The sequence below is a fragment of the Telopea speciosissima genome, chromosome 2, assembly GCF_018873765.1.
Source record: "Telopea speciosissima isolate NSW1024214 ecotype Mountain lineage chromosome 2, Tspe_v1, whole genome shotgun sequence".
NCBI classification, from domain to species: domain Eukaryota; kingdom Viridiplantae; phylum Streptophyta; class Magnoliopsida; order Proteales; family Proteaceae; genus Telopea; species Telopea speciosissima.
The window spans coordinates 39,162,034-39,306,212 of record NC_057917.1 but is presented as its reverse complement, the minus strand read 5'-3'; the positions used below and the strand labels follow the sequence as shown (position 1 = coordinate 39,306,212).

At 40.9% G+C, this 144,179-nt stretch overlaps 3 protein-coding genes across 3 annotated transcripts; 2 read left to right on the top strand and 1 right to left on the bottom strand.

Annotated features, from left to right (window-relative positions):
- Nucleotides 1-33,890: 33,890 nt before the first annotated feature.
- Nucleotides 33,891-34,640, top strand: LOC122650701 (transcription repressor OFP8-like). Its single transcript, XM_043844093.1, has one exon. The coding sequence runs from the start codon at nt 33,891-33,893 to the stop codon at nt 34,638-34,640; it is 750 nt and encodes a 249-aa protein (XP_043700028.1).
- A 1,410-nt stretch (nt 34,641-36,050) lies between these two features.
- On the top strand, nt 36,051-81,006 carry LOC122652482 (protein DETOXIFICATION 21-like). The gene is made up of 7 exons (XM_043846231.1): nt 36,051-36,343; nt 42,218-42,759; nt 43,355-43,441; nt 43,536-43,592; nt 79,196-79,434; nt 80,246-80,364; nt 80,876-81,006. The coding sequence occupies exons 1-7, from the start codon at nt 36,062-36,064 to the stop codon at nt 80,975-80,977; spliced, it is 1,428 nt and encodes a 475-aa protein (XP_043702166.1). The 5' UTR covers nt 36,051-36,061; the 3' UTR covers nt 80,978-81,006.
- A 41,243-nt stretch (nt 81,007-122,249) lies between these two features.
- On the bottom strand, nt 122,250-122,576 carry LOC122650700. Its single transcript, XM_043844092.1, has one exon. It carries the CDS (start codon nt 122,574-122,576, stop codon nt 122,250-122,252), a length of 327 nt encoding a protein of 108 aa, XP_043700027.1.
- Between the last annotated feature and the right edge of the window lie 21,603 nt (nt 122,577-144,179).

Below are 144,179 nucleotides of genomic sequence, written 5' to 3'. Positions count from 1 at the left end.
TAACAGCTAGGAGACTCAAACTCGAGACCTCCTGGTGAGCATGGGCATGAAGCGCACCAGAGCTCACCAACTGTGCTAGGCAGCGGTTGTTAAAAAAGAAAAGGGTGATGAGTTTAATTGGAGGAATATATGAGAGATTAATCATAAACTCAGGAAATACATCACAATGGATAGACATCATAACGGAGTGGAAATTAAGATCACCAATCCACCTTGATACAGAGATGAAAACCAAGTTTGGGTCAGGCTTAGCTAAGCCTTTAGGATCTTTGTTCCGAACATGCCAAATAAAATAACAAGTTACAATACAAACCGAGAAGAACCATGAAGGAGATTGTTTATCAAAAGTTCTGTCTTTGAGGAAGGAGGCACAGAGACTTGCCACGGAGGAATGTGAGAAACACTCAGTTCTCAGTCCCAGAGGACATGTAGCCCAAATATGCTTAGACCATTCACATGAAAGGAAGAGATGCCAGATTGATTCTGACAAGAACAACAAAAAACATTGTGTGGCTGGATCGAAATCCATTTTGAAAGGATGGCTTTAACTAGAATTCCTACATGTAAAACATACCAAAAAAGTAGTTTAAATTTTGGATGTAACTTTAATCTCCAAAGGAAACACCACCACTTGGATAAATTGTTATCTCTAGTAAGGCCAATAGATTGAAAAAGAAATTTAGCAGCTAATTTGGTTGTAAAGTGACCATCATGAGATAGGATGCACAACCAACGATCTGTATTACCTAATAGAAGAATTTGACAATTTCATCCACAAATGGAGGAATTAGGGAATTAAGCATGGGTCTATTCCATTGATGTTGTGATATAATATCACAAACAAGAAGTTAATGGTTTAAAGGGTGTAACTCATAAGGTATAGAAAATCCTGGGACTGAGGGAATCCAAGGGTCAACCCAAAAGGAAGAGCTCCTTCCATCACCAATAATAACATGAACTATTTTTGTTAGAGCGAGAAGGACATTAGCGATGTTGTTCTAGGTCCAAGAGCCTCTTTTAGTAATATCCTTCAGTTCAAAGATGGAAGTATTATAGAAAATTTAGCCTTTAAAATCTTAGCCCAAAATGTATCAGTATTAGTAAGTAATCTCCATCCCAATTTCAATAACAAAGCTCTATCATGGGAGGAAGATTTTTGAAGACCCAAAACTCCTTTAGAAATAAGAGTGCATGTTCTGTCCCATTCAATTACATGTTTTTTAGAGTTCCTAGAAGCACCATTCCAAAATTTTAAACTAATTGAATCCAAGCTGCGATATATCTTAAGAGGGAAAAGAAAACAAGACATAAGGTAAGATGGGATCGAAGATAACACGATTGAATCAGAATTCTACATCCAACAAAAGATAGGAAATTTGATTTCCAAATGGAGAGTTTGGATTTAACTCTGTCCACAAGAAACTCAAGGTCCTTGACTTTGGACCGAGAATGAAAAAAGCTTTGATCCCAAATAACGAGGACATTTCTTTTATCCCAATTAGAGAGCATAATTTTCTACGCTTAGTCAGGGGCATAGTTCTACTAAGAATAATTCACTTTTCCAAAATTAATATCTTACCCAAATAGATCAGAAAATAAGTCTAAGATAGATTTAATGGTAAGGAGATCACTATCAGTGGCATGGCTAAGAATGAATGTGTCATCAGCAAACAACAGATGGGAAATTTTAGGGCCATGTCTAGCCACTTTGATTCCTTGGAACATTCCCAAGTCTCTATACACCAAGAGGAGGTGAGGCTTACCAAAAATAAAAAAAGAGGAGGTGAGATAAAACCTCCATGGTTGTAATGAACAATTAAGGGTTGAGGAGACAACCTTGACGAATTCCCCTGAAGGGCTTAAAGAACCCAAAAGGACTACCATCTAATTTAATGGAGAAGGAGGTAGAAGAAATAATGTTGTAAATCATAGCGCAACAATCATCACTAAACCCTAGAAAATCCAAAGAGGAATTTAATTAGACCCCATCCAACTTGTCATAGGCTTTGGCCATATCAATTTTGATGGCCACAAAATCTTTTTTTTTTTTCTTTCTGTTTTTTAATCTTAAAAAATGGAAGATCTCCTAAGTGATGATAATGTTATCTGCAATTTGTCGGCCCGGAATAAAAGCGGCTTGAAAATGTGAGATGAAAGAAGGGAGGTGAACCATGAAACAGTTGGCAAGAATCTTTGTCAAAATCTTGTAAGAAACATTACAAAGACTAATGGGACGGAATTTAGTAACTCTGACAGCCTCTTCTTTCTTCGGGAATAGGAGATCATGGTATGATTGCAATCTAGGTATGGAATGTGAACTAAAGAAAAATGAGACAAAATCATATACATCCAGACTAATAATGTCCCAAATTTTTTGGTAAAAACACGCTTAAAATCCATCTATCCCATGAGCTTTGTAAGGACCGAGGGAGAAAAAAACCCTTGTAATTTCCTCGAAATCTTGGGTAGCATAATTGGATCTAGAGTCACATTGGATCACAGGATCAAAAAGATACACAATGAAGTTGGGGTCTAAGGGGTTAGAAGTAGAAAAGGTGGAGCTTAGATGATCAATAAAAGCATTTTCTATATCCTTAGGATCGTCAATTCGGAGACCAATGTCATCAAGAATATAATTCAAACGTCTCGTCCTCAGATTGCGCTTGGAGATGGAATGGTAGTATCGGGTATTACGATCACCATTTTTAATGTAAAGATGCCTGGATTTCTAAAGCCAGAATGCTTCTTCGGCATAAAAATCCAATGAAGATGAATGAAAATATGGGAAAATTTCTCAGGAGATTAGGGTCAAAGTCCTTAAGCGTAAGAAATTGGTCGAAATAGTTTGAACGTAAGAAATTTATATGACTGAATACAAATTTATTCCAAACAGATAAAAGACGTCCTAGGCTGGATAGTTTTAATAGAAAGTGGTCACTACCTAGTCCCTTCCATTTATCTCCACAAAAAGAAAAAAACTCAGGGTGATGGATCTAGGCTTCATGGAAATGAAAAAGTTTCTTAAAATAGTATCTATTGTTTCAGGTGTTGAGAAGGATTAGGTTGGTCGGATTATAAGGAAGGAAGTTTCTGAACAAATACCCAAGGGAAACAAGTTAACCAATCAGGAGAAGCGAATGCCTTGTGTTGAAAGGATCAGAATTAGAGCTGAATGCTTGGATGATTAATTGATCACCCCAAGCCTTTATTTATATTAGTGAAAATAGAAGACAAAATTACATGTGAGCAATGTGGGACTAAAACCCACATAATAGAAACAAAAAATAAAATAGTAAAAAATATCCAGAATACCCCCACGGTATTCTGACCCATATATTCCAACACTCCCCTTCAAGTTGACTAAGATAGCAAGAAACACTTTGCCACTTAGCCCCTTGGTGAACACATTGGCTAACTGATCAGCAGACTTCACAAAGGGAATGCAGATGAGTCCGGCTTCGAGTTTCTCCTTGATGAAATGTCGCTCAACCTCAACATGCTTAGTACGATTATGCTGGACAGGATTATGAGCAATGCCAATGGCTACTTTATTATCACAATAAAGCACCACGGGAAGATGGACAACACCAATATCCTACAACAGTCTCTAAGTCACTAAAGTTCACAGATTCCTTGTGCCACTGCACGGAACTCTGCTTCAGCACTGGACCTTGCCACAACATTCTGCTTCTTGCTATGCCACGTGACAAGGTTTCCACCCACAAAAGAACAATAGCCAAAAATTGATTTTTTGTCAGTAGAGCTAGCCCAATCGACATTAGTATAACCTTCAACCTTCAGATGACCATTGGGAGAGAGAGGAATTCCTTTTTCGGGAGCAGACTTCAAATATCGCAAAATACGAAGGACTGCCTCCATGTGAGAGGAATAAGGATCATGCATAAACTGGCTCACCAAACTTACAGCAATGGTTATGTCAGGTCGTGTGTGTGAGAGATTAGTTTGCCCACTAATCGCTGATAACGGCCTTTGTCGACAGGTTCACTCTCTTTCTCCCTAAGTTTTGTAGAAGCTTCCATAGGAGTATCTGAAGGATGACAACTTAGCAACCCAGTCTCAGACAATAGATCTAGGATGTATTTCCTTTGAGAAAGAAAGATGCCCTTTTAAGATCGTGCAACTTCTATCCCTAGAAAATATTTTAGAGTCCCTAGATCCTTTACTTCAAATTCACGGCCAAAGAAGTGCTTCAATTTCTTAATAGTATCACCATCATTACCAGTGACCACAGTATCATCCACATAGACTGTGAGAATAGTTACTCTATCACCAACTCGTTTGATGAACAAAGTGTGATCAACATTGCTTTGCTTATATGCTGTTGAAATCATAGCTTTGTGAAACTTGCTAAACCAGGCTCTAGGTGACTGCTTCAAATCATAAAGAGCACGCTTCAATTTATAGACCTTCCCCCTGGTTCTGTCATCAGAAAAATTTGGTAGAACATCCATGTATACCTCTTCCTTAAGCTCCCCATGGAGGAAGGCATTCTTTATATCCAACTACTGAAGGTCTCACCCAAGATTTGCAGCACAAGATAATAACACCCTTACGGTGTTGAGTTTTGCTACTGGTGCAAAGGTCTCCTGATAGTCAACTCCATAAGTTTGAGTAAACCCCTTCACAACCAGTTGTGCTTTATACCGATCCACTGTCCTATCTGCCTTCTGTGTGATCACAAAGACCCATTTACATCCAATTGGTTTTTTCCCTAGAGGAAGAGCCACAAGATCCCACGTATTATTTTTGTGTAGTGCTCTCATTTCTTCCAACATTGTTGCATTCCACTTTCCATCTGTAGACGCTTCCTACCAATTTTTAGGAATGGAAATAGAAGAAAGAGAGGATACAAATGTATGAAAAGAAGGAGAAAGAGAACTATAAGAAACAAAATGGGATATGGGATGCAGAGTGCAAGTTCTAGTACCTTTGCAATAAGTAATAGGTAGGTCGAAGGAAGAGGGCTTGCCAGGAGAGGAAGAATCTGGATCTTAAGCCAGCAACTGGATGGGTATCAGTGCTACAGTGGATTAAAGTTGCCCCCTTTTGATGCTTCCCTTTTTATAGGTGATCATAGTGGAGTTGTCAATCTTCTTCTGAAACTCGCCAACAGTTGTCTGGACAGGAGTCAACTCCCCTGAATAGGAACATCAACAGTACTCTTTCTTTCCTATGGTCTCCCCCTGTAAAAGACTCCCTTCGGATGAGGGGGAAACAGCCAGAGGGGACTGGGCAGCGGCCAAAGGAGATTGGACAGCAGTCAAAGGAGGCTGGGCAGCAGCCTCAGATGGCTGGGCAGCAGCCGTAGGAGTTAGAAAAGGAGGAGCCTCAAGAGGAGGAACCTCAAAGGTTAGCACATCTTCACTAGAATTCTCCTCCTGAAGATGTGGTGAAGAATAATAGGAAACGGCCTCATGAAAGATTCAACACAACTGACAGGGGTATCAACACAACTCGTCTGATGAACAATACCATGGTCAACTAGATAGTTTTGAAATTGAAATTCTTTATACTCTGTTCCATTATCGCTTCTCAATATTTTGAGAGTAGCCTGGAACTGAGTTTGGACCATTTTAAGAAAATACCGAAAACACTCAAAAACCTGATTCTTTGTATGTAAAAGATATATCCATGTGTGGCTAGAGTGGCAGTCAATAAAAGAAACAAACTATCGGTGATCAGAAAGAGATGTTTTACGACTAGGACCCCAAACATCAGAATGCACCAATTGAAAACAAGAAGAACTCCTTTTATTTGATAAAGAATAATTGGAGCGTGTCTGTATGGCCATAACACAAGCCTCACAAAAAAAGTCATCCTTAGTACATGGGGTAACAAATTTAGAAAATAAATGCACTACAATTCCTAATGGAGGGTGACCTAATCTAGAGTACCATTTGTAAAGTTCAGAAGAGACCAATGAGTTTTGAGGTAGCGGAGAAATTAATGGTGGTGGAGAGGGATGACCATCTTCAAGCAGGTACAATCCACCATGTACTTTACCCAATCCAATCGCCTTCCTAGAGCCCAGATCCTGAAAAACACAATGGGAAGGAAAAAAGGTTACTTTGCAATTAAGATCACGAGTAATACTACTAATAGAAAGAAGGTTAGTTGTAAAATTAGGAATATGTAAAATAGTGGACAAAGAAAGAGAAGAAGTACAGTTGATGATTCCTTTTCCAGATATGGTGGAAAGGGAACCATCAGCTACTTTGACCTTGTCTTTCCCAGAAGTGGAAGAATAATGATGGAACAGGCTAGAGGAATCGGTCATGTGATATGTAGCTCTAGAATCTATGATCCAAGGATGGAAAGCTATAGAAACACACTGACCACCAAATGGAATACCTGACCGGGCAAAGTGGAAACCTGAAGGAGCAGTGGAGTTGGCAGTATCAGCAGATGTAGTAGAGGCAGCAGCAGCGGAAGTCCTTAGCATAAGTAGGAATGCCTGTAGATCATCCTGGGATAGACCAATGTCAGTTGCAGAGGCTGTAGTAACAGTCTCAGTATGATGAGCCTTGTTCTTTGGCTTTGTCTTTGTCTTGGCAGCCCTTTTTGCTTCGAAGTCAGCTGGTTTCCCATGAAGTTTTCAGCACTTCTCTTTGGTGTGGTAGGGTTTGTGACAATGCTCACAAACAATAGTTCTTGTAGTAGAATCACCAAGAGAAGCAGTGCCAATAGGTATAAGAGTAGCCGGGGTAGCAGCCTTGAGGGCTGATTTGTCAGTAATAGGTGGGTGCAGCATAACAGTCCTACAGTTTTCCTCAGACGACACCAAGGCATAGGATTGTTCAAGTGTGGGAAAAGGCTTATGACCCAATACTTGAACATGAATTTGGTCATACTCCACATTTGAACCCGCCAAAAAATCATACACCCTGATCTTTTCTACATGCTTCTTATATGAAGCAATGTCAGCAGCTGTAGTAGGGTGAAAATCAGAGAAGTGGTCCAATTGTTGCCATAGACTGCGTAGAGTAGCATAGTATTTGGAAACCAAAAATTCTCCTGAGTAGTGTGAAGGACCTTCTGCCTGAGTTCATATACTTGGGCATCGTTGCCAAGCTGCCCGTAAGTTTCCTTGCAAACAACCCAAATCTAAGAGGCTGTATCAAGGAGAAGAAACTTATTTTGCAGATCTGAAGTCATACAACCAATCAGGTAGGACATGAGAACACCATTGTTAGCAAGCCATCTTTCTTGAACATGACCAGTCTCAGTTGGCATAATAGTGGTGTCATTAATGTGACCAGTAAAGCCACGGCCAGCAATGGCAAAGGAAGCAGACCAAGACCAAAGCAAGTAATTAGAACCATCCAGCTTGATTGGATTAGGAGAAAAAGTGAGATAGTATGGTTTGCCTAAGCCATCATTATCAGAAGTAGCAATGGCAGTAACAGAGTCAACCATAATTGCAACAGAAAAACCCAAATTGCAGAGAAAGGCTGTTGTTATAAGAAACCCATTAAATACTCTAATAGAATGTCTAAAAAGAGGAGGAGAGACTTTGTAAAAGATGATCAGATGTGCCTCCAAAAATCAGCAGCAACAAACAAGAAATTCCTAATAATGTTCAGATCGAATTTTGCGAGAAGGCTGTCAAAAAAGCATGGGATGAAGCTGACATTTGGATCAAGTGGGCCTGTAGGGCTGCTGAATCACTCTTCCAAAAATCAGCACTAACAAAAATTTGTACCCCTAAGATCGATATTTGTAGAGTTTTGGGAAAACCTGAAAAAAATCGATTAAAAAGGGGATCTTTAGAAGAGCTGGCTGGAGATAGAGGCTTAGCTAATAAACTATCACAGGTCTTGATCTTCAAAGAGGTGGAGAGATTCCTTGTAATGAAGTTTGAATCAATCCAAATGTATGAAGTCTTCAAATTTCGCAGACAGAGAGCAAGCCCTTATCGATTGAAGTTGTTATAGCATGGACGAAGGTGATGGAGGGTTACAACTAGATCACATGGATCACCTCATCAGTGCTGCCGTATGAAATATGAAAGAATAAAAGAGAAAAAAAGGAGAGAAAAGGGAGATCGAGAAAGAGAAGAGAAAGAAGGGATCAAGAATGGAGGAGAGGAGAGCCCTAATCCAAAACTTGCTTTGATACCATGTTGAAAGAATCGGAATTAGAGCTGAATATTTGGATGATTGATTGATCACCCAAGCCTTTATTTATATTAGTGAAATAGAGGACAGAATTACATGTGAGCAATGTTGGACTAAACCCACATAATAGAAACAAAAAATAAAACAGTAAAAAATGTCCAGAATACCAGCCACCGTATTCTGGCCCATATATTCCAACTCCTTGTCAATACATTCTTTAATGAGTCCAGGGGGTTTCTGCCTATTGGACCAAGTGAAACAAGATTCAGGAATCATGATCTCTTCAAGAGAGAAGTCGTTAATCAGGTTAACCAGATCCTGGACTATAGGTGAGGGGTGATAGGGAGCACAACCCAATTTCTCTGAGGCTGATAGTACCTCATTGAAATCCCTAAAAATAACAAACATACAAAATAAAGAAGTAATAAAATAAAAAAGAGCAAGCCAACATATAGAACAGAGACAAGAATGGAGAGGGGCATAGATACAAATCAAGCACCAAACAGAGAATCGGAAATATGTGCAACATTGAAATGAGGTCTAATAGTAACATGAGAGATGTTGATGCAGGAAAATGCTAGAACCCAAAGCCCTCCTTTACCACCCTAGATCCTTCACTGTTAATATTTACAATTGATAATGATAACTGCCATAACATGGAATGCAAAGATCCTCATGGTTTTTGCATTTAGTTTCGCACAAAAAAAAATGTCAGGGCTCAGCTTCTAAATATGGTGGGTAAGGTATTTTCTGGTGAAAGAACTATGAATACTGTGGACATTCCAAAATAAAAGTAGCATGATGAATAAGAAGATACAACCAAACCAAAGAAAGCAAATAAACCAGTAAAACAAATGTAATAACCTGACCCAAAGAAAATTCATGCAAAGAGACGAGCCCCTTGTCAAGGCAAAAATGCATGTCTAAGAGCTTTACGATTTAACACATGTATGCACATACATAAACTAATTAAGCATAACCATAAAAAAGACAATAAAGTAATTGAAGAAATCATCACACAAATAGGAAGAAAATACCTGATTTAGTGTTGAGGAATTGTCTTCCTCCTGAATTGTCTAAGGAATAGCATTCTCCATAGGAGGATTAAGTGAAGAAATACTCATTGAATCATCAATAGATAGATCAGAGAACCAATCTTTAACAAGAGAGAAAAGTCCTTTAGGATCTAAAGAAAGAGAGAAAGAGTTAGTAAGGAAATTTTTGATACCGTCAAATTCAAAAAGAATTTAAAAAAAAAATGAATCAATGTTGGGTGGTAAAACCGGCACCCTTGGGCCCACCCCACCATTCCCATGGAATAAACTCTTGCAAATTGGAACCATAATATAGTATACGTGAAGGAACTGTAGGAATGGTCATGGGATCAACTCTTGGGTTTGCTATAATTGGAATCTCTAGGTCACCCCATGATTGCTGATGAGCACATTTATGTGTGAAATCTTAGGGCATAAAACATACATTTTACCACATTGGACAGAGTTACTCGGTGCTTTCTTGTGCTTTTCAGGTTTTAGGTGAATTCTTATGAAAATGGAGGAGATGATACTAAGGAAATGTTTTTAAGCTATTTAGAGGTGTTAATGGCTTGGATACATAGCCCATCGAGTCAGCTTCGCAACGGTTCAAACGGCACATGATTCTGAATTGAAACCAAGAAATTACGGTCGTTTCCGTAACTAAGCACGAAAATGGTCTGTAGGGGTTTATTTGTAATTATTGACAGTCGGCCGGGGATAAAGTGAAGAGAAAGTTCGGATTCCAGGGGCCTTAACAAATAATCAGAAGTTATATTTCCTGTACCCGAAAGATTCCATTTGGAGGGCTCTGGACAGTCCAACTTCAACTTGAGATATCTTGAGCTACCGAACTCCAAATTGGACGAAATTTGGGTCTATTTTGGGTGATTTTTTGCAAGGAACACAATGGTGAGGCCTATATAAGCACCCCATGCTCCACGTTTTCTGAAGGACAGAATGGGTATTTTATTTATTCTTGAAGGAATCCTAGTCATCACCCTTACTCTCTCTCTCCTCCAACTTCTCAAAGGCACTTCTGAAATTCTACTTGGGATAGATTTATATTTTCTCATCTATGGAAGGTTGAAAAATCAAAGATGCTTTGATTTTATTGCTTGGAGAAGATATCTACAAAGAAAAGGAAGCACTTATTAGAATTGGAAGTTTACTTTTCTATAAATAGAAGGTCTATGTAAACAATCTTTTCTTCTTCTTCTTTCTATTTTTTGTTTTTTTCTTAGGATTCAAGGCACTGCAAAAGAGGAAGGAGAAGAGAATATTCTCTTTTCTTAGAGAATATTTCTCCTACACTTCCCTTTTCTCTCTTCCCCTCTCTTCCCCCTATAAATATCCCTTGCCCTCTGGGTTATAAGAAGTTAGTTTTTTAGTTCAGTTTTTAGTTAGTTTCTAGTTCAATTTTAATTCAGTTTTTTAGTGTAATTTTTATTTCATTCACTTAGTGAAATTTTCTCTTCTTTTCCTATTTTTGGTTTAAGTTCTTAGTTTTGATTTCATAAGTCTAGTTTAATGGTTGTAATAGTTTTAGTTTAAAGCTTCCTAGTCTAAGTTCCTATGTTGATGAAAAGACATGGAGATTTAGAAGAGGCAGCCATGGTGAGTTTATTCAAGTATTCAAGCACATCAAGGTATCTCATTCGCTAAACCCTTAATCTCATTCTCCCTTTCCTCTATCTCTCTCTATCTTCTTCTTCTTCTCCCTCTATTTCTTTTATTTTTTTTATATGATTGTGGTATGTGGATGCACTTTTATTCTCTTATTTCTTTTTATGTGATTATGAAGTGTGGTTGCGTTTTTGTTATTCCTTCCAATTTACGTTAGTTTGATAGGTTAGATGTTCATGTGTTAAGACGCCAATTTAATCCCTTAATTTTGTTAGATGCTTATGAGTTAGGATGCATTAATTTTCATTAGTTTAATTAACTTAATTTAACCCTTTAATTTGGTTCACTTTGCATTACTTTTAAGTTAATTAAATAGAGTGGTGTATATCTCCTCGTGTTCGACCCGTAGCTACGATTGACCCGTACGCTTGCGGTATTATTTAACTCAAACAATTGCCTATTAAAAACCAATTGTAAACCAATTAGGGTTTTGTATAATATTTTTTATATAACTATTTGGTTTCTTATCCCATAAAAATTATGGGTTCAAATAAAATAGAGAAAAACATCTCTTTTCTATCCCCATAGAAAGAGGGATCCATCCCATATCCGAATGCGCAGTGGAAAGAGATCGATTCGGGTTTCTTTCACATCCCATGATTATCAAATAATCAAAAACACTTAATGAAAGTCAGACTTGATTAATGGATCTTTGTTGTTCAAACTGAATAGTTTTATTTTTGTAATTTTCGAATCGTTCTAAATTCTTATATGTCGAATTAATCAAATTTAAAATAAACAATAAAATCTGCTAACCTGTAGAACCTCAAGTGTTACTCCTCCTCCAAATAATGGTTCTTCCCCTAACGAGCACTTCAATAAAGCCCAAACTTGAATCTCCTTGATACAGTAGAAGATCCTCATGCCAAACCAGAATTTCTTTCCCAAGAACAAAATCCAATCCAAAACCTAGAGTTTCCAAAACTCTAACAAACCTCACAACTCAAGAAAGTAAGAGAGCAAGGAAGAAGAGAGAAAGAGAGAGAGAGCTAGACAAATTTCAAAGGGGGTAAAATTCGCTCAAGCATATTGGTCATCCTCCCTGGTGTGCTTAAATAGATGGGGCTCTAAAGATCCCCCTCAATCCCAGTGAAAGTCTGACACTCTCTCCTATTTTACTTAAAACCCTAACAGGTTTTCCTGGTGGGCTTCTAATTTAGTGAAGAAGCGGATCTAAAAGAAAAACAAAATAGTTAAAGTTTTAATCTATAATGGACCTTTAATTAAAAATGTATCAAGTCCATATAAGATTAAACAAATTAATTACTAATTAGCAAATCCCAGAAATACCCCTGCACAACAGTTATGTACTCACCCTCCACTAAACAACATCATTATCATGGAATCTAGGGCATGTACACTTAGTATTGTCAAATCCCATTCCATGGTACAAGTCCATATCAGAGCGTCTGTGTACATGATTGGAATTCGTAAAACATAATTAAATCATTTAATCAAAATATAATATATTATTTTATGTGAAAATATGTTTCGCAAACCATTTACAAAATGGTACATGATCCTAATTCTCATCCAACCACTCACAAAATTACTCCCCTTGATGTTCCTCAATCGAGCAGTGAAGACCATGTTGAGTGACTCTTTCACTCACATAATATTTATGCATTCCTAGAACATCGGCTTTAGTTTTCTTAAATCACAGTCATTGGTGAACCAAAGAATACGTTCACATCATGCAGTGACAAGGCCCTCTCAGGTATTGGGTCTCGATGACGCATGTCTATCCCAAACCTACATTTGGCAGTAATACATGAGGGAATCAACAAAAATAAGATTCTTCGTCAATACACACCCATGTATGTACTTGCATTCATGCCCTGACATCAACATATCTAGGCATACTCAATGCGACGACCATATGATAAGGGTTGCCTAGCCCAAACCCTAGTCGTGATTACCAATTTAAAGTTTAACTTACTGACATACATTGCTCAAAAATATTATATAATATGTGATCATATTAAATCAAAATATACGAAAATTTTAATACGTAATAAACTAAGTCGAACCGGATTGAACGGGGTTTGATGGACAAACATATCCAACACCATGTGGACTTTTGTTACATAATTTTTTGTTGTGGTCCCTTTTAACAAAGTCTAAACACCTTATTTTGTCACCCTGAAGGCATGCACGAAGATGGTGAATAGTCATCTGAGGTAGTGAGAATAAGTCTACCTATGGAAAGAAGATAACTAGAGAAATCTCGACTACATTTGGAACCACTTTGTTGAAATGACCAAAATACCTTTGTAGGTTATTTGGGTCAAAATATGATCTATTACCCTAATCATCCTATTTTTCAAATAAAGATGATTATTATTGTCAAAATCTACATGCCAAAATATGGTATGAAAGTGATTTATATGTTAGATTTCTTGTGGGCTTAATTAATTATACCCTAATTATTAGTGTGGGTCCAGCATAAACTCAGTTTGGGACCACTTTAAAATTAATGAGGCTATTCTAGTCCTTTCTATTCTGGGGGTAGACAAGGATTAGGGTTTTATATTATAAATACATGACTAGGTTCCTTGTAGTATCTTGGTCTCATTCTCTATTTTTCATATCAAGAATTTTAGAGGTGCTAGTGGGAGAAGAAGACCATGGAAGATCCAAACCAAAGGATTTATTCGTGTTCATTGTGAAGAAGTTGTACGAGGTCTTCCTCAACATACTTCGGTGCAAGGTACACATCTTTTCTCCCTTATTCATTATTAATCGAGTTCTAGTGTTGTGTGTGATATTCTCCATGGTTTCTGTCAAACCCAAAGGAATTTATTCCAACAGTTGGTATCAGAGTCATCCATGTACACTAGAATCGATTGTTTACAAATATAAACACTTAAATCAAATCTTTAAACATTAAAAATGAATTTTACATAGGATTTTTAAAAAATTCGTACTGATTTTTTACCGTTAGAATTTTGAATCGGTGAAATTTAAGTTTTTATATACCAGACTAAAGAGCTCGGAGAAACAATTACATTGGTGGATAGATCGTCGCCGTCGAAGGCCAGACACGCCGCCCTGCGTTTATCAAAGTAGAGAGTGAGATCCACTCCCTGACAGAAATTTATCAAAAAAGGTGGCGACTCGGGGTGCTTAACACCTTCCCCTGACCGCAACCTGACACGGACCCCAACCTTTGGATTAGAGCAGTTCCAATTGGAGTCATTTTTGTTTTATTTTTAGCTTGGGTTCTAGACCCTGATCTAGATGGTGACTCCTTGTCATTTAGACCTTGAGGTCTGGTTTTCCCTCGAAACTCGTTGTCCTCACATTGTGGTTTTGGCATAGAATGTCTAAGGTGAGGTAGAGGTTTCTAAGATGGAAGTGGATGATGATAGAGTTTAGGATTTCAAATACATTGATATATGAACATGATTTCATGACATTCCTAGTGAGTTACTATCTCTCAAACTTGCACTCCGCCGAGCACTCAAAGTGGGACTCCCCAACAAGATAATATTGGTGCAAGGTTTTCAAGCAGGTATGTGGATGTAGTATCTCAGATGCAAGTGTGGTCTGTTAGTAACATGAGTGTAATTGAGTGTTCTTACAAAAGTTTTGCCAGTGGGAGTGTTCAAAGGTCATTTTTCTAACATGAGTGTAATTGAGTCTTTTGATATGCTTGCATAGTGGGAGCGTTGTATGTTAGTGACTATATTAATTCATATTAGGAACCTTAGCCTATACGCTTATGCACAGTTTTTTATTGACATTGGTTATGGTGTTTACCTTTATTTTTTAAGAATTATTCTATTGTTCATGTTATTTGATAATTCTTTTATGGTTCTATTTAGGCAATGTTGTTAAGTCAGTAATAGCCAAAATTCAAGATGGCAATGCCTTTAAGGTGGTAATAGTTAAAGGCAGTAATAACCCAAATTGTTTTTCATCTTATAAGGTCGACTTGGACATGAAGACCAAATCTCAGCATCATCAACGGACACTGGTAATATGACTCATTTTTGCATGATTGTTCCTAATTCTCGCAGTTTGGAGAATGCAACTAATTTTCTGTATGAGAAATCTTGAACTACATCCTCGAATGCGGCTGCTACACCTCCATCCACCACAATAATCGATGCCAAAAAGGATGGTTGTCAATAGGGTGACTCTTCAGTTTCTGAAAGCCCATGTGGCAATCTTTCCTTAAGATCAATTTTGGATCTTAATGCTAATAATCATCATCAATCAATTACACCTCTAAAAGGCCCTTCAACCCTTACATGTGATCAGCAGTAATGACTCCACAGTGACTGCAACTCCTCGTGGTAATGAATGTTTTCAGTTTCAACCATTTATGGCACTTATAAGTCATCAAGCGGTTATTCCTCAAATTCCTCAAATGGATAGCATATTCTTCACCTCAATGGATACAACTTCCCTCTCCAACGTGACTTCAATTTCATCAATCTATAGCTCTTCAAGTTCATCAAAGTATTGCATAACTTAATGCTCCTCATTTACTACAAATGCCAAGCAGTTACAATTCTTTGGTTTCAAGAACTCCTATTGGTAGTGATTATCTTGAAGTCGTTATTAAATATTATGAGTCATAGTGACTATTACGCACTTGGTAATCAAGCAACATTATTGGTTTGGGAACAGATTGGCAAAATTCAACCTTGTCTAGAGCCATTTCGAGAATTGTCAACTAGTAATGATGTTACAGGATAGCAATTCTAGCTTCCCAAAAGGCAATGGCAATTCAACTAGGGATCTTTCCGGTGATTGAAGATGTTGGGACCGTCTTATATATTGTTGAATCTGACAATAAAATACTGATCTCTACACTTTTTGGCATGCAAACTGACTTTCCAATTTTAGTGACTCTTATTGTCCAGGATATTACTCATTTGACATTTAGAACCATATACTTTTGCGTTTATTCCAAGGAAGGAAAAACAGTTTAGCTGACTGCCTTGCTAGGAGGGCCCGATCCATGACAAGTAGGACTGTTTGGCCTATTTCTACTACATGGCTTCTAGATGCTTGTAATTCAGAATCTATATGTACTAAACATTTTTATCAACAAAAAAAAACATAATCTACCACGTGGAAGATATAAATGCCCACCACTTTTTTTGTTGGTCTGGTATAAATGGCCACCAACAGTCTCAATAGGGGCTAGGAAAAAATTGGATAACCAGAATAGAATTTCAATTATGCTAGCGATGTCAATTTGGCTCGACAAACCCGAGCCCGCCCTAACCAGCCCTGGGCCCGAACAGGGTCTCAGCTTAGTTTTTCAGCTCGCAAGACAGGATTGGGTTTAATTTTTTCCTGGCCTTGGTAGGACCCGACCAGGCCTGGGTTGAGGCCTAGGGCTAAGCCTGGCCTAGCCTTGCCCAATCCTGTGTTAATTACAATATATATATATATATATATATATATAATAAACATAATATAATATAATTACAATTACAATTATAATTTATGGGATAAAGTTCTCTGCACTAGGGCACAATGTACGCCCATACACATGGAGGTGGGCGAAATGATCGGCGCTCCCCATGAATGACCCAAACCCCACCCCTGTCCCACCCCATGTGTCAAGGCACAGCCTGCGTCCAGATGCGCTCCCGAACAAACCATGCGCCCATAATTTATATATCATTATATCTCTTAACAAAATTACAATCAGTTAACCAATTATAATTTATTTATCATTATGTCAATGTGTCATTCTCTCATGTTTTCATTGGAACTTCTCGAGTGGGGGAGAGAGTTCATGTGTCATTTCTTTGCTTGATGTGTCAATTTGTCGTATTTGTTTAATGATCAATACCAGATTATATCTAAACATATCCCATACTTAACTTTTCCTTGCTTCAAAATTAATATTTCCAGAATTCAAGGTCGAGAGTTCGTAATTGTGCATATTGCTACGACATGTAATTCAGGGTCAATCAAGACCAACCCGGTGCAGGCTAGGGTAAACCTTGGTAGGGTTGGGCTTGGGTCGAGAGTTTGTTAGGCCCTAATAGTCCGGGCTGGGCTTGGGCCAACTTTAAGACCCCCTAGGTTGTGCTAGGATTCTAACAAGCCCGGATCAACCCGGCCTATTAACACCCCTAGGGTATGCCTTATAATGTCTATGTTATTTAGAACAACAAAACATTATGCTTCTTGTACACCAAACAAGCCATCTACTGGTAGTTTTTGGGTCGTCACCTACCACTCCTACTTGGTTATGTAAATGTATCCGCTAGGGGTGACATAGGGCTGGGTTGGGCTGGGTTTTTTAAAACCCTAGCCCAACCGTGAGTCCTCTTAGCTCAACCCAAGCCCAAACCGACCCTAGGTTGGGCTGAGTTATCTAAGCCCAAGCCCAACCCTGTCGGGCTCAGCCCAGTCGAGCCCAACTTGGCCCTGATTGACCATGATCGGGCCGGGTTGGGCCGGGTAGGCCCTGATTGACCTTGATTTTTGCTAGGGCCTGGTTGGCCCTGACTAATCAGTCAAATGAGATTGGGTATTGGGTTTTTTTTCATACTCAATTGACTATTAGACTTTTCTTTGGGTTAAAAAACTTAGCCCAATCTTAAAATTTTAAATACTTTTGTTCAATAGATATTTAGTCTTTTCTTTTGGTGAACCAATAGATAATTAGATACTAAACAAAAATTGGAAAATGTAATGAATAAATTGTAAAGTATAACCTAATACAAGGTCGGCCGAGCTTAATAGCTAGAGGCCTCAACCCTGACCCAGCCCAACCTTGACCTCAGGCCTAAAAATTTCAACCTTAACTCGCCCTCGGGATTAAAATAGCCAGCCCAGGCCTATTCAGGTTGGGCGAGCTTGGGCAGATGGGCCAAACTTACACTCCTAGTGCGTGTTTGGTAACGAGTCCGTTTTGAGAACGACGTTCTTCGACAAAATGATCTTTTTCTGTTTCTTCATTGAAAGATCAGCTTTTTCTTACTGTTGGGCATTTGGTAAACCTGTTCTGAAACTGTTCTCAGGATCGTTCCTGAATAAAATGGTGTTTGGTAAAACATGGTCCGGAATAGAAATTTAATACTATTTCCATTATTTACATAAATGGGCTATCACTACACAATTCAGTTTGCTCAGAACTACTCAAAACAAAGCAAGTTGGGCTAACTTTTTGGTTGTCTGATTCTAGTCTCCAACTTGAATGGTAATGGCAAAAGGACCTGATCATCTGCTTAATAATGCTCATGCCTAAAACTACTTCTTTTACTCTTGGGACCTATACTTTACTTTTGTTCACCTACATCCTCTGGAGTTTGGTCTCTTCTCATACGGAATCCCCCCTTTAATATTGAAAACAGAGCTCAAAGAATTCAAAGTCAATATAAAAGTAAGAGTAGCTGCCAATTCTTAATATATAGCGAAGCAGTTTTCTGGATGGGAGTGTTGCCTACGCCAGCACTCCTATGTGTCTATCTTTCTCCTCCTTAAAACAAGGGGACAGAGGTGTCTTTTCACATGGAGAGAAAAGACATACACTCATGGGAGTGCTGGCGTAGACCACACTCCCGTACAGAAAACTTTTTCCCTAAAAAAAAATATACCATTTTAGTGTTTTGGTGTATTTGTAGTAAGCCCACTATAAAATTCTTTGAGATGGATTCTTTCAATTGTGTACGTCAATCTTAATGTGATAAGGATTACAGCAAAGAAACTTCAAGCTAATAGAAGATTGACATGTAGAGACGGAAGTCTTGGAAAAATCCTGTCACCTCTCCTCAATTCTTGAAGACTACTGGTTCAATTTTTATTTTGATCAAGTATTGTCACTGTTCAGAGTTCAGACACAATAGGGAGGCAAATGGTGCTCTGCCAAACATTTTCTTTTCCAAGTCAGAAACCATGGGAAGAGCTCCTGTGTATTAATTCAGTTGAATGACTAAAGCTTTTGCTTATGCACTGTGTCGAAGTGTATGGCAAAAACTTTTGAGGAAATAGATAAAAGTTCTCTGATATGATCAAACCATGGAATCAAGAATTCAACAGAGGAAGAAAGAAGTTGATCAATTGTAACTTCGAAGTCTGAAACTGGGAATGAAACGACATTAGACTGGAAATAAGCACCAATTGAATCTTTCAACAACAGTAATGAATTAGAATAGACACACACAGGAATTGTTAAAAGGGGGTGAAAGTTTTATCCTGTTTCCTCATGCACATATGGATCTTACAAGAAACTCATTACACCAAAACCTAACTTCTGTCTATGAAACCTGCAAAATTTTCACAGCATATCTCTATCTGTTTTTTTTTTTCTCACAGAAAGAGTAGTTCAGTATGTATGGTTTAATACACTTGTTTTTATCTTTTTTAGTCTAACTCCCCCTGAACAGTATTTATCTATCTGCAAAATTCATGGTGGATTTGTCTATACATCGTCTTCGCCGGATTTCTGAAGAAAACCTTTCCAACTAGAACTCGGGTGTTAAGTCTGTATTTCTTAAACAAAACAAGACAATTTCCATCTTCATCACCCATTAAACAGATTAGCAGAAAAAGTAAAATGAAATCAAAGTAAAACTTCAAAACTCATGCAAATGACTCTTCACTTCGTCACTGGTGAGACCATCTACGCCTCACTGTGTCTGGGCAGCACGGTCCTGCCGGGCAGCTCGGCAGTAGACGATCTGGATTGACCATCTACCGTCATCAGCTCTCTTATTTTGCTTGGATGTGGCAGCTGCATAGAAACATGATCAGAGATCAAATATAGATGAATTGAGAGACTCAAAGAGACATTGATTTTCGATTAATAAATTTTCTTCTAAAAAGAATAAATCTATATTCAGGATCTAGCAAAAGAAAAGGAAAAAAAAAAAAAAGAGAAATCATTCTATTTTTTTTCTTAATTTCCAATAAATTTAGTATTCTCTTATCTTATACCTTGTGAGCTCCCAAGCTGTTGCAAGGGCATTAACGAAACGCCTGTGTAACTCCGGGGACCAGCATCTCCTTTGCTTCCTCGAAGCCTGTTGCTCTTGCACAGAGTCAAACCCTGGTCAGGCCCTCTGTACCCAGACCAAGTCCTTAACCACGAGAGCTTCTTCCTCCTTCTGCTTCACCTCCTTCTGAAACCAGAACACCCACTATGTCACCACCACAGAAGCCCCTCTTTTCCTTTCTTCTTCCTTCAGACCCTATCGACTGTTCTTCCTGACCCATCTAGTTTCTTCTCTCTAAACTTCCTCTCATCGCCTCTTCCCACAAATTCATTCTTCCAGAACTTCGTTCTCAATAACTAGCATAAAAGCCACAGATCTCAAAAGCAAAGTAAAATTCGAGAGCGCAAGAAATATGGCTTCTACATAGATTTCAGGTAAGGGTTTATGAGAGAGAAGAAAAGAGATTACCTGCTTCGAATGGTCGAAAATCTGTGAAGAAGATAGAGACTTGCAGTGATGAAGATCGCATAGGGACAAGAGGAGAGGTAATGTGCTTCAATGGATTATCGGCCAGTCACAAAAGCCAACAGGCACTCGGTTTCACTCGTGAGAGAAAGAGGAGAGGTAGATTTCACCGGGTTTTTGAGGACCACAAAACCTGAATTTGGTCTTGGGAGTGAGAAACGATCTTCAGACGGGCTTTGGCCTCCGGTTCGTTCTTGGGAGTGAAAACAAGAATCAGATTTGCCAAACATTTTATTCTATTTTTCTGGTCTCAAATGAAATAAAGAACGGGAAAATCATTCTGTAGCTCGTTACCAAACCCACCCTTAGAGCACGTTTGGTAACAATTCCGTTCTGAGAACGACGTTCTTCGACAAAATGATCTTTTTATGTTTCTTCATTGAAAGATCATCTTTTTCCTACTGTTGGGCATTTGGTAAACCTGTTTTGAAACTTTTCCTGGGATCATTCCTGAACCAAAATGGTGTTTGGTAAAACATGGTCTGGACCAAAAATTAAATATTATTGCCAATATTTACATAAAAGCCATTACGTAGATTAGTGGCATAAAGTTTGGGTAATTGACAAGTGGGATAACAAGTTTTAAGGTCTGTAATGACTCTAACGAATATCACTTTCTTCTGAAGACCTTACCATTCAAGTACCCACAGAGGAAAATGTTGCCTGAGAGGATGAACACTAATGAAGAGAAGAGCACTTGTAGACTCTGAAGAAATCAAAATTAACCCTTTAACCACATCTCTACATGCAACAAAATTCATTCAAACTATCAACAAAAAAAAAAAAAAAAACAAAAAAAAAAAAACACACAAAGAAGCAGACACTATATGATGCTCATGATTGCCTTAATTGACGACTATAAACAGTTGAATAAAAAAGGTCTTGGTGGATTCGAACCACCATCCCCTTAGAACAAACTTGAGACATGCTCATATTCCAAGTGCTCTACCAATTTAAGCTAAAGACCCAACAAGTAAAGTTTGAAATTTATAAGTATCCATGAAACCATGCCACAAACCATGCTTCAGTGATAATACCCAATGGGACCTTGCCAGAAACCTTCCTAATGTTCTCACATCTATTGAACAAAACAAGAGATCATGTAACAAAATAAGAAAAAAAAAATTGAAAAGGAAGATCAAAATCAATTGTTTCTTTATGGTGGAATTAACCAAGATGCCCATGTTCATGTTAAATTGCACCCTTGAAGAGAAAGATAAAGGTCGAATTAAAAAACCTGTATTAACAAGTTACCATTTCAAAAATAATTAAAACTAAGGGTGACTAGAGCTAAATAATTTGATTGTAAGCACATTGTCCAACCCATTAAAAAAAGGTACAGCAAGGTATCTTCGGTCAAAGTGAATGAAAAAAATTGATAATTCTAGGCATTAGATTTCATCTAGATTAAGGACATTCTGTATACCAATTAGATTTTCACACATTTAATTGACTAGAATTCCAGAAATCTAACTTCACCATATTATAGCAATGACATTAATGTAGAATAGCACAAAGATAGATGTTGCAGGACCTAATACTTTTACTGATCATGCCTAGATCTCCTATGCAAATAGCCAACTTAAATGGATAAAAAAATCCCCCCCTGGTGCATCTTTGAAAATATTTAGATCCACTAGAAATCCCATAGCATTTACAATTACCCAGTACTCGAATTTATTGAATTGCATGGGAAAATCCAACTGGCCCATTCAACCCCAGCTTATTTTTTCCATTACTTTTTTCCTTTCATTGGGGGAAGGGAGGGGGGCACCTATCATCTGGATCATTCTCAGTCTCTTTAACTATATAATATTTTAGATGGAAATTATCCAACAATGGGCTTGGAACATGGACCTAGAGCTATCCCTTGATTGTACATTATATAAACTTTAACCCCTACATACAACAAATGAATTAAAATTTTTTATGACCGTGAACTTATCATCAGACAACAAAAACTTAGTAGGTCAAGGTAGTAAATTCCATAATATAATGCTGATTGCAAGGGTCTATGGCTTTAGTAACCGAAACATTAAAAACTTTGATTGTTCTTCCTCCATTAATATAAAATCCTAGTGAACTTTACTCAACCAGCTCAAGAAAATCAAGTATATCAGGTACAGCCTTGAATATCTTAGTATCTTCTCTATCAATAATAGTTATTAAAATGAGCAAAATCCATCTTAAATCGATGCTGCTAGCTGCTGAACAAGCACAAGGCCTTCACAATTCAAAATAATTTCACCCATCTAGCTACTTCCAGTGCTCCTGATGAGTTCACCCACCACCCATCAAGAGGAAAGAGGTAAAGAAATGATCTAGCTGGTAGGAGTATTGAAATAAAAGGTAAAGAAATGATCTAACTGTTTCTAACCCATACCCATGCCAGCATATTCAATACACCATAAGGAGCAGTTCAAGGGGATAAAATAAAAGGCATAAACATGATCATTTGGCTACCCCCTCCCCACCTGCCCATGGCCTCCTTTTTGGTTTCTTTTGTAGATCAATGAACCCAAGACCAAATGGAAAGCTCACCCCTTGCAATTGGCAGACTCAAATCTTGTTTCACATGATCAACAAGCCCAGAAGAAGAATTATATAAGCAGCAAAAAACTGAAATCCATTCATATTCATAAAAGTGACATGATATTATAAGTTTAAAAGCGATTTTAAAATGAAGAAAGAACTATCATTTACAGAAGAACAAGAAGGTGATCCATGTAAATCAAGAAAGAACCTCATAAAAGAAGGACTAAAGAAGCATTGAATGACCAAAAGTAACAACATTCACCAAACAACAATCAAAGGCCCAGAAGATAAGATAGATCAAGAAATAGGCAGAACAGAAACAGAGAAGGAAAGTGCAAAATCCTCTTACTTCACATTCAATGGTTTGTACAAGAGAGAAAAAAAAGAGAGAGCTGATTTTGAGCTTTGAAGAATATGGGGGAAACTAAAATATTTCCATTTCAGTAACAACGATTCACTGATCCAGATGAGAGAATAGGAGAAGCGAATCATCCTGAACAATACAATGGAATTAAAGAGGTCCCCTATCTCTACCAATCAGAATCAACGAACCAAGCAAAAAGAGAAGAGCAAGAAGTCCACAATCCACAAAATAAATAAATAAATAGATCTAAACATCAATACATTCAAAATCATAAACAGAGCAAGAAATCAAGACCCCTTTGTGCGATCTCAAAATGTTTTCAAGCGGAAAACAGAATGGCTCAACAGAAAGCAAAGACCAACAGAGGTGAGCCTGCAGATGAAGAACAGTTTGAATCTCAGGTCTGGTGTCACATTACTAGCAAAGAGTGCTGGCACAATCTTTTCATTACCGTATGAATAATCACACAAAGATGAAACCCAGATAGACATTCCCAGGTCTGGTGTCACATTACTAGCAAAGAGTGCTGGCACAATCTTTTCATTACCGTATGAATAATCACACAAAGATGAAACCCAGATAGACATGACAGCATAGATTTGTGCTTCTTTGCTTGATTGGGATTTGATAAATTTAAGAACACAGACATTATACTAATCTTCCAAATATTGCTTTCCTGTTAAAACTAATTTATGGATACCACCACTCCTAGGGAAAATACAATATCTATCCTTAGAGATGAACCATGTCTTTGTTTAAGGTGTAGTTTCAGAAACATTATCAAATCATCACCAAAAAAATGATAAACACAAGACTTTGGGAAATCAATCTCCAAGGCAAACTTGCATGTCCAGAAAAAATAGTGTGGTGGTTAATGCACAGAAACTTCAAATTAGAATATGTCCAATAACAGGATTAATAAACATTATCCATTCTTAGCTCCTTTCTTTCTTGTTCAAAGTTCAAACAATGGATTCTGGAGTGAATGAAGCCAAAATAAGAAAAAGGGAAAGGATGGAGAGATACACCCACAATATTAAGATATCTAAAACAAGTATTGATGATGATGTAAACGAATTAGACAGTATTTCTTCTCACAGTGTCCAAGAGAAAATCATGAATAGAACAAAAATAAAAGAAAGGGAGAATGTACTCTGTGCCGCAGCGCAGCCTGCGCCCAGGCACATGGGAAGGGAATCCACCCAAATATGTATAAACAGGGGATAGGGATCATTTATCACGGATGAATCAATCGCAAAAATTGATAGCAAAGTCATTCAACAAGGAATTTAGTTTATGATTTACAGAAACTGAAGAAGAGATTCAAGACAGGGAACTTACTTGAACCAGACGGTTGGAGCAGAGAATCCACTCGTCGTGCATCGTGAGGACGATCTTACAGCACCAACTCGACTCAAGGAATAAAGAGAGCACTTATTACAGACCAGTGCCGAAAGAAATTACAAAGAAAGATAATCTCCTAATAACAGACCAGTGACGATCTGATCTCCCAATCACATTTTCCCCTTTTTCCCTCTCGTTCTCCCTGGTTTATCCCTCACTCTCCCCTAATTTCTTGCTTTTTTTTTTTCTCTGAAACTCAAAACACCAGAAAAATAACCCAACCCCTTGATAAAAGAAGGTAACCCCTTTATAGTGGTTAAACTGCAGCGTGCGCCGGTAACCTCTCTTCGGGAGCACAGTGTACGTCTGCTACGTAAGTGTCGATCTCCCATGGTGTTCTTCGCAACCGCTCAGCAAGTTGCAGGGAAAATTCCAGAAATCTTTGAGAAGAAGATTCTTTCCATTCCAAAGCTTTAGGGCTTCTTCTCTTGTTGGATTTCTGAGAGGGTGCAGAAAAGGTGGGCATGGCGGTACCGGAAGAGAGAGGGTGGAGCATGTTAGAGTGCGTTTGGTTGCGTAAATCCTTTGGATGTTGCTTGATTGGAGATTGTCATCTATTTGAGTTACCATCAAATGAATTGTAATTCTAGAAAATAAACTCTTTGGTTACCATGATTTTGTGACATGATTTTTTTGGATAAACTCTTTTGGTCATTCTGAGTCTGTCACTTGGATTCACCTTGAATCTATTTGAAATACTATTTGGTTATCCTGAATCTGTGAGTTAGAATCACTTTAAATCTATCTGAAATACTGTTTGGTTACCCTCACTATGTCAGTTGGAATTATGTTTTTTTTTTTTATATATTTTTTATTTTGTTTATTTTAATACATAACCCTCTTTTCTTGCTTTTTTAAATTTAAAATTAAAATGCCTAGACTAAAAAACATAGAAACGAAATGATCATAGATGGAAAACCAGTGGCCAAGAGAAATCTAAAATCACTTGATACTTTGGAGAGAGAAAAAAAAAGCTCCTATATTAACAAGGGAGAGATGCACTTTTGCTTCATTGTTCCACCTACACCACTTCAACTACACCCTAATGGTCTAGTCTTTCATGCTAAGGTCCTAAAGAAAACTGAGATAATTTCTTCTAACTTCCCATAATTGATGAGTTAAATTCCTGAGTTTGCAATTAAATCAAATACATACCAGATAAATATGCAGGCAATTAAATGCCCATTAATCTACCACGATTACACAAAACAATTAACATAAAAAACCATCAAAATACCACCCATCCATCCTCTATTCGATTAGACCCATTCAATCTAGGGTTACAAATATAGAGGTATATTGTTTCACAAATTTTAATTTAATTAGATGAGTCACATGTTTTGGGCATACACCCCCTCTCAACCCCCTCCCATACAATTTCACTTGTTAAGATTAAGTGTTTTGACAGCATCAAGTAGCTCCTGCAATGTCTTAGTATGTTGTTCGACATCTTTAATTTTTGCTGTGAAGTATCCCATCAGATAGTCCTTGGATTGACATGGTGTTGGTGAGATGGTTGGTGCATCAATGACATTATTTCTTGGTACCTGATTTGAAGATGAAGATTTTCCCTCATCTGTGAATTTAAACAACCCACAACCATCATTTTTGCCCTATATACAAAAAAAAAAAAGATATTTGTAAATATAGGGAGACTAACTGTGTTACAAATGAAAATTAAAAAAATAAATGATGAGACACCATACCGAGGTGGAACGTGGGCAACACCAGAAATCTCATCCTACAGAAGGGCCTCTAGTGCATCTTCTAACCTTGCACTGCCCTTTGCCACAGTCACACATTCGGAAGTGGTTGACCCACATAAAAAATGATTGGTGGATAGGGCACTTGTAGAAACTTCTGCCTAGATTAGTTTTGGTTTTGGAAATTAATATTATACATTGCTCACCACAAATATCGCATCTAGCCACAATGTTCATCTAGCCAGTTGATCAATATCCCACTTGATCTTGATGGCCTTCGATGCTCGAATCAGTGCATGAGATTAAAACAATTAAAAAAATATTGATTTTTGGGAAATGTAATGAGTTAATGGATTACAGATGACTATAAAATGATGTGCCTTTAAAGTTTGGTAAATTACAGTGAAAGTACATGGGAGGAGAGAAGAATATCTCTCTTCTCTAGTCTCTACATTTGGTCATCTACTTCCATATGAGTATTCATTTTGAAACACAGCAGCCCACATGTACAAAGCACGGCATGAGTTGCCCAAGAAACCCAAAAGAGAGAGAAAAGAAAGAAGGACAGAGAGTCACCATACAGTTGGGCTCCACCTCAAAATCATAGAGTAAGTAAAATGGGGAAATAGGAGACAAGGTTTCAATTTTCTCAGTTCTTTTACCTCTCTTTTCGCTGTGGTAGAAACTTTTTAATGAAGTTTTACCTCTCTATTTCCTAATGTATTTCGATGCACAAAATCTGTAAGTTGCAGTAGAAAATGAACATGAAACTAATGAAAACTATAGAATGAATTATAATCAGAACTAGACATGAAGCATGTATTCAGCTAGGATGCAAACCTCTTACGATATTCTACATCATGCAGAATTATGAAGGACTGGAATCATATGCAATATAGAATGCACAGTTAAATAAGCATGGAACCTAATCAGACCAGCGGTGCATGCAGAGAAAAAGGTTCTGGACATAGAGCATTATTTTAAAAGGACTATGAGGCTTATGTCTTTAATACCACCTTGAGGTGATGCATCAAGGCCTCATGCCTCAACTGTGAGGCACATGACCCCATGACTCATCCATGAAATATTTAGGACCAAACAAAAGATATATTTTGGGTTTTCTTAGTTATATGCATGTCCTGCTCGTGAGGCTTAACTTCACAGTTAACGCATATGTATCACCCTGTAGGCAAGTGGAAAAACTCATACCAAGCCTTAGTATTGTGAAGTGAGTTATGAGAAACAGCTACTTGTTCTAGTTTACTAGGAAGATTGTTTCAGGTTCACTCCAGCAAACTCCAGCTGTTTCTTTGCAATGGATCCATTGAGATTGACCAGTCTCAATTCTGGGCTTGAGTCCACATTTTTGGAGTCTTTCCAGAAAATTCTTATCCTTCTTCCTCGGACAAGCATTAGACAAACATTTGTCAGCAAGAATTTTTACACTATGATCTCCACACAGAGAATTTGTCTGAGTGTGGGTTAGGCTTGTCTATGACCCTTCTTAAGTGTGGGTTGGTGGTGTATACCCATCACTCACTTCTGCTTCTTCTTCTTCTTTTTCTACTAATACTACTTGGGAGTCTTGGACTTCTATGGTCATGGGCATGGCTATGTGTAAAACAGAGTACTCTGGCTATGTCTCTGTTAATAAAGTCTCTGGCAGAGCTCTCTTCTATTGGCTCACTGAAGCTGTTCATCTCCCAGAATCCAAACCTTTGGTCATTTGGCTCAATGGAGGTCATTCTCCCTCTCTCTGTTTGTGTTGTTGGTGTGTGTTTAGGGGAAGGTGGTCCTACTGTTTGTTTTGTTTTTCTAATTTTTTTTTGAATTTGTCTAACTGTTCTGCATTTTTCTTGTTCAGATTGATAAACTACAATCTATTTTTCGTCAATGGGAACATGTACGTTTGAATGAAGAAGAGCACATCCATCTCATGAAGGAGTTGTTTGTTGGCTGTGAAAGCATTGAATGGCAGGTATTACAGCCGAAGGTGAAAAATCACCTGTTTTTTGAATTTCTAGCTAATTCCTTATTTTGGTTCAAACTGTTGTAGACTGCCACTTAAGATTGGATGTACAAAGGCAGAAACGAATTAAAGACTAAATAAAAAATCTAGGTGTAAAAACTCACCTGAACAGGAACCCTAGACAAATCTTCAGTTTACACCTGAAAGAAGAACACCCAAATTAGAACTAAAACCCTAAAAAACAAAAAATACAAAATGCAAACTCCATGTTCTAGGACAGAGAGCGAGAGAGAAAGAGAGAGCACAGATGCAAAATGGGTATGAAATATCAGAGAAGGAGCGAGAGAATCCGACAGAGAGAGATGAAAAGAGGAATGAGATTTAGGAACGACATACCTAGGGAGCGAGAGAATAGCGAGACACTCCTGTTCTTTCGAACGGTAGTAGAGAGGGAGCTATAGAGTCTGAGAGTGAGATCTGATCTTGCTCTCTTCTTCCCTTCGCGAGACACTCCTGTTCACCCTTCTCTTCTCAATCGCGAGAGAACGCAGGTCGCGATAACCAGGTTTTTCGATTTAGGGCAGATAGGTATGATCCTCTTGGATTATCCTATTTATACCTAGGCTGTAATTTGTAATCCAAATCTGAGTTCTCCTATAAAGGTGAACTCAGATGAATGATCTAGTATAGTGTAAAATGTAAAATTACGTAATTCTTGTCGTCCGTTGGAATTAGGATACCAAACGGTTTAAAAAATTCAGAATCATGGTCCAACAGAATGATGTTCGGTCGATTTACACAACCAAACACACTCTTAGGTGTTCAGGTTTGAAGTGCCAAAAGAGAATTCTTTGCCCTTCGCTTCTTCAGCGATTTTGAGAGAAAGATCACTAGAATCACTCACCTGCCTTTCTCGGATTATTGTCACATGTGATAAAGATATGAATCCAGGCACTTATGGAAACACAATCGTTTGGGCACCATGGATAGTATATCTCAACTATTTCAATATTCTCCATTATCTTGTATGTCACCCAATATTGGGTTACCTTATTTATGTACATCATGTAAGCTATGTATATATATCCCTATTGGGATCATTAATGAATTAGGGAATAATATCTACCTTAACATGGTATCAAGAGCCACAATAGCTCCATCGAGCCAATCTTTTTTCTTTTTTTTTTTTTCTAGTTTCTTCTCCTTCTTGCAATGGAAGGAAGCAATACCCATGGTGCCGATGGCAGTTCTATTGTAGGCACCAACGATTTGCCTACTTCTCTTCCTCTTTCTTCGTCCATCTCCCCCCCTCCTTAAACCATGCCCATCATTACATTTCTCTTAAGCGTACCCGGATACTAGTGCTTCTTACCATGTCACGCCTGATCTTCAGGCCTTTTCCCAATATGATGACTATAATGGTACAGATCCATTGAATGTGGGTAATGGTAAGGGTTTGCAAATTTCGCATATTGGTTCATCCTCTCTTCCATCTTTATCCTCTCGTTTATTTTATTTACATAATATTCTTCATGTTCCATCTATTTCCAAGTCTCTTTTATCTGTTCAAAAGTTTTCTCAAGATAATAATGTATTTTTTGAGTTTCACCCTTCTCACTTTCTTGTGAAGGATCAAGTAACCAAGGAAATACTGTTGTCCGGACCGAGTAAAGATGGTCTTTACGAGCTCCACTCTTCTTCCCCGTCAGTGCACTCTGCTGTCCGTGGTTCTTTTGATCTTTGGCATTCTCGCCTTGGGCATCCAAATCAACGCACTCTCCAACAAATCATTCGCATTAATCATTTACCTTTTAATAGTTCTCATTTTAAATCTCTATGTAAGGCTTGTCAACTTGGCAAGGTCAATCGTCTTTCTCTTTCTTTAACTGGTAGTAAAAGTATGTTTCCCTTAGATTTAATATTTACTGACATTTGAGGCCCTTCTCCAACCCCGTCGAGTTCCCATCATCGGTATTACGTCATCTTTGTTGACGATAATACAAAATTCATATGGTTCTACCCTTTAGTTCGCAAATTTGATGTATTTGATATTTTTCCACAATTCAGGCCTTGGTTGAGAGGTTATTTGGTAGGAAAATCAAGGCTATTCAGTCCGATTGGGGTGGGGAATATCGGTCTCTTTTTGAATATTTTTCCAAACTTGGTATTGTTCATCGTGTTTCTGCGCCACACAACCATGAGCAATAAGGGTCGGTTGAGAGACATCATCGACATATTGTTGAGACAGGCCTCGCCCTTCTTGCTTATGGGTCTGTGCCACAGAAATACTGGCACTACGCCTTTGAAACAACTATTTTTCTGATAAATAGAATGCCATCTTCTATCTCTCTTGGCATCTCTCCTTTTCAATTGGTGTTTCACAAGGCACCGGATTATGGTTTTCTTAAAGTTTTTGGATGCTTATGTTTCCCATATTTAAGACCATATAACCGTCACAAGATGGATTACCGGTCCACAGCATGTGTCTTCCTTGGATACAGTCCTTTGCATCACGGTTATAGATGCTTGGATCTACAATCACAAAAAATAATTATTGCTCGCCATGTTCAGTTTGATTAGCGATCTTTTCCTTTTTCTAGTCCATCACCACCTTCATCTGTCACCATTAGTCCTGGCCCAAATATACCTTGGGCATCTTCTTCTATGTCTCCGCCACGTGACCCATTACCATCCCACATGCGGGTCTCACCTGTAGGAACACCAGTACCCACACCCATGAACTCACCTACACCCATACCCACCCCAATTCCAGCCCAACCACCTACAGGTTCACCTACTTCCAGCCCTGCCCGGGATTCCACACCACCATCTACACCACTAAGGACCCGGCCCATCCATGAGCTCTACAATCCACAGCCCGAGCCAGCCTTGTCCTCGCCATCACCACAACCGAACCCATTACCTGCACCATCCTTACACCCTATGAGGCTTCGGTCCCACACATGGCAGCCCAATGCACATATTACTCATGCGGTGACTACTGAGCCTTCTTCTTTTTTGCAGGCCAATAAAGTCCCTGAATGGAGAACATTGATGGCTGAGGAGTTTACTGCTCTGCTTTGGAATGGCACTTGGTCACTAGTGCCCCGCACTGATTCTATGAACCTTATTGGCAATAAGTGGGTTTACAAAATTAAAAGGAAAGCTGACGGCTCCCTTGAGCGCTACAAAGCCCATCTGGTAGCAAAGGGCTTTCACCAACAACATGGTCTAGATTACAATGAAACATTCAGCCCAGTTGTGAAACCTACCACAATCAGATGGGTTCTTTCAATAGCAGTATCTAACAACTGGCCGATTCAGCAGCTGGGCGTACAAAATGTGTTCCTTCATGGGACGTTAGATGAAGAAGTGTACATGTCCCAACCTCAAGGGTTTGCTGACCCTTCATTTCCTGATCATGTGTGCAGGCTGCACCGTTCTCTCTATGGGCTCAAACAGGCTCCACGGGCATGGTTTCATCACTTGTCTGAGTTTCTAATTAGTCTGGGATTTATTGGTTCAAGGACGGACACCTCACTTTTTATCCGCCGGTCTGGGACTCAAGTCTGCTGTATTCTAGTGTATGTAGATGACATTATTGTTACAGGCAGTGATTCCTATATGATTCGGTCTCTACTATAGTGCCTTGCCAGCGAATTCTCCATCAAGGACCTTGGTGCTCTTCATTTTTTCTTGGGCATTGAGGTCAATAAGCATCCCAAGGGCATTGTTCTTTCTCAAGCCAGATACATTACAGATTTGCTACACCGCACAGGCATGACTGATTGTAAACCTGTCAAGACCCCTATGGCTACAACAATGAAGTTCTCTGATTCAGGGGGTGCAACACTGCCTGAGCCTACCAAATATCGTTCGGTGGTGGGTGCATTGCAATATGTTACTTTGACACGCCCTGATGTGTCCTTTGCAGTTAATCAGGCCTGCCAATTCATGCACTCTCCAACCGAGGAACACTGGCAGCTTGTCAAGCGAATTATTCGGTATCTTCGCAGCACCCAATTTGGTGGTCTCTTAATTGAGCGTTCAAATACCCGTTCTCTGCAAGCCTTCACGGATGCAGACTGGGCCGGAGACGGGTCTAACCGCAAGTCAACCGGTGGTTTTGCTATTTTTCTAGGTTCAAACCTAGTCTCTTGGGTGTCTAGGAAACAACGAACTGTGGTTCGGTCATCCATAGAGGCTGAGTATAAAGCTTTGGCCGACGCATCGGCTGAGCTTATATGGTTAGAATCACTTCTTCTTGAACTTGGGTACCCACTCTCTGGACCACCGATCTTGTGGTGCGACAATCTAGGGGCGACATATTTGTCGGCAAATCCAGTATTCCATGCACGTACAAAACATGTGGAAGTGGATTTTCATTTTGTTTGAGATCAAGTGGCTAAAAAGCAGTTGCAAGTGCAGTTTATATCTTCACCAGATCAACTGGCGGATACCTTAACAAAACCGCTAGCACATTCCAGATTTGAATCGTTGAGGGACAAGCTGAAGATTCGGTTACCCGACTCTCCACCTTGAGGGGGTGTATTGAGAGAAAGATCACTAGAATCACTCACCTGCCTTTCTCGGATTATTGTTACATGTGTTATCACATGTGATATGGATCCAGGCACTTATGGAAACACAATTGTTTGGGCACCATGGATAGTATATCTCAACTATTTCAATATTCTCCATTATCTTGTACATCACCCAATATTGGGTTACCTTATTTATGTACATCTTGTAAGCTATGTATATATATCCCTATTGGGATCATCAATGAATTAGGGAATAATATCTACCTTAATAAGCGATGAGAGGTTGTAGGAGAGAGGTCTCGAGAAGATAGGAAGCAGGGATATTCTATAAGGATTTCATCGGGTTTTCACGACGGATCAACAATTCTTGAAACTGGTTTGGGGGGAAAATCGTTCTCACGAGTGGCCAATGCGCGTGCAAAAGAAATGGTGATGATTTGAGAGAGAGAGTCAGAGAGATGATTCTGAAAATTCTGTTATTTTGCTTGGTGCACATAGGAGTATTTGAAGAAGCGCCAACTTCAATCAAATGCCATATCCTATTATCTTTCTTCTTAGGGATTTTTACAATTACCACCCCAAAATCTTTTATATTTACTATTACACCACCCCAAAAAAAAAAAAAAAAACTTTGAAACAACTATTACCCTCCCCTGTTGCATACTAATAACTACCTGGCCCCCACCATTACGGATCCGTAACGGAGAGGGTTAATCGTAAAAATGTGCCGTTGTCACGGATTTTTTATGATAAAAATGCCCTTTTGGGGTGGTAATTGTAAAAACCTCCCACCCCATCACCTTCCCTTCTCCTCCTCCTCCTCCTCCTCCTTGTGCTTCTTCTTCTTCATCCTCTGCAACCCCAACGACCTCATTCCAGAGATGAATTTAGAATTGCCGATTGCCAAAATGATCAAAGATGACGAAAGTAGCTTTAAAAAAAAAAAAAATTCTTTCTTCTATTTAAATTTCAAGGAAGAAAGAGACAAAAATATTCGGTTTGTTGGATAGTCTATATAAACAAAGAGCGCAATCTCCGTTCAAAGCTGTGTGTGTCTCTCTGCAATCACTCTAATGATGGGTGGATTCAAACTACGACTCTCTCGCATGTTCCGTGCTTCATTTGGTTCGTGTCGATCACGAAGCGTAGCCATTTTCATCTCTCAAATCCACCATGAATCATCTGCAGAGGATGGTTTCGCAACAATGGAGAAGTTACGGAGTCCAGAATTGATGGAACAAAGCCCATGCTTCGGCTTTGATGATGCTAAAGGAAGAACTTGTCCCCCTGCATCACCCATTTCGCCATTAAATTCATATTACAAGCTTGAGGAATTTGAATCAAAAAGGGGAAAAATTAAGTCAAAGGAAACGAAGCAGAAGAAGAATCAGAGATCTATGAACAACAAATCAAGATTTCATTTTGATTCTTCATTAGGAGAAAGTGATAGTGGGTGGTTCAGTACTGAAGAATCTGGAGACGAGACAGAAACGTTTTTATCTTCAAAGAGTTTATCTTCTGATTCTTCCGAGATTTACCGCCGGAAAGCAGCTGAAGTTCGCCGAAGAAGGAATTCTGAAATGAGTCATGACCCGTTTGATTCAGGGGGCAAATTACAAGAAAGGATCGCTGTGGTGAAGCGGTCTAGTGATCCGTATAATGATTTCAGGACATCAATGGCGGAAATGATTGTAGAGAAGGAGTTATTTGTAGAAGAGGATCTGGAGAAGCTTTTACAGGGTTTTCTGAGTTTGAATTCCTCTCATTATCATAAAGTTATTATTGAGGTATTTAAGGAACTATGGGATACTCTGTTATCTAATTGATCTTGAAGAATCTGACAGTGTTGATCTGCTTGATCTTTAGAAACTAGAAAAGTTGTAATTTGTTTCTATTGGTGCTCACTCTGCAATTCTGTCTAATTGGGATCTCTTTTTCTTTTTCTTTTCATTTTTTGCTTTTTTGAATCTACGATCAAAGATGAATTGCAGTGGATGGAGGAGGAGGAGGAGGAGGAGGAGGGACGGTGATGGGGTGGGAGTTTTTTTACAATTACCAATCCAAAAAGGCATTTTGATCTTAAAAAATTTGTGACAACGACACACTTTCACAACTAATCCCTTCAATTACGGGTCACTAATGGTGGAGGTCAGTTAGTTATTAATATGCAAATAAGGGTAACAATTGTTTCAAAGTTTTTGAGGAGATAATAATAAATATGAAAGATTTTTGAATAGTAATTATAAAAAACCCTTCTTCTTTTTTTATAAAGATATTCTTCCTCCTTATCTTAATAATAAATCGCTCCCAGCCAAAGGTAATATGGGAGAATATGCGCATAGGAGTATTTGAAGAAGCGCCAACTTCAGTCAAACGCCATATCTTATTATCTTTCTTCTTTTTTTGATAAAGATCTTCTTTCTCCTTATCTTAATAATAAATCGCACCCAGCCAAAGCTAATATGGGAGAATATGCGCAAGCTTCGCTGCGATACAGTGAATATTCTCTCATATTAAATATAACAAACCTACCAATACTGCCGCTGCTGTGCTACCACGACTGTCCCACATCACAAAATGCAATCCAGGCAGCTGGGCTGTAGCTGCAGAAGTGCGGCAGTGCGTATTAACCACAGGCAATAAATGCGTATCACCTCGTTCGTACTGCACATGCAACCCAACTGCCCGGATTGATAGGAGTCGAGGTCGTTTTACATCGTCTTTTTTGTCTTTTTCTAAGAATCCCAAGCTCTTCAGACTCGTTTTAGGGATTATCCCCTGTGCGTGAGCTCCAGCTCGTCTCTTACGCTTCTGTTATAAGTCTGTCTCTCTCTGTGTATTTTCACGTGTCATAGTGATCGTTATTTACGAGGAAACAGTTGAAATCATCTCGTTTGCCCCTGAAGGGGAGGTGCCATATATAATAATCCCGATGAACTAGAGGTGGTTTTTTTCTCAACATTTTAGACGTTACCTTCCCTTTTTTTAATCGTCGATGCGACAACCATTTATTGTTTCCCTATAAAAGCTAGGGAAGCATCTTATTTTTGGGGACTTTACATCCTCTTTCACATGAGTAGACTGTAATTCATACTTAAAATCTTTCTTCATCAAAGAGATACAATCATCATCTGAAGAGTCTGAACTTATTATTAAGTTTAATTTTTGGGTTCTTTTTTTTTTTTTTAAATTTTGTTTTGGGTGAGGGGGGAGAATTTTCTTCTGAAATACAGAAGAAGAGGAGGAAATGGAAAAGGATTTGAATGCGAAGCTTCTGCAAGAAAGGAGGGAAGGAGAAGGATCAGGAGGGGCGGTTGAGGGAGATGAGGAGGAGAAGGATTTGGGGAAGAAAGTGTGGAGCGAGTGGAAGAAGCTATGGGTAGTGGCTGCTCCTGCAATCTTCACGAGGTTCTCCACATTCGGCATCCAAGTCATCAGTCAGGCCTTCATCGGCCATATCGGCTCTGTAGAGTTAGCTGCATATGCTCTCGTCGCTACTGTCCTCTTGAGGTTCGCCAATGGTATCTTGGTAATTCTTTTTTTTTTTGTTTACTTATTAAGATGTGGTCACCGCTTTTTTTTTTTTCCATTTATTATTGGCCTATTATTGATCTCTCTGTTTATTGTTGAAATTGTTCCTAACAAAATCTCTGCATATGACAGGTTAGGAATTTTCTTTTTACAAATCTATAAATATTTTGAAGTGTGCAAAGGAAACACTCTTGGTGGATTTGCTTTTGTAAGAATAGAGTTTAGAGCCACTTCTCATGAGCTTTCGTTTAGGCGCTTGTACTGCCTAAAGTTTAATCTATATTTAAGATCTATCATTCTAATTAAATTATATTAAATATTCAATAATTGCCTACCTTTCTTCTTTTGTGTTTCTTTCTTTATTCATTTTTGTGAGAAAGAGAAGAAATGATGTATTAACGTGTTCACAAATCATACATGTGAATGTATATATATGATATTTTTAATAAGAATGTCAATTTAAAGATTGATTCATTAAAAGACACGGATATCTATTACAGCCTTACAGGGACAGATCTGATCAGTTGGATTAGAATCATTATGGATGCATATCTGATAGTTAGATCATTAATCAGGTCTGATATATCAAATTCTGTCCAAATATGTTGTATAATGGACTGCTATGATCTTAATCTGATCATTGGTTTTTATTTTATGTCTGTTTATATAATGTGCCATTGGATGAGTATTTATTTTGGAAAAATATTATTATTAAATAATTTAAGAGATTGAAAGTTTCGAAGAGAAATAGAGTCGCATCTCTTTTGAAAGATGCAATCTCTATGTAGAGGTGTCTATCAAGGCATAGTTGTCTCTTCAAGACATAATCAAGCCTCTTCATCTTCTACTCATAAAGGTGTTTTTGATCTTGTGCCTATTCAAAAACTATAAATACCACTTGTCATGATCCTTTGTTGGGATTTTTTTCTCATTCTCATTCCCTCTCTTCTCTCTAAGTCTATGTTTGGATGCCAAGGAAAGATGATGCAATTCCTTTAAATCTCTATCTTTACTCATCCTTTTTGCAAGTTGGTTGTTGAGTTGGGAAGTTTATAAGGTCTACTTTTTTTTAGTATTTTTTTTCTATACCATACTTATTCTTGTGTGTGTTGATAAGAAGTGCAATCTTATTCAAAACTTGTGTGAAGGGCATTGTATCTTGGAGACAACATTCCTGAGACCATCTGCGTCATCTTGTTTTTTACAAGATAGTGGGGGAAATCACTGTCTTAAAAACAGTGTCTTAAGTGATGTGCCATGCCTTATTTCTTATTTTATTTTATTTTTGTTTCTATTTTCTCCAACAATAACCAAAAAGGTTAAGAACGGAGACTGTAACCTTACTTTCTTTGCCCCTGAAATTATTTACCTAGACTATCCTTGTATTTTTCATTTTGCAAACCTGCACGCTGGTGTTTCTCTATCTCATGGGGTGATTTCTTCCATAATCTAACAATCTTCTCTTGGATTTATTCTTAGAATTGTCTAAGAAACAATTGATCAAAAATGCAGAAGCTCCTTTTTTGCATAGGCGCAGACATCGTAGCTTGGACAAATGTGTATCTTGAGCAGAATCCCCTAGAGTTGGCGATTCACATACTATTGCTCTCATCTACACATTTAACTTTCCTAATCCACTCCCTTTCTCTGACTCCAGTCCTAAGGGAACCAGCTTCTCCTCCTATATCACTAACCAAACCTACCCATGGTCTACACTATCTGATAGAAACGTAGAAGTGTAGATGCTAAATGCTCCCCCTAAATGGAAATCTCTGAGGTAAACCTTTTTATCAAATTCAAGATCATTTTAATAAGAATACTAACAAAATGATTTTATAGAAATATTTTATGTTGGTTATAAACAAATCCACAGATTGAAAGACCACAGCCCACAGGTTGGTGATGTAGACTGAAGCATGAAGAAGAAAAGGACCAAAACACCGTTCACGAAACACTGTTCACATGAACGGAGGTAATGTTCATGTGGTACTGTTCATTCATATGAACAGTGGTATGAGCCCCATATGGACTGCTGGAGTGGTGGTTTCCTTAATGCAAGGTTCTAAATCTAGGGTTTCGACCAGCCCGAAACCGAGATATGGTCGAAACAGGTCGAAACCTGGTACTTTTTCCCAGCCAACTCGAGACTGTGGTTTTGAAGCCCAGAAATGGTTTTAGGTCTGATTTTTTGTGTACAGCCTATTTTTGACATTCTAAATACAATGCATGAACTATTTTCACAAAAAAAGAAAAAGAAGAAAGAACTCAAAATGGTACTTGTGGTTATTGACCTAAGTTTACTAGTGTGCGCTGAAGGATACACTAAACGAAGAAACGGTGTGAAGAAATCCACACTTTTGAGCCAAACTCCCACTCCATGTGTCAAAACCACTGAGACAGTATGTGTTTCGATCGAAACTTGTCACTTTAATATGCCGGTTTGGGTTGGTTCAACTGGTTTCGACCAGTTTCGATCGAAACTGGTCGAAACTAACCGAAACCCTGTACTTTTTAAACTCTCTGGTTAACTCGTCTCGGTTTCTTGCGAAACCGAGATATCTCGGTGGTTTCGACCGAGATCTCTTTCCATGCCTTAATGGAGATATTAGTTGCTACTTCATTAGCTTAAGTTTCTACTTTTATAGTTTCTATTTTGGAGTTTCTATTTCTGTGTAATCTTTAGTTGTTAGCTTAGATTTTATTTGTCTTTAGTACTTTCTATTTTGGTTAACAGCTAAGATCTTAGTTAGCTTCATGTATAAGTCTCAATATTGCCTTGTAAGAGACTGTATAGAGACTTTCTAATTTGTCACTTTCTATTTTCTGATTAGCAACATTAGCTATATATGTAATTGAGACCTTAGAGTTTCCACCTTACGCTGTATCTGGTTTTTACCAATGACTGTGTGAAGCAGTGTAGGAGAGAGTCCTATGTGAGGTGAGAGGCCTAGGTTGAGTGGGAGGCTCAAACATCTATCCCCCCTTCTTCTCTATTTTCTGTTTTATTCATCTTTTATTTTATTATTCTACGAGTTAACCTTCAATTGAGAGGCAATTGAAGGCTTGATATTACTGCTGAAAGTTGCTGTTGGTACTTAGATTATTGATCCTCCCGTAGAGTTGGTTCTTAGTTTAACTGGTTCTACATTATTTGGGGTTTGGGTTATATGGTTTATAATGTATGTGGTAAATTGTCAATGATGCGGAGGTAATCGGATTTGTTCTTCACTTTCATCTGTCTCTCTTTCTCTCTTTGAGGGATATATCCCACTACGATATGAAAAGACAAACAAGGCTTTGCTCCTCTATCCCTCTATTTGAAAAATGGGGATCCCACTTCTTCAGTTTAAGATCAATCGTGTTCTCTAGCAGCCAAGCCATTCTCTGTGCTTTCATATCTTTGTGATCTAGCCATTTTCTGCATTCTCTCTGTTTGTCTGCAATAGTTGTGGAAGTGGGAGACAAGGGAAAGGGCAGAGACAGTGTCGTCAAAGACTCAAACCTCCAAGTGCAATTACATATGATCCCACATAAAAAGAATATTAATTGATGTAGTCAAGGGTAATGGCGGCAATGAAAGTTGGTTATAATAATTGTTGTAACTAATTTGGCTACAAGCAGATTTATCCTTTGTTATTTAGGGGAAAGGATGCACACAGTACACACCATTATTTATTACTGTTTTGGCATTTCAAAAACACATTGACCCTCTCTGTCACCCTGCCCTATCATGGAGAAGGGAAAAATATCAAAAGATTTCCCAAATCGCAATTTCATATTTATGAAAGTTCCACTAGGGTGCTCTTTCTGACCTTGTGATTTGGAGTGGATTTATTAAAGGCCCAAAAAAAATTCTAGGAACCGGAAAGCTCAATTGAAGTTGGGCTTGTGAGTTGTGACGCAGACTGTAAGTGGCAATTGGCAACTCTATAAATGGGCAGTGGGACTGACCATAACAGTAAGCTTTTGGGGCCAGGTCATGTTGATACTGGGCTTGGGTTTTAGGTACAGTAATTTAGGAAAAACATAGTTGTCAGTGTCATCACAGACAAACACTAGTAACACTATCATGCAATTTATTGGGCTGTATATAGTGGTCAGACTGACTCAGGTTGGCTGTCCATCCTATTAGAATGACAGGGTTGGGAGTGGGATACTGGAAAATAAAAGGGGGGGGGGGGGAGGATGCTTGAAATTTGACGCACCATATAGGCACAGTTTGGCAAATCAATACACGGTTTTTCCATACTCTACTGCACACCTGAAGAGAATACCCCAGAAAAGATTGGGACCAACATATGGTAGAAGCACATCAAACAGGGCTCTAGGTTGTGGGGCAAATTGAGTACAGGAAGAAAGGATACAGAATATCATTGTCTGAGTGTAGGCATTAATGTCTTTTGTCTTTGGCATTTCTTAACCTTGCTCATGTGTAGTTTTATCATTTTATGCATTCATTAGAATGGCTGTCCCATGATCAGATGTGAAGATTCACTAAAGGGAGGCGGAGAGGGTCCTTAGCTGCTATGTTCCTCATTGCTTCTTTGCCACCTCCTTGAATTTGGTTTGAAAGAGCTGCAGCTGCTGGTGAAAGAGCATTAGGTAACATATGTCTATGCAGGTTGAAATTGGGGCCTGGATCAAGATTTTGGCTTAATATTCTCTCGTTTGGACATTTGGCTTAAAATTAGCTATAAGTTATATTGCTATAAGCACTTTGATCCAGTAGAGGACTCTATCAAGTTGCATTCATAACTTCACATGGACCTGGCCAAAGTTGGGGAGGGGGAGAAAAAATTAATCTTTGCATCCAATATGGCAGTGTTTGGTGGGTCTCGAATTTCGTGAATATGTTGTCCACGTCAAATGGTTGAGAAACTCAACACTGCTATTCCTGAACAACTTGGAGCCGGGGCCTTCTTTTCGTACTGTTATGGATACGAAAATAATGGAAAAAATGGGATTCAAGTGTCAACTGCTCCTATCGGAAATAGGATTGACTATGGATTTGAGCCATAGCACATGATTCATAAAATCTGTACCATTTTCCTGATCTAAATCGAGCAGGTTTTACATGAAGAAGATTTTGCTCAGCATGTTCTATTCGATACGGATAGGAATGAATCCAACATTATCACGCATCAGGATATTGCTTTGAAAATTGTTTCAGAATTTCAATTTTGTTGAAGAACAATGATGAGCAGGGACAATTGAAAAAACAATGAGAAACCCCACACATGGGTAGGCCACTGAGTTAAGATATGTCACTAAATTGACATGTGACCTATGCAAGGAATTCCCTACTAATCCATCGAACAGTCGAACGACCAAATCATCAATCCACAAAGTAGGTATTGATGACTATCTAGGAATGGCCTCCTAGACTGATTGTCACTTGGTCTAGTGGTCTAGGTTCCTTCTCCAAAAAAATAAAAAATGTGGGTTTGCATGTGCGTCAGATGATTTCCTGTCTTAACTGGCCTATGTAAAAAAAGAAAGGCAAAAAGTAACATGAGAGCTATGCTGCTGTACATAACTTACATTAAATCTAAATATTATAGCTTACAGACAGTATGGATAAGGAGAATCCAAGAAGCAAACTGCTTGTTTGTGCCATTTAATGAATGGTCCACCAATTCTAAATGGATAGTGGCATATTTATTCTTTGTAATACATTGGAGAAGAAATCATAGTAGTGGTTCTGCATGGCTTAACAGCAAGAGTATGGCTTCAGGATTATGTTAAAATGTACTCCCTGACCTTTGCTAATGAATGTCGAACATCCATAAAATGATTATTTGAAATCATCCATGAACCTTGCTATCCACTCCTTTTTTAAAATATAAGGCTGATTTCTGTTTGGCATGTGCAGTTGGGCATGGCCAGTGCACTAGAAACTTTGTGCGGGCAAGCATATGGAGCAGGGCAATACCATATGTTAGGCATCTACCTTCAAAGATCATGGATTGTTCTGTTCATTTGTTCACTATTTCTTCTTCCCTTCTTCTTCTTCACAACTCCAATTCTAAAGCTATTAGGCCAAGAAGACCATATTGCGGAGGTAGCGGGGACAATAGCACGGTGGTTCATACCTGTGACGTTTTCATTCATCATATCCTTCACCTGCCAAATGTATCTGTCTGCACAGAGCAAAAACTTGATCATTGCATACTTGGCAGCAGCTGCGCTTGCAATCCACCTCTTTTTGTCATGGCTTTTAACAGTGAAGTACAAATATGGACTTCCTGGTGCAATGATATCAACAATCTTAGCGTTTTGGATTCCAAATGTGGGTCAGTTTATGTTTGTTACTTGTGGAGGCTGTCCTGAAACATGGAATGGTTTTTCTCTTCTTGCTTTCAAGGATCTCTGGCCAGTCATCAAGCTCTCACTGTCATCTGGTGCTATGCTCTGGTATGCTTCCTTCTATATCTATATCAGTGAATATTCTAAGGAGAGGTGTAAAATAGCTCATGAACTACCATATCAAATTGTCTTGCAATGTTGACAGTATTTATTTCCGACTCCCTGCAACATTTTTAAACTGCAACTCTACTTGACTCTATTCACTATATATGAACATAAGTCAAATCTTATCTGCAATTTTATTTTAGAGTTTACATCAATGGTTGTATGTTCTTTAGAGTAATCAATGGCTGTATATAAAATTTCCTCTCTCTTATTCAATATGGTCAATGTTCCCATTATTCTTATTATTATTACTAATACTTTTTTTTTTTTTAAGTTGTGTGGTCCGATCAAACAGACTCATAATCTTGCAGAGTTATTGCTTTCATTCTGCAAATTGGTTGCAATAAGTAGTTAGGTGGTTCCGTGAAAGAACTAGTATATTTTTTTCATCTATGGTAAAACTATTTGTCCTAAAAAGGGCAACATCTATAGGAAAACCATATATCTCTGTTTTTTTACCACCAAAAAAAAAAAAAAAAAACTAAACAAAATAATGATAAATGATATATTTTCTTATTACCTTGTTTTTTGTCAACAGTCTCGAGCTTTGGTACAACACAATCTTAGTTCTTTTAACAGGGAATATGAAAAATGCTGAAGTTGCCATTGATGCTCTGGCTATCTGGTAATTCTAATATTCTATCTTCCATATTTTTCTATTTTCTTCCCCTTTTCCCATTCCTGGCTTGATTTGTCTTTTTCATTTGTATATCACACAGCCTCAATATCAATGGGTGGGAGATGATGATATCTCTTGGTTTCTTGACTGCAGCAAGGTATTATCATTTTTTACTTTTCAATATTATGTTGAGGTTTTCCCCTGTTTTTTCTCTGTATGTTTTTCTTGGTAAATATGTGGTTATTGGCCATGTGGAGAGCTGATGCAGATCAAGTAGATAGATCTGTTAGTGGTGAGAAAGTGAACAGAATTTCAGAATCGAGGGGGGGGGGGGAGAGCGAGAGAGAGGTAACAACTTCTTTCTATTCAAACAAACTAATCCATTAATCAAAACCATTGGGGGGGGGTTGCTCTTAGTCATTACAAGGTATTTATAAAAAAAAAAAAAATCTGAAAAAGATTTAAGTTAATATACACTAAAAGTCTCCCATGACTTAAATACCTATTAACAACCCTTACTTGATAAGATAACCTCAAAACTAATCCTTATTTTCTCCAGCCAATGGCTCATGGCTGTAACTAGAGTTTCCTAATGCAACATAAATACTAAATAACATAAGGGCAAGAGATCGTTGCCTTCCCTGCACCAGCGCAGGGGAATCAACATGGATGGGATTTTTATTTCAGGGGGGGTGGGGTGGTAATTTCGTTTGCTCCTATGTCTGGGCACAGGATCCACACGATGAAAGAAAACTCCTAAAACTAGACTAAGGCTTCTGATTTCTAAGAAAGAACCAGAACTGAACCATCTCTTGGACCAAGGCCCTAGGTTGGACCAGAATTCTACCCAAACAATCCAACCCAATTTGAACCAAACCTGTCCTGCATTATTCCTTCCTTGTTAGAAAAAGACTTGTCCATGAGTCTTGTAATGAGGACAAATCTTCACCACTTGATCAACATTCACGATTGTTGGCTTTGATGGTACAATGTTTCTGCGCATCTCATGATCAAAATCAGCAACGATTGGCTTCCTTATATCCAAGATTTCTGGAGGAAGAAGGAAATTAACGATCCCGATCTCTTCAAGTTGTGTTTTCTCAATTGAAATCATCTCTCGACTCTCGTCAAGTTTTTCTTCTGTTGGATCTTCATATACTTCTGATACGTTTGCTGAAGCTTCCATCATGCTCAAAGATTATTGTATAGATGTTCAGTATTATCGACAAGCTCTCAAAAATTTGATTGGAGATCTAGCAATCTTGTAACTCCCCAGTCCCGGGATAAGGGAAAGAGCAGCCCTCACAGGCGGAGATCGTAAGATCTTACCAATAAACATCATAATTACTACAAACACTGAACTAGAAGGGAACATTTCAACTTTCCATTCGGATTATAATTCAGAAACATCAGAGTACACAGTAAGCGGAAGCATAACTACAACTGCAGTCCTGAAATAAAAGTCAGATCCTTCCCCACCTGATGACATTTACAAAACGTTTCAGGTTTCCCCTCCCATGTACAAAAATTAATGTCTCTACAAGCATATACAACACTTGTACAAAATCACAAAAAGAACGGCATCACGGCTCGTTTCTCATCCAGTGTGGTCCCCACCTTCCAGTTCCGAAGGCTCTGTAAAATAGAATTTCCATCAGGGATGAGCTGCAACAGCCCAGTAAGTAAGAAACACTTTAAACTAACATACAATTGTAGATCAATGTCCATATCAGTTTACACTTAGTATCAGTTCATAAGATCAATATTCATTTACAACATTTCTCTTTTAACCACATTCCAATCACATGACTTGTCATCTCCTTTCTCTTCTATTTCCGTAGTCCCCATTACGCGACGTCCCAATGAATCATCCCATATCCACAGTCATGGTGGTTAGTTCTCACAATATCATTTTGTAATGCATCATCAAGCCATCACTACACATGGTGAGATGGTCACACATCACAATCCTATCACAAATGCTTCTACAGCCACAATTTCTACCAACACCATTGTAACGCCCCCAAATCCGTCCAGGACTATAGGCCGTTAACGATCCACAAAATCTAAGCCTTTGTGAAAGAGGAACCGGAGTGTAAACCAAATCATTAATCACCATAGCCTCAAATACAATAGCAGGGTAACTAAACATAATCCATTCAAATAACACAACGGAAGCCTTTTATTTCAAATTAAGACCTTTAATCCAAAACCCAAAATCTAGATTATTACATCGTCTCCAAACCAATATAAATCAAAGATTACATCCTTAAAACTGTAAACCCAAAAGTAAATTAAAAACTAGTCCATAAACCAGAGTTTTGTCTCAACAGAAATAAAATAAAAATAAGTAAAATAGACATCATCGCCATAACCATATGCCACATCCTCATTGTTCTCAACATTATTCTGCTCAAACCCAAGACGTTCTTTATCTGAAAATATAACGAGGTGTAAGCTAGGGAAAGCTTAGTGAGGAAACGAAACAACTTCATATGAGCATTTTAAAAACATGTGACAAACAGACTCAAAGACATATACATAGAATACCATACGATTAAATAGCAATAAGCATAACCATATAAATTCTACTTAAGTTTTATGGGATAAAATAGAAGAATAAATCTGCCCAATAGCTGGTTATTGCTCTTATGTCTAATCAAGGATCTAATTCAAAAACATTTTCAAGGAGAATAATGAAATGCGAGGCTTCCTTCAGGTTGACTTTGAAAAGTGCTCAAAAAAAGAAATTCATCATCCAAAGTAAACATAAATAATAATTATGCATGCAAAAGAAAGGTGTCCCCACACCGTCTATACGGGTCACAAAATTAAATGATGCCTACACCTTCTATATAGGTCATCGAACATAAGGGAAACATGAATGCACATACACAATTTTCAAAATATCATAATTCAGAGACCCAATTGAAGAAAAAAAAACAGCAAAACAAGCATTCTGGCATCGTGCGGTCAATGGCGTGCGGACGATGGACTGGTCGGAGCGTCCACATGCCCGAAGACAGCAACTCTTCCAGAAATTTAAATGCATAATATGCCTAGGTTTTTGAATCAAACAAAAAGGATTTAAAAACTTGATCATAAACAGCAGTGTTGAAGATTAGAAAGAGGAATTTTTATCATAAAAATATAAATATAAAATTGTGTAATTCCACTCACCTTGATGTTGCTCCAAATATCGATTCCATTAACGTTAAAGATATAACAATCCTCACATACCTATGTCCATATACAAGTATCCACTATTAGAACATTACCTAATCTAATACTATATAACCAAATATGCTTCTCCCCTCTAATAGTCCGCCTATACACTTTTGACAAAGTGCTGCCAGAATTTACGTGACGAATGGAATCGGTGTAGAAATACATCTTCCGGCATTAAAAGACAATATCAGTAGATCCATTGGTTAACAATACCTAAAAAAATAGCCTCAAAATCCAATTCGCTGTTAGCGATTTATAATCCACAAGTTCAGTACACAGATTCTGCCAAATTCTGCGCACTGAAACCATTAAATATGAAAGAAATAACTCCCGAATCCAATATACCTTAAATTTTATTTCGCTTAACCTAGGAACATAAAATTAATATTCCTCCAAAATTTGAACTTAGAATCAACTCCTAGGTCGCATATCCAATCCCCTAAAGTACAGTGTCTAGATTCAGTCTATTTCTGTATACAGTGACAAGATTATAGCAGAATACATACTTTTGAATTCCAAAATATTCCGAAATTTTTATGACATGAAATAAACTCATCAATGATCATATCCTCCTAATTTCACATTAAAATTCTCTGTATAACTCTAGTTATGATTTTTCCAAAATCGGGTTCCATATTGTGATCCCAATAGGTCAGTCCGAATTCCAGTATTTTATTACCTTATCAAACGAAATCAAAATCATCTCAAATTGGGCAGAGACATTCATCTACATGTCATACACGTTCTGTAAATTTCACATCAAAATTGTATGTATATTGAGAGATACAATCAATCTCCCATTATCCAACAGAATCATTCTACACGACGGGAAAACTCAAACCCTAATATTACCCCCATGTACGATCAATAATTTCTAATGGCGTGTTATAATTTGATCTTAACCATAGGTTGAAGTACTTAGCTCAACTAGATTGTTTGATAGGGGATCTTCTTCTTCTTCTTCCTCTCTTTCCCGATCTCACTCTCTCCCTCTCACGGTTTTGCCAAAACATGCAGGCTGTCCACGTTTTCTGGTAAGTTTCAATCTCCTCGGAGGCGGTAGCACACAACTCCTATGATTCATTTCCCAAAATCCTAGTCTAAATCCGATTTCCAATCAAAATATTTTAAAGAGAATCTTAAAATCTGAAGAGGTATTTTAATCCTACCTAAGCTCCTTCCTTTGCTGGGAATTAAGTCAAAGAGGATAATTTTTCTTTCTCTCCTTAGAGAAAAGATTCTCTTAGGAACTAAGTCTACAACCAATAGTAGGTTGACACCTTACCTTAGTCCCTTGCACCCAAATCCAAGTATTTCACTCATGACACACTAAATCGGCCAAGAATAATATTCCTCAAATAATGTTATTTTATTATGCTGGAATAATTAAATAGAAAATTGTTAAGCCCACAAGTGTTAAGTCCCGTTCACACTAGAACTAGATTGGTTCAGGTTTGGCCCAAAATAGGTTAGGGTCTGTTTGGATTGTACTACTTAGTAATTAAAGCATTATTTAAATAGTGATCTATTTATTGAATTATTTATGGAATCATTTATTAAATTATTTATTTATGAAAATTAAAAAAATCCCCCTCTAAGTTTCTCTCTCCATAAAACCCCTAAAAATGACATTTTTACCCTTTTTGGTAAAGTTTCCAAAATAACCCTGGGAACTAACCTTGACTATGTACAAACTTATTTCAACCTAAAAGCCTGTAAAAATACAATTTTAGGCCAAAGTACTTACCCCTGATTGGCTGTCTTAGGGCCAAAGTGCTCTCAGGGCTTTTCCGAAATCAGATCATCCTTCCATCACTTCTATAGGATCTACATAACAAGTCAAACTTTAAATTAATTACCCCATTATGCCAGGGTATTACAATCATATCGATACCCTCCACCCCCTCCTTACCCCCGCTAGGTAAGGTACGCACCTATGGTTTACCTATCATCTCATGCATCCCCCCCCAGTCCACATGAGGTATCCATCATCCCACTCAACAAAGTGAGGTGTCTCTAACTCTTATCTCTCACTCCATTCCCCCCCCTGCTAAGTGAGGAATTCCACCATTTCAATATCTTCAATTTCACATACACGCACATTCATCGACAAAGCATAATATGAACCTTTTCCTACCCTTCCCCGAGTGAATTTATTTATGATTTCATTTTCTTACTGTTACACACCATTAATCCTTTAGTATTTCCATTGCCAATAATTACATCCATATTCAATTCCCGAAAGGTATAATTTTCCGATGGTTATCACATATGATTCCATAATTAACCGTTCAATCACATTACATTCATTATACATTCTCATTTCATGTTCAATATCAATCAATATTCAAGTCACGCGCTCAAAACATACTTCAATGCACAAAATATAACACATGCATAGCAGTCATTACAATGCTCACATAGACACATTCAACATACTACACAGGAAAAACATCTCATAAAATTGTTATTCATAGTTTAATTCATTATATATATATATAAATAATATTCTATCGCAATTTTAAACATATTAACCGTATCTTAATCTCACATTCATCATACAATGGTAGGAAAGTTAAAGTGATTTCCACTCACAGTTAGTAGACTCAGGATAGGGTTATCCGCCTCAAAGCTTGAGGTCTAACCACCACTCTTGACCTGTAGTAAAAAAAAGGAGCACCAAAGATGTAGTATAATATCTAATTAGACCAATGGTTTCACTTCCTATGAAACCCCACCGTCAAAACAAGCAAAAATCACCAAACAGAGGTGAATCGGACTCGCCGGTGGCTTCTGCCGGATCTCTGGATACTTACTGGGCTCCTTACCGAGCTTGCCGGCTGCAAATCTGGTGGCATTCTGCCAACCAAGGCTCTGCAAGCCCTAACCATCTGGACTCGCCGGTAGGTCGGGAAATACAGCCCGAGAGCGCTTTTTTAGCCTAGGGTTTTGGGGATTTTCATGGGTTTTCACTTCCAATCCTAAATCCACCATGCATAACGCTTCTAACCATGAATCCAAGCCATACAAACCCCTATTAAGTCCTACACATACAAGATTTGAAAATAATTTGGGATTTCATAGGGATTTACCTCAAGTTCTTCCCTTTTTAAACCATAAATCACAGCTCCTACGATCCCCTTCAATTTTTTAGCAAATCTAGACTGTAGAAAGGTGAAATGTACTCTCACAACTCTATTACAAATACTAGATTCGAAACCAATGGTGTGGGTTGGAAACCAAAAGTGATTGAGTGCCATTTCACCTCTAGATCCCTCCAAAGGCCAATGGAATGGTGACGATGGGTTCACGTAACCACCACGCAATTGGACGCATTTTCTCTTGGATTTCATGCTCAGTTGCATGAGTTCACCATGGATCTCATCCTTAGCTAGGGTTTCCCCCTTCTTCTGCTCCCTTCTCTCTTTCCTTTCTTTCTCTCCCTACTAATGAATCATAATGTGATAACCTAATTCACCCAACTCTTAAGGTGGTTTAACCCAAAGCCATGGTCCAACCATGGTCTCTTACTCAAACTCCTCTACACTTCTATTTTCTTGAGTTGACCCTCACCATGGTCCAGTCTAATTAACCGGTCTAAAGTTTAACCCTTAATTCAACTATGAACCTCTATAAGATGTTGGTATTTTATAAACTCTAAATTAATTAATTATTTAATACATTCAAAGCACCAATATGTATATATCCATTATTCCCTTTATATCACCACAATTATTACATGGATTATCAATTAAATGATAGAACCTAGGTTTTAGTCTTTAAATAACACTTCTATTTAATAGGGAAGCCCTATGTTAGACAAAACAGAAATAATGGGAATGTTTGAATGATCGAATTGATCAACCAAGCCATATATTTATAATGTGAGAAATTACATCCTAATGACAATAATGCCCCTAGCATGGCCGACATAGCTAGGCAGTACATAAACAAGCATAAAACTGTAAAAAGACCAGAATACCCCCACGATATTCTGGTGTACATTATTCAATACTCCCCCTGTTGAGTTATAAATCTCCCAACCAACCGGAGGTTGCCACGTGGATGTGCTGAGACCGAGGCCCTGGGCCGAATCAAGCACACCCCAGACCGGGCCGAACCATTCACCCGGAAGGAAGCAACACTTCATTTCCGACCTGGCCGAGTACATAGGCCGACCACTCAGCCCGCAGAGGACCAGGCCGAGCACCTGGTTCGCTGCACCATACCTCGTTCAGAGCGAGTAGACGATCTCCTCGGCATGGTCGAGGCTCAGGCCAGCCGAGCCATGAGCCAAGTCCATACAGGTTGGCCCAAGACCAGCCGCCATGATTCGGCCGAGCTCCAGCATGACCGGGGAAACTCTCATGCCACACATGCCGAGGCCGTTGCCGTCTGAGGCCGAGCACCGAGGTCACGTCGGAGGCCGAGCACCGAGGTCACGTCCAAGGCCGAGCACTGAGGCCGAGCCCTCCACAGAAGCTACCATAACGCCCCACCGGGGACCACGGTGCTACGTCAGCACCACCCGAGTATCGTGGGATAAGGATCGAGCTACGATCCCGTCACGATACCAAATCACACTCCAATAAGGACTCTTACCTTAGTGAGAGTCCGACCCCAAAAATAACTCTCCACTCCGCCCCACGCGGAAGAGCCCTCCCAACAGAGGACTCTTACCATACAAGGACTCCTCTAACCGCCTCACCTCATTCTATAAATACTCAGGTATGGAGCTTAAACACTCATATGACTTTTTACTAGCTGTTACGCTGTTGCACTGGAGACCTGACTTGTGCGTCGGAGAGTCCTAGGTCGGAGCCACACCGGCTCTCTTGCGCTCACTCGATTTTTTGTAGGCTCATCCATGGGCGAACCCGGCGACTGAGGTTTTCACACGCAACAGATTTGGCGCCGTCTATGGGAACGATGTCAACTAGCCATCGTCGTTTCTGCCAATCTAAGGAGCGAAGACGATGGTGGTGCAAACAAGATCAGGACAGCACGGCTCTGCCTCCCGCGGGGATGAGCCGCAACTTGATAGGCAGGTGAGACGCTCGCCACCCCCTGAAACATCGCGGCAAGGCACGACTGGAAGACCCCCGCGAGCGGGGGGCCCGCAGCCCAGCGTGGGAGCCGCGGCCAACCCGATTCCCCTGGTGGATGGTGGAAATGGAGGAAGTGTGTTGGACACGATAGCAGAAGGACGGTCGAGGGCCGATCCGAACCATCCAGGGCTGAATTTGCCACTGCCACCACCTGTGCCGGGAAGTTTGGATCCGAAAGCCCCGACGAACAACCAACAAGTCATGGACATTCAGCTTCAACTGCTGCATACCAAGGAGATGTTGCAAACTCTCATGGGACAGATGGCCCAGGGCGGGTTGCTAGGCTAGCCACCAATCGCACCCCCTTGGCACCAGTGCTCATCGAGGGAAACTTGCAGCAGAATGATGGTCAGCGTCGGGCCGAGCCAAGCCGAGCAACGTCATCTCATCCACCCCCCGTCAGAAAACTCCTCCCCCGCGTCCCAACAGGAGTGCTCGGCGGGATGAGTAGGAGCATCGTTGGAGCCCGAGGACCGGGCGAGAGATCGAACCAGCGGCATCGGTAGCGAGAAAGTCGGTATTCTTCGGTCGGCTCGGAGAGGACGGGTAGCCGAGGGGGAACCGAGAACAAGGGGACGAGCCAAATGGGAGACGTGTTGCGGGGTAAGGAGAAAGATCTCGCCATAGCCCCCGACGTCGAAGCCCACCTCTCCGAGAAGAGCAACAGAGAAGCCCTCGTGGGTCCAATTTCCAGGTGGAAAGAAGAATAAGGAGGGGTGATGCTGATCGAGCCGACCAGAATAGCCGACCTCAACGGGACGACCAAGCAAATTGATCCCGAGCTGAAGGACAAAATGGCCGACCTCGGTCGAATGAACGGGACAATTTGCACCAGGTGGACTAGCCGAACGGCTGAGCACCTGAAACGGAGCTGGAAAAGCGGCTACGAGACTTGGTAGAGTAGGTGGAGGGATTGAAGAAACAGGTAACCCCGGACGCCTATTCCCTGGTCGGACGGCACCCTTATCCTCCCGAGATCATGACCGCGCCACTACCGGCCAGGCTCAAGCCACCTCCCTTCGACCGGTATGACGGGATAACCGACCGACCCGACGGATCATATCAACTACTTCAATGCGATGATAACCATGTACGGGGGAACCGAGATTGTCTCTTGTCGGGCTTTCCCCGCATCTCTCAAGGGCGCGGCGACCTCATGGTTCTCCTGGTTGCCACCGAACTCCATAACAAGCTTTGCTCAGCTCTGCGGAGCCTTCGTCACGCGCTTCCAGAGTAGCATGAAACACAAGAAGACGACGGTCAACCTCCTCAGTGTGAAGCAACGGTCTGATGAGTCGATCCGAGCGTTCGTCTCACGTTTCAACAAAGAATCCTTGGACACCAAAGATTTGGATAGGGCCACGGCCCATACTGCGATGAGCAACGGGCTTGCTGACATGGACCTCATCAAGGACTTGGCTCGGAAGCCAACCAAAAACCTGGCCGAGCTCTTGGAGAGGTGCAATGAGTTTGCAAATATGGCGGTGGTGCTCCAAGCCCGAAAGGGGAACAAAGGCAGAGCCAAGAAGAAAAGGCCGACGACTGATGATCGCAAGGAGAAAAAGCAGCCCAGGACTGATCGCCGAGCTGAGAGATCAGACCGAGCTCGGAGCCCCGACTACACCCCACTGAATACCTCGTGTAATAAGATTTTGATGCAAATACTGGGCGGCGGGTACATCCGCCGACTCCGGCCGATGCAAGTCGGGTCATCTCGGAATCCCAACAAGTATTGTTAATTCCACAAAGACACCGGTCACGACACCGAGGATTGTTATCAGTTGAAAAGAGAAATTGAAGAGTTGATAAAAGCAGGGCACCTGAAGCGATATGTCAAAGGAGGCCGAGAAGAACGTGGGGGTCGGTGACCCGAGGATCGCGACAGGAGAAAGGCCAAGCCGAGGACAGATGGCCGAAGAGCCGAGCACGACAAGGCCAAAGACAGGATCGAAAAGAAAGATGATGGATCCGGACCGAGCAGTGACAAGGGAGCCCCCATACACACTATCCTTGGAGGCCCCGGACAAGAATCCACACGGAAGGCCAAGGCGAGTGCGCGGTTCGTAGGGGTTGCGGAGATGCCGAGCAAAAAGCCAAAGTCCGAGGCGACAATCTCCTTCACCGAAGCCGACCTCGAAGGTATATGTTTCCCTCACGATGACGCTTTGGTGGTACAGGTAGAAATTGCGAAGAGACCCGTTCATCAGGTATTGGTCTACACAGGTGCATCTGTGGACCTCATGTCGCTCGACGCGTACCTGCAATTCGGCTTCGGCGATGATGTACTCAAGCCAGAAGGAACTTCCCTCCATGGGTTCTCGGGGGCCGCCGCCGCCACAATCAAGGGCTCAATCGACTTACTGGTCACATTCGGACAAGCTCCATGTCAAGTGACGACCCAAGTCAAATTCATGGTGGTACGGTCGGTGGTGGCTTTCAACGCCATACTCGGTCGCCCATCACTGACCTCCCTTCAAGCCATTATCTCGCCGACACACTTGAAGATGAAGTTCCCCATGAAGAACGGTATCGGTGAGGTCCGAGGTGACCAAAAGAAGGCCCGAGAGTGCTACGCCACCTTCGTTAAGCAAAACAAAGGAAATGTCCAAGGAATGGCATTGTGCGTCGGGCACCTCCCTGAAGACCAGCGAGATGAGCTCACTGAAAGACGCGGAAGACCTGTAGAAGACAGTACAACTCAGATCATTGCTGAGCAAAGAACAAAGGAATCGGCTCGGAAACTTCTTAAAGACGAATGCCGACGTTTTCACCTGGTCAGCCGTTGACATGCCGGGCATACCGAGGCACGTAGCCGAGCATTGACTCCATGTGGATCCGAGCCGAAAGCCGATCCAACAGAAGAGAAGGAACTATGCTCTCGATCGGCAAGCCGCGATCAGAGAGGAAGTGGAGAAGCTCCAACGGTCAGGGTTCATCCGGGAAGAAAAGTTCCCGACTTGGTTGGAGAACGTCGTCATGGTTCCCAAGCCGAATGGAAAGTGGAGGATGTGCGTCGACTACACCGACCTCAACAAGGCGTGCCCAAAAGATGAGTACCCGCTACCCCGGATCGACCTGTTGATAGATGCCACTGCCGGGCACGAGATGCTAAGCTTTATGGATGCGTACTTCGGCTATAATCAAATTCTAATGCACGAAGAGGACGAGTCCTACACGGCTTTCCTAACCGACCAAGAAAATTTTTGCTATAAGGTCATGCTGTTCGGGTTGAAGAACGCCAGAGCTACGTACCAGCGGTTGGTGAACTACATATTCCGGGCACAAATCGGCAGAAACATGGAAGTCTATGTAGACGACATGTTGGTGAAGAGGTTGAAGGCCGAGCATCATTTAGCCGACCTGGAAGAGGCCTTCGGCTTGCTCAGAAAAAACCAAATGAAGCTGAACCCTGCCAAGTGCGCTTTCGGCGTAACCTCGGGGAAATTCCTTGGCTTCATGGTCTCCATTCGGGGCATCGAGGCCAACCCGGCGAAGATCAAGGCCATCCAAGAGATGAACCCTCCGAAGACGATCTGAGAAGTACAAAGGCTGAATGGAAGAGTCGCGGCGCTAGCACGGTTCATGTCGAGGTCGGGCGACAAGTGTCTCCCATTTTTCAAAACTTTGAAGAACATTCGAAGTCCGAAGGATTTCAAGTGGACCGACGATTGCCAACAAGCTTTTGAAGACCTGAAGAAGTAGTTGGAGAATCCACCTCTACTCTCCCGACCTGAGCCTAAAGAAGAACTCCAAGTTTACCTCGCCGCGACCCCGGTGGCGGTTAGCGTGGTGCTGGTCAGGGAGGATGGCCGAGCATAAAAGCCCATATACAACATCAGCCACATCCTCGTCGACGCCGAGACAAGGTACTCCAAATTCGAGAAGGTGGCCTTCTCCCTAATAACGGCCGCAAGAAAGCTGAGGCCCTATTTCCAAGCTCATCCGATAGCCGTGTTGACGGACCAGCCACTCAAAAAGATATTGCACAAACCGGATGTGTCAGGCCGGTTGATTGCGTGGGCGGTAGAGCTGAGCGAGTACGACATAAGCTACCAGTCGAGGACGGCGATAAAGGGACAAGCTCTTGCGGACTTCATAGCGGAATGCACAATACCTGACCCAGAGGAGCGGGAAGCCGAACCAACGGGAGAGGCTGAGGCCGAACCCGAGGCCGAACATTCATGGGTCATGAATGTAGACGGCTCTAGTAATTCCGCCGGGTGTGGAGCTGGGCTGATCTTAGTCAGCCTCGAGGGCTTTCGCATACAATACGCCCTAAGATTCAAGTTCCCAGCCTCGAACAATGAGGCCGAGTACGAAGCCCTCCTAGCCGGGCTCCGAGTGAGCAAGGCTGTAGGCGTGGAGCGACTAAAAGTCTGAAGCGACTCCCAACTTGTGGTCAACCAAGTCAATGGTGAATACGAGGCTAAAGATGAAAGAATGATGGCATACCTGAGCCGAGCCCGAGCACTGATCTCTGAGCTTGAAAACTTTGAGATGACCCGAGTACCAAGGCAAGAAAATGCTGTGGCTGACTCCTATTGAGATTGGCTACGTTACCCACTAGGGGTAACCTAGTCCTAGTTGGCTTTTATTATTTATTTTGTTTATGTTTTAATTGTTTTATTCCTGTTTTTCCCCCCTATACGATTTCTATTTGGGATTCCTAGTTATAGTGGGAATTCGTAGTAGGAATTGGATTGGGGGGAATTCATATCTTGCTGTAATTTGATTTTGTTATAAATAAGAGGCTGGGGTGATCGATCAGATCATCTAAGCATTAATTCCCAAGGCTGTTAAAATTGTATCAGAGCCGGATCTGATCTAAGAACAGCTTTCTCGATTTCTGGTTCTCTCCTTCTCAGTTTTCTCTGTTTTTTTTCTTTCATTCGATCCCATCTTCCCTCCCCTTATTCCACTCGATCTTCTTCATTTATTTTGGTTTCTTCTTCTGAATTAGGGCAGATCTAATTAGGTGATCTATTGTTTAGATGCTGCCCTAATTAATCACCTCATCCCTTGATGCTTTAAGAAGCTTTTTGGATCGATAGCTGCTGCACCTTCCTCTGCGATTTTGTTTGGAGTTCTCCCCACCTGCATATCAGTCTCCTCTATCAATTTGACACTGGTTTGATTATTGGGATCCATTCCTGCAGTTTCAATTGGACAGCTGCTATCACAGAAGCTACTTCATCAACAATCAGTACCATCGATGCAGATTTTTTCTCAGCCTTTGAAGACCTTATATCTGCAGATTTTTCTCAACCTTTGAAGACCTTATATCTGCAGTTTTTTTCTCAGCCTTTGAAGGCCTTATATCTGCAGATTTTTCTCAGCCTTTGAAGACCTTATATCTGCAGATGTTTTTTTTCAGCACTTGAAGACCCCTAAAACCAGATCGATTACCTTTCTTAGGGTTTTTTTCTTAAACCCTGCTTCTCGGTTTTGGTTTAAGGGCAGTTGGTTGCTGTATTCCAGCTTTTGTTTTTGTTACCACAGGGCAGATCTGATTTTTTCTGCCTGGCTGAATCATGGGTGACTCAGAGATGACTACTGCTACTTCTGGAGGAGATCAAACAAGGTCTGATTTTCTTCCCTATGCTGCTGCCATTAAGCTTGATGGTACCAACTACTTAATTTGGGCCAGATCATTATCCCTGACAGTGGCTGGTAGGGGACTCACTGGCCATCTTACTGGCACCACCAAACAGCCTACTGAAGAAGGTGCTGCTCGTATTAAATGGGCTGCCAATGATGCAATGGTAATGTCCTTTGTTCTGAACTCTATGACCACTGACCTCTCTAGTCAGTATCTTCTCCTTGACACGGCTACACAAATATGGACAGCTGTCAAGGGCACTTATGGTCGTTCAGGTAATGGCGCTCAGGTATATGAAATCAGGAAGACACTCCAAACCACTACTCAGGAGGAGATGTCTGTCACCAAATACTATGCTGCCCTCAAGTGTTTATGGCAGCAATTGGATCTCTATGCTCGGTTTCAGCCTACTACTACTGCTGATATTACTGCCTACCACACCTATGTAGATCAATTCCGTGTCTATGATTTCCTGGCTGGCCTCAATGATGACTATGACCCTATTCGGGTGCAAGTTCTTGGACGGGTTCCTTTCCCCACTTTAGAGGAGACCTTTTCTTATGTTCACAGTGAAGAAACACGAAGGGTTGCCATGATGATTACTCCTAAAGTTGAGCGATCAGCCTTACAGACTGCTGGCCCTACTCCTGTTGCGTCTTCTAACAGTGTTGCTGCTTCTACTACTACTACCAAAGAGCCTGTTAAGTGTGAGCATTGTCACAAACCATATCACACTAAGGCTCAGTACTGGAAATTACACGGGAAGCCAGCTGATTTTGAGGCCAAACGTGGTCGTGCTAAGTCTAAAAACAGAGCCAATCATACTGAAAGTGTAGCTCCAACTCCCACTGCTGACATTGGTTTCTCCCAGGAAGAACTTCAGGCTCTGCGTCGTATGTTGAACACATCAACTGCCTCTACTACGTCTGCTGCCAATTCAGGTTCCTTCTTTGCCCGTATAGGTATTTCTTTTGCTGGTCATTGTGCATCAGTAGTATCCACTCCATGGATCTTAGACTCCGGAGCTACTGATCACATGACAGGTTCTTCTAGCCTTTTTAATACATATTCTCCTGCCTCTGGTAAGGACAAAGTCAAAATTGCTGAGGGGTCCCTCTCCTCCATCTCAGGAAAAGGATCCATTGGTTGTTCTCCTTCCCTTACACTGTCATCTGTGTTGCATATTCCCAAATTTACAACTAACCTTCTTTCCATTAGCAGTATCACTAAATCCTTAAATTGTAAAGTGACATTTTTTCCCACTCACTGTGTCTTTCAGGAACTGGACTCGTGGAAGATGATTAGATCGGGTAAAGTGCATGGTGGATTGTACCTATTTGATGGCGATCCTAAATATACTCAGACTTTACCTTCGGCATCTTTCTCCTTTGACTTACATAAATGGCACTCTAGACTAGGCCATCCCCCCTTAGGTACTTTATCAAATTTATTTCCAGCATTAGTTAAAGACTGTAATAAGGAAGACTTTTTTTGTGAGCCTTGTGTCTTGGCTAAACAGACACGTTCAATTTATCCTATTTCTAATAAAAGACCCTCTTCCTTATTTCATATCGTTCATACTGATGTGTGGGGGCTTAGTAGGAAAGCTTCCCTGATTGGCCATCGGTGGTATGTCACTTTCATTGACTGCTATTCTAGGTTCACTTGGGTATACCTTATGCACACAAAAAGTGAAGTATTTTTATGTTTTCAGCACTTTCATCAACTGATTAAGACCCAATTTAATGCCCCTCTTCAAATTTTGAGGAGTGACAATAGGAAAGAGTGTATTGAAGGTCAGTTCCAAAAATACCTTGCTGCACATGGAATCCTCCATCAGACCAGCTGTGTCGACACTCCAGCCCAAAATGGTGTGGCTGAGAGAAAAAACCGCCACCTCTTGGAGGTGGCTAGGGCTCTTATGTTTGCTCGTAATGTCCCTTCCTTTTATTGGGGGGATGTTGTCCTTACTGCGGCCTATTTAATTAATAGGCTGCCCAGTTGGGTTCTTCTTTCAAAAGTCCCTATTGAGCTATTACTTGGCTCTTTTTCCTTTATAGTCCCACCTAAGGTGTTTGGCTGCGTTTGTTATGCCAGGGATACAAGGTCCCCTGGTAAACTTGACCCACGTAGCCTCCGCTGCATTTTCTTGGGATACTCTGCTACCCAAAAGGGGTACAAATGCTACTACCCTCCATCCTGCCGGACTTTTGTCAGCATGGATGTTTTCTTTCATGAAAATGTTCCATATTATGTGTCCCCACCTCTTCAGGGGGAGAGTGTTAGTGAAGATGTGCTGACTATTAACTCTCCACCTCCACTTCAGTCTGTTTACCATGAGTTTGAACCAGTTCGGCCTGCCCCTAGTACTTCCCCTGAGTCAGGGGGAGAGGTTCCTATACAGGGGGAGACCATTTCTATTCAGGGGGAGCAAGCTACCTCGGTCCAGACTCCTATCCAGAGGACTATTAGTGAATTTCAGAGGAGGATTGATGCCAGTAATATGAAGACCTATGCAAGGAAACATAAGTAGGTTCAATCAACTGTTGCTCCAGTACCCATCCAATTGCCGAACCTGGATCCAGAACCTGCCTCTCCACCTGGTAATGTTCCTGATTTACCTATTGCTCTTCGTAAAGGTGTCAGAACTTGCACTCAGCATCCCATAGCTCATGTCGTTTCTTATGATTCCCTTTCCCCATCATTCCGTGCCTTTGTTTCCTCTCTTTCTTCTGTTCGTATTCCTAACAATTGGTAGGAAGCTTTATCAGACGGAAAGTGGAAGGCAGCTATGATGGAAGAAATGGAAGCCTTGAAAAAAAATTACACATGGGAGCTTGTGGTTCTTCCACTTGGGAAGAAAGCCGTTGGATGTAAATGGGTGCTTGTGGTGAAACAGAAGGTGGATGGCACTGTGGATAGGTATAAGGCACGACTCGTGGCCAAGGGGTTCACTCAGACATACGTCATTGATTACCAGGAAACTTTTGCACCGGTTGCCAAGTTAAATACTGTTCGTGTGTTATTATCTTGTGCAGTCAATCTTGGATGGGATTTGAAGCAGCTAGATGTAAAAAATGCCTTCCTAAATGGAACATTGGATGAGGAGGTGTATATGGACGTTCCACCAGGGTTCTCTTGTAACAGAAACCGAGGAAAAGTATGTAGACTAAAGCGTGCACTTTATGGGCTGAAGCAGTCACCTCGAACATGGTTTGGGCGGTTCCACAAGGCCATGATTTCTGTGGGCTATAAGCAGAGTAATGCTGATCACACACTCTTTATAAAGAGGGTTGGTGAAAAACTCACTGTTCTTATAGTCTACGTTGATGATATAGTGGTTACTGGCAATGATGATGATGCGATCAGACGGTTGAAGACCTTCCTTGGACAAGAATTTGAGATTAAGGATCTAGGGAAACTACAATACTTTCTTGGGATTGAAGTAGCCAGATCTTCTAAAGGCATTTTTCTCTCCCAGAGGAAGTATGTCCTAGACTTATTTGCTGAGACCGGGTTGCTAGGCTGTCATCCTTCAGATACTCCTATGGACCCTACTGTTTGACTCAAGGAGAAAGAGGGTGAACCTGTTGATAAAGGCCAATACCAAAGACTTGTAGGGAAGCTGATTTATCTTTCACACACTCGTCCTCACATTGCTGTTGCCGTGAGTACTGTCAGCCAGTTTATGCATGATCCCTGCTCTTCTCATATGGAGGCTATTCTTCGTGTCTTACACTATTTAAAGTCAGCTCCTAGAAAAGGAATTCTTTTGTCTACTCATGGTCATCTATGGATAGAAGCATACACTGATGCTGATTGGGCTGGTTCTTCAGATCGCAAGTATTTCTAGGTATTGCTCCTTTGTAGGTGGAAATCTTGTCACGTGGCACAGTAAGAAGCAAAATGTTGTTGCTCGTTCTAGTGCCGAAGCTGAGTTTCGAGCTATGGCACAGGGTATTTGTGAGTTACTCTGGCTTAAAGGGCTGCTACAAGATCTTAGTGTTCCTATTCGTCTTCCTATGATGTTGTACTGTGACAACAAGGCTGCAATCAGCATAGCACACAACCCAGTACAGCATGATCGTACCAAGCATGTTGAGGTGGATAGGCATTTCATCAAAGAGAAGTTAGAGGGAGGGCTGATTTGCATTCCCTTTGTGACGTCTACTGATTAACTTGCAGATATCTTCACTAAGGGATTGTCTGGGAAGCTGTTTCATCCCAATCTAGTCAAGTTGGGCATGATCGACATCTTTGCTCCAACTTGAGGGGGAGTGTTGAGATTGGCTACGTTGCCCACTAGGGGTAACTTAGTCCTAGTTGGCTTTTATTACTTATTTTGTTTATGTTTTAATTGTTTTATTCCTGTTTTTCCCCCTATACGATTTCTATTTGGGATTCCTAGTTATAGTGGGAATTCCTAGTAGGAATAAGATTGGGAGGAATTCATATCTTGCTGTAATTTGATTTTGTTATAAATAAGAGGCTGGGGTGATCGATCAGATCATTTAAGCATTAATTCCCAAGGCTGTTAACAACTCCCTTTCGCGGTTGACCGAGGCTGACCTCCCAAATCTGAGCCGATCAGTATGCATAGAGATTCTTGAGAAGCCCTCCTTACAAGAAGAAAGTGTCAAACACATTGAGGAAGACGGGCCGACCTGGATGGACCCGATCGTCAACTACTTGGAGAATGATCAACTCCCAGAGAATCGTGATGAAGCAAGAAAAGTTAAGATCCGAGCCGCGAAGTATGTAATGATCGACGGCGTATTATACAAGAGAGCTATCTCGGCTCCTCTCCTCCGGTGCCTCGGACCGAAAGGGGCCGAGTACGCCTTGGCCGAAGTGCACGAAGGAATATGCGGGAGCCATATGGGCGGCCGAGCTCTGGCATATAAGATACTTCGACAAGGGTTCTACTGGCCGAGAATGCAAGAAGAGGTCGTGAAGTATGTGAAGACGTGCGAGAAGTGTCAGTTCTTCGCACCCGTGCAACAAAGCTGATGTCTATGTTGAGTCCGATCCCCTTTGCCATGTGGGGGATGGATATACTTGGAGACTTCACCCCGGCTTCCGGAAATCTAAAATATGTGGTCGTTGCCATCGACTACTTCACCAAGTGGGTTGAGGCCGAGCCCCTGGCCACCATCACCAAGAAGAGCATAAAGAAATTCTTCCGAGATAAGGTGATCTATCGGTTCAGACTACCCAAAGTGTTCATCAGACAACGGTGCGCAGTTCAACAATCCAAGCTTCCGAGAGTTCTGCAAGCACTTCTACATCGATTTTCGGCCGGTCTCGGTAGCTCATCCACAAGCTAATGGGCAAGTGGAGGTATTGAACTGAACACTGATTGCGGGGATCAAAAGAAGATTGGATGAAGCCAAAGGAAGATGGGTGGAAGAGCTGCCGAACGTCCTATGGGCGTATCGGACAACCATAAGAACACTGACCTGGGAGAGTCCTTTTTGGCTAGCATATGGAACCGAAGCCCTCACTCCTGTCGAGGTCAAAGCGTCATCATACCGAGTACTCAACTTTGATGATAAGACCTACGAGGATGGGCTTAGAGCCAACCTCGACTTTCTCGATGAAGTCCAAGAGAACGCCTTGTTCCAGAACACAACTTACCAACAGAAGACGGCAAAGTACAACGACTCGAGGGTGAAGGAGCGACATTTTCGCCAAGGAAACCTCGTCCTCAGAAAGCTCAGCGCATCCCAACCAAGACAGCAAGGAAAGTTAGCACCAAATTGGGAGGGACCGTACATAGTCTCCAAGCAAATTCGCCTAGGGACGTATCGCTTGCAGACACCGGGGGGAAAGAAGGTACCGAGGCCTTGGAACTCGGAGAATTTGAAGAAATTTTTTCAGTAAAGTATTTAGCTCGGCTCGGCTTCGAGCGATCACATCCAAATGTACCTGGCCTCAGCCAAACAATTTGATTCAATAAATTGTGTTTCTCCCACATCTATAAACGCATTCTGAGCCTAAAAACGCCGAGTCATAAGACCAGTCCTCATAGACTGGCCGACGTATTAAGACCGAGCCTCATAGGTCGACAACAAGGTCATAAGACCAGTCCTCATAGACTTGCCGACGTCTGATGATCGACCCTCATAGGTCGGCAACAAGGTCATAAGACCAGTCCTCATAGACTGGCCGACGTCTGAAGACCGACCCTCATAGGTCGGCAACAAGGCCGCAAGACCGGCCCTCATAGGCGGGTAGACCGAGAAACTTAAACTCCCTCCATGGCCGACCCGAACAGAGCCTACAACCAAGCAAAAATTTTTGAGGCATTAAGCTAGGCCACAAAGGGCGGCTTGGACGCACAGCCATCAGTACGGCAATTGACCCGAGCTGATCACTACAAACCAAAAGGGAAACTTCCCAAAGATATAAGGTCTAATGAAGATCCCGACCCCAGTCCGATGAAGGACTGAGCTGACCACCCAAGTCCGATGAAGGCACGGCCGAGCGCCCAGTTTGAGCCGACCACCCAAGGCAGCATTGCTAGAAGCAGCCGAGTTCCTGACCTTGGCCAAAGGAACCGCTCAGCCTCGGCGCTCGGGCGAATAGAATAACGTCAACAAAAAGGAAAGAGACAATTGCTGAGCTCATACACTTAGCCAAATTTGGAAGAAAAAATATTTCATTTCATTAAAAGCCGAGGAGCTCGGCACGGTTACAAAAAGGAGGAGCTAGTCAGCTCAGTACATAAAAATAAAAAAAAAAGGAAAAAAAAAGCTGTCAAAACCTTAAGCATGGGGATATGCACATCAAGAGAAAAAGAAAAAGTCTAGAGCTCGGTGGTATCAAGGTGGTCCGTAGCAGCAGGGTCCTTGGCGGCGTCCTCGGCAAAAGGGGTGAGTCGTCCCTTGGGGTGGCCTCGGTCAAGCCGACCTGGTCAACCTCCACCCCGACACCTCCGCCCAACTCCTCGACCACGGTGGTCGCATCGTCGTCGAATTGAGAAAGGTTGAGGGTGGGGTAGGCGGCCTTTATCTCCTTCAGGAGGTCGGCTCGTCCTCCGTCGTAGCCCTCGGCATATGAAGGCATCCTTAGACTATGGCAAACCTCCGCGTACTCCGCAGACATGAGGTAGTCGGTCACCGCCTCGGCCTAGGCGCGCTTCAGATCGGCCTCGGACTTCTTTTTGGCCTGGTCGAGCTGACCCCTCAAAGCCTTGGCCTCGTCCTTATGCTTGGCCACCTCCACCTTATGGCTCTCGACCTCAGCCTCAGCGATTCTGAGCTTCTCAGCAGTCTCGCGGCGTGCCAGGATGGCCTCGCGAGCGTCCCCGTTAGCTTTCTCTACCTGAACCTCGGGAGAAGCGTTCGCGGTCAGAAGCCGCTCAAACCGAAGCATGGTCTCCACCGCCTTGGCAAAGCCCTACAAAAAGACATCCGAGCAAGAATCAGGCCGAGCCCATTAGGTCGGACCAGTCAATAGGAGCTGAGCAGAAGCTTACCATGTTGAAGTCTTGGAACAGTGAGGAGAGGAGCTCAGGGTCAGACAACCCCTCCAACATCTCCCTATCCTTAAGGAGCCGAGCGGCATCGAGCCACTCCTTGGCGTGCGCGACAGAGGTCAGGGCCAAGTCCCCAGGAAAAAGGCGCCAACTCGGCTGAAAGGGAACATTACTGGCCGAGGTCCTCCCCAAAACCAGCCGAGCTATCTCCGGGGGCGAAGCGACCCCAGGAAGGTTTCCGCCCGTAAGATTGATAGAGATCTTGGGCCGCTTCAGGTCCCTTGGTGGGCTCTTCTCGCCCCTCCGACCTTTCCCCTTCCTCGATGACCCCGTCGGGTCCTTGCTCTTCTCGGCCTCCAGGCCGACCACAGTGTCCGCTGGGCTCGGCAGCACAGCCTTGCCCTTAGGTGCCTTGGAGGACTCACCTTGGGACTTCTCGGCATTTTTCCTCCTTCGCTCCGCGATAGTCTCGGCCCTGAGCTGAGCTGTATCCATGGGAGGAACGTGACCGACCACTGCAAAAAGGAAAGACCCGTTAGAAAACATAAAAAAAACGACAAACATGTCAAGTACACAGCTCGGACAGCTCGGTTTGGATACCCTACCAGGGGTCAGGTTCCACCTTTGGAGAAACCCTTCGTCCTGAAGCTGGAGGACGTTAAAGGGCGGATGCTGACAAATCAGATCGAGCGACGTCAGGTCGTTCTCATTCAGAGCCAGAGCCCTATTGACGTAGCCCAGGTGGATCTCCTTTCACTCAGTTCGGAAAGGGCAGTCCGGGATGGAAGCAAAGAAGAACCGGGGTTTCCAACGCTTGTTCGAGGTCGGTGTCCTGACCAGAAACTTATGGCAGACCAGGGCCGCCCCCTTCCCAGTTCGGCGAGTGAAATAGTACTAACCCTTCTTCGGCGACTTCTTCAGAAAATAAAGCCTAGAGAAAAGGGCCACGCTCGCAGCTCGGCCCATCTCGCAGAGGAGGACGTGGAAACCATACAACGTCAGCCAGGAGTTCGGCACCAGCTGACCTGGGGATAGGTGGAAGTGGTCTAGAATTTGGTCCACCAGGTCGAGCACCAGAAGCCTGAAGGCGTACTTGAACGCAATCTCGGACAAGGCCACCTCGCCAGGCCGAGCAGGCCATCTCCCAGGGATTGGGGGCTCGGAGCTTGATCTCCTCGAGAATGGCATAAGTGGCTCTGAGGCGCAGGAGGTTAGCTTCGGTGACTATGCTTGGGATTGTGCAGACGCTACCTTCCTCCGCCTCGAGAACGTCGTTGGAAGAATCGACCGAGCTGACCCCCTCTTGAACTCCTCATCTGACTCATCATCGTCTGAGGAAGACTACCCCGAGCTCTCGGCTCGGTCTTCGCGATTTGGCTGGGCCTCCTGGCCGGACATCATGGGCAGGGGGCCTCAACCATGTCGGCCTGACGAGGCTCCTCTACTACGGGCTCGTCCGAAGTCTAGTCCAAAAGGTCTATGGTGGGGGAGCGAGCAGGGAGCTCTCGGCTCGGACTCGCAACCTCGGTTGCTCTAGCGACCACTTCGCCCGCGCGACTACTACCAACTGACATAATGGGCAGAGGAGACTTACTGGTTAGAGAAGCTTCGCAGACGAGCCAAACACGAACTAGAAAGTTGAGTACTGGAAGAGCCGAGGACTCCGAGCTAGCCGAGCACTCCGAAGATTTGAAACAGTGAAGGCGAGTCGCCTATTTATAACCTCTGGATAGACCGAATCTGACAGCTGAGAAGGATTCAGCTAGATTCAACGGTCTAGATCAGGAGACGATTTGAATTCCTGAGCACCATTATGGCGCCGAGTGACGTGGCATTGTTACCCCAACTGTCAGTCCGTACAATGTCAAATTGACGAAGCAGAAGAGCTTGGACTCGGCCTCGGGAGAAAACAAGCGGTCAGCAGAGGCTCTACTCATCAAGGCTGAGCCGACCCTTGATGCGTGGGGGGCCTGTGATGAGTCATAAATCTCCCAACCAACTGGAGGTCACCACGTGGATGTGCTGAGACCGAGGCCCTGGGCCGAGCCGAGCACACCCCAGACCAGGCCGAACCATTCACCCGGAAGGAAGCAACACTTCATTTCCGACCTGGCTGAGTACATAGGCCGACCACTCAACCCGCCGAGGACCAGGCCGAGTACCAGGTGCGCGGCGCCATACCTCGTTCAGAGCGAGTAGACGATCTCCTCGGCATGGCCGAGGCTCGGGCCAACCGAGCCATGAGCCGAGTCCATACAGGTCAGCCCAAGACTGGCCGCCATGATTCGGCCGAGCTCCAGCATGATCGGGGAAACTCTCATGCCGCACATGGCGAGGCCGCGGCCATCTGAGGCCGAACACCGAGGTCACGTCTGAGGCCGAGCACTGAGGTCACGTCCGAGGCCTAGCACTGAGGCCGAGCCCTCCTCCACAGAAGCTACCATAACGCCCCACCGGGGATCACGGTGCCACGTAAGCACCACCCGAGTATCGCGGGATAAGGATCGAGTCACGATCCCATCACGATACCAAATCACACTCCAATAAGGACTCTTACCTTAGTGAGAGTCCGACCCCGAAAATAACTCTCCACTCCGCCCCGCACAGAAGAGCCCTCCTAACAGAGGACTCTTACCATACAAGGACTCCTCCAACTGCCTCACCTCATTCTATAAATACTCAGGTATGGAGCTCAAACGCTCATCTGACTTTTTACTAGCTGTTACGCTGTTGCACTGGAGACCTGACTTGTGCGTCGGAGAGTCCTAGGCCAGAGCCACACCGGCTCTCTTGCGCTCACTCGATTTTTTGCAGGCTCATCTGTGGGTGAACCGGGCGACGGAGGTTTTCACACGCATTACCCCCTCAAATTGGAGCAAAAATATATCATGCCCAACTTGCTAAATTAGGATGAAACATCTTTCCGGACAGTCCCTTGGTGAATATATTAGCAAGTTGATCAGTAGACTTCACAAAAGGGACACAAATCAAACCTTCTTCCAATTTTTCCTTGATGAAATGCCTATCCACTTCAACATGCTTGATACGATCATGCTGTACCGGGTTATGTGCTAATTGCAGTCTTATTGTCACAGTACATCATCATAGGAAGACAGATAAGAACCCCAAGGTCTTGTAGCAAACCTTTCAGCCAGAGCAACTCACAAATGCCTTATGCCATAGCTCAAAATTCTGCTTCAGCACTAGAACGAGCCACCACATTCTGCTTCTTACTATGCCAAGTGACAAGATTGCCACCTACAAAAGAACATTACTTAGAGATAGACTTGCGATCCGGAGAGCCAGCCTAATCAGCATCCTTATATGCCTCTATCCGTAGGTGATCATGAGGAGATAAGAGAATACCTTTTCTAGGAGCTGACTTTAAGTAGTGAAGAATACGAAGAATAGCCTCCATGTGGGAAGAATAGGGATCATGCATTAGCTGACTCACAGTACTCATAGCAATAGCAATGTCAGGACGTGTGTGTGAGAGATAAACAACTTCCCTACAAGTCTTTGGTCCCTTATCAACAGGTTCACCCTCCTTTTCTTTTAGACGAACATTAGCATCCATAGGAGTATCGGAAAGGTGACATCCTAACAAATCAGTTTCAGCCAATAAGTCTACGACATACTTCCTTTGGGAGAGAAAAATGCCCTTAGAAGATCTGGCAACTTCAATCCCAAGAAAGTATCTCAGCGTTCCTAGATCTTTAATCTCAAACTCCTGTCCAAGAAAGATCTTCAACCGGCTGATCTCATCACCATCATTGCCAGTAACCACAATGTCATCAACATAGACTATAAGTACAGCGAGTTTTTTTCCAACCCTCTTTATAAAAAGAGTGTGATCAACATTGCTCTGCTTGTAGCCTACAGAAACCATAGCCTTGTGAAACTGCCCAAACCATGCTTAAAGTGACTGCTTTAGCCCATAAAGTGCACGCTTCAATTTACACACTTTGCCTCGGTTTTTGTCACAAGAGAACCCTAGTGGAATGTCTATATACACCTCCTCATCCAGTTCTCCATTAAGGAAAGCATTCTTCACATCCACCTGCTATAAATCCCATCCAAGAATGACTGCATAAGAGAGAAAAACTCGAACAGTATTCAGCTTTGCAACAGGGGCAAAGGTCTCCTGGTAATCAATACCTTATGTCTAAGTAAACCCCTTTGCCACGAGTCGTGCCTTACATCTATCCATAGTGCCATCCACCTTTTGTTTCACTACAAACACCACTTGCATCCAACAGTCCTTTTCCCTGGTAGAGGAACCACAAGCTCCCATGTGTCATTGTTTTTCAGAGCTTCCATTTCTTCCATCATCGCTACCTTCCACTTTCCATCTGATAGAGCTTCCTGTCAATTGTTAGGAATACAAACAGAAGAAAGAGAAGAAACAAAAACATGAAAAGATGGAGAAAGGGAGTCGTAGGAAACAACATGGGATATAGGGTGCTTAGTGTAAGCCCTAACACCTTTGCGAACAGTAATAGGTAGCTCAAGAGAAGAAGTATTACAAGGTGGAGAAGCAGGTTCTAGATCCAGGTTTGGCAACTGGATGGGTATTGGTGCAGTAGTGGATAGAAGCTGTTTATGTTTCCTTGTATAAGTCTGCACATTAGATTCATTAATCTTCCTCTGAAATTCACTAATGGTTTTCTGGACTGGAGTTTGCTGGATAGGATTTTGCTGGACTGGAGTTAGCTCCCCCTAAATAGGAATGTCAACATTATCTGTGATGGTCTCCCCCTATGTAGGAACCTCTCCCCTTGAGTTAGAGGGAGGACTAGGAGTAGGAGGAACAGGAACAGACTCATGGTGAACATACGAAACGGGAGGTTCTATTGTCAGCACATCTTCACTAACATTCTCCCCTTGAAGAGGTGGGGACAAATAATAGGAGACCGTCTCATGAAAAACAACATCCATACTTACCAGGGTATGTCGGGTAGCAAAGTAACTTAAGAAAATGTAGTGAAGACTACGAGGCTCAAGTTTACTTGGGGACCTAGTATCCCTGGCATAACAAACACAGCCAAACACCCTAGGGGGAACAATAAAAGATGAAGAGCCATATAATAGCTCGATAGGGGACTTGGAGCCAAGAACCTACTAGGCAGCCTATTAATTAAATAGGCCGCAGTGAGGACAGCATCTCCCCAATAGAAAGATGGAACATGTCGAGCAAACATGAGTGCTCGAGCCACCTCCAAGAGATGGCGATTTTTCCTCTCAGCCACACCATTTTGGGCTAGAGTATCAACACAGCTGGTCTGATGTAAGATCCCATGGGGCAGCAAGGTATTGTTGGAACTGACCTTCCATATATTCTGTCCCATTGTCACTTCTCAAGACTTTGAGAGTGGCATTGAATTGGGTCTGGACCAGCTTATGAAAATGCTGAAAACATGAAAAAACTTAATTTTTGGTGTGCATCAGATAGACCCAAGTGGATCGGGAATAACAGTCAATGAAAGTAACAAACCACCTATGACCAGAAATAGAAACTTCGCGACTGGGACCCCACACATCAGTATGAATCAATTGAATTAAGGAAGAAGACCTTATATTAGAAATATGATAAGTTGAACGTGTCTGTTTGGCCAAGACACAAGCCTCACAAAAAAAATCTTTCTTATTACACTTTGTAACTAATGCTGGAAACAAATGTGATAAAGTTCCTAAGGAGGGGTGTCCTAGTCTAGAATGCCATTGGTGTAATTCAGAGGAGAAAGAAGCAGGCTGCCATAGTTGAGAAGGTAATGCTTGTGTAGCAAGATGTCCGCCATCAAGCAGGTACAATCCATCATGCACTTTACCTGATCCAATCGTCTTCCCCAAGTCCAGTTCCTGAAAAACACAATGAGTTGGAAAAAAAGTTACTTTGCCATTTAGATTTTTTGTAATACTACTAATAGAGAGAAGATTAGTTGTGAAATTGGAAATATGCAAAATAGAAGACAAGGTAAGAGAAGGGGAGCAACTAATGGATCCTTTCCCAAAAACAGATGAGAGGGATCCATCAGCTACTCTGACTTTATCCTTTCCTGAAGTAGGAGAATAGGTATGAAAAAGGCTAGAAGAACCTGTCATGTGATCAGTGGCACCGGAGTTTATAATCCATGGAGTGGAGACAACCGATGCACAATGACCAGCAAAGTAAATACGTGAGCGGGCAAAGTGGAAACCTGATGGAGTAGGGTAACTGGTAGGAAGAGATGTAGTAGGGTCAGTGGAAGATTGTAGCATGCGCCTGAAAGCTTGTAATTCTTCCTGGGAGAGACCATTTTTGGCATTGGGGGCTGTAGCTACACTTTCAGTGTGATTAACCTTGTTTTTAGTTTTACCACGACCACGTTTGGCCTCAAAATAAGCAGGTTTCCCATGTAATTTCCAGCAGTTAGCCTTGGTGTGATATGGTTTGTTGCAGTGCTCATACTTCACAGGCTCTTGACTGAAGCAGCCGAAGCAGTACTCTCAGAGGTAGTAATAGGGCTGGAACCAGCAGCTTGTAAAGCTGATCTCTCAACTGTAGGAGTCAACATCATAGCAGTCCGACGTGTCTCTTCAATATGAACATAAGCAAAGGCCTGCTCCAATGTTGGAAAAGGAACCCTACCAAGAACTTGCACACGAATTGGATCAAATTCAGCATTAAGACCAGCTAAAAAATCATAGACACGAATCTGGTCCACATATTTCCGATAGACAGCAATATTGGCAGCTGTAGAAGGCTGGAAACGAGAGTAGTGATCCAACTGTTGCCATAAGCTCTTGAGGGCAGCATAATACTTCGAGACAGACAACTCCTTTAGGGTAGTGGTGTGGAGCGTCTTAGAATCTCATAAACTTGAGCATCATTACCTAACTGGCCATAAGTTTCCTTGGCAGCAGTCCATATTTGTGCAGCTGTTTCAAGGAGAAGATACTGACTAGAGAGATCTGGTTGCATGGAGTTCAGTACAAAGGACATAACCATCGCATCATTAACAGCAGTCCAACGAGCTCGAAGAGGGTCCTCATCAAGGGGCTGTATAGAGGTGCCAGTAAGATGGCCGGTAAGTCCTCTATCAGCCACAGTTAAAGAGAGAGATCTGGCCCACATGAGGTAATTGGAACCATCAAGCTTAATAGCAGCAGCATATGGAAGAAATTCAGTCCCAGACTTACCATCTTCTCCCGAAGAAGCAGTGGTAATATCAGATCCAGGCATGATGTAGCCAGCCAAGCAAGGAACAAATGGATAGAGGCTGAATCGACCAAAAAACTTGAAAAATTCAGATCTTCAAAAATCTGAAACAGATGAGGCTGAAATTGAGGTCCAGTGCACCAATAATATAGGGGAACCAACCCCCAAAAAATATCCTCAAGCAAACACTAGAAACCCTAAGATCGATATAGTGTCAGGGTTTTCAAAAACCCTGATAGTTGAGATCGATGTGGGGATAATGAGGGCTGTAACTTGTAGGTCTTCTATCGTAGGTGATGGAACTTGATAGATGCTGTCCAGAGGCCTGCTAATGGAGCTCCAAGGTGAACAATCAATATCCCAAACCAATAGGGTTGATGTTCAAAGAGTAGAGGCAGTCCCAAAATATCGCAGAAGATAGGAGGCAGCAACTATCGAGAAAAAAAATAATTAAATCATCAATGATGAGGCGAGATGTAGGGCCGCATCTAGATCATAATCTGATCACCTCATTAGTGCTGCCCTTGAATGCTAGAGAGAACCAAGGAGAGAAGAAGAAGAACAGAGATCGAGAACGAGGGAAGGAAGGGGAAAGTGGTGAAAATTTTGTTTAACCTAGATCAGAATTGGCTCTGATACCATGTTAGACAGAACAGAAATAATGGGAATGCTTGAATGATTGAATTGATCAATCAAACCATATATTTATAATGTGAGAAATTACATCCTAATGACAATAATGCCCCTAGCATAGCCAACATAGCTAGGCAGTACATAAACAAGCATAAAACTGTAAAAAGACCAGAATACCCCCCACGATGGGGGTATTCTGGTGTACATTATTCAATTCCCTATAACAAAAACATGGATAAATTATGCAATTACCCCTTAATATGCATTCTTTACAAGTACTCTTCAAGAATCATAGAAGGAAAGTATAATCACATATTTAATACAGCAGCTCTATTTTATTATAAATATCAAATAAAATGAACGTTATGACATACCTCAGACTCTTGTGACCCCTCGGATCCCATATAACTATCTGAAAACAAAAGCCTCTCTGCTCCTTAGACTCCTACAAAGCATCAACCGCCTGGTCAAAATTTTAGGGTATTACAAATCTATCCTCGGATCTCTTCATACTTCTCTCCATTTGAAGTTGAGCAAAAATTTGAGATTCAAGAAAACCATAATCAATCATTAGAAATAAAGAATTTTAGCTTTATATCAAACTAATACAGATCAAGTAAATAGATCAACTAGTGGTGGGAAAGAGAGTGAGGAAGAGAACAAAACTTCAGAATCATGGGGAGAGGGATGTAAGAAAGGAGAGAGAAGGGAAGAGAGAGGGGAGGAAGAAGAAGAAGAGAGAGGAGAGAGAAGAAAAACGTGGAGAGGAGAGATGGAAGAGAGGGAGAGAGGAGAGGTAACAACCTCTTTCAATTCAAACAAACTAAATCAATCCATTAATAGCCATTACAAGATATTTATAAAAAGAAAACTGAAAAAGATAAAGTTAAGACACACTAGTAGTCTTCTATGACTTAGCATCTATTATCAACCCTTACTTGATGAGATAACCTCCAAACTATTCCTTACCTCCTCCAGCCAATGGCTGTAATATGAGTTTCCTAATGCATCATAAAAATACTAAATTAGTGAAGAAAACAAAATCCTAAACTAGGCCACGGTTTTGGTTTCCAGGAACCAGAATTGAACCATCTCTTGGGCCAAGGCCATGGGTTGAACCAGAATTTGACCCAAACAAGCCAACCCAAATTTAAACAAACCTGTCCTGCAATAAGAGAGTTCTTTATTTTGTTAATAGAAAGTCAATTTTTTTGGTAACACTGAAAAGTCAATTCATAGTTCCTTAATTTTTTTCCGGAAGGACAATTAGTATGTTCTTATCAGTAATTATTTAGTAATTATCTCTCATTAGATTTGTATTTAGTTTCCTTAGATGAAGTTGGAGTTTTCAAAATTTAAACTGCTAAATTTGTATCCAGTTACTTGAGAGAAATTTTGGAATTTTGTTTCATCTGTTAGTAAGAGGAAAGTTCATTGATCATATATAGCTACTACCTATATCCCATTAATGAAATAATGGAAAGTAATTGTTCCCTCTATCCCACAAACATGGTCTTGTTTGTTGGGGGTACGATGTCTTGTATTTCGTCACTTGCATTAGTGGGCTGATTCCGAAGGGCCATTTCAAGGCCCAGAGGAATCAGACCATCTTGTGTGCATTAATCTTCATGACTGGGGCCTCGACAAAGTAGCAGGTCCATGCAGGGCCAAGGATTTTTTTTTTTTTGGGGGGGGGGGGGGGGAGGGCTATATGGGTATTTCTGTGAATTACCAATGTAGGGTTTCGATATATATTTGTAGCGAGGGTTCTTTCTCCGTAATCGATCTTAGAGAGGGGTGAGGACGAGCGGTTGTAACCCTACTCTTCATTGATAGTGAAGTAGATCTCATCTCATTGTGGATGTAGGCAATCTTGCCGAACCACGTAAATCTTTATGTGCGACTGTGTGATTGTTGTTTGCGATTTCCATTCGCTTTCTGCGTCATTTTAGGTTCTTGTTTTCTCCACTTTTTGAGTTTTTTCACTATCCGAAAATGCTTGTCCATTTTAATAACCGAAATATAAAATTTTGTTGGTTCCTCATAGGCTCCTCTTTAGTAGTCCACTTATTGTATTCACTTTCTAGATCCCAGATAGACACTGAGAGGGAGGGTAAATCAAGGTCTAAAGAATCTTTTCAATTTTTATTCCCAACTGCGTTGCACTGAGTGTAACTGATGACTTGTAGCTCTCACCACAATTGTTTGTCGCTGAGCTGCTTACACTAATAATCACACACTGTTCGCATGCATACTCGCACTGCAACCACAATGTGGCCAGGCATACCAGGTTGTGCACACCCATCCTGCAGCACACAACACTTCTAAACAAATACAATAAACAATACAAAAGATATACGTGATTCGGCAAGTTACCTACATCCACAGAGTAATACCCTACCCAGGGTTTTGTATTTACCCAATACAGACTGCATATTCAACTGCAACTACAGTCTAGGTGATGTAACACCTGCTTCCACCTAAGCACCCACTCAGGCTAGGGCACCTACCCCTCTTCTAGTCAAGCACCCACTTAACTGGTTGCTATATATATGAATCAAAATAAATGCAAGTCCCTATCCCATACAAATTGAACCTTAGGTTTGTCAACAATAAATAACCTAGGTTTTACAAAAATAAATTTGCTTACAGTTGATTTCATTCTCCTCAAGTTAACACACTTTGAGATTGCTTCACAGAGATTCCTAGTAACCACTGGAATCATCAACTAACCTTTGAACAAGGGAAGTTTGAGTCTTCAAGTAGCTTTGGTTGATGGAATCTTATACAGCTCCTCTCTCTCTTCACTTGCATGTAAGATGACTTCAAGTCTTCAATAATCCACACTAACCTTTTCAACCAACTCCAATGATATTGAACACACTTCATTTTTCTTCAATGAAGCACTCATGTGAGCTACAAATTGTTGTTGAAAGCCTTCTATACATCCCGTGTAATCATCCTTCCCTTTTCAAGTTTTCTTGGAATCAATAGGTCTTGGAGGGCTCCACCAGCTTGCACTTTGATCTTCTTTTTCTAATCTCTTTCTTGCAAGTCTGTTTTGTTTTCCATAGAAAAACAGAGAGTTAAAGAGGGTTTTCTCTCTCAAAAATCATTCTAATAGCTTGGCCTTTCAAAAAGAAAACTGCAGCACTTTGAAAAACCCTAGTCGGATTTCAAACACCCAAGTTATGCTCTCTTTAAGATCATCCATTAGTACTCGTCTAGGGAACTGAGTGTAAAATGTATACATAGAGAAAGCCGTGTGCAATGAAAAATGCAAGCATGGTTTGGGGAGGGATTTTTTTTCTTATTTCAACAAGGAAATTATCTACTCCATCCGACTAGTGCCGGGTTCGAATCCCGGGCAACCCATTATCATTTGGAAATTTTTATTAGAAAAGAAATAGGTCATGAATGGGAATCTATTCGTGACAAATAAGTTGTCACTCAAAAAGTGGCCTTATGCTGTACCAGCTCCTGATTCGACCATGAAGAATCTTGAAATGAAAACCGCTAGATTAAGAATGAGACTGAATGTTCCAGATTTGACAAAAAGGGAATCATTAAAATCCACTTGATGCACATGCGTTTTAAGAGGCTGAGCATGATTTAGTGTGTCGCAGATTACCCAAGTTGCTGCACTCTACCAATTAAATGGCCAGTGGCTGAATCGACTCCATCCTCCCTTGAGTACCCATGAAATTATACAATCACTTACCTCGAATGGCTCACTGCTCTCGGGCAGAATTTCAAAGAGAACTTTAAAACTCCAGTGGCTTTATTAAAAACCTCCACTCACTTGGGACATGTGTCAAACCCATGATGGGGCATTTATGCCAATTATTTAGCGTTTGAATGGCTGGGCACCCATTGCATGCGGGGGGGGGGGGGGTTCTGCTGGCAAGCTGCCTAGCATGTGTGGGGCCTGACCTTGCGCTGCTGCTGCTTCTGCCTATGGCCGCACGCAACAGCTTTGCTGACCCAGTTGCCGCCTTGCTGCCGCGCACTACTACACCCCGCTGCCTCCCATTGACGCACACCTGGCCAAAATACTTCGGGTAATTTACACATACCACCCCTGAGGTTTAACTGAAGTATGATTTTACCCCCCAGTTTTGGAAAATTCTGCTTACCCCCCTGAGGTTTACAAACGTTAACAAATAAACCCATTCTGTCAGTTCATGACTAACAGTGTTAAAATCAAGGGGTAAAGTTACAAAAATACCCCTTCAAGAAAAAAAAAACCCTGCAACTCATCTTCCCCAAATCGAAGTGCTAGTGGATGTGCTAGTGGAGCTTTGTCCCTTCGTCTTTGTTGGATCAGGATTGTAGTTCATCTTTGTCGGATCAAGATTGTAGAAGTAAGAACCCCTGAACTCCAGAACAGGAACTGAAAATTCACAGACGAAGAGGCGTCTCTGCGCATTGTCATCGGAAGCCAAGAGGGCAGCATTGTATGGCCTGGAAGACGTCCTGCTTGAACCGCCACGAGCTTCTTCAGTGAAACAGAGCAACAAGTACTTGAAGAGGACCAACTACCTCCCTGACCTAATGGGTGATTCTTTAGAACAGTACCCTCGTCGCCTATTCATCGATGTTGGCTTATCAGACAAGAACAGCAATGGCTGCATCTGGTTCGCACGGAACTACCCAACAAGGAATTGAGATTTTGAAATGTACAAGATAGAGACTCTAAACGAAGAGGTTTTGGATGAGGGAGTTCCACAGATGAGCATGTCTGACTGGTTGAAGAAGAATGTAAGGGAAGAGGAGTATGTAGTTATGAAGGCAGAAGCAGAAATAATAGAGGGGATGGTGAAGAGCAGAGCAATCTGTTTAGTGGATAAGCTGTTTCTAGAATGCAAACACCAGAGCTTGGGAGGAAGGAAGAACAAAACCAAGAGGGCTTATTGGGAATGCTTGGCTCTCTATGGAAGGTTGAGGGATGAAGGAGTTGCAGTCCATCAATGGTGGGGTTGACGAAGATTTTGACTTTGTTAGAGAAAGCAAAAGAGAAATAGAAGAAAATCGAAAGCCTTCTTTCTGTGGGGGTAATTGCAGATATGCATTAGCAGCCTACACAGTATGTGAGGGTGTGAGTTACCTTCTTTTCTTTTTTTTCTTCCAAATAACATGTTTTCTCCCTCTTGTGTTCACTTTGTATTCCCTTTATTTTCTCTTTCGTTCAGTGTTATCAAATCTGACTGTCTGTCGTTAGTGAAATTGTTGTTTAGATGTTACTTGTTCCTCATAGAACTGTGTTTTAGTTAGTTTCAAACTCTCAATACTATGGGGATTGTCACTGTTTTAGTTTGATTAATCTGCTAGAGATATAATGGTGGAGTACAACAAGCAAGTGATTAGAATTGGGAATGTTTTGTTTGGGTTACGATTTGGGGAAGATGAGTTGCAGTTTTTTTTTCTTTCAAGGACATTTTTGTAACTTTACCCCTTGATTTTAACACTGTTAGTCATGAACTGACGGAATGGGTTTATTTGTTAACATTTGTAAACCTCAGGGGGGTACGCAGAATTATCCAAAACTGGGGGGTAAAATCATACTTTCGTTAAACCTCAGGGGTGGTATGTGTAAATTACCCAAATACTTCATGGGTGGCCCTGCCACCTCAACCTCCTATATGCCATGTGACCAAAAAATGGAAATGACCAAATTACCCTTGTAGACATTCCAATCAACCTTTGCCATCGTGAATACTTCACTAGGCACTGCGAATCCTGAACACCTCATCAAATAATGTGGGACCCACCTTCATCTGGTAAGCTTGTTGCCAACAATGACAACACACTCCAGACACTGCCAATGGTCCAACACACTTGTCATAATTGTTTTTTCTCTATTACATAAACTAAAACTAATAGGGATACTGTTGGAAATAGTGTTTAAATTTGTGGGTAATTAATGCATTAAAAACAGCCTTCTTAAAATGTGGGTTTTTTCAAAGAAGACAGTCCTTTTGGGACAGAGGGTGTTTGTTTCCTCAAAAAATAAAATAAAATAAATAAATAAATCTAAATAAACTCATGTGCAAGTGTTTATCATGTAGTATATCCCAGACCAGCTGTTCGACAAACCAAGTCAAGTGGTTCACCATTAAACCAGTTTGATGATTCTTTATCTCTTCTAAACAGCGTAGCCACCTGAAAGTGTGACTGCAATGGCTGTTTGGTCCGGTCTGGGTTTCAAAACAGTGATTTGTATTGCATACACTGATGTGTTCATTGCATGACCTTATGTCCCATCAATTGTTTGAGAATGGAACAATACCCCAATATGTACTTTACCGAACATGGAATGACATCATACTTCTTGTAGTTAGCTATTTGTATCCACGACAATGGATAATTTGATCTTGAAAATTGTAAACACGTTGAAGAAAATGTGTATAGTTGTCTGAGATAGCAAAGCATGAGTTACTGTTAACAATTCACCTAGCTTTTCTTTCATACCCCCTTAAAATTTACGTCAACTCTTTTGCTGAAAAACTTCCAGTGTGCGGGTGTCAAATGAACTTGGAAGAGGGAGCTCGAAATCTGCGAAATTTTCAATTGTGGTAGCTGTTCTTACGTCGCTATCCATTGGAATTGTTCTGTTCTTTCTGTTTCTGTTTCTTCGGGGGAGACTGGCTTATATATTTACAAACAGTCGTGAAGTGGCCCAAGCAGTTGCCAATCTTTCACCTCTGTTAGCTTGCTCTATACTTCTGAACAGTGTTCAACCAGTCCTCTCAGGTGAGTTGCTTCCTTGACTTGTTTTTTACTTAAAATATAAGGTAACAGTATTGGTGTCACCATGACAGCCCAAAAACGAGCAAGGTTGATGGCGTTAATTCACCATTGTTTGCACTTTATATTATAGAACATTTGACATAAAAGTTTGCATGTTGAAAGGATACATAAGCAAAGACAATCTAATTAAGAACCAAATTGTGCCGGAGAGTTTCCTACCCCCCTTCTTCAACAGTTAACAATTAGCAGCATGTTATATGACTTGAAACTTCTATTAAAGAGAAAAAGTTGAAGGGATATGAAGCAACTTGGTTATCATCTAACCCAACCATCTCAAGATTAAAATTTGGCAAAAGGTTCTTTACATTACCTGCTTAAAAAGGGGATCCTGCGTCCACTGTTATTGTGCCATTTGGACAAGTGATGTGGCTATTCCTTCTGTTGGAGAGAGAGGACATGGTCTGGATAAGCCACATGTCAAATTTGAGAGCCTAATTCAATCAAATACCCTCTCGTAATTTGAGAGCCTACTGTTCACTCTCCAATAGTCCTTATTTTTCAAAGCTTGCCACTTGGTAAACTCTGTTTGAGATGAAATTTGTACCTGAGCAGGGGACGTTGAGGTCTACCTGTCCAAAAAATTTGTGCCTCATTTGGGCTGCCATGTGGTATATAATTCGGGAGCTCTTCTTAGGTGGGCCATACAAGAAACCAGAGCTCTTAAAATATTAGTTTCTTGGTGGTTCCTTCACAAACTTATATGTTCAAACAATCATTAAGAATGGTACATGATTCATTTTCCTTCAATTTGTAGGGGTTGCTATTGGTTCCGGCTGGCAGAGCATTGTAGCTTATGTAAACTTAGCATGCTATTACTTGGTAGGGATTCCTATTGGAGTTGTGCTTGGATATCTTATTCATTACAATGTCAAAGTGAGTAACCATTCCTCAATGTTTCATATTTTGTACCAAGGTTTACTTTCTATTGTTTCTATGAGGAGTTCTTTTTTCAGTTGGGGGGGAAGGATTACAAAACTGCTACTGCTACTATTTCAAGCTGGTGTAATGTTTAGAAGGATGCACTTTTGGAGTTATAAAGCTCTCAGTTGGGTGTCTTTTACCCCTTCCCCTCCCTCCCCAAAAAGAGAGCCACAATTGAGTGTGTTGTGTATCTTCATTTTATGCGATTAGCTTATGTCATTCAAATTTCCAAAGAAAACATTGGAAAATAAATGAAACTAAGGTTTTTATGACACCTTGGGACTCTTTGAGATGCAGTAAAATTTTTGTTCAGACAGCCCAAGCTTGATCTTCAATGGTGCTATTATATGTCTAATGGCAAGGCTCTTGTACTCCATGCAGAAATTCACTAGTCTTCTGTTGATCTTCCAAATTCTTAATTTCATCTTTGAGACTTAGCTCTCATTATTATTTGGTTTTGCAGGGGATTTGGATGGGAATGTTATTCGGGACACTTGTTCAAACTATTGTACTTGTTTTCATTACCTGGAGAACTGACTGGAATAAGCAGGTATTTAGTTACTGATAGTCCAAGTTTCTACCTTGTAGTGGGGTGTAGAAACTCTTAAAGAGTACCATGAGAACATTTTCATGGGCTATGCCCAACTATTTGATATAGGAGTATTGTGAGGAATGATGAATAGTTTCATGTGTCCTTCATAATGGGAAAAAAAATACCTCACTTGACCTTTGGTCCATAGTCATAGCATACTTGAAAGGTGTAGGAGGATAGCGGAAAATTTGGATCCATTCTGAATTCATATTAATTTATTTGGATATTTAGGTGACAATATCCGCAGGCCGCGCAGTGGCGGGAGCCTTATGCACTGGGTATGCCTTTTTTTAGTTAGGTGACAATTGGATAAGATTTTGGACATCAATATATCTGCATGTCCACTGCACTTATGTTAATAAATTTAATAAGGAAAAAAAAATTCTGGAAAAATGAGGAAAAAGATTGCTGGCTGAGGTGGTAATTTTTGGCTTTGTGGATTAATTTTGTCAGTCTAATCATCATATAGAAAGGAAATACCGTGTATAGGACATGATTTGGTGGCCTATCTTTCTCATATCCCCCACCATGGATGGGTCCCTTTTCTTCAAACTGTCCCAGCAGAAATCCACTTTTTGGGGGGGTGAATTCTTGAAGCATTAAATTGACATGTGATGTCAGATTAGTGTGAAATTAGGCTATGATTAAATGATGATGTTGACAATGTTGAGTTCTTTGGAAAAGACCATTACTGATTCCGTCAAGGATCTCTACTTGACCAAGGACATGATGGAAGAGTTGAAGGAGATGTATAGGAGAGAAGAAAGACATGCCCATCATCAACTAGTGACACTCCTCCATGGCACGAAGATGGCTTAAGGTACTCCGGTTATTGACCATGTCATGAAAATGCAGAACTTGTTCCTAGATCTGGAGAACCTTGGGACATTCTTCAAGCTGAATTATAAGATGGATGTCATCTTCTACTCTCTGCCATAGGAGATCTACGGATCGTTTATTGTTAATTATAACATGAATAAACTCGCCGTGGAACTCCCTGAGCTGGGTAACATGTTACAAGAAGTGGAAGCTGCATCAAAGAAGCAGAAAGTTAAGGTCTTGACTACAGAGGATAAGTCTTCTTCCTCCAAGCCCAAGGGCAAGAAGAAGAAGAAGAAGGCTGACAAGGGCAAAAACCCTAAGATTGGCAATAAGGGAATTCAGAAGAGCAAGGGCAAGGGGACTTGTTTCTATTGTAAGAAGGACGGACATTGGAAGAAGGAATGTCGTGCTTTCCTGGCTGCTCAGAAAAGAAGCAGGAGAAACAGGAAAAAGGTATTTCTGAAACCTTGGTCCTTTATGAGTCTAATTTGTCGAAGGAACCTACTAACACATGGTTGGTGGGCTCGGGGTCTACCACCCATATTTGCAACTTGTTGCAGGGGTTCAAGCTGATAAGAAGACTGAGTAAGGATGAAGTTCATTTGCAAACGGGTACGGGTACTGAGGCCGTTGAAGATTTTACTTTAGTTTTTGATAATAGCACTTTAGTTTTGAGAGATTGTTTTTATGTTCCTCATTTTAGGAGGAACATTTTTTCTATTAGTAGGCTTGTTTTGGATGGTTATACTTTCCTCTTCGGTAATAAGTTAACTATTCGGTTGAATAATTCTTTTTTTGCTTCTGGCCTACTAGATAACGGATTATATCTCTTAAAACCGGTACTAGAGATAAATGAGATCTTCAATAATTCTTTAAAAAGAAAATCAGCCTAAGATAATTCAACATATCTTTGGCCCTTGAGGTTAGGTCATATTGGAGTAGAAAGGATAAACAGGTTGGCGAAGGATGGGCCTTTGGAATCATTGAAGGTAGAACCTTATCCAACTTGTGAGTCGTGTCTACAAGGAAAGATGACCAAGAAACCCTTCTCTCACAAGGGAAGAAGAGCCGAAGTTGTGTCAAAATTGATACACTCAGATATATGTGGACCCATCAACGTTTAGGCGAGGTATGGTTACGAATACTTTATGACCTTCATTGATGACTACTCTTGTTATGGTTATATTTACTTGATGCACCGCAAGTCAGAAACCTTTGACAAATTCAAGGAATTTCGAGTGGAGGTTGAAAAATAATTGGGTAATTGCATCAAATGCCTTTGATCTGATCGAGGAGAGTACTTATCAGATGAGTTCAAGGACTATCTAAAGGAATCTGAGATTATAACCCAGTTGACTGCCCCAGGAACACCTCAACAGAATGGAGTTTTAGAAAGGAGAAACCGAATCTTGTTGGACATGGTTCGGTCCATGTTGAGTTATTCAGAACTACCATTGAGTTTTTGGGGTTTCGCCCTAGAAACTGCCATCTATATACTGAATAGGGTGCCAACAAAGTCTGTGACCAAAACACCTTTTGAGTTGTGGTATCGGCGTAAGCCAAGTCTTCAACATCTTAAGGTGTGGGGTTGTATAGCACATATAAGGAAACAACAGACAGATAAGTTGGAATCCCGAACAGATAGATGTTAGTTCTTGGGATACACTAAGACTACAATAGGCTACTACTTCTATGACCCTGTTAACCAGAAAGTCATAGTTAGTAAGCATGCGACATTTCTTGAGGATGACATGATCTCACTAAGATCAGATCCAGTGGTCATTAAAGAAATAACTGATGACCAAGTACCCTCTGCATCGGCAGAGGTTCCAGTTGACGTACCCACAGTTGAGCAACAACCGCAAGAGCCTAGGAGGAGTGGGAGGTCTATCAGGCCACCAACTCGTTTGAACCTTCTCACAGAGGAGGATCAAAAAGTGGAAGAATTCCACATGGTGTCTGATTGTTCAGACAGGGATCCTTATACTTATGCCGAGGCTCTTAAGGATGTTGACTCAGTGAAATGGCAGGAAGCCATACGCAATGAAATAGATTCCATGGATTCTAACCAAGTCTGGACTCTTGAAGATCTGTCGAAGGCGTAAAACCCATTGGCTGTAAATGGATCTACAAGAGGAAGAGAGAGGTGTGGATAGAAAGGTGGAACATTTCAAGGCAAGACTAGTGGCAAAGGGATACACTCAGAAAGAGGGTGTTGACTATGATGAAACCTTCTCACTCGTAGCAATGATTAAATCCATTCGAATTCTATTGTCGATTGCTACATACCATGACTATGAAATCTGGCAGATAGACATATAGACTGCTTTCCTCAGTGGTTATCTTGATGAGGTCATATACATAAATTAGCCAGAGGGTTTTGTCTCCCCAGGGGAGGAAAACAAGGTATGCAGGTTGTTGAGGTCCATTTATGGACTGAAACAAGCTTCCAGATCATGGAACATCCATTTTGATCAAGCTATCAAGGATTTTGAGTTTGAATAAAACATTGATGAGCCATGTGTGTATAAGAAAATCTGTGAGGTGCTGTCTATTTTCTTATCCTATATGTGGATGATATACTGCTCATTGGGAATGATGTGGAGTTACTTTCATCGGTAAAGATGTGGTTATCCAAAACATTCTCAATGAAAGATCAGGGTGAAGCCAGCTACATCCTAGGAATTAAGCTTGTGAGAGATCGCAATAAGAGGATGTTGGGATTGTCACAATCCACCTACATTGACAAAGTGCTTGAGAGGTTCAACATACAGGATTCGAAGAGAGGTAATGTGCCTCTCAGACATGGAATCGGTTTATCCAAGTCACAATGTCCTCAAACTCCTGAGGAAATTGAGACTATGAAGAGAGTTCCTTATGCTTCGGCAGTAGGAAGTTTGATGTACGCCATGTTGTGTACCAGGCCAAATATTTATCATGCTATAGGGATTGCAAGTCAATATCGATCTAATCCAGGACAAGAACACTGGATATCTATCAAGGGAATCCTCAAGTATCTAAGGAGGACCAAAGATTACTTCCTTGTATACGGTTGTGATCAGTTGTCAGTGGTTGGATATACGGATTCGAATTTCCAAACTGACAAGGATGATAGAAAGTCCACCTCTGGGATGGTTTTTATGATTGGTGGGGGTGCAATAATTTGGAGGAGTGCCAAACAGAAGTCAACAGCTGATTCCACAACAGAAGCTGAGTACTTGGCAGCTAGTGAGGTAGCCAAGGAAGGTGTCTGGCTCAAGAAATTCTTGACAGACCTAGGGGTGGTCCCTGAGCTAGTGGAGCAACCCATACAATTGTTATGTGACAACAGGGGAGCTATAGCACAAGCAAAGGAACCAAGAGCTCATCAAAGGAACAAGCATGTGGAGCGAAAATATCACTTGATTCGCGAGATTATTCAGCGTGGTGATGTAGCCATAGCTAAGGTTTACATTGCAGATAACCTATCTGACCCCATGACTAAGGCATTGCCTCCTAGTGTTTTTGAGAAACATGTTGGGAATATGGGGGTGAAGTCCATGGGTGACTGGCATTGATGTACAAAACTCCTTCTTTTGAATTAATGAATTTTGTTTTTGATTAGCATGATCAGTTGTTGAGCTCAGTTTCTGTCCTTAGGTATTCATACCTAAAACTGTTCACCACTGGGGATGAGACTGGACATCCCATCTGGCATGGTGGTCACATTGTGTATGCTTAGGATGGTTATTTTTTTAAGACCCAAATGCGAGCATACATTTGGTGTGTACATTGGACTGAATCACTTGAGAATTTCACATGTGGTGTACTGTCAGTTTATAAAGAAAATGAGATTCTCTTAAGTAGTTCACGATTGGTCCCTTGACCTGAGGGGTCCTTATCGATGCATTCATATGTTGAGAGTTTTGGTGTACCAATGGTTGATGTCTTTCTCTGACTATATATCAGTGCGCTGGATTCTAAATGTCTGACTGTATTCGAAAGAGATGCCCAACATGGAACCCACAGCCCATACATTGGGAGTATGTTAAGGAGAGTATTCTATACAAGATTGGACCCAAATCCAGATCCGGTAGCATCTTCAAAATGTTTTTGAAATATTTTAGTTATACATATAAAACATTATCTATTTTCTTGAACATTTTGTTTGAAATGTTTTCTCTCTGTCCAATCAAGGTAATTGAATCTCTTGATCGGTGTATCGGTTCATTGAGGATTGACAATCCCGTACACATGCCTTATATTGAACCATGCAACATTATTTTTGTGGGGGAATGATGCGTGTTTTAACTACTTACCTTAGGTGTAGGTTATTACAACTACTTAGCATCTTTGATGTTGCGCATCTTAGAAGCTGAGTGAAATCCCATTGCGATCCTACCCCTTTCCTTTCGGTTCCATTCATCTACGCTGTAACGATTGATCATGGTTTCCTTTTCATGATCCTCTTGTAAGATGGGATCTTATAGTAGGATAGAGGAGATTGTTAGAAAAGGAAAGCCAATGGGAGAATATTGGATATTCCACCCAAGATTGGATTCCCCTAGCAATGCATATCTTTCCTTATGGGAAAAGATTAGATAGGCTAGCAATTGAGTCCCATTAGGAAACTCAATATGCTTTGCCTATGTGAGCTACCAATTTGGGATGAAGTGAGGAGCAATTCATATTTAATTTTGGGATTGCAAAATCACACATAAGGAATGCATAAGGTACCCAAAACGTGGAGCTCTCCCTCTCCCTCCTAAACCGTTTTCTCCTTCCCCTCTCTAAGTGTTTGATCTTAGAGATAGTCCATACTTTGTACTCTTGGAAGTGCGGAGGAGACAACTTGACCATGTGGAAACGTAAAGCTTGCGTGGTGCGTGGAACGAACATGAAAGGGCTATCATCGATTGGAGGTCTTGCACTTGTGAGGCATAGGTAATAATCGATCCCTGATTCGTTCTGTTATTTGAATGACTTCTCCATTGATACTGTGATCTTCTTTATGCTTCCGCTGTGATCGCACTTGTGATGCCTTCACACCTTAGATCTATCAACCTGAATCCCATCTTTGGACACAATGTGACCAAGAACTATGCCTTGCTTCACCATAAAGTGGCACTTCTCTCAATTCAACACCAAGTTCTTTTCTATGCATCTTTTAAGAACCAAAGAAAGATGATGCAAGCAATTAGAAAAGGTAGAGCCATGAATAGAAAAATCATCCACAAAGACCTCTAGGAAGTGCTCTATCATATCAAAAATGCTACTCTTCATGCACCTTTAGAATGTAGTAGGGGCATTGTAAAGCCCAAAAGGCGTACGCCAGTAAGCAAAAGTTTCATAAGGGCATGTGAATGTGGTCTTGTATTGGTCCTCCAAAGCAATAGGGATCTGATTATAGCCTGCATATCCATCAAAAAAATAATAATATTCATGGCCAGCTAGTCTCTCTAACATCTGATCAATAAAAGGCATGGGGAAGTGGTTCTTCCAAATTGCCGCATTCAATTTCCTGTAGTCAATGCACACTCTCCATCCCGTTTGGATACGGGTTGGAATCAATTCATTATTGACATTGTCAACCATAGTAACTCCTCCTTTTTTTGCCACAACCTGCACAGGACTCACCCATTGGCTATCAGAAATAGGATAAATTATATCATGATCCAAGCACTTTAGGATCTCTTTCTTGATTGCCTCTTTCATCACAGGATTAGCCCTCCTTTGGGGTTCCCTAGAAGGTTTGGAACTTTCCATCAAATGAATATGATGTTGAACAATGGAGAGGCTAATACCTTTGAAGTCTGACATGGTCCAACCTATGGCTTCCTTATGTTCTTTCAGAAGCTTAATCAACTCTTCTTCTTGTATAGAAGTCAAATCAGAAGCAATAATTACAGGGAGAGTGTCATCTTGCCCTAGGATGGCATACTTGAGGTTGGAGGGAAATGCTTTCAACTCTAATGTGGGGGGCTCAGTAATAGAGGGTTTAGGAATGGAGGTGGATAGGGGTCCAAGGGGCTCCAAAGGTGGTTGGATGCTCCAAACCTCAAATAAGGGGGTATCATCAACATCCTCCAATTCCTACATACATTCCCGAAATCCCGAATCAAAATCAATCTCAAAGAAAGTATCAACATCATTAGGAAATCCCTGAAGCATATGTACCTCTTCATCAAAATCAAGCTGCTTGCCCAACCTAAACACATTAAAGTCGACAGATGTATTGCCAAAAGATAGCTTCATGAGACCATTCTTGCAATTGATCAAAGCATTACTGGTAGAAAGGAAAGATCGACCCAAAATAATTGGGATTTGGTCCTTAAAATTGGCAGTAGGTTGGGTATTTAAGACAATAAAATCCACAGGAAAAATAAATTCTCCAACCTTTAACAGAACATCCTCAATCATCCCCTTAGGAACTTTAATCGACCTATCTACAAGTTGAAGAGTAATTCTGGTTGGTTTCAGCTCTCCCAATCCCAACTGTTGGTAGACATGAAATGGTAACAGGTTCACACTTGCACCAAGGTCCAATAAGGCATGATCAATAGTGGTGTTGCCTATAGTGTAAGAGATGGTGGGGCTTTCAGGGTCCTTATGTTTGGCTGCTACCGACTGTGCGATAAGAGAACTGATGTTAGCAGCCAAGAATGCCTTTTTGGGCACATTGGTGGTCCACTTTTGGGTGCGTAAGTCTTTGAGGACTTTAGCATAAACCGGGACCTAGGCTATGGCATCCAGTAAAGGAATATTCACCTGAACCTGCTTAAAAACATCCAATATTTTTTTCACAGAAGGAGACTTCTTGCTAACCAACCTATTTGGAAAAGGGGCAGGTGGGGTATAAACTTTTTCAAGGGTGGCCTCTTTCACTTTCTCAATAGAATCATCTTTGGTTTCCTCAACCAAATCATCTAGAATCTCTTCAGGTTCATCAGACGAACCAGGAACAGAATGCGCTACAATGGCCTCTTCAGAAGGGGGAGAATCAACAGGAGTATAAGATGGTAGAGATTGAGGTGTACTAACCTGTTGATACTCACGGTCACTCCGCAAAGCATATATTGCATTTACCTAATTGGAGGGCCCTTGATGCTGTTGGCCTTGTGCTGCAATATTGAGTGGAGGAGCTTGGGTACCTTGCTGAATACGAACCTGATGCCTAGGATTTGGCACAGGTTGGCTAGGTAACTTCCTTGTTTCCCTCTCATGCAGGATTGTGACAAGCTGGGTGAGTTGTTTCTCCATATTAGTTTGACCTGTCATGAGAAGGGCTATCTTTTTCTCCATCTCACTCATTCTTGTTGCCTCTCCTGTATTGATAAACCCTGGGGGTGGCTGATAAGGAGCAAGGAGAGGTGGCCTAGCAGAATTAATAGAAGGTCCTAGATGAGGACGAGGGGGGAAGGGGTGAGGAGACATACCTTGGCTTTGTGATGTATAGTTGGGCCTTTGGAGACCAAGCTGGCTTGGATGGTGAAAGTTGGAAGGGCGAGCTTGGTTCCCTTGAGTCCAGTAGAAATTGGGGTGATTTCTCCATCCTGGGTTGTAAGTGTTGGTATAAGGATTGTTTTGATAGAGGGCACTTACATTCTCAGTATTGGAATTACGCACAAAGGTGTTGGGGTATTCCTCCAAAAGATGTCCAGGGTTGTGGCACCAACTGCATATTAACATATGATTGACCTGGTTAACTGGCATAGGCACTTTAGGCATTAGGGACTCCAACCTTTTGATGAGGCTGTCAAGTTTGGCCTCTTTGGCTGGAACACCCTCTATAAGATATCCCTTAGTGGTCCTTTCAGCCTCTTGGGAAGATTCCCACTCCCTAGTCTTTTCAGCCAAGTTGTTCAAGAATGCCCAGGCCTCATTCTCATCAAAAAAAGTGGTAAAGCCTACAGGACACATAGATTCTAAAAGTTACTTGGTCTGAAAGTCTATGCCTTCATAAATAATTTGGCAGAGCTACCATAAATCAATACCATGGTGAGGGCATTCTAAAAGGAGGTCCTTGAATCTCTCCATGAACTTAGAAAAGGACTCATGTGGTTTCTGCCTGAACTGGAGGATGTCGCTCTTAAGCTTATTGATCTTGTGAAGAGGGAAGAATTTTCTCAAGAAGGCAATGGTGAATTCATCCCATGTATTAATGGAGTTTGTTGGCAGTTCATAGAGGCACTTCTTGGCTTGGTCCTTCAGGGCAAAGTTTATAAACCTCAGCCTCACTGCATCATCAGGTAAATTTTGAACCTTAATTAGAACACAGACTTCCTCAAATTCTCTAAGAAAAAGATAGGCATCTTCATTGGCCATCCCATGGAAGTGGGTTAGCATGCTCATGAAGTGGGTCTTGAGTTCATAGTTGTTCCTTGTAGCAACAGGCAGATTGATGCAAGAGGGTTGTGCAGCCTTAGCAGGGTAAAACCTATCCTTAAGGGTCTTGGGTTGTTAGTCTCCTATGGTCAAAGGTGGGGTCAAAGGTGGTGGAGGAGGTGATATTCTAATAAGATGGTTACTTGAATCATAGGCCCACACTTTAGCCACCTAAATAGATATGAGGTCTCCTTTAGAAAAATTAAAGAAAAATAGAAGACTATAAAAAATCACCAAAAACAAGAGGGAATCCAAGGTAGATAGTGCATCTGTCCCTCAAGAATCAAAACAGTGATTCCAAAGCTGTAACGTTGCCATATAGGTTGACAGCAAGGGAACCCGTATAGTCTTCACGAGCCACCTGCTGGCGACTCCAATTGGATTCTGATGTAGAGTGGAGGACTACTATACGTTTCTGTTTCCAAGAGCACTCACTATGTCGCTTTCCTGTTATCAAAGTTGGTGACCTCCAAAGATAAGTCATATGCCATTCCACCCAACCAAGTCAAGATGTAGCGTCATAGGTAACTTAATCCTGTGAGGGACACCAAAAGAGGCTAGGTTTGAGCATAAGAAGGACTTTAGATTGGGCGCACAGTCTTTGAAATAGAAGAGAGACATGATGATGTTTTCAAAAACTTTTTTTTTTTTTCAGAAAAAGAAGAGAAGAGAAAAAACTAAAACACTTCGAACTACTTAAAAATCAGAAAAATAAAGTACGTGGTCAATAATCTCCCCAGCAACAGTGCCAAAAATTTGTTTGCACAAAATAATAACCGCGGTATGGATCAATCGTAGCTACGGGTCAAACTCAAGGAGATATACACCACCCTATTTTCCTCACTTTAAAGCAATGCAAAGTGAACCAAATTAAAGTGTTAAATTAAACTAATTAAACTAATAAAATTTAATGCGTCCTAACTCACAAGCATCTACCAAAATTACGCATCTAGGGAACTGAATTGGCATGAATTGATTGACGTCCTAACACATAAGCATCTAACCTATCAAACAAACGCGGATTGGAAGGAATAAATCGCAGCCACAAACCACAACCACATAAAAAACACAAGGAAAAAGTAAAGATAAGAGATTAGAGAGGTAAACCCAAAGGTGATTGAATTGGACTGAAATTGCTTGCTTCTCACACTTGAAATGGCGCTATCAAATCTGAAATTAAAACAAAATTAATTAAATTAACATCCTAACATGATGATAATAGTGAATAAAAAAAAAATAAGAATCCTAAAAGCATGATTGAACTAGAGAGATAGAGAATGAGAATAAATTAAAAATAATGGAGAATTAAAATTCCTAATAGAGTGGAGGGATTAATGGAGATGAGAATACTAATAAAATAAAACTAATAGAAGAAGAAAGAGATAGAGAATAAGAAGAAGAAATTAGAAACTAGAAGAATTAAGAGGTTAAGAAGAGGAAGAACACAAAAATAAAAATAAGAAATTGATACTCACTTCTACCCAAGTTGAATTGCATGAACTAATTAATCCTTGTATGAATGTAATTTGGTGAAGCTTGAGCTCTTGAATAACCCTACCATGGCTTCCTCTTCCAAGTCTTCTAAATCTTCTCACTAGAATTAGAAGCCTCGACTAGAAAGCTTTAAACTAAACTAGAATTATTACAACCATATTGAAGACATAAAATTAAAGCATGAATCAAAAGCATTACAGCCATGGAATTGAAAACATGAAATCAAACTAGAACTTTGAAAGCCAAAAATTAGAAGAAGAAAAGAAGAAATTTCACTAATGAATTGAACAATTTTACAAGAGAGGGGGTAGGGGTATTTGTAGGGCGAAGGAGAGGAGAAGAGATAAGAGAAGAGAGGGAGGGAGGCTTCCAACGATTTTGGGGCTTCTCTCCCTCTAAAAATTGTGGAGAATGGAGAGAATCTTTCTCAAAAATTTGATTCTCTTCTCTCTTTCCCTTTACAATAAGGCTTGGTCCCCAAGAAAAAAAATAAAAAATAAAAACTAAGAGAGATAAGAATCCTAGTTACATAAACCTTCTAGTTTTCAAAAAGTAACCTTCTAATTTTAAACTTGTGCTTCCTTATCTTTGTAGGTGTCTTCTCCAAGCAATGAGATCAAGGCATCTTTGACTTTTTAACCTTCCAAGCATAAGAGCATCTTTTTCAAAAGAAATTTATCCATAGCACAATTTCAAAAGTGCCCTTAAAAAGATAGAGGAGAGAGAGAGAGTGGTGACTAGGACTCCACTTAACAATTAAATAAATCCCCATCAAGTCCTCTAAAAAATGTGGAGGTTGGGTGCTCCCTCTAAAAATCGTGGAGAGTGGATGAGGGAAGTAAAATAAATAGAAAAAAAAAAAGAGAGAATTTAGGAAAGAGGGAAGAAAAAGAGGAGATAAAATAGGAAAAGCAAAAAAAATAAAAATATGAGAGAGAGAGAGAGATAACGTGGGAGGGGGAGAGATTTTAGGAAAGTAATCTTTTATTTATTTATTTATTTTTGTTTTAAAAAAAGGATGAAATGTGGCGGAATGGTTTTGGTTTGGAGAGATGAAATAAAGAGGGAGAGAAGAATTAGGAAGGGGAGAAAGAAAAGAAAAAAAAAAGAAAAGAAAATAAGGAGAGATAAAGTAGGAGAGGAGAGATAAAATAGGAGAGGAATCTCCTATCTCTTGAAGCCAAAAATCGTTGGAGTATGGAGCCACATCACCACACATCTCTACCAATAGCAAATCTCCAAAATAATATCCAATCATAATTCGGGAAACAGGATCTTCTTGAAAGTAAAGCTCAATGAGAGAGGAGCCCACTTGGTCATGCTTGGCAACTTGTATCATGATAGTTCAGCTTTAATTGGCTCACTTTAATCACTGGAGAAGTCAATCCATCTTGATTCTAGGCTCGGGCTTGTATTTCAGCCCCTTTCTAGCCCATTATTCTTTCTTAGGCTGAAAAGAATAATCAACTACATGGAGGGCTGAACGAATGCATAACTGACTTCCGTCATGTCCATGTTGCTCAAAATTTTACCCTGAACGCAGCTATGTAAAAATATTGGGCAGATTTACATGTAAATTTGGACATGCAGCTCCTGATAGTCCAGAATAGCAATAAATAGCCCAAAAACCTGAAACGCACAAGAAAGCACCAAGTAACTCTGTCCAATGTGGTAAAATGTACGCTTTATGCCCTAAGATTTCACACATAAATGTGCTCATCAACATGATACACAAACAAGTTCAGAACAAGCAAGCCAATCCCAAACAAGGGTTAGTAAGTGTGCGCGCTAAGTTGATCAAGTTCTAGGCTGGCCCATATGTTGAGGGTCGCATATCGGCGAAGTGGGTCCAAGAAGAGATCATGATTGATCAGGCCAGTTAAGAGCAAGGTCAACAAAGTGCCGGTTTGGTCCTCAAATAATATAACAACTAATGTGTTGTGACCTAAGCGTTGGGCTCTAGATCCCTACATGATGCATGCTGGTTAAAGGATAATAGAACCGAAAAAGGGACCCCTTAGCAAGGTGCTCCTATATACCTTTCACCACTCCTACAAGTAAGATGACAAACGGTACAGCGGTGCAAGCCTCTTTGATATACCAAACGGTATTGTGCTAAGAGTTCTAGTTTCACCAAAGGTAAATCGCGTGTCTACACAGCGGGCTCAGGGTTACACTATGAGATATAAGTAACAAGGTTAAACCATGCATTGTTGGATGACAAATAGTGTATGACAGTGTATGCAAAACATGATGCAAGTTAGCACATAGGAGTTAGCACCCAAAAGGATACAATAAAAGAAAAAAGCATGTCATAATAGTACAACATATATGCCAAGCACATCAAAAGTCTGACCTATACTGATAAGCATAATTATTAATCCCCAGTGGAGTCACCACTGTAAGGACAAATGGATATGGCAGTGGATCGCCACGTTGTCCTTCACCTCAGCATGACAAGGAGGTGAATTGGATGTAGGGAGTCGCCACCTAGAGGAGGGTCTAGGACCCAAAAAATTGTATAGTAATGACTCACATGCTACACCCTTTTGGGAACAAATGGTCCGTTGGTCTGGGTACGGGTCAAGTTATGGCCTAGGGAATTTATTAGGCACCCCAGTCCGCCCAGACATGCTGGTCTCTCTATTGCTAGGCAAGATTGAAGTATAACATGCTTTTGGGGCAGAAGGTAAAGTGAAAATTATAAAGAAATTAAAATACAAAGATGGATAAAAGCACATACCCAAAGGTTTGGCTGTAAGGCAAACATTAGTACATAAAAATGTAAAAATCAAAGATTCAGAACCTAAATGACCTAGGCAAATCTAAGAATGGTGACACGATAAGTATATGGAATGAAAGCAGTGGTTTAATACATGTGCAAGAAGAAACATATAATCGACAATATGAATGTTAACATGAGGGAGTCTTAGACTATAGGGGAGATGGGGATTATGGAGATATGAATGGATGGAATAAGATACGAATAATAATAAATAAGACGAAAAAAGAGAGGGGGAAAAGGGAAGAAGGTGTGATCACCATCTAAAGAGATGGGATCACACTTCTAAGGAGATGCAAAATGAGTTAAATACTAAGGAAAAAATGTAAACTTGAAATCGAAAAAGAGTCACCTACCTAGTTAAGAGACGACCAAAAGAATGAGTGTGGAGGTTTACCTTTGTAACTCAGGAGACTTGTACATTGAGCAATTATTGCCGCTCATAAAGGGGCTTTTCTTGTGTCTTTGTAAGCGAACACTTCATTGTGTAGGCGCCGAGATCATCGAATTGATGTCTTGAAACCATGATCTTAAAGTTTCAAGTTGGATTTTAGCACTCAAGAGGTGGGAGAGGCAATAGGCTAAGGCCAAGTGGGGGGCCAAAGACAAAACAATCAAAGCACTTAAATGAGGGAGCTAGACTTAGAGCATGCAAGCACTAAAGGTGGGTAATTAAACTTGGGAACCTCCTCAATGTGAGACAGGGTGTATTTATAGATGTAGAGGGGTGTGTGCACTCCTAAATTCGTGTAGGGATCCTTGGTTTGATCTGGATCATCGAAAAGGGTTGTCTTTGCATTGACAGTGGGTGTAAAGTCAAGGTAAGAGCCAATGGAAGGGTAGCAAGTATTTAGTTTCCTTAGGGGATGTTTCTTAGGTCCTATTCCAAGGTGCCAAAAATATCCTTGGTCGCGAAAAGAATCAAAATCATAGCTAAACTTGGCAAGTTTTGGCTTCTCGGATTCGCATAGATTCGACATTGAACTGGGGTCGAGTTGACATCAAGTGGGGTAAGGTCGACATCGAGTGACTATCGATCAACAACACTCAACATCGAGCGAAAGGGCTCACCTATTGAAGGAAAAAATATGAATGTCTAGTCAAGTTAGATAGTAGGGATGTTCTGCCCGACAGTCAAATGAGATGGTTCAATGTTGATGGAAGGTAGGGTCGATGTCGACTCAAGGTCTTTGAGTGTTGACCTGGGTTTCAGTGTCTACAGAGAAGGATATAGCTATTTTGGTCAGGTTCTGTACTGGGCCAGGCTGGTTCCAAGGGATCTAGGTCAGGGCTAGCGTTTCTAGGGGTTCTTAGAGGGCTTGGAGGCTCTGGTTTGTGCTCCAACAATTGGAATCGACGATCGATAAATAGATTTGAGTAGTGCCCACTGACGCTACATCCATAGATACACCGGCTTTAGGCTTTTGAGGTGCTCATCATCATTACGGGAAACCTCCCAGGGGAAAGACAAAATGAGGTATCTACAGGTACCAGATGGGGAGAAAGCATGTTGGAATTTCCAAAATCTCTGAAATACTATGTTTGCGGTGAGGAGAAACCTTCCCAAAATATATTTTGCTCTTCTCCGAATGAATCCACTACCCTGAGAACTCTTGATATTTAGATAAGAAGCCTTCAGATTGTGCACATACCTTAATGAACCATTCATGAAAATAAAAACATCGTCTACAAAGAGGAGATAGGTAGAGACATCCACACCTCTTGGACAAGGGAGGGATTTTATCAAGCTACTCTATAACAGAGATTTCATCCCCTTACATAAAACTTCTTCAACTAAAATAAACAAAAGAGGGGAGATAGGTTCCCCCCGACAAAGACCTCTTTCCACTCCAAAAAAACCAACTGAGCCTCTATTGAGCAAAATAGATATTGAAGAAGAGCTGACCAACTAGTGAATCTAGGAGATCCATGTTTCAGGAAAACCAAAGCTTCAGAGAACTATAAACATAAAATTCTAAGATAGAGAGCATACGCCTTCTGGATATCTAGCTTGATTCCCATTCCCCCTCCATGGGATGACGAATGCATAAGATTAGACAATTCGGATCCAGCCCAATGTTGTCTGAGATCAACTTCTCCTTTTGGAACGCACCACCCTGTTCATCAGAGACTAGCCTTGGAAATAGAAACATGAGTCTAGAAGCCATGACATTCAAAATAAATTTATAATGGAAATTTCCCATGTAAATCGGTCTAAACTTATCAAGGGATTGAGCTCCATATGTTACACCCACACCCTAACTAGACCTAATTGGACCAAATGGTGAGTGACCCAAACCATATGGCTCTAACCTTAACAGGCTGGTAACATGATGGCCTTGATATGCCTTAATTGTCTACTTCTGTCTCGAGAGAGGACATGATCAATGGTGAGATTGAAGACCCATTTGGGCTTAAAAATCAAGCCACTGGCTAACTATGTGGCAGATCCAGTGATCATCTGCATGGTCTGCCGCATGGTCCGTTGTACCTCATAAAATGCATTATTGTGAGGTGGGACCCACTAGACACTGTAGTGCACTCATCCTGGGGTATCCCTAGGTAGTGTGGGATACACCCATGCCTTCACACACCTGGTGGGGATCATGGTGTTGGGTTTACATAGCCCAAATGAGGGAATAATGCAGTTTTTAGCCGGGGATTTCATTGACCATCCAAATAGGCCTTAGTAGCCCTTATCTATAAATAGACATGGGCTTCTAATACCTCATTTCTCAAACTTTCACTGCCAAATTTGTGGGAAGGAGGGGGAGGAGGTGCAGCTGCAACCCTCTCTTGTGACCTAGTTCACTAAGGTTTACTGATTCTCCCTCTCCCCTCAATTCTTTTTTTCATTAATTAATCTTAGATTGGGGAATTCATTTAGGGTTTTTTATGGGAAACCTAGTCTACTCTTGTGGATAACCTAATTGGAGTTCTAGATTTAATCTCACACTCTCCAGCTCAAGGTGTGCAAAACCCCAATATCCATTTATAGTTTTTTTTTTTTAATCAAAACTTAGGTTTCTAAGCTAGGAACCATGACCTAATCCCCTTCATTAATTGGAGGTCCCCATTAGTTAGAGGTGTTAATTGAGTGTAATAGGCTCAATTGAGTGTATAGAAGGTGATCCTCGAAGTGTATTGATGCTTCGGCAGGCATGCACTCAAGCCCTTGCTAAAATATAGCAAAACTGGGCTTGATCGGCTGATCCCATGCGGTAGATCAACATCAGTCGCATGATCTATCATTCATGTTATTTGGTGCCTTACTGCATCAGTCGCATGCCTAGTGAGCTCTCACTCCTCAGCAGCCGCTTGGTGCAAACCAGCAGCTAAGGGAGGGGTACTTTTGGAAGTTTTTGTGGGATATTTATAACTATTTGACACATGTATAACCAGATAATTAGGACAAATACAAACTCTAGGTGAGGATAAAAGGGTACGTACAAGACACGATGAGCGGGATCAAATAGCCAAGTCTAAAGGACTAGGTGAGTGGGTTATATTGATTTAATTTAAGGAGTATTTCCATGCATTTAAAGTCTTGTGTGTTGCACCTCATGCATTCTTATGATGTATGCCTAACCCTCACTATGTATGCTTAATTAGTGCTAAACATGATACTCACTATGCTTGCCAAATTCTAATGTTCTCTTCACTCTCACTATGCTTGCTTAATAGGTATCATTGCTTAATCGTTGTTAATGTATGCCTTGATTTACTTAGGTTATGATGAAAATACATAATGTATGAAATGTATCTAGCTAACACATGGCAATCACGGGCCCGACATTACCCTAGGCTCTCAGATCCCTGTAAACTTCGCTTTAGGATACCTAAAACGACTTTAACTTATTTTGTTTTGTATGAGTAACTTGATCCTCTCATTTATAGCGGGATCTCCTCTATCTACAATCTGAAAGATAACTAACTTTGCTTCAGAGTGGGTGTGTTTACTTCTTTGAATGATTATGCCCCATACTTCTTCTCCATTTGGATCATTCTATGCTATTGGGAGGTCTCCCACAAGACGTCACCTATAATCGCCCTGCCCTGGCTAAAGAAGCTTCAGTGCTCGTATTACGAGCGAAGAATTTCAAGAGTGACTCGGAACACCCCTGGAAATGAAATTCTAAAACCGAGGCGAGCGGAGTGAGGGAAAAGGGAGAATTGCTCACAAAAGCTCCTAGTTGAGAGTACCGTATTCGTCATATGAAATGTTTATATATTAATAATTGTTTCATTAGAAATGATTACTTGTAGTAGGCTTGGAAATGGATTGCGGTGTGGCCGATGGAGGATTTTGGTACTGTATTTGCCGTACTCTTAGTGTGTGTATGTCTATATTAGGGGAGATGGGTGGATGGTGTGGCCGATTGATGATTCTGGTACCATGATCTTGTTCCCTATACATATATGTATGTGTGCAACTTGTGTCATATAAATGTATGTTGGTTAGGATGGAACAACCTTGTACAACGATCCCATGCCAACAGAGCGATAGGTGTTGGACAACCCATAATGGTAAGCTTGAAGAGATTTTATGAGATATGATTTCCACGGTACGATGTGTTATTGCCGAAGGTAGATCAAGTTCGGGTAACCAATGGATGATTCCAAGATTGAACGCCAAGATGGGGTTGTAGTGGCTTGTTGGGAGACCCATGACGTACTCGGAGACTGATAGAATCCTATTCGCAACTAGGATTTGATATCACTGGGTGATCGATGGCAATTCTGGGACCAGGGATACTACTTAATGAGTTGCAGTAGTACTTTACCCCCAGACTTAGAATTTGTTGTTTAGGTAGATAAATTTTTTTTTAACCCAAATATTACCTGGGACCCGGGCTAGCCCCTAGAATTATATTAAACCAAAAATTCAAAGAAGCAATACAAGTGGGGAACATTACCCGCCTTGCCCCAAACCCAAAGGAAACTACAAACAAAATCACTCGAGAAACCAAATCCTATAAACAACCGAAGACCTAAAGGATATTTAAAATCGAAATATATGTAAACCAGCCTTATCCTCCCACACGATAACTTGAAGATCTCTGGGAAGGGATGAATAAGACTAAAAGGAAGTATTGCCATTGTTTGAGCAGGCCAAATTTGTCAAACCCTGCTCCTGATTGGCTGGATTTTTTATTGAAGGGCAGGAACACCTGGCCAGGCAACCAGGATCACTGTGGAGCATCACTCCACTCAATGAGATCAATGAAAATACTTTGATCAGGTTTCCCTATATACCTGTCAAAAGATGGATAGCAGATCCTTGCAACTATGCAGCTCACAGCCTGATGTATGACTTGGATCCTAGGTAATCTCTCTCCTTCTTATAACAGTGGGACCCACCTATGTGAAAAGTATGTAAAATATCCTATTTGACATATGGGGACAATACCCTGACTTAGGGTCAAACCCCTATGCAAGCCCCTTTGAGTTTCAGTTGCTGGAATTCTCTAGGCCATGGCACAGGACGATGCAGCAAGGCCCAGTCACATCGCCCAGTGACTGAATCTACATATTTTTTATTATTTTAATTGTGGGGACAACCCAACATGAACATGGGTACCCTCCACTGATAGAGGGAAGTCTGAGGGACCACCTCATGACCTCGGTTCAGTGTGGACCCCACCAGTGAGCCCAGTATCAGTCAGAATCAAGTTAAAAACTGATTTTAAAAAAGGGACTTAGTGACCAAACAGACCTTAGTTGGTCTTGGGCCTATAAATAGGTAGGTCTGAGCTCATTTAGAGCTCTTATTTCCTGCTGAAACCGAGAGGAGAGAAAGAGAGGGAAAAGGAGAGAAAGAGAAGAAGAAGGAGAAGGAAGAAGGAAGAAGAGGAGGGGGAGACCTACTGCAGCCATCCCAGCCTACAACCGAGCCTATTCTCAGGCTGCTTCAGGTATAAAACTACCTATCCTCACCTACTGTTCCCATTCCCCCTCTGTATATACTATGTTTTTGTTTCCTGGGCAGCCCAGACTAGCTAGGGCTTGCCCAGTATTGTTCCAGATCTGCCATGCAGACCTTGTGCATGGAAGATCTGGAATATTTATGCATTTTAAACATTTAGATATGTTGTTATTGTGAGCCGAATGTGCACAGCTGCACTACCCAGATTCACTTCTGATCTATGGATTGGAACCCTGGGTGCAAGCTAGGGCTACAGAGATCAAACCCTAGATGATTGCAGCCCTGGACCCTCACTTGGCATGCTGTTCCAGCCCTGCATGTGGCTGAAACCAACTCCCAAGCTTAGCCAAAACCCTGAATACTATTCATTTGGGCTACTTGGGCAGCCATTGTCAGCCTAAAGATGGATCTGATGAAGAATCTAATTGGACCATGGTGTAGGCCATCTCAGGGGCTACTAGACCCCCCTGACATGCAAAGGATCCATTTAGAGCCCAGCCTTGTAGGCCCCACCTTGGAAACTCAGCCTGCATCAATTCTACAGGCACTGGGCGATGCAGCAACGCCCGGAGCCAACGCCCAGTGAGTGGAAAATCACTATTTTGGTGGACTAAGCTAGGGGGATCTCACCCAATGGGCCCTGGACACTATGGGATGTGGGAAAAGACTAAAATACCCTTCCCCACATCTGTCTTTTATTTGAGAGTGGTTTGGAACCCTAGTGGGGCCCATAGGTAAAGGAAGCCCTGCTATGCTTGGTCCTAAAGCACAGATAAGCTGTGGACAGCACTATAAGCATATCCTAGCCTAGGGTCAGGTACAACCCTGGAAATGACCATTTTACCCTTTGAGCCATTGACATTGGTTGTTGCACTGAGACTAACCTAAGGCCTAGTGTATGGCCCAGTGATTCCAAGAGTGAACCAATTGAACCCCGGGTCAACTTAGTAAGATTATGGTAATCCTAGGACTTTTGATGACAGACTGATAACTTAACATTGCAACTTTTGATTTACATCTAGGACTTGATCATGTGCTCGAGGACGACAACCAGGCAACTGCTGGAGCTGAATTTGTGACTGAGTACTTAGAGCCAAGTACTGGTGAGTGAATAATATGATCATATGTGTATATGTAATTATGATCTGCTTCTGGCTAATAAGAATTGAATATAATTGTTGTGTTATTTACTTCTGTTCAATTACTCAAATCACTGCATAATGACTGTCTGTTGATCAACACTGTGAATTCTTTTATGATGATTGTGAATGTTAGACTAGATGCCGTAGTCGGCTTGGAAATGGGGCCTGTGGTAGCCCGTATTATGGGGTACGATTGACACCTCTTAACTCATACGATGCCATATAGACATGGGGCTAGAGTTTCATCACCCGTGCTACTCACCCTTACCAACAGGGGTTAAGGTGTTGGATGCCTGTGGGGGCGACCATCAGAAAAAGAAATTAATAGAACACTGGAATGGTGCATGAATGTATAGAACACCGGAATGGTGCACATGGGCTATAAGCCAGAAAAGAAAAGAAAGAAATGGATTGTCCCACAGGTTAATCACAGAGGGCTGGTCGGGCTGAACTTGGTGAATGAATGCGGGAGCTGACTGGTCCTCTCCGACAACTCAATGGGTGTATCGCGGGAAGGGGTTAGAAGTCCACACCAGGGATACATGTATTGGGGATTGTAGTAGCACAGACCCAACTTAGTTGTATTGTTAGGTGGTTAATAATAAAATCTGGACTTGCATATCATGTAGGACCATATGAATTGTAAATTGTGATTGCATGTGCATGCATGATTGATGTTATTTGCTCACGAGCTCAGTGGGGCTCACACTCTGTTATGTAATTTTTTTCTTAGATGATTTTGCAGGTGGATGCCGCTGTGGCATGGTGGGTCATTTCAAGGAGGAGACTTTTGGTTGTTACGATTATATTGGTGTGGACCCCAGCGGAGGTCATACCGATCTTGCGCACATTTTTTGTGGTTGTTGATGAAGACCATTGAAGTGTGTTCGTGACAGCTTTTTGACTTGGGGACTCCTTTTGGGTTATTTGGAGTTATCCTCGTTCTGACTTAGTTGTTGTGTTTTTTTTCCTTTTTCCTTTTTGGGGTTGAGTATGCTCGCCCTATACATGTCCTTGTATGTAGTACTGTACTTATCAGCTTTATTTCTTTGTTTTCTTTGTGTGTGGGTTGATGGGAAATGTAAAACTTTTATATGTATATATTATCACAGTTTCCCCATATCGCTATGCTTCCTTTTATTATTGAATTGTAGTTTATCTATTGCACTCTGATCTTGCCTATGGTAAAGAGTTGGTTGTGGTTCCATGATCGTAAGCACTGCTTCTAGATCCGTGGCATTTGGCGGATTGTCGTTGTGCAATTCGGGTCATCTACCCAATTCTCCTAGGGGGTGGTTTGGGGTGTGACAGAGCTTGGTATCAGAGCATGAGGCTCTTCTTACGATTATGGATTGTAGACTAGGACTAATAAGCATTAAACAATAAAATATGCAAGAATTAAAAACCACAGGGGAGGTAGATGTAAATAAGCAAAGATGCAAGATTTTTATTAACTCAGCAATAATTACAAAAGTTTGATTTCATAATTACAATTCAACAAGTACATAAATTGAAAACAAAGAAAGAAAACTACATAAGCATAGAAAAAAAAATAACTAAGATGATCATGACCACGTAGCAAGAGGAGGTCCAGAACTACTGGAACTACTCAGAAGGAGGTATGTCACTAGGCGGAGGCTGAGTCTGGCGAGAGTCAACTCTGTAGAACCTATCCCAAAAATCTAGACACTGCTCCACAGACCCCACTCTCATCTCCAAAGAAGTGAAGCCCTGATCCACCCTAGTCGCCAGGCTAGAGAGTTGAGTGCCAAAACTCTGGAAGTGTGTCATCATCTGTGCCCAATCAGAAGGACCTGGAACCTATGAGCTAGTGGCACCGGTCATCTTGTAAGCGGGTAAGTCTGTATACTAAGTGCCAAAACCCTCGAGATCATTTGGACCTATACCCTGCTCCTCTGCATGTAAGCCCTGAGTGTCTCCCTGCTCCATCCCCTGCACCTCCTCATCGCGCACATCATCACCATGCTCCTCTCCCTGCTGTGTCCCCATCTGCCCCTCATCCTCTAGTGGTTCCTCTCCAGGCACTTTCATCTTCAGAATGGAAGTCTTATCTATGGGCCTGGATCTGGTCTTATCAATGTACTAGCCCTCCAATGGCACCCCAAAATATCGAAAGACCAAGGTGAGAAATCTCCCATAGGGAAGGTTCCCATCAGCTGGGTTCCGTGCGTGATATAGCATCACCTGAAGTAATAGATATGGGAGGTTGATGACTGGACCCCCTGACCAGCTCCCAAAAGGCAGTAGGTAATGTATGCTCTCATCATGGATATACTACCCTTGTTTCCACCTTTTGGGTAAATGTTGTAGGTTACACATCTACTAATCACTCTAGCACTAGGTCTATAGGCAGTCTCAGACTTAGGTGTGTCTCCTGAACCTGTCAAAGCTTGGAAGACTACCCTCCTAGTCTCCAAAGAAAACATATCCAAAATATCCATACGAGGCTGATACTAAATCCTCTCTCCTATGTTAGGTAAACCCAGGATCTCTGCCAATAGGGTAGTGGTCAGCCTGATATCCACTCCCTTCACCTTACTCTCTACTCCAAACTCCTGGGCACTAGAAGGCCCCAGGTTACAGTAAAAGTACCAAACCAAGTTGGGATGACAAGGTTCGGTAGGAGATATCATCGATGCCCAACCTAGGGTATTGAATTTGGTGAAGAGGCCATATTGGTGGAAGTCCTCTACTTGCACCACCCGGCCATTCACTATCTTTACGGAAACAAAATTTTTCCACTCCTTAGCATACTCATACCTGCATAAAAGATGGTGGTCGAAATCTGGTTCCTCTGAGGACGAATCCTCTCGAGGAGATGAAGGTGGAACCGAAGAATAAGATGATTCCTCGGATTCGACTCGTAGCCTCTTTTGGGCTACCGATTTTCGTGTAGTACGATGACTAGAAGACATTTCCTACAAGGAATAGCAAGAACAACTGAGTTAGGGCAAGGAAAATAATAGAAACCCTAACCAAAATAATAGGAAACAAAAAGGAAGGGATAAAATAGGGTAAGTATCAAGAAAGCATACCTAAACACGTGTAGATGCGCGTAAACCCCAGAGAATCACAAAGATTTGGTGTAAACGTGGTCCCCTCACCTTGCAAGAACCTTTCCCAAGAGTTTAGAAGAGTTTAGAAGTGAATAGAAAAGAAATGGGGCCCTCTCGGACTTAAAAAGCTTGCGCCCGATTCTCTGGGCGATGGCACTGGGCGATGTGACAATGCCCAGAGACATCGCCCAGTGTGTGCAATTTTGCTGTTTTGAGCTATTTACAAGTAGGGACTTGAGAATTGACCATATTAACCTCAATAAACATAAAATATGAAATTTCACAGATGGTTTTAAATATATATATATATATATAATAATAATAATTAAATAAGTACTAAGCAAACACAACTTTCTCAAACCCAAAGGGGTGAAATTTCTATTTGAGGGTTGAATAGAGCACATAGGGCTTGAAAAATCTTTTGATGTTGTGCTTATGATAAATATTTAATATATATAGATAAATGTGTATAATGATTGGTGTGTACTACCTAATTACCACATATTTGGATATTATGATGTATGAACCGTTTGACGTGCTGCTATGCAAATAGAACTTAGATATATAAGTATGTTGTACTAAGGGATTAGTAAGTATAGGAAGCATTGATCTCATCCTAACCAAGGCTTTGGATAGTTGAAAATAGGACCTAATAGGGTTCGTAGCAAATCGAACACTTAGATGCTAGGGCACCTCGAGCAAACCCAAGAACTTGTTTCATTGATCTTTAGTTATTTAAGTATCAGTAGTTGTGTATTTAATTCTTTTAATTAAGTATGCCCTCATGCCTAGAACCATTCTATGTGACAGGACCTATTACCTCAGCTAGCCTGGGAACGCTGACATCATGCAACTTATTAGGCAACTAAGAAGGAGGTTGATTAGGATACGTGATACTCGAGCCCGTGCTGAGAACCTACTGGTAGTATACTTAGCTCTTGCAGAAGTTACCGAGCAAGGAGAATGGGATTTCTACTTAGCATTAGTCGAAGAGGTTACAGCCGACATAGGGTATTTGCACGCGATGGAGTTTGTGACCGGGAAGAAGCTGGAGATGCTTGCCTGCTAGATCAGGTAATTAATTAAAAGTCTTTATTTAAAAATCTGAAATTTTTCATTAGTGCCATGCATAGCATATTGACATATAAAATGCATAAGAAGGAAGAACATAAAGCCTTCAATAAGACACGTCACCTAATAAACCAAGATAATGAATCTAACAATTCCACCTTACTGGTATGACTCATGATACTCATTGAAACTGTGGACTGGATTTGTACCTGCTTAGCTAGAAAACAACTGTTGATCCATGATGAAATTGGAATATTGAACACACTCCTCTTTTCAGAGAAGCAACAATGATCAACACTAGAAGTTCTCGTGGTGGTCGTAAAGGTAAACAACCTAGAGTTGTACCGGAGGTTGAGCTGCCTAACGGAATTGAGGCTCAAAACTCTGAGGCATTGGCTGCTTCATCAGGAGCACCAACGGCTGCACAAGCTACTGCAGTAGCATCTCAGTCAAGTGTGGCAGCCAGCGATGTGACTGCATTCATGACCACTATGATGCGGACCATGCAACAGCAACAAGAACTGCTTGGTCAAATGTTAACTTAATTTGCAACCATGATGCACGAGCGCGTTGCACCACCACCACCACCACCTAATCGACCCGTACTGTTTCCACCACTTGTGCCTCAGCATTTAACGAAAAATTCCACCGCCAAGGTTGTGGAGAGATTCAAGAAACTTCAACCGCCTACATTTTCAAAAATAACCTCTGAGGCAATGCAGCCGGAACGATGGATCAGTGCCCTAGAAAAGGCATTTGAAGTACTTGAGTGCACGGACGTTCAAAAGATTATTTGTGCGGGTTATCAGTTGTAGAATGAAGCCGAAGCTTGGTGGAAGGCAACTAGGCCTAATTTGGAAGCCGCTCACCCAAATCCCACGTGGGCGCAATTCAAGGAGATTTTCTTCAAGAACTATTTCCCTGAGAGTTTTAAGGATAGGAAAGAAGCAGAATTTATTGCACTGGTGCAAGGACCTAATCAGTGCTGGACTATCAACAGCGATTTGAAGATCTGTTCCATTTTGCTCCAGAGCACTTGAAAGGGGAAGTTAGTAAGGCCAAGAAATTTGAGAAAGGACTCAAAACTGAGATCGGGTCAGTACTGTCAATCATGGATATTCGGGATTATGCTCAAATGGTCGAGAAAGCAAAGACAATGGAGGATAGGTTTAAGGAAAAGGAGAAAGAAAAGACTGTGATGTCGACTGGTTTGAACAAAAGGTCAAATAACTTTCAAACTTTTGGCTGGCCGAATAAAGTTTATAGAGGTTCGAGTCCAAGCCCTACTTCGACTCCGTATCGTAGGCCGAACATGGGTTAGAATTCCTTTCGCCCTACATTTGCTCGACCTTCTCAACCTACTACGAGTCAAGCGATGACAGCAGCCTCGCCAGCCCAACCAGCAACCAGTCAAGCGAGCAAAGCTTCAACACTTGGAGCTCCACCCTTTAAGTGTTATCTTTACAACAAGGAAGGAAATATGGCCAGAGATTGCAGATTGCGTGGGTATGGCAACAACTCATCAAACCAGCCCTACGCTAGGCCATTTCAGCCATGGGACAATCGCATGCAAGGAAAGGTGTACGCTTTAACAAATGAAGAAGCTGAGGCAAACCCCGACGTATTAACAAGTAAGTTGCTGAACACAACTGGATTCCCCTCCACAACTGGAACTCAAGCCTCTGCCCCATACCTTAAAATATGCATTCTTGGGCAAGGAAGAGACTCTGCCGGTTATCATATCCTCTGATCTTACTAAAAGGCAAGAGTCCCTCCTGTTGGAGGTTTCATTTAGCTGATCTGAAGGGTATTAACCCTTCTATTTGTATGCACCGTATCGATTGTGAAGATGGAGCCAAATCCGTGCGAGATCCACAGAGGTGCCTTAACCCTAATATGAGGGAAGTGGTGAAAATGAAGTAGTAAAGTGGCTTGATGCGGGTACTATATACCCTATTTCGGATAGTCAGTGGGTCAGTCCAACTCAAGTTGTCCCCAATGAAGTAGTCTAGGCATTAGTCTTGGGAATCACGAGTTTGGAATCACTCTAGGATTTTCCCCATTCTAGGATGAGGTCACAAGTCCCTTAGTACAACAAGGAGGTTTTAAAGGCATCAAGGGTAGACCTTGGTACCCTGATAGGTCAATTAAATAATAAATTTAGGGGGCACTTTAGGTGTTAATTAACCCCCAATAAGATTTATTAAGTCTTACACAAGCAGTTACAACGTGGGCGAGGTCACCGGATTACAATCATGTTCCTAAGTTACTGTCAAAATATATCAGTTGGGTTTGGGATCACTTTTGAGGGTATTTTTTTTGGATTGAATCCATGGTTTTTTCATATAAAATGTAGTCCTTTGAGTCTATTTTACAATGCAACTTGAATCGCGTTGATATGATATGTATAGACAAAGTTATGGCCAAAATACTAAACAGTGGTCATGCTGTAAATTGTGGGCGGATCCACAAACGGATTCTGTTGTGTGAGTCCGCCCGTGCATCCGTCCGAACCCTGAGATACACCCGAGAGGGAGGGTCCATGGGTGGATGCACGATTCTAAGTTCGCCCCTGAGTTTGCTTGCAGCAGGAATGGTTTTATCAAGTCCGAACTTCATCCAAATTGATCCCCAATGCCTCTAATGGCTTCAAGGGCTTGTAGGGATGGTTCCTAAAGTTAATTAGGGTCCTAATAACCCTAATGGCACAATATGTTAAGCCATCTATGGTCTATATGCAATTTCCCAACCCAAACTAGGGTTTTTGGGTGAAATCTCTAAGTGTTCATGGCTTGGGTTTAATGGCACACCATTGGGAGAATTAAGGGTGTGTAATGGCACCCAAAGGGACCAGGAACAAGCCCCAACACAAGAGCATTGGATCCTAAGTGGAACCCAAGCCAAACCCAAGCTCTAAAATCCAAAACCCTAAGCTAGAAATTAGAGAAATGGAGGAGGAGAGATGGCTTACCTTCAATGGAGGCAGCAAGCACAAGGCTAGGTGAGCCTTCTTTGTCCTTCTTCTCTTCTACTACATCTCCTTCTCCTTTTCTTTTCTTTCCTTTTTCCACTTCTCCTTCTTCCTTTTCTTCCTTTCTTTCCTTCTTTCCTTCTTCGGTTAGCAAGAGGGGAGGGAGGAGATGAGGTGTAGGAGGAGAGGACAGCAGCTTCCTCTCTTCTCCCTTCCCTTCTCTTCTTCTTCTTCTTCTACTTCTTCTTCTCCTTTCTCTCTTCTACGGTTTCAGCAAGTGGAGAAATGACAAAGCTTAGGAGCTTCCTCCTCTATTTACCCCCTTAAGGCTAAATAACCAACAAATGTAAACTCCCTAAACTACCCTTGCCTTTAATCCCTTTTTCCTACAACAAGCCATGGTCCAACTATTGGGCCAACATTAAACCCATGGTCCTTGAACCAACCCAACTTCTCAAACCTAAAAAGAACCTATTGGCTATAAAATGAAATGGGCCTTAAGGCCTGTTTGGTTAGGTGCCCTCAAACACTTAGTGGCTTCTAGGTTTAAATGGGTTTTAGTTGGACTTTAAGTCTTGTTTGGCCCATGTCTTTACCCATTAGGTCTAGTTAGTTAGTTAGGACATGTTTGGTTTAGCCTTAAGTCTTAGAAGACCTATTAGTCCTTAGGCTTTGTTTGGTTTTGAGTTAAATATAAAACTTATTAATTCTTTAAGTTAAGTCTCGTTTGGTTTAGGTCTTTAACACTAAAACTAATTAAAATCATATTTGGGCTTTGTGGGCCCACATACAAGGTTCAAAATGCAAAAGAAGGTAAGGGTGGGGGTCCATCTAGTCCAAGGGTCTGATTATAGTGTCTGGGACACGAGAATGTGGGTTCCATAGGAAAATAAACCAAAAGGGCAGGTAATAGCACGGGCAGATCCTCGAGCGGTTTCAGTTCGAGTGAGTCTGGTCGTGACTCCGGTGCTGCTGTCAGGGCCCAAACTTTAAGGGAAGCTGCGGGGCTTTGACCCGTACTTTCAAGACTTCGAGGGGACACTTATAATAAAATATTAGGTTCAAGGTCATTAATGTTGACCACTGCCACCATGGCATTACCCTTTGGGTAAGGTCCAAATTGCCCCGGGGTATTAGGGTATATTTCGGGTGTGGGTGTAACAAGGGGGGATAATGAATTTTTACCTTTAAAATCTATATTATCAAATCCTCCTTAAGGTTGAGACGCTTGCATGCTTTAGGGGGATACTGCATACCCTGGATCCAACTACAAATGTACTCAATAATCATAGCCACCATACGCGGATCCTCACCATGTCTTCCCAAATTTCTCTCCCACCACAATTCCCATAGAATGATAGAGGGTAGCAGACCTCTAATAAAACTGCAGACCCCCTTGTGATTTGCATTTTCAATATATCCAAAATAAAACTCTATTTCTAATGTCTTGAGCAGTAATGATGCTCACATCCATTAAGCGACCAAAAAAGCCCAAACCTTAGAAGTCGTTCCCCCCAGCCAACAAGCAGTGATAAGCAGATTCTTTCCAAGGATTCCCACAACAAGAGCTTTTGGAGACCAGCAGAATCCCAATCCTCATCAGCGCATCATCCGTTGGGATTTATCCACTTAGGTGGATAATTAAAATGAACTCATTCATGCATCCATGGGCATTGCTTTGATGAACTATATGTGTATTCTTGTATGTTCTAATTCACTTACTAGGCTTAGTGAAGCTCACACCACATGGTGTCATTTTTTTAGATTATGATGCAGGACTTATCGTGCCGATGAGCATCGATGATGTTTCTGATGTAATTGATCATGGTGATGATTGGTGGGTTCCACAGTCTGAGGGACATGGAGCTGACCATGGATGTGATGACTGTGCTTATGGAGCATAGTGATTGAGGATGACGTTCTCATGATACATTTGATTTGTATTTCAATTTGGTTGTATTTATTGGTATGGCCCCAACTTTTACTTTTAATGTACTCTTCCTTTGATGTAATAATTTGTGGAATTACTTTATAGTTTGTCGTGGTGGGAACTTTGGTTGATTGATGGATAATCTACACATTGTTACTTATTTGATATTACAATTTAGCTTCTGCACTCTGATTTAAACTATTATACTATATCTTCTGCTAATCTAATTCATGGTTATACTATTATGGACTGTGAGGACTACCTACTACTTTTGAGATCTTGATGGTGTTGGGTAACCTAGAGGGGGGTGAATAGTTACCACTAGTGGATTTTGCCTCTTTTTCGATTGGTTGCACACTTATATTAAATATAAAAAGCAGAAGTAAATGAGGCACAAGATTTATAGTGGTTCGGCTAACTTAGCCTACATCCATTCCTCTCAACCTTGAGAGAATTCCACTAGTATTTCCCTTTCAACACAATAGGTGGGGAAATGACACCTTTACAACTCTTTTTAACAGGATAAGAGGATCCTTACAATCTTAGTTCCAGGACAAGAGTATCCTTTCAATCTCTTAAGGATGAGAGGGTCCTTGCACTAATCTAAGTACAGTCTAGATTAATACAACAATGCTTTATCAAATCAAAAGCATAAACAAGTAAATACAATAGAAGTTTGGTATAAATACCTATCAAAGAGTAGTGACACTTTTACCCTTTGAGTGATGGTGCTCAATGATATGAATGAGAGTGATGCACCTTGAGTCTCCTAGATGACTCTCCTTGATGGCATGAGTTGGAGAGAGTGGAGAGTTAAGTGCTTGGTAATATCTCTTTGAAGAGCTTGAATTGAATAATTTAGCTCAATGACAAATTCTCACTTTTGTACTTTCTCAAATGTACTATGCACTTTTTCTATCAAAAAAGATGTATTTTGTTCCTTGTTTGGATGTGTTTTATAAAGCCAAAAGTTGGAGTTTGTTTGTTCTCCAACGGATATAAAACTGTCATATTTTTAGACTGTCGGTCGACCTATAAAGTTGTCGGTCGACCATCAAAAAACTAGCCGTTGAAAACTAGCCGTTAAGCCCAAGTTTGGGGCTGTAGGTCGATTGTCGGTTGACCTATAGATCGACCTACAAGTGTCGGTCGACCGATAGATCTGTCGGTTGCAACCGACAGGCTACTGGAAACAGGTCTGTATTTTTTATATTCTGTAGGTCGACCGACAGTTTTCTGTAGGTCGACCGACAGACAGTTATCCTATTTTTTGATTGTCTGTCAAGGGGATTTTTGGTCCAGCTTGCTTGGGGACTTCATAGGTTTTTGTCTAACACTTTAATGGCCATGTTTCTTGAGTCTAGGGCATGGGAATGAGTTCCTCCTAGGGTCTCTTACATGTGAATGCAATGTGTGTGTAATGTGATATGCACATGTAATGAAATGTGTTCTAATGCACTTGAATCTTCTTGGAGAGTCTTTGTCTTGTTAATTCTTGGCTTCCTTTAGAAGATGTTCCTCAATCTTCAAATTTCTTCTTTTCCTTAACTCTTCTGTTGTGAGCTCCGTTGATCAAGTCTTTCCTGGATGCTTGATGCTTCCAACGTCTGACTATGAAGCTTGCTTAAAGATTGAAATATTAGTATTAATCTTAATGTTTGTTATCATCAAAATTAGTTTATGGAGGAATGTGTTTTCCAACAATCTCCCCCTTTTTGATGATGACAAACATGTGATTCAAAATATGCATTACTCATGTATGTATGCAATTCAAGATAAATATATGCATTATTCATGTGGGCATGTAACTCAAGATGAATATGCATTATCATACATCATATGATTATTTGAATCATAATTCAAGGTAAAGATAAATATGCATTATCACATAATATGTAGATAAATATGCATTATCACATAATATGAATATTTGAATCATAATAACTTCTCCCCCTTTTGTCAACACAAAAAGGAGGTGTAGAGCATGAACAAGCAAAAACAATCTTAGGGTGGCTCCCCCTAAGCCAGTGCTGGTAACCATGAACAAGCAAAAACAATCTTAGGGTGGCTCCCCCTAAGAAAATGACTTCCTGCATGGTTAGAAGAACAGAGAGCAAATAATATGAAGCCCAATAAAGTGTTAATTTTAAAAGCATCACATGCTTCAAAATAGAAGTTCCATGTTTTAAAAATATGCCATAACAGTACAGATCAAGAGTGCTAATATGATGTCAACTATCTCTACTGTGGAGGAGGAGGAAAGAAATGCAGATTGAGACGCTGTAAGATCACTTGGTTCTCCTGTTGGATGCGAAGAATCTCTTCTTGATCTTTGTGGAGAGAGGTGAAGTGATCATCAAAGCCCTTCAGGCGGGTGTCAAGTTGTTGGCAAAAACTTGAAAATTCTTCTCTGGTGACATAGTCCCCTGAGGGTTCACCAACATAGTCTTCATCCTCACTGTCGTCCTCTTCTTGTGACTCTGCTTCGTCACCTGTGACATGTTGGGTAGCTCGCTTCCTTCGGGCTTGGTGTGAGGGAGGAGCCGCAACAAATCCCAGCTTCATCTTCTTGATGGTGGATGAGTCGATGTTCAATCATCTTTGGGTCAATGAATTCCCCAGAGAGATCCACTTCATGGAACTTAAGGATGGCAGTTATGAGTCTGCCATATGGAAGGTTTCCCCTATAATGAGGTACTGCACAGTATTCCATGGTCTTCATAATCACATATGGAAGATTGATAGGATTGGCAGTGACAAGACACCAAGTAATGTAGGCTTGAAAGGGATTGACTTGGTCTCTATGGCCTCCTTTGGGCAAGATGTTGTAGCTGACAATGAAGCTGATCATCCTGGGAAGTTCATGAAGTTTTATAGCTTTAACAGTTGGTTCAAACCCAACATAGTCTTTCATGATGGCACCATAAATTTCATCAACATTCATAAAGGTTTTGGCATCCCCTTTGGGAGGAAGATAGCTCATATCTCCTAATGTGGGAATTCCCATGATCTCTCCTAGATCTTCATAAGTGAACATGATGGGAACACCCTTTACTAGGGATGTGATGGCAAGCCTATCATCCACTATTTGGGTTCTCAAATTACAGTAAAAGTGTCTGGCAAGGTCAGGATAGCAGGGATCAACATAAACTAAGGTATTTTCCCAACCCAAATATTTGAAATATTCTTCAATGTCATAGTCAAGAAGTTGAGAAACTCTTACAGTTCTTTCCTTGTCAACCTTTCTCTTCTCAAATCTTCCCCAGAGAATGGAGGCTTCTTCTGAGATGAAGAGAGACTTGTCATATGCTGCAGAACTCTCTCCAACTTTGGCTTTCTTCTTTGGTTGCTTGCCCTTGCTTTGCTTTGGAGCCATTTGAAACCTAGGGCTTTAGAGAATAGAGAGAAATAGAGATTTTTAGGTTGGAAGTGGGTAGATTGTGTAGGAAGAGTGATTTGGGGCTTGGATTTGGTGAAATCTCAAGGGATTTTGCAGGGTTTTGCCTTGGAGTTCAGAGAAAAAAGGGTTTTGGAGAGGAGAGGTCTCGAACAAAAGAGGAGGGAAATGAAAAAAATCCTCTCGGTTCTTGTTTAAAAACGAAATTTTTTCGTGTCGATCGACCTACACGAGTCTGTCGGTCGACCGACAGTCAAAAACAGGGATTAATGGGATTTTAGCCCGAATTCTCTAACAACCTGATTTTTGGGCTTTTGAGGATTTCACTTTACTCAAAAGGGTTGCAAATCCCGAGTTCTCTCCTCAAATAGCAGAATCTCTCTTCACTTAATGGCTTGGTGAGTATGTCTGCAAGTTGTTTTTCAGTTTCAATGTATTTTAGAACAATTTCCCCTTTTTGAACTGTGTCTCTAAGAAAGTGATGCCTAATATCAATATGTTTGGCTCTTGAATGGAGAATGGGATTTTTGCTTAAATTGATTGCACTTGTATTGTCGCAATTAATTGGAGATGAACTAAAATGTATCCCATAGTCCATGAGAGTTTGCCTCATCCAAAGGACTTGGGCACAACACCGCCGCCGCAATGTACTCGGCCAGTGGTGGAAAGAGCAACAGTTTTGTTTCTTGCTAAACCATGAAACCAAGCAAGATCCTAAGAAGTGACATGTGCCACTTGTACTCTTGCGATCAAGATGGCACCCTGCAAAGTCGGCATCCGAAAAGCTTATTAAATCAAAATTTTGGTTCATTGGGTACCATAATCCTACATTTGTAGTACCTTTAAGATATTTAAAGATCCTTTTAACGGCACTAAAGTGGGATTGCATTGGGTTGGCTTGGAATCTAGCACAAGCACACACGCTAAATATGATGTCTGGCCTACTAGCGGTGAGATATAGAAGGCTGCCAATCATGCCTCTATAGCGTGTAGGGTCTATGGGAGTACCTTCCTCATCTTTAGATAGCTTTAGAGAGGTGCTCATGGGGGTGCTAGATGACTTTTGACCATCAAAATCAAATTTCTTGAGAAGTTCTTTAGTGTATTTAGTTTGACATATAAAGATTCCATTTTTGGTTTGCTTAATTTGAAGTCCTAAGAAAAAATTAAGTTCACCCATCAAACTCATTTCAAATTCATCACTCATGCTTTTGCTAAATTCAACACAAAGATTTTCATTGGTGGATCCAAATATAATATCATCAACATATATTTGCACGATAATAGAGTCTTTTCCTTTATGTTTCACAAACAAGGTTGTATCAACCTTACCCATTTGAAATCCACTTTGGATTAGGAATTCACTCAATCTCTCATACCTAGCTCTAGGAGCTTGTTTGAGTCCATAGAGAGCTTTGTTAAGTTTGAAGACATGATCCGGATATTGTGTATCCTCAAATCTGGGAGGTTGTGCAACATATACTTCCTCCATGATAAAGCCATTTAAAAAAGCACTTTTGACATCCATTTGACATAGCTTAAAATTTTTATGACATGCAAAAGCAAGTAGCATTCTAATAGATTCCAGTCTTGCTACCGGTGCATAGGTTTCATCAAAATCTATCCCTTCTTGTTGATTATATCCTTTGGCAACTAATCTAGCCTTGTTTCTAATGATTGATCCATCTTCATCAAGTTTGTTTCTAAACACCCATTTGGCTCCTATAATAGAATGATTCTTGGGTTTTGGGACAAGCTCCCAAACATTGTTTCTTTCAAATTGATGGAGCTCTTCTTGCATAGCTATTATCCAATCACTATCTTCCAATGCTTCTTTTATGTTTTTAGGTTCAATTTTGGATATGAAAGCAACATTGTTGCAAATGTCTTGAGTTTTAGATCTAGTTTGGATTCCTTTGTCTAAGTCTCCAATGGCATGATCCAAGGGATGGTCTTTCCAAGGTCTAACCTCTTTGGGTAGATCCTTTGGTTGGTTTTCGGGTTCTCTTAGAGAGAGATTTTCTATGTTCTCCCTAATCTCAACAAGTGTATCATCATCATCAACCAATGGCTTGTTTCTATCTTTAGGAAGAGATTCATTGATTCTTCAATAATCAAGCTTTTCTTATTGAAGACTCTATAGGCTCGACTATTTGAAGAGTATCCAAGGAAAATGCCATCATCGGCTTTAGCATCAAATTTTCCTAAGTTATCCTTAGTATTCAATATATAGCATATACACCCAAACACTTTAAAGTAATCAACTTTAGGTAGTTTATTATGATAGAGTTCATAGGGTGTTTTGAGTAATATAGGTCTAATTAATACACGATTTAACACATAGCAAGCCGTATTGACCGCTTCGGCCCAAAAATATTTTGGAAGAGAGTATTCATTTATCATTGTTCTAGCGGTCTCTTGGAGTGATCTATTCTTTCTTTCAACCATCCCATTGGATTGAGGTGTTCTAGGAGCGGAGAAGTTGTGGGTTATGCCTTGTTTACTGCAATAACTCCCAAATTGATTGAGATTGTCAAATTCTCCTCCATGATCACTTCTAATGGTTGTTATGAGATATCCCTTTTGGTTTTGTATTCTCTTACATAGAGATGCAAATTCATTAAAGGCTTCATCTTTATGTTTTAAAAATAGAGTCCATGTGAAGCGAGAGAAATCATCAACTATTACAAAGGTGTATCTTGAACCGCCTAGGCTAGGTGTAGTAATAGGTCCAAACAAGTCCAAGTGTAGTAGTTCTAAGGGTCTAGTGGTAGACACTTCATTTTTTGATTTATGAGATACCTTGGTTTGTTTTCCTCTTTGACAAGCATCACATACATGGTCTTTTCCAAATTTGAGTTTGGGTAAGTTTCTAACTAAATTCTTAGATGCAATGGTCTTAATCACTTTTACATTAACATGTCCTAGTTTTCTATGCCATAGGTAGGGATCAACATCATTTGTCACAAGACATGTATTACTAGAATTTGCTTCATCCAATAAGCAGATATAGATATTATTTTTCCTAATTCCCTTCAAGATAGTCTTATCATTTGTATTTTTTACTAAGCAATGAGAGGTTTTGAAAATGACACTATATCCTATATTACATAGTTGACTCACACTAAGCAAATTATACTTTAAATTGTCAACTAGGCATACATTGGATATGATTGTACCTCCAATGGTGATTTCACCGATGCCAATGATTTTTCCTTTGCTATTGTCCCCAAATGTCACCATTCCTCCATTGTACTTGTTTAGCTTGGTGAATAGATTGGGGTTGGCCGTCATATGCTTGGAGCATCCACTATCAATATACCATTCAATTGCTTCATTGCTCTTCAAGCATACCTATAAAAGCAATCAATTATATGTTGGTCCCCATAATCTCATGGGTCCATTGAGGTTAGGATCGATCATACCCTTAGGTATCCAAGCTCTTCTAGAATTTTGACTTTGTATTGTAGGTGTGATAGATGTAGGTTTTTGATGTCCATATGATCTTTGGGTTCTTCTTGGCCCTTGAAATTCATAGTGTCTATATGGAACATAGTAATTTTGTGATGTGTAAGACTTATTGTTGATGTAGGCCCTTTGGTGATCATAGGGCCTAGTGTATGTGTTTGGTCTATAGTGATTTTGAGGTCTTTGGGGTGCATATGGCATATATGAAGCATTTTGCCTATATGGTTGAAATGGCTTAGGCTTGGGATATTGTCTTTGTGGCCGTTGGGGCACAAATTCTCTTTGAGGTTTGTTGGTCCTCTTTTGAGAAGTATAGTAGAATGCATGATGCTTCCTTTTTGTATCCGGTTCTTTCTCTATATCCTCTTCATCGCTTTCTTCTTCTTCGGATTCGCAAGAGGTCTTGAGTGCGATGGACTTTCTCCTTGGTTCTTTTACTTCTATGACTTTATCATCTTCAAGGAGTTCAACTTCATGGGTTTGTAGAGTACCCATCAATTCATCCATGTGTAGAACCTCTAGATCTTTTGCTTGTTTGATGGCGGTCACCATTGGTCTCCACTTGGAGGGTAGTGATCTCAAGATCTTCCTTACATTCTCCGCTTTGGTGAATTCCTTTCCTAAGCTTTTCAACTTGTTAACAATGTTAGTAAACCTAGTAAACATGTTAGAAATACTTTCATCATCAAGCATTTTAAACAATTCATATTCATGAACAAGTTTGTCAATCTTGAGTTGTTTAACTTGTGATGTTCCTTCATAGGTAACCACAAGAGTATCAAACATCTCCTTAGCTGTGTTACACATACTAGTTCTATTGAATTCTTTTTCACTAAGAGCACATTGTAGGAATGCAATAGCTTTGTAGTTTTGTTGTATGTGTGTTTTATCCGATGGTGTCCATTCGGATTTCTCCTTAGGTACAATTCTTCCTCCAACTTCTTTTGTGATTTGGAAGGGACCTTCCTCAATCACAGTCCATACATCAATATCATGAGCACACACATAATTTTTGAACCTACACTTCCAGTAGGCAAATCCTTCACCATCAAAGTATGGTGGCCTAGAAGTGTTGAGCCCCTCAATTTGGTGTGTAGATGATGATGATGCCATGGATCGTTTTTAGCACAATATAAAGACAATATGGTCTTAGTTTTGAGCTCCCGCTCTGATACCAATGGTTGGGTAACCTAGAGGGGGGTGAATAGGTTACCACTAGTGGATTTTGCCTCTTTTTCGATTGGTTGCACACTTATATTAAATATAAAAAGCAGAAGTAAATGAGACACAAGATTTATAGTGGTTCGGCTAACTTAGCCTACATCCACTCCTCTCAACCTTGAGAGAATTCCACTAGTATTTCCCTTTCAATACAATAGGTGGGGAAATGACACCTTTACAACTCTTTTTAACAGGATAAGAGGATCCTTACAATCTTAGTTCCAGGATAAGAGTATCCTTTCAATCTCTTAAGGATGAGAGGGTCCTTGTACTAATCTAAGTACAGTCTAGATTAATACAATAATGCTTTATCAAATCAAAAGCATAAACAAGTAAATACAATAGGAGTTTGGTATAAATACCTATCAAAGAGTAGTGACACTTTTACCCTTTGAGTGATGGTGCTCAATGATATGAATGAGAGTGATGCACCTTGAGTCTCCTAGATGACTCTCCTTGATGGCATGAGTTGGAGAGAGTGGAGAGTTAAGAGCTTGGTAATATCTCTTTGAAGAGCTTGAATTGAATAATTTAGCTCAATGACAAATTCTCACTTTTGTACTTTCTCAAATGTACTATGCACTTTTTCTATCAAAAAAGATGTATTTTGTTCCTTGTTTGGATGTGCTTTATAAAGCCAAAAGTTGGAGTTTGTTTGTTCTCCAACGGATATAAAACTGTCATATTTTTAGACTGTCGGTCGACCTATAAAGTTGTCGGTCGACCATCAAAAAACTAGCCGTTAAGCCCAAGTTTGGGGCTGTAGGTCGATTGTCGGTCGACCTATGGATCGACCTACAAGTGTCGGTCGACCGATAGATCTGTCGGTTGCAACCGACAGGCTACTGGAAACAGGTCTGTATTTTTTATATTCTGTAGGTCGACCGACAGTTTTCGTAGGTCGACCGCACGTACGCTTATCCTATTTTTGATTGTCTGTCAAGGGGATTTTTGGTCCAGCTTGCTTGGGGACTTCATAGGTTTTTGTCTAACACTTTAATGGCCATGTTTCTTGAGTCTAGGGCATGGGAATGAGTTCCTCCTAGGGTCTCTTACATGTGAATGCAATGTGTGTGTAATGTGATATGCACATGTAATGAAATGTGTTCTAATGCACTTGAATCTTCTTGGAGAGTCTTTGTCTTGTTAATTCTTGGCTTCCTTTAGAAGATGTTCCTCAATCTTCAAATTTCTTCTTTTCCTTAACTCTTCTGTTGTGAGCTCCGTTGATCAAGTCTTTCCTGGATGCTTGATGCTTCCAACGTCTGACTATGAAGCTTGCTTAAAGATTGGAATATTAGTATTAATCTTAATGTTTGTTATCATCAAAATTAGTTTATAGAGGAATGTGTTTTCCAACAGATGGTTGATGGGGTGTGTGTGTGCACCCTAGTTAGAGCAGAAGTTCTGGACTAGCCTAATTCATAGTCTAGCGGACCCTTGATCTACTCTGCGTTAGGATCGAACCAATAAAAACCTTAAGAACAAAATAAATGCAATAGACAGACAAAATATGGGACTTCCTCAGATAGAGGTGAAAGTCATTTCTTTGATAATTCATTGAACATAACACAAAGACTTACACACTTCAAAAAATTACATAAATAAAGGGGAAAGAGAAGGTCCACTATTGAACTAGAAAGAAGAATAATTACAAAGTGAAAGAAGATAAGCTACTAGGAAACTATACTAAAACCCTAATTTATCACTGTTGTGGTGGTGGTGGTGGCGGCATAGTATGTGGGGTCTGTAAGACCTAAATTGGGGTTTATCACATAAACCCTAAACCATATCCCATACAAGCACTAGAACACGAATTAATAAATATCAATGAATGGATGCGTACCTTATACCGTAGTATGTTGAAGATAAATTGGTGCAGTTCCCACCTGATTGTGGATATTCCATAACATCTCGACTTCCTTGTTTACTCTCTAACTTTTGTGGTACAGTAGAAAAGGAACGAATGAGTGTTGTGGGGATCCAAAATAGAGTATATATAATACTATCATGATCCTAAATCTTAAACCACAATGGGTTGGATCAGCATATCTCTAACTGGAGAGTAAACCGAACCGGTATGTGTAATTTAATTCTCACCAACTAATCAACCCAAATAATTAATTTAGCCCAAAATCTTACAATCTCCCACTTGGGCTACATTAATTATAAAAATGTCTTTTAATTGGTGAGTACATGGAATCTCATTACTTTAACCACTCTTACTTTGATCCAGTTGAAAAACCCACTCATGTCAAATGACAGCAAAAGATACACCTTGACATATGGCATACAATTTTCTGTTATTACAAGCATAAATGAATTTATCAATGCGAACTCTATGAGATATTAATATGAAAATAGTGACATGCACTGTCTCTTGACAAATGTTATTTCATGCAGGTCCTTAACTTTGATATTAACCTATACTTTGACTAATCACCTATAATCTGGGGTTAATATCTAACTGTGGCAAAATCGTCTATCAACTGTGGCTAATACTCCCTAGACACTGTGGTAAAACCATCTTTAATCTATGGCAATTGCCTTTAATCTGTGGCAAAATTGCCTATGAACTATGGCAAAACCATCTTTAAACTTTGGCATTATTGCCATAACAACATTGGTCTACTAAAATTATAAAAGAATTATCAAATGAAATGAATAATGGTAAACATAAATTTAAACATCATAGCTAATATCAATAAAAAACTGTGCCTAAACAAATAGGCTATGGTTCCAAAATAAAACAATTAATAGGATACAAAACTCCCACTAACCAAGCATATCAAATGACTTATTAAAAACCACTGCCAAAAAAATTTTTAATCATGAGATAAGGTGAAGCCATCTTTATTAAAAATAAAAGAATAACTTTAGTAAATTTTAGAAATAGAAAACTAAATCTTCCTCATGGAGGGAACAAAAAGTTTCTGCCAAAACAACATAGATATCTAAAATAAGATAAATCCTAACTACTCTTATGGCTTTGACCATAGTCCGCATAGAAATGCTTACATCATCCTTGCTCGGTATCATCTTGTTTATGAACCTCAGAGTCATCCTCCTTTTTGAACCAAGCCTTCCAAGCTTTACAATCCCTTTTCAAATGTCCTTTCTTGTCAAACCAGACACACTACATGTTATTGGGGTCCCAAAGACCTTCAATAGTTTGATCAGATTAAGGTGACTTAGTTCCCTTGGTATTGTCATATGGTTTAAATTTTCCTTTCTTGAAAAACTTTCTGTTCTTTTTGTTCGGTCCATCACTAGATCCCTTATGGCAAGTCGCATTTGCACTCTCAAATTTGTTCTATTTTAGCTTTCTCTCCTCTTGGGTGCAAATGGAGATAAACTCATCCAAGCTCCACTTGTCCCTCAGTGCAGTATAGATAGATTGGAGAACCTTGTATGGACCAGGAAGGGTATGCAGTGTAATATGCACAACAAGTTCATCACTAATTTTGATGTCAAGATCCCCCAGTTTGACAGCAACAGTAGCTAAGCCCAAGATGTATTCACTAACACTGCCACTTCCATCATAATGTGCATTCATCAGTTTACTCATTAAGTCACTCAATTAAGCCTTTGTGTTAAGTTCAAACCTAGCCTTTACAGCATTCAGGAACTCTACGGTAGTGTCTTTGACTTCTACATTCTCACGTATGGTCTCAGGAACTGCCTTCTTTACAAATAATATGAATTTTCTATTTGCATTATCCCATTTTTTAAACTTGGTTTTCTCCTTAGTGGTGCTTTTGTCTGTGAGAGCATTAGGTTTAGGCTCCCTAAGTGTCAAGTCTAAGTTTAGGAGACCGAAATGCAATTCCAAATCTTTCACCCATTGCTGAAAGTTATCCCCAGTAAGAATTGGGATAGAAGACAAATAACTGGAAGGACTAGCCATCCTTAAAAACAATAATAGCAACACAATGCATGTTTATTTAAAACATGAACCATAAAATCAAACCAAGTAATAGTAGATGTGCTCTAAATAAGAGTTACAATTTCAACTGTATCTCTATCCTTTGGGATAAGAATTTACTGGTCTTCTTATTTTCTCTGCAATAACTGTGAAGGGAACACTAACTTTCAGAAATTCAATCACCTTTGGGTAAAAGAACACCTAAGTTAATGTCCCTTCTTATACATGTGCATACACCACAAACTTGATGGCATCACCTTTGAAAAAATACCACATTTATTGTGAAGAGAACATCAATTCTAAGAAATTCAATTACCTTTGGGTAAAAGAACCCCTAAGTCAGTATCCCTTCTTATACTTGTGCTTATGCCACAAACTCGATGACATCATCTTTGGGAAAATGCCACCTTTACTGTTAGGGAAGACACAATCAAACTGAATGTACCAACTTTGGTGGATTCCACTCAATCCTCTAATGTTTTCCCTATTATAGATATGTAAATATGTATAGAAACATACATTTCAATGTGTTTCTCAGACATTAGAAACAAAATGGGGTATAATATTACACATTTACAAAATTACAATATTTAAAAAATTTTCCAGAACAAATCGGAGCAAGATACTGGAACAAAAACCATGCTAGAATAGTCCAAAATTAGCTCTAGAACACATCTTCTGTTCTGGAACAAAAATCTATTTCAAAACAGAAACAGAAACATGAATCTATTTCGAAACAGAAATAGAAATAAAAATCTGTTTCGAATCAAAAACAAAAATAGTTCTTTTTGTTTCACAACAGAAACAAAAACAATAAAATTTGAAATAAATAAATAAACCAAACCAAATTGAATTTTCAAATTTTTGTTTTTGTGTTTTCTGGTCGACGCGGATCAACCACCAGAGTTTCTGCCACTAGCTGCTGGATTCCATGAAATCACTAGCCAACCCGACAGGTCAACTTTCTCGGGCTACGCGGCGGGTATCCGGGTCAACCCAAAACCTAAATCAGACCGATATGGTTCAATTGCAATTCAGTCTAATGCGGTCGCTTTGATTAGGTCTGGTCCGATCAGTTGTTTGGATGTCAAATGGGTCCTGGACCATGGCTACGGGAATTTTGCGTCACACCCTCTAAGGAGAAAATCAAAAGCTCCTTAACTAACTCTTGCTTAATGATGATAAAAGAAAAAAAAAAACCTCTTGCTTATTGTAACCCAACTGCTACCTTTAAAGTCTTCTTGACTTCTTCAACCTTGTAATGGTAAAACTTAGGAAGGTAGATAATCATTACCTTTAATAATGTCATTATTTTATCATATACTTACCTTTAATATAAATATATAATAATCACTTATTCCTTGTAAGGAAACAGGAAACCTTCCCAAATAGATTTCAGAAAACTACGAAACTGAATCCCCTTCCAATAGAAATTATTTATTTATTTTTAATAAACCAACAACTTAGAATATTCTTTTTCTAGATCCCTTCTTCGAGGGAAAAAACAAACGCAGTTTGAGCCCCAATTGAGTTCTGATTTCTCCAAGCTACAGCAGGTCGCGACTGTGGCCTGCGAACCAAGCCACTGCCGGACAGGCCACCGCCTAGGAAAACCATCGCCAGCCCCCCACGATGCATTTGCCGAAAAATACCAAATCAGTTATGTTTTTCCCTTCTTTTTTTTATTTTAAAAAATCAGATATGCAATAGCCATAAGGCCTGCTGCCCGTGCAAAAGAAGGCAGCCAGCAATAGGCCTTAAGACCCATTGCCTGCAGCCTAAAAGCTTGGACAGCAAGCACCAACATAGCGGAAAGCTTCACCGTGGGCTTTCATTGCCTCCTGTCTCCCAGAATAATTATTTTTTTTAATAACAAAACTCAAATCAATTTAACAAACATACTTTAATCGATTCCAGCCTTGTATGGGTTGCTCCAATGCCAAATGTAAGATCTAAATTGGGGTTTATCACATAAACTCTAAACCATATCCCATACAAGCACTAGAACATGAATCAATAAATGTCGGTGAAAGGATACGTACCTTGCACCGTAGTATGTTGGAGACGAATCGATGCAGTTCCCAATGAACTTCTCCTCCTTGGTTCTGGATCTTTTACAGCACCTCAGACCTCCTTGTTTGCTCTCTAACTTTTGTGATAAAGTGGAGAAGGAATGAATGAATGTTATGGGGACCCAAAATAGAGTATATATAATACTATCCTAACCCTAAACCCTAAACCACAATGGGTTGGTCAGCATATCTCTAAACTGGAGAGTGACCAAACCGGTCTATGTAACTTAATTCTCACCAACTAATCAACCCAAATAATTAATTTAACCCAAAATCTTACAGGGTCAAAATCCCAAAGTGCTCCACCATGCTTTGAACTCGGTTCTCTAACTCTGTAATCCGCCGGTTCATGCTAGCATAGCCCTCCTCCATAACTCGGGTCACGTTATCCAGACGATAGACCACATAACCCCAACGAGCTAGGTCTGGTACTGTCTTGGAACTAGAAGATTCCGTCGGATGAGTAGTAGGTATTGGGTCATGCTCATGACTGTGGTGACTCCTCTGAGGGGGTTCAACCTCACTAGCCACATGACCCACTCTCTCCTCTTCCTCATGTTCCTCTTGCTCCTACTCCTCTTGTTCCATTTGCTATTCACTCCCATGGACTTCAACCTCCTCTTCCTCGGCAACCTCCTGTGGTGGTTGATCATCATTGACTTCTCTCCTGATCAATTTCATCCTCTTTATGGATATACTGTCAAAGGGCATGTCTTCAGGACTTCTCGCTTCATCGTCGAGGTTGATGCCAAAATGGTAGAACAACCGAGTAAGCAGCTTAGCATACGAAAGGTTATCCTCCTCGGGCTAATTACAAATAATTTTAATTACAATAATGAAACCAAGTCCTAAGTCTTCGAACTTGTCTTATCCTCATGCTTCTTACGTGTGGAAGAGTGGGAAGGGGACTTTGGCTCAATACTACAGAATGGTGACAGGCTTACTTCTACCTATCGCTAAAATTTGGCCCCACCTGACCAACCACATGGAAAATGATGCCATTAATCTTATGTATAATTGTACACTGCAAAAACTTATAAGGCTATTTAGACACTTGTGCTCTTTACCTTAATTAATCTTCTCTTTTAATTGCAAACCCTCTTTTGTATCCTTCATTATCGATTTTAGAACAGACAAATTGGTAATTGGCTTACCAAAAGAAAATTTGATTTTAGAAGATGTTGCACAAAGAAAGGCGTATAGGGTTTGCCTCAACACTACAATAGTAGAACTAGATAAGAAATAGTTACAAAAAGCGAAGGGCTCTCTTGAAGGTTTCTTGATTTCTCTATCGATTGAATACTTGAATATCTTACATGGCATTAGGGCCTCTATTTATACAAGTTTGTCTCTCCAACCCTCTTCCCAAAGATCCTTTTTTATCTGCCAGATAGCTTTCCTTCTTTGTAAGGCGGTCGAGTCATGCTCGGATTAGGAAACTCTTTGAAAGAGCGATCCTCTCCTCGTTTCAAGGGACTCGGAATCTTCTTTTTACACATGGGTAGTGGTCAGCAGTTACCATCTATAGGGTTCTCTAAACCTGATCTTGTTGACGTGTCTAAACCAATATAACTACCACGCACGTGGTCTGATCAGTCTTGGACGAAAACTATTTTCTTGGGATCCAAGCCATTCCATGTGTCATTCTCGGATTGGGTAGGTAAAATATGGTGTATTATTTGCCCCCTACTCCCATTGTCTTGAATAAGTCATAGGGAGGACTTAACATTTCTTTCCAAGCATTACCGTAAGGATCCTCATACTCGGGAACATCGGTACATCGATCATCATACTCTGTTACTCACGATATTCGCCCGTCACTGTCCTTTACTAATGGCCAGTTACTATTTACCTTTATTGGTGCTCAGTAACGCCGTCATCACCTGAATGAGGAAGTTGTTTCGTTTGCAAAACACATCCATATGCCGATGATTTTACCCTTGGATGTGAGTTCCCAAAAGTGCGCCGCCATTTTCCATTATTTGGCATATGGGTCAAAATTATCTCCTTGATTTCGTGTCTTTTGAGGGAAAATCTCACAAAGTTCAAATTCGAACCTTATGGCCTCCCAACACTAACTTGTCAAGGAGGTCTCCCTCTTATGGGGACACACACCCCACTATCTCAACTGGGATGGCCAATTGCATCCTGATCATCGAATAAAAAGAGGAAGGATTGATCCGAAGCGTCGGATCATGATTTTTTTATTTTTTTTTGTAGAAAGTGCTCAAACTTCTAGGAGCCTTTCTTCCTCATTGCTTTCAAGCTTTAAACCGTTTTCTGACTCCCTACTTTCGTTTCAACCCTTGAAATCTTAGAAGTCTTCTCGCTCTGCACTTTTTTCCTTCAACCAGACTCTCCTTACTCGAGTAAGTTCTTCTTCCCTTCTCCTTTCTGCCTTTGATTCCCTTTTCTTTTATCTAGACATGTCGAGTTTCAAAAATGTCCCAACCTCTTAGATTATGGAAGAAACAAATTCCTTATTTGAGGAATCAGATCGAATGTTCCATGGTTTAGTGGCAAGAGCCACCATTGTCCCCCTTAGGGAGTCTTTTGCGGTTCATCGCACTCGCTCTGGTGCATCTGCCAACACCTCTTCTAGTAAGCCTTTGAAGAAATCATTCGCCGCACTTCGCAGGAAGGTTCAACACTCTCGCCAGCCCCAAATCGACCCCACTATAGAAAGAGGGTAGATGAGATCCCCTCGGTGCTAGATGTGATGGATGTCATGGAAATCTGAGAAATCTACTTGATTTTGGAGTCCATTGATCTTAGCGCTGCTAGCCCGAGGATAGGTTAAATACCAAGCATCCTGGTGAGGTCAGCCTTATTTTTTACTCGTTTGAGGCCGGTTTTTGCCTCCCCGTACCTCAATTCATTTTATGCCTCCTCAGACACTATGGCGTTGCCCCCAGCCAGCTACTTCCAAACTCCTGGAGGTGCGTTGGCGCCTTCGTGCTTAGATGTACTCGGTTAAACCGACATCCTTCCCCTGCACTGTTCATCAGGTGCTTCCCATTCAATTCACTCAGCTCTCACCCTAGCTAGTACTTCTTCCACCAGCGAGAATCCAATATACAGGTTATGGGTAAAATCACTTCCTCCATGCCTAGAAACAACGATTCTTTTGGCCTAAATGCTCGGGGCACAAGTTTCCCTGTAAGTAGGGTTCACCAAACACCTCTGCTCTGAACAAGATTTTAGTCCTCGATGACGAGGACCTAAAGACCCTCCAGTTGATAATAGACTCTAAGAGCCCCATGGAGCGAGATGACACTGATGCTTTAGACATGTCTTGCTTGGAGAAGGGTGACACTGTGAGAGTACCTTGCATATGTTTTTAAGCTTTTTTGTTGTACCGACCTTGTCTTACTGATTTGCTATAGTGGATTTGATATGGATTCCATGATGGACTTCATAACCAAGGAGAACCTCCAAATCGCAGGGGAGGTAGTGTCCCTTCCCGAACAGCTAGAGAAGAAGAGGAAATCAGTACCACCCAAGCAAGGGGTGGATCCCCCCAGGAAGGAGCCCAAGAGGGGAGATGGCTCTTCGGTCAAGGTCCTTGAAGGCTAGAGCCAGCGGGAGGCCAAAAAGGAGAAGGCGCTCCCTGTGAGGATTACCGAGTATGATGCTCGGGATGACCCCTATTTGGGCCTCTCGCAAGCGGTCCATTCGCTGTGCTATCGAGCACCAAATTGCCCTTGGACAAGCAACAAGAGTCCAAAGGCAAGGAAAATTGTCCCCAAACATGTTCATTACCAAATGGGGACTAAAATGTTTTGAATGATGCCGCCGCCTCCGAGCAGATGGCGTTGAACTGCATCCCTTCCGTTGATCGAGAGGCCCTTTCCAAGTTAGCTGATGAAGCTCAGGAGAGAAATGCCTATGCTCGGGCTCATGAGGTAAGTTCCCTTCTAGTATCCTCCCCTTATATTGTTTTTTTTAATGCCTTCATTATCTGAGATGTGTTTAAATTCTCAGGTGCTGGATTATGTCTCTGAGGTCATCCAGCGGAAGATGGAATATGCTTCCCTATACAGGAAGTAGGACTAGGAGTAGAAGGAGTTGTAATGGGTCTGTGAAGATCGCGACCAACAGATTTACACCCTCAAGAAGGTGGTCACGAAGTTGGAGACGACAAAGGCAGCTATCGATTCCATTTGGGTGGCTGTCGAGAAGGCTTAGAAGGCAGTCGATAAGCGTGCCAGTGACTCTGCTCGGTTATAAAAGGACGAAGAAGAGTAGCAAAAGATGGGTAATATACTGGAGAGCCAGAGACCTGAGATTACTGACTTGATGTTACACCCATACCCGAAATATACCCTTATACCCCGGGGTAATTTAGACCATTACCAAAGGGCAATGCCACGGTGGCACTGGCCAACACTTGTGACCTCAAACTTAAAATATTATTATAAGTGTCCCCTCAAAGTCTTGGAAGTATGGGTCAAAGCCCCACAACTTTCCTTGAAGTTTGGGCCCTGATAGCAGCACCAGAGTCACGAACGGACTCACTCGAACTGAATCCGCTCGAGGATCCGCCCATGCTGTTACCTGCCCTTTTAATTTATTTTCCTATGGGACCCACGTCCCCGTGTCCCGAACACCATAATTAGACTCTCGGACTAGATGGACCCCCACCCTTATCATTAATTGGTTAAATGGGCCCACAAGACTTAAGTAAATAATGGGTTTTATACCCTAACTCAAACCAAATGGACCTTAGTGGACAAATAGGTCCTATGGACTTAGGGTGCACCCCAAACATACCCTAACTAACTAAATGGACCTAATGGTTTAAGACATGGACCAAACTAGACCTAAGGCCCAAACTAAAACCCATTTAAAGCCTAAGGGGTTAATTATGTTCTAAGGACACCTAAACAAATAAGACCTAAGGCCCTTCTAAGCCTTAAAAGACAATCCTAAACTCCTATTCCCTTGTCTCTCCCCCTCCCAATTAAACCATGGAGGAGAAGAGACAAGGAAAGAAGGAGAAGAAGGAGGGAAGAAGAGAGAAAGAAGAAGAGATGCAGAGGATGGTTGGAAGGAAAAGGAGATGGGGAAATGGAGCTCCACTCACCAAGGTATGACCTAAACCCTTGGTACTTCTCTTTCCATTTTCACTTTGGTAGATTCCTTGAGCTTGAGCTAACCTAGAGTTCCATTTGGGACTCAAGGTGAAGCTCAGCCCTAAATGGGAGATCAAATGATGCTGACCGAACCCTAGTTGAGGCTTGTTGAGCTGCATTACAGCCATTATAGCTGAACCCTTGGTTCTAGACCTTGAAACCCAACCCTTGGACCAAATTGAGACCGAATCCTTGTGTGATCTTGGATCCATGAGGTGAACCTAGGTTCTAGTGACCCTAGGGAGACCTAGACACCCTCTCTATGTCCCTGAGTGTAAGGGATACTCCAAGCTTCAAGTTGGAGAAGAAGCCCTTTGAAATCTCGAAAAAGATTTTTGGCCGACGCACGATCGGATCCACCAATTGTGGTATTATTCGTCAGTCTGCCCATTGTAATCCCAGTGACTAGACCTAAACGGATGAAGGAGCGAATTCAATCTGTTGCCTCCGCCCATGGGTCAGTTCACTCTCGGATATGTCTCAGGGATCAAATGGATGCAGGGGCGGACTAAGATAGCACATCCGCCCGTGAATCCGCTCGCTCTGGGGTGTGTCTCAAAAATCAAACGGATGCATAAACAGATCCAAGTAAGAAGTTTCATCCGTGGATCCACTCCTTGTGTTTTCACCTTTTAGCTTGAACGGAGTCAGGGACGGACTCACCCCTGTGGTTCTGTCGGTGAGTCCGCTCGTGCTATCTTGGTTGAAACTTGATTTTAACCTTGGGGGTTTAGCATGGGACCCCTCTACACATCTTTTAATAATTGCTTTTGTGTTTTTAGGCCACCCAACTCGATGGATAGCTGGTGTACCGGTGAGACTCATGTCAACCATGCCGGGTGACACCCGAGTTCGGTGAGTGGGTTTTGGGTGATTTTGTTGGGATTGCATATACATATTAAGCAACTATGATCATGCTATTATATAAATATAAGCATTGTGCGCATTGCATTATTTATCTCAAATGTGAACTATTATGACTGTGATATTATTCTCACCATTGTATCGGGTGATGGTGCCAGCTGTGTCGGTGCCGGAACCCCAATTTATTATAAAAATTGCTATATGTCATCCTGATCTGTATGTGCCATGCCATGTTGGTACCCGGGGACTAGATGGAATGAGATGTTGATGCACCCAGAATACCTCTCGGGATGATAGGACTTACATGTAGTATATTTATGGCTAGGATGTTTGCTCTCTTATGCTACAATCCTTGCCAATAGGGGTTTACGTGTTGGATAGTCTGAGCACCTGTTGCCTGTGGAGGTGGGAGAGGCCAGGTCTGGGGTAGTGATGGCTATCGGGGGGTGACCGGATGGTTTCTACCAGCGTAGGTTCCCGTGTGATAATTGAGGTTTCTCTAGGGCGATAAGTTAAGTGACCCTCAGTGTCTCCCGAGTTATCACAGTAGCATACACTTGACTTATTGAATTGTGTGTTAGGTGAAAAATGAATCTGATATTAGCATGCATCATTCTGCTTGAAACTGCTTGTGTGTATGTTTGTACATTCCCCATTGCTCCCTCACTAGCTAGTGTAGCTAACCTCGTTGTTTAGTTGATATGCAGATAATCTCTTGACGAGCACCGTTCGATGCAAATCAAGTGGAGCCGATGGCTGTGACTTGGATGTAGATGTACACCCAAGAATGGTGCCCTAGTAGCGATTATTTATTATTTAATTTCTGTATTCATCCACAATCATGTATAAACTTTATGTTTAATTATAAGGAGAGATTGAATGGTTACAAACATTGATATTGTACTATGTGTTATCATTAGAGAACTAATGCGCTATAATTTCACATGATTTAAATTAAATTTTGCTTCTGCTAACTCTGTGATTGGAACGATTTATTCTATTTGGGTAAGTTTCTTGCTGTTATCACGATTGATGACAGGGTGGGTTGTGGCTCGGGATACTGTATCTGTGATCCTGGTAGGTATTGGGATGACACGGGTTATCCCAGTCACCCCCTATTTAATGTAAAATATCTTCACCAGGATGGGGCGTGATAGAGTGGTATTAGAGCAATGATGCTCTGTACCAACAACAGTCTGGCGTAACCTCTTAATTTACTCTCCACAATTTAGGTTCTAAATTAAAAGTCTTAAGAACATAAATAATTGTATGCAGACATAGGAGAAGACTGATAGTGGTGAAACAAGAACCTAGAAGATAATAGGCAACATGGAACTTAGAACTTGAAACATAGGTTGTTAGGTTACAAATGTGTAATTGCTTGGTTAAGTTTAAGTAATAGATGGGCAATTGTATGCGATAATTTATAATAAATAATGAATCAAACATAACTAACCACAATTATCAATAATGATTCAAACAAGAGGAAATAAGCAAACATATAGAAATATATATATATATATATATAAAACCAATTACAACTTCAAATTGTTCCAATTGCTTCTTGAAGGCAGTTATGTCCTTCGCAATCCCACATCCATGATTCCATCCATTCCAACTCAAAAACATATGATTCTACCCTACCTAATCAAAGATATACAAATTTAACCACCATTGTTCCAAATTACTGCTTGGGAGTGATTGTGATTCTCCCCACTCAAAACACAAGATTCCAACCAATCCAACTCAAAACATATGATTTTGTCTATCATAAATCAAAAGTTCCACACAATACCACCATCAAAAGTTCATCAAACTAACTGAAAAAAATAAAATAAAAGAGAGAAAAGCAAGGAAATAAAAGAAAAATTAAAAGAAAATAGTTCCAACATCCCAAATTCAACAGACAAGTGATCAAAAGACTGGTCAAAACACCACTTCAGATTTGCTTGGAGAGAAAATTGGACTAATCATCTGCATCATCGCCACCACCGCGACCAAGGAAAGTGTTGATGTCATCCACACCTCTCTCTATGCCCTCGAGACGCCGAGCTTGGTTGGAGAATTGCTTCTTAACATCATCAAAGCCCTCCAACATCCTCAAGTTCAGTTGCCTGATAGCCATAAGAATATCGCTTCCTCCCCCTGGTGCACTAGAAGTCCCTGCAGTGAATGGCCTGGAGCCCATAAACTCAATGTCATCATCACTGTCATCATCAACCTCTCTAGGTCCTCTGCCATCCCTATACTTGACTTGCTCCCCGGCACTGTCATAATCATAGTACAGCCCCATCTTCTATAGTGCACTAACCCAATGGGCTCCTTAGTGCTTGTTTCCTTGGGCTTATGGTCAAGATCAACCCCAAAATACAGAAAGACTCTGGTGAGCAGCCTACCATATGATAAAGTGTTGTTGAGGGTAGGATTCAGTACTGCACGAGCCATATGCTGGATGACCACATGAGGCAGGCAAATAGGCTGACCAATGTATAGATAATGAGCTAATACTATAGACATAAGAGGAGGCTGAGTGCTATGTGCCTTGGAAGGAGCCAGATTGGTCCTGGCTATAAAGATAAGAACCCGCTGTGAAGGAGGAAATCGGGAAAGATCTTCATTCTCCTCATACTTGTCATTTGTGAGAACCTTGAACAATTTTTGACTCTCTTATAGGTGCAGGCACTTGTCAGGATGACTACCTGGGGGATAGTAAACTCTATCCCCTTCTGAGGATACGTCAAGGAGAACCCCCAACTCCACTGCATTGAAGCCAATGACAACTCCCTTCACATAGGAGGTCAACTTGAACCCATCGTCATCCTCCTTAACCAACACCAAATTTGAGTAGAATCCCCTGACCAATGTGGGATAGTAAAGTTTCGGCTAGGTCAACATGCTAGTCCACTTCAACCTGTCGAACTTGACACCTAGCTTGTATGCCAGGAGCTCCTCCACTGTTACATCCCTCTCTACTAGAATCTTCTTGTTGAAGAGATGATCTCGAAATATCACCTCGGTCTTTCCTGAAGTGAATCTCCCCACATTATAGGCTGGGGGAATAGCTTGCACTATGGCTAGGTCCCTCTTCCTCTTGGGAGCCATGGCTAATTACCTACACACAAGACACCACCAAAGAAGACAACAAATATAAGCCAAATTGGAATAATGAGATATGATTGGAAAATAAAATTATAGAAATATAATGCCTAAGTGATACGGAGATGGTTAGATGAGAAGGCTATATATGATGAGAAGATCAAAAAAAAAATAATAATAAATATATATATGAGACATAATTACCATTGAAGATGATTAGAATGAAGGAAAAAGACAAGATCAATACACACATGAAGTCTATATGAGATCCCTAGTGTGTGGATGTGAAAGAATGAGATCAATGTGAATGATATGTGCTTTTGGCTACTTGGCATCCCAATCAATGTCAAACAAACAAGTTATTGAATGAAAGACTCGAATGAAAGACCCCAACAAGAGACAAGAACTATTTATTAGAAGAAAAAGGGGAATAAATATCAAGGATTTACTAATAATCCCATGAACAAGAAATGTACTTGAGGATTTATTAAGGGAATGATTTTCTATGAGATTTTAAGGCATAAAATGAATTAAACATGCACTTGAAGAGTATTTCCCAAACTATTGAGGAATTGAAGAATTTACCCAACCAAAACCTAGAAACAATTTGATGGATTCAACTAGGCATGGCAAAGGAGATAAACAATCTTTAAAATGCTTGTAAAGACTTTTAAAATTAATAGAAGATGAAATATTTATACAAAGAGCCACCCATATAGTGCCATCAATCAATAGGACTTGATTCAAACCCAAAAACCCTAGTCCCAATCAGTTTTGGCATGGTCTTGGTGTATATGGCCATGGAAACACAATCAAAATCAAAGCATGATCATAAACCTTAGATGTTTACCCCCAAATCCAAGAAAAAGGGGAAGGAAGATGAAGAAACACAAGTAAAAACCCTACAAATGGAAAGAAGAAGAGAAGACAAAGGAGAAATGAGAAGAACACCATACCATGAGGGAGTAAGAGTTGATCTTAAGGCTTGAAATCACCAAAAATCACCCAAGGGAGTGCAAGGGAGGCCTCAACGAAAGTCCTTGTAGAGCCTTTCTCTCCTACTGTTATGTTCCCCTCTTAGAGCCAAAAGTGAGTTTTAAAAACTTGCGGCTCTGTTTTGTCAAAATTTTGGGAACGGACGAATGAACGGATCCACTCATCGTGACTCTACTCGTGAATCTGCCCCACACAAAACTTAAAATTTTCATTCTTAAAACTGTGCGGATCAACGAACGGATCCACACCCATGAGTCTGTCCGAAGATCTGATCGCCTTGGTGTTTTTATAAATTGAGTCTTCTGAGAATGGTCAAACGAACGGATTCACGTTCCACATCAGCTTGTTAGTCCGCTCTGCCTATTTTCGCGAAGGAGCCACGGATGGACCCAGAGTACTAATACCGCCCGTGAGTCCGCCTGTTTTCTTTTAGGATTTTGAGCTCAGATTTTTTAGACTTTTTGGCCACACCTAAATGTGATGATTTTATGCCTACACCCTAGATTTAACACTCCTGTTGCTTGGCCCATTCTTGGAGGTCACTCAAATCTAGTTTGATGCCTTGGAATTGAGAGGTTAGGGCCTGCACCAGACTGGGCCGGCCAATAAGAAATGATAGGCCTTAGTGTACGTTGTGACTCCCCTCTTACATAAAAGGAGGAGAGTTACCCTTGAGAATGAAAACTCTTAAACCTCTATGAATTTAAGAACCTAAACCTTATGGATAGGAAGCCTAAATCCATGCTGGTAGAAACCCTTAATGGAGTGCATAGGATCCAGACTCGTAGTCAGACATAAGTAAGAGAACTAATAGGCTGATTTTGAATGGCTTAGTTTGAGTGATCAATAAAGAGACCTTATAGAAGTAGAGGTCATTCATGACACCTCATAGACTAGTGACAACTCTATTTGAATTTTACTTGGTTCATCCAAATCTTGTTTAGACTCATAGAGGGAGTCCTAAGTCGTGATTTGACATCTAAAATGAATTAGTATACCATACCTAGGACTTGCCTACCCTTGTGGTTTTACCTAGGTAATGGATATATTCCTAGGGATATGAATGTAATTGTTAAACTTGTATTTGTGTATATGTGTAAATTAGAGGTAAGACAACATAGAATGAATACATCCCTTAAACCCTAATGTGTGGCTAGACTAATTTCTTTAGCACTACAAATATGACCTTACCTTGACCTTACTATGTTGGTTAGTTTGAGTACCGACCTTAGTCAAGTTAATCGTGGATTAATAGATAATCAATTTAACAATGACCGGGTAAGTTAATTATTAGACCTATTTAAAAGAGATGACTTGGACCAAAACTGTTAGAATGTTGTTTGGTTCTCGAAAGAGGACTGATGTGGACTTTTCCCTGTGAGATAACTAGGTAGTAGGTTTATAAGGTTGTGAAGGCTGAAACTGAAGGATGTAACAAGACCTTCTCCAACAACAGACATGAATGGAGTAATGGGTTATCAAATGCGTTCCCTCCGTATTGGGAGTGAACAATAGGAGATTCCATCAATATTTCAAATCATTCTAAAGTTGGGTTAGGTAATGAGATGACCCAAAGTGAAAGCATTCAGAATGCGAACCCTATGTTGGGGACTAGACAGGTTAAGTCCTGTAACCCAAGAATGACCAGAGTAGTGAAGGCCAGAGTGGTATCACCTGATTTGAAGGATCTAGGGAACCTTCTGTTCCTTGTGGCTTAGTTTAGTGTGTGAAGCCTTATGCTACCCCTAAAATATTGTGACCACGGCCCTTAACCCAATGGAGCCTAGGGTTATTGTGAACCATGCCTCCTGTGGTAATGTGACCCTATAAGGAAAGGGAACTATAGAATCTGACTTTTCGTGCCATGTCAACACTACCCCACCTTGATTGAACCTTTGACTTAGTCTAAGTTGTGGGTGACCAAAGTTGTTATGTAACAGCCCTCACCCCTTGAGACCCTAGTAACCTCAAATTTTGGGGACGAAATTTTTAATAAGGTTGGGGGGATGTTACACCCGCACCGAAAATATACCCTTATACCCCGGGGCAATTTAGACCTTTACCAAAGGGCAATGCCACGGTGGTACTGGCCAACACCCGTGACCTTAAACTTAAAATATTATTATAAGTGTCCCCTCAAAGTCTTGGAAGTATGGGTCAAAGCCCCGTAACTTTTCTTGAAGTTTGGGCCTTGACAGCAGCACCAGAGTCACGAATGGACTCACTCGAACTGAATCCGCTCGAGGATCCGCCCATGCTGTTACCTGCCCTTTTGGTTTATTTTCCTGTGATACCCACGTCCCCATGTCCTGGACACCATAATTAGACTCTCAAACTAGATGGACTCCACCCTTACCATTAATTGGTTATATGGGCCATGAAAGTGGGCCTAGAAGACTTTTTTTTTTTTTTTTTTGATAGCTGGGCCCATAAGACTTAACTTAAGTAAATAATGGGTTTTATACCCTAACTCAAACCAAATGGACCTTAGTGGACAAATAGGTCCCATGGAGTTAGGGTGCACCCCAAACATACCCTAACTAACTAAATGGACCAAATGGTTTAAGACATGGACCAAACTAGACCTAAGGCCCAAACTAAAACCCATTTAAAGCCTAAGGGGTTAATTATGTTCTAAGGACACCTAAACAAACAAGACCTAAGGCCTTTCTAACCCTTAAAAGACAATCCTAAACTCCTATTCCCTTATCTCTCCCCCTCCCAAGCAAACCGTGGAGGAGAAGAGACAAGGAAAGAAGGAGAAGAAGGACGGAAGAAGAGAAAGAAGATGAGATGGAGAGGATGGTTGGAAGGAAAAGGAGAGGGGAAATGGAGCTCCACTCACTAAGGTATGACCTAAACCCTTGGTACTTCTCTTTCCATTTTCATTTTGGTAGATTCCTTAAGCTTGAGCTGACCTAGAGTTCCATTTGGGACTCAAGGTGAAACTTAGCCTTAAATGGGAGCTCAAATGATGTTGACCAAACCCTAGTTGAGGCTTGTTTAAGCTATATTGCAGCCATTGTAGCTGAACCTTTGGTTGTAGACCTTGAAACCCAACCCTTGGCCAACTTGAGACCGACTCCTTATGTGATCTTAGATCCATGAGATGAACCTAGGTTCTAGTGACCCTAGGGAGACCTAGACACCCTCTCCATGTCCCTGAGTGCAAAGAGTACTCCAAGCTTCAAGCTTCTTCAAAATCTCAGAAAAGATTTCCGACGGATGCACAATCGGATCCACTAATCGTGGTACCGTCCGTCAGTCCGCCCAGTGTAAAACCAATGACTAGACCTGAACGGATGAAGGAGCGGATTCAATTTGTTGCCTCCACCTGTGGATCAGTTCACTCTTGGGTATGTCTCAGGGATCGAACGGATGTAAGGGTGGACCAAAATAGCACATCCACCTATGAATCTGCTCGCTCTCGGGTGTGTCTCAGAAATCAAACGGATGCACAAACGGATCTAAGTAAGAAGTTCCATTTGTGGATCTGCTCCTTGTGTTTTCACCTTTGGCCTGAATGGAGTCAGGGACAGACTCACCCCTATGATTCGGCCATGAGTCCGCTCGTGCTGTCTTGGTTGAAACTTGAATTTAACCTTGGGGGCCAAGCATGGGACCCCTCTATACATCTTTTAATGATTGATTTTGTGTTTTTAGGCTACCCAACTCGATGGATAGCTGGTGCACCGGTGAGATTCATGTCAACCACGCCGGGTGATACCTGAGTTCGGTGAGTGGGTTTTGGGTGATTTTATTGGGCTTGAATATACATATTAAGCAACTATGATCCTGTTATTATATAAATATAAGCATTGTGCGTATAGCATTATTTATCTCAAATGTGAACTGTTATAACTGTGATATTATTCTCACCATTGTATCAGGTGACGGTGTCGGGTGTGCCGATGCCGAAACACCAATTTAATTAATTATGAAAACTGTTATATGCCATCCTGATCTGTATGTGCCGTGCCGTGCTGGTACCCGGGTACTAGATGAAATGGGACATTGATGCACCTGGAATACCTCTCGAGACGATAGGACTTGCATGTAGTATATCTGTGGCTAGGATGCTTGCTCCCTTATGCTACGACCCTTGCCAATAGGGGTACATGTTGGATAGTTTGAGCACCTATTTCCTGTGGAGGTGGGAGAGGCTAGGTCAGGGGTAGTGATGGTTATCGGGGTTTGCCACTGGGTGACCGGATGGTTTCTACTAGCGTAGGCTCCCGTGTGATAATTGAGGTTTCTCTGGGGCGATAAGTTAAGTTACCCTCAGTGTCTCCTGAGTTATCACAGTAGCATACACTTGACTTATAGAATTGTGTGTTAGGTGAAAAATGAATCTAACATTAGCATGCATCATTCTGCTTGAAACTGCTTGTATGTATGTTTGTGCATTCCCCTTTGCTCCCTCACTAGCTAGTGTAGCTAATCCCGTTGCGCAACCCCTTTTTAGTTGATATGCATGTAACCTCTTGATGAGTACCATTGGATGCGAATCAAGTGGTGCCGGTGGTTGTGACTTAGATGTAGATGTACACCCAAGAATGGTGCCCTAGTGGTGATTATTTATTATTTAATTTTTGTATTCATCCACAATCATGTATAAACTTTATGTTTAATTATAAGGAGAGATTGAATGATTACAAACATTGATATTGTACTATGTGTTATCATTAGAGAATCGATGCTCTACAGTTTCACATGATTTAAATTAAATTTTGCTTCTGCTAACTCTGTGATTGGAACGATTTATTCCATTTGGGTACGTTCCTTGTTGTTATCACGATTGATAACAGGGTGGAATGTGGCTCGGGACACTGTATCTGTGATCCTGGTAGGTATTGGGATGACACAGGTTGTCCTAGGCACCCCTATTTAATGTAAAATATCTTTATCAGGATGGGGGCGTGACACTTGAAGACCAGGCTGGAGAAGGCCGAGGCTTTAGTAAAGGAAGTCGGGAAACAAGCCATGGCTGCCTATGTTACCTCAGAGGAGAATTGATAGGAGCACCTGAAGACTTCCTCTAAGGTTTTTTTGAATTGTGTATACGCCCTCTGGATGCAGGTGAAGGAGAGACAACCCGACTTCAACTTTAAAGGTATGAAGGAATTGGAAAGGATGATCTCCAAGCTGGAGGATGGCTCTTACGTCCCTATACTTTCTAAAGGAGAAGTAAGGATTCCAATATCAACAATCTCCAAAAGTGCAACCATGTCCTCGGGTGCTGACGAGCAGGTTGCAGTTAGCCGTATAGGAAGCCAAGCGTGCGAAGTTTGTGGTAAAAAAAGACAAGAAGGTTCCTGTTGAGTCTTCATCCTCTGCTCAGCCTCAAGATCCAGTGAATTCCGCCCTCGAAGCTGCCAACCCGAATACCGCCGATCAAGCTCTAGTTTAACCTCGTTATATGTCTTTGATTTTTGTCTGATATTTGTTGTCGAGCTTAGCCGCCACGTTTTTACTTGTAGACAAGAAGTTACCTCAATAAAAAAAAGTTTCATGGCTTTTAACTAACCTTGATTCTTATGCTTTTCTTTGCATTTGCAAATTATGAGCAGAACCTTTTAACTCTTTATATAGTGTTATCTTACGATGCCCGGTATTCATTCTGACGTGGAGAACCGAGAAGAAGAACTTCATACTTGGCTAAGGGCATATAAATCCTCCAACGTTGTGTTGAGGAAATTAAAAGCACATCTGGAAGAGGAGCTGGACTACTACAAGTCACTCGAGAGGTAGGAGGAGGACCTACTGTAGAGACTTCATTTTTTCAGAGACATTATCGACAACATTGCTGATTATCTTTGGATTGAGAAATATTCGACAACAAACTTGACCATCAAGCATCTCCTAAAGTCGGCTGTATTCCAAAGTTTTTGTGAAGACAAGGCATTGGAAGGTGCTCAGCAACTTTACAACAAGGTGAAGAAGGCTACCTTCTACTTCAAGTGGGGGAAGATTGATTTGGGCTTTAACCCTCAAATTTCTATAGAAGAAGTGAGGTTGGACCCATCTTCCATTTTTATACTCTTTTTTTATCCTCCTGAGAACCTTCCAAGACCACTACCTCCCAATTATCCACTTCCAAAATGATCATTCTTATAATTCTTATTGTATATAACTTGACAATTGTAACTTATAAACCTTTGTGTATCTGAATAAATCAGATTTCCATTCTATTCTTGCGTAGATAATTCTTCCTTTTATTCTTGCTCGGCCTTGGTTGCTTGTACTATTCCTTCCGTCACAATTGCCATAGCTTTAATTTTTTACTGGTCGTACGCCTCACTACTATGGCCGATACACCATCATTTCCTTGTTTTATTATGATGCAACTCACTACTATAGTGCCACTCTCCATGGTCAGGAGACCATACTTAAGATTTTTTTTATCGCATCTCAGGACATTAGTTGTACCCTCAAATGCAGTGCATTTAATGTCTTGGTCCTTTCTTTTACCTGTGACCTGTCTGACCTGTCAAATGACGCTTCATTTATTGTGTTATTAATGAAATCTAAACAGGAGTTGGACCATCGCATCTTGTCACAGACTTTGGGGGCTGATGAGCACATTTATGTGTGAAATCTTAGGGCATAAAGCATACATTTTACCATATTGGACAGAGTTACTCAGTGCTTTCTTATGCTTTTCAGGTTTTAGGTGAATTCTTGTGAAAATGGAGGAGATGATGTTAAGGAAATGTTTTTAAGGTGTTTAAAGGTGTTAATGGCTTGGATACGTAGCCCATCGAGTCAGCTTCGCAACAGTTTAAACGGCACATGATTCCGAGTTGAAACGAAGAAGTTACGGCCATTTCCGTAACGAAGCACGAAAATGGTCTATAGGGGTTTATTTGTAATTATTGACAGTCGGCTGGGGACAAAGTGAAGCGAAAGTTCAGATTGCAGGGGCCTTAACAGAATTATTAGAAGTTACATTTCTTGTACCCGAAAGATTCCATTTGGAGGGCTCTGGATAGTCCAACTTCAACTTGAGATATCTTAGGCTCCCGAACTCCAAATTGGATGAAATTTGGGTCTATTTTGGGTGATTTTTCGCAAGGAACACAATGGTGATGCCTATATAAGCACCCAATGCTCCACGTTTTCTGAAAGACAGAATGGGTATTTTATTTATTCTTGAAGGAATCCTAGTCATCACCCTTACTCTCTCTCTCCTCCAACTTCTCAAGGGCACTTCTGGAATTCTACTTGGGATAGACTTATTTTGAAAGACATTCTCACCTATGGAAAGTTGAAAAATCAAAGATGCTTTGATTTTATTGCTTGGAGAAGATATCTACAAAGAAAAGGAAGCATTTGTTAGAATTGGAAGTTTACTTTTCTAGAAATAGAAGGTCTATGTAAACAATCTTCTCTTCTTCTTCTTTCTATTTTTTTCTTTTTTCTTAGGATTCAAGGCATTGTAAAAGAGGAAGGAGAAGAGAATATTCTCTTTTCTTAGGGAATATTTCTCCTACACTTCCCTCTTCTCTCTTCTCCTCTCTTCCCCTTATAAATACCCCTTGCCCTCTGGGTTGTAAGAAGTTAGTAGTTTTTTTAGTTCAGTTTTTTAGTTCAGTTTTTAGTTCAATTTTAATTCAGTTTTTTAGTGTAATTTTTACTTCATTCACTTAGTGAAATTTTCTCTTCTTTTCCTATTTTTGGCTTAAGTTCTTAGTTTTGATTTCAAGTTCTTAATTTTGATTTCATAAGTCTAGTTTAATGGTTGTAATAGTTTTAGTTTAAAGCTTCCTAGTCTAAGTTCCTATGTTGATGACAAGACATGGAGATTTAGAAGAGGAAGCCATGGTGAGTTTATTCCAGTATTCAAGCACATCAAGGTATCTCATTCTCTAAACCCTTAATCTCATTCTCCCTTTCCTCTATCTCTCTCTATCTTCTTCTTCTTCTCCCTCTATTTCTTTTATTTTTTTTATATGGTTGTGGTATGTGGATGCACTTTTATTCCCTTATTTTTTTTTATGTGATTATGAAGTGTGGCTGTGTTTTTGTTATTCCTTTCAATTCGCTTTAGTTTGATAGGTTAGATGCTCACGTGTTAGGACGCCAATTTAATCCCTTAATTTTGTTAGATGCTTATGAGTTAGGATGCATTAATTTTCATTAATTTAATTAGTTTAATTTAACACTTTAATTTGGTTCACTTTGCATTACTTTTAAGTTAGTTAAATAGAGTGGCATATATCTCCTCGTGTTCGACCCGTAGCTACGATTGACCCGTACGCTTGCGGTATTATTTTAACTCAAACAAGTTTTTGGCGCCGTTGCCGGGGAGATTATTGACCACTTTATTTTTTTTGATTTTTAAGTAATTCGAAGTGCTTTAGTTTCTTCTCTTTCTCCTCTTTCTTTTTAAAAAAAAAAAAAAAAAAAAAATTTTGAAAACCTCCTCTTGTTTCTTTTCTGTTTCAATAGTGTGCGCCCAATCTAAAGTCCTTCATATGCCCAAACCCAACCAATCTTGGTGCCCCTTGATTCGTTGGGTGGTTTGGATTGGCATGTGACTTATCTTTGGAGGTGACTACTCTTGATAACAGGAAAGCGACATAGTGAGAGCGTTGGAAACATAAACGTATAGTAGTCCTCCACCCTACATCAGAATCCATTTGGAGTCGCCCGTAGGTGGCTCGTGAAGACTATACGGGTTCCCTTCTTGTCAACCTATATGGCAACCTTACAGACTTTGGAACCATTGTTTCGATTTACGAGGGATAGATACACTATCTACCTTGGGCTCCCTCTTGTTTTTAGTATTTTTTTTTTTCTTCTAGTCTTTTATTTTTCTTTAAACTTTTTTTTATGGGAGACCTCAATTTGGGATAGGTGGTTAATTTAGAATAATGGGAGATACACTTCCAAATAAGACTTTGGGGGAAAGATGGACCTATGCTAAGGCAACCATGATTTTGGAGAAAATGTTTAAACAGGTTAGGGAAGCCAAAAGTAGTGAGAGAGAGAACAATTTTGCACCACCCCAGTATAATTTTGCTCCCCAACCCAACTATGGGCTTTCGGAAAATTTTGATTGGTCACTTCCCCAGACAATCCATGTTATGGAATGATGCCCTAATCTTTATGGGGGTAGCTATGGTGATGAGAATGTGAGTCCTCAATTTCAATACAATTCTTTTGGTACTTATAATCAGGGGTGGAGTGATCATCCCAATTTTTTGTGGGATCAATGGAATAACCAAGCTGAACCACCCAATTTCCAATATCATGGTCAATTTGGTCCTCCAATGCCCAACCCTCCATTAAATCTCAATGTGCCACCTCTCCTTGAATCATATCACCAACCCCTTGAGTTTCAAAACATGGGTGAGGAGGCCAGACTGAATCAGCTTGAGAAATACATAGACCTTCTCACAACAGGCCAAAATGCCATG

Coding starts and splice junctions, on each gene's coding strand:
- LOC122650700 (XM_043844092.1), bottom strand. CDS start 122,576: ATGGCTAGTCCTTCCAGTTATTTGTCTTCTATCCCAATTCTTACTGGG.
- LOC122652482 (XM_043846231.1), top strand. CDS start 36,062: ATGGAAAAGGATTTGAATGCGAAGCTTCTGCAAGAAAGGAGGGAAGGA. Junction 43,442..43,535: donor ATTGATGCTCTGGCTATCTG/GTAATTCTAATA, acceptor TATATCACACAG/CCTCAATATCAATGGGTGGG. Junction 79,435..80,245: donor TGTTCAACCAGTCCTCTCAG/GTGAGTTGCTTC, acceptor TTCAATTTGTAG/GGGTTGCTATTGGTTCCGGC.
- LOC122650701 (XM_043844093.1), top strand. CDS start 33,891: ATGGGTGGATTCAAACTACGACTCTCTCGCATGTTCCGTGCTTCATTT.